Here is a 112888-nt window from a genome sequence, read left to right on the forward strand (position 1 = left end):
AGAAAAGCTATTTAGGTCAACATCCTCAATAGCTTTAAGCTTTTCAAAGTATTAATATTTTCAGAAAATAAAATGTAAAATAGTTGGATGATTGTAGGATGAAGCTTTTTATTGTCATGTGAAGTACTCACTTATCACGAGTTATAGGATACCAACATTTTGTATATTGGATCCTATAAACTACATGTCCGTCAGACAGGATTCACCTGACCCCGAATTTGCCTTTAATATTTCATGGATGAAGATTTATTTTTGTGGTCAAGTCCGTATCGCGGATTCGTTAAGCTTTAGGATAACTGTCTGTTGTTATGATTGTGAGGTGTACATTTTCGACTTCTGCAAGGTTTCAAATAACATCGAACTCATTATCATGCATCATTCGGCAATGCTCGTTTATGTTGTCTAGCCTTTTGGATATGTATCTGTATGCTATAGTCCCATGGTATTTTGTGTATGGTGTACATGTCTGTCTACATGTTTCATATATGACCATGATGACGTCAATTGTATTTGATATATTGAATGATAGTAAGATGTCTATGTCTGGCTGTCGGTCAGGGTTCATATACTATTGACCTTATGTTTCAATTTAATTGGCCAAGCATAACTTTTACATTTGTCATTTTCTAAGGCACTGTAAGGATCGGAACACATTCATTTGGTCTACGGGATATTTGTAGAGATCTGTATGTCATGGTTCATCTGACTTTGCACTCTTTTTATGAACCATTGACAATCATAATTTTAAAAAAAGAAGATGTGGTATGATTGCCGAAGAGACAACTATCCACAAGAGACCAAAATGACACAGACATTAACAACTATAGGTCACCGTACGGCCTTCAACAACAAGCAAAGCCCATACCGCAAAGTCAGCTATAAAAGATATGACAATGTAAAATAATTCAAACGAGAAAACTAACGGCCTTATTTGTATAAAAAAAAATGAACGAAAAACAAATATGTAACACCTAAACAAACGACAACCACTGAATTACAGGCTCCTGACTTTGGACAGGCACATACCTAAATAATGTGGCGGGGTTAGACATGTTAGCGGGATACCAACCCTCCCCCTAACCTGAGACAGTGGTATAACAGTACAACATAAGAACGAACTATAAAAATCAATGGAAAAGGCTTAACTCATCAGATGGACAAAAATACATTAAGCGCATTTAACACTTCTAGTAAAACCCTTGATATTATAGACGTTCCAAAAATTAACTGTCATAAGTAAAGCAGACGAGACATTACAGCTTTTGCGCTCTGGTATTCTATAGTCTGTAGTATATAGTTAAATCAATCCACATTTGCGTTGTATATACAGAACTTAAGAAAGTACTGTTGAACAAAATGTTGGTTCTCGTTCAATCTCAAATTTCTCATGAAAGATGCTGTTTTGCTGTAATTTTTTGTTTGATGGATATCATTTTGGTTTAAACGTTGCATATCCATATTTATGGCTAAATAGTGTCGGTCTGCCTGAATTGCACTTGACCGATTCTCAGAGCTGAATCTTTCAAACTTATTTAGAGATAGTTTTAGTTGTTGTTTTTTTTTAAACTTTCGAGGTAAAGTGTTGAATAATAAAAAAAAAAATAGCTTTAATGTGTATCCTTATCAAAATAGTTACAGGCTTAAACCAGTTGCAGGTTTTTCAAATGGTAAAAGAAATATTGATTTCTGATTACTAGTAATAAGTCTGGTCACGCATTATCTTTCACGATCAAAATAATGCGTTGCCTGATCTTTCACGATCAAGTTTGATGGATATTCAACAAATTCAAGGTTTTCATCTACAAATTAATGCTTCTAAGAGAAGAACATATCTTCATTTTACTGTACTATCAGATACACCAAAGATTAAATTTTAAATATATCACGATAAACTGAAATATGACCATTATAGGTGCAAAAAGTGTGGTATTTGTAATTAATTTCATAGACATGCATTGCGCCTTTTGTGTTTTTTCATAAAGTACTGCATATTTTCTCTATCTAATTTAACAGTTATGTTGAGGAAGTTAAACCATTTTGACAGACATATTTTTTTGTTCGGATTTGTTCCGCGTTTTGAAAATTAAGCGATTTTTTCAAAGATTCTGACCTAGAATTTTCATTAAATATCTTTCACGATCCGTTACCAGGTTTTTCACGATCGTCTCTCAATACTTGACCGCCGTTAGATATTCTTTCACGACCATTTCTCTCGTTAAACCGAATGACACCCGTGGAAAGTGGCACTAGGGAGGATATATTCCACTCCTGCATAAATATTTACATTGTAAAATGTTATATTTGAGGACTTATAGTTTAGCATATGTGCACGTATTGATTCTTAATTTGATTTCCTTAACACGTTAACTACAAATAAAAGCACAACAGGAGTGTCGATTGTCTGTTGAAAAATTGCTTCTATAAATATAACAAGTCTGTATGCTGTATATGGGTTTTGCTCAATGTTGGGGCCCTACGGGGCCCTATACAGAGGCGGATTTAGAGGGTTTTTCAGGGGGCCCGCCCCCCCCCCCTTTTGTGGGAAAAATTTGGTAGTTTAAATAGAGAATCACTGAAGCACGACTGGAGCGGGCCCCCTCCGTTAAGTTAAGCAGTCAGTGGGACCCTTCTTATGAAAATTTCTGGATCCGCCACTGCTATAGTTGTTAATTTATATGTCGTTTGGTCTCTTCTTGGGAGTTGTCTCATTGACAACAGTACAACATCGTTTTATTTGTATTTGTAGCTAAATTCATTAGTTCAAACATCTAGTTGATGAAAATCTCATGTTTAATGTTTCTTTATGAGGATAACTTAATTATATATGCTTTAATGCTAGACTACTGCTTTAAATTTAAAAATTGGATATTGTGTTGTCCTGTTGTGTCTTCTTGCATTGTTTATAATATGTCTTAAATTTATTATGTATGTCGGTTCAAAAAATCGCTCAAACTTGGATCATGTTGTATTGATATTGTAACAGTTTAGTTTAGTTTTTCTTTTTTAACTTGCCGACTTAAAATAAAGCTTATTGCATCCATACGAAATATGTCATTTTGCCACAACCTGTAGCTTGAGAAAATGACCAGTTACCTATCATTTTTATTATATTTTTGAACATATTATATCAATACATTTTTGCAGAGTATGATTTTTTTTTTTATCATTTTTAATACCTGAATAAATCATTTAATTGAATATGATTTATAAAAATTATTCAAACAAATAATAACAAAATTTATTTTACTCAAATATTTTGCGCATCCTTTTTGGACGTAGTTATAACACTGAACGACTTAATTTAGCTTGTTCTGTAGTTACGGAGCATGCGCAAGGAACAATCATTACTACGAATCCCCGGATGTTGCATTTTGATGCATCGGATTTATCTTCAGGTAGGTTTATGTTATGAAATTTCGTGTTCTAACTATCAATAAACACTCCTGTATTTTATTTTGATACCATTTATCCTTTACAACACAATGCCAATATTTGTCGGCTCGTATAAATTCAGTTGTAGCTCTCAAAGGGTGGAAACCGGCGCAGTTGACAGAAGCCATGCTGTCGACTATCTCGTGTTCATTTCTGTGATATTTTCTTTGCATTATGTTGATTGCCTTCTAATATTTCGTGATACAATGTTGGATTCTATTGTTTGTCATATATTTGTAGTAATATTTGTACATTGTAAACTTGTATTGACTTCCTAAAATTGTAAACATCAATGTCCACCAAACATGTAAACAGTTCACATGTGCTGATCTCCAAATATTCCCTAGTATATTCCTCAAATACACATGATACATATGAAAATGTAACAAAAAATGATGTGTATTCAAAATTTTACATTATTGTCAAGTAAATTTGGAATTTAGGAAACACGTTTTGGGTGTGTACCTCTAAAACCTTCAAAGAGGGAGATATCACTCTCAGCTATGACAGCTGAGGTGGAGATTATGTTCAGGGTTGGCAGGTATGATGTGTAACATGAGGCAAAATTTGGGGGTCATTGACTTTGGTACAATTTATAGGAAATGAATATTTTGATAACATGTTAATGGGGACGAAGATTGTATGATTTTATATTTATTCAAACATGTTAATAAAATAAACGGAAATACGGTAACGTTTCCGATTTTGGTTCTGTTGTAAGGGATTTGGTTGTGACGTTATTCAAGTTATGGCGTCATATTCAATGAAAACAAAGAACCGCTGTCATCAGGTAATGTTTTTTTCACATCAAACAATTATTAAAAATGAATTGGTATTGAGTTCCAATCCTATATTTTACTATACTGATAAAAAATATTTCTTTAAAGTCTCATGCATACAAGACCGGAAAAAGGAAGTAAATTTCTGCGCAAATGAGGGGATTTAAAAAAGTTAGCGATTTTGAGTTCATTAGTCTATTGAAAAATTCCACAGGTGCTTGAGGACAGGATCCTGTATGAGCCCCATATAGTCCCTCCCCCCCTTTTTTTTTAATCATAAATCTCAGATTTTTCTATCTATATCACTTATTTGTACTTATTTGTACCATATATACTAATATACCATATTTATACTCTTAATATGCATGTTTACTATCAACGTGAATCTCGACTATAGAGCGAAGCGAAAGGTTGCCAACTTCGTTTCAAGAAATTGCGGCAATGGTCAGGAAAAATTGTTTTAAAATCTAATAAAATGTCTCTTACCGGTCTAATCAACGAGTACTTGCTGTTCCCACATAATTATCCTTATCGAATATCAATATCCAGACATAATATATTACTGTTTAAACACTTTTAATTATTTTTTTCGCTGGTGGTGTTGCTGTTTTTTGGTCCATTCAACTTCGATCAACGGAAGTTACAAAACAACGACATCTGTGTGGTCTTCAGCTCAAGAAGGATAACTCCACATGAAAACGCGGGAAATTAGATGAGTTCCGGGGTATATGCTGGATAAGAAAACATAAGAGAATTTCGAATGTAAACATTTCGAATATCTCTGACTTTTTCTACCCCGGAACTCATCTAATTTCCCGCGTTTTCAAGTGGAGTTATCCTTCTTGAGCTGAAGACCACACAGATGTCGTTGTTTTGTAACTTCCGTTGATCGAAGTTGAATGGACCAAAAAACAGCAACACCACCAGCGAAAAAAATAATTAAAAGTGTTTAAACAGTAATATATTATGTCTGGATATTGATATTCGATAAGGATAATTATGTAGGAACAGCAAGTACTCGTTGATTAGACCGGTAAGAGACATTTTATTAGATTTTAAAACAATTTTTCCTGACCATTGCCCCAATTTCTTGAAACGAAGTTGGCAACCTTTCGCTTCGCTCTATAGTCGAGATTCACGTTGATAGTAAACATGCATATTTAGAGTATAAATATGGTATATTAGTATATATATGGTACAAATAAGTACAAATAAGGGATATATATAGAAAAATCTGAGATTTATGATTAAAAAAAATATATAAAAAAAAGGGGGAGGGACTATTTGGGGCTCATACAGGATCCTGTTCTCAAGCACCTGTGAAAAATTCGGGAAATGATTTTTTTAAAAATTTTTCTACCGTTATAGAAGACTTTGTCCCCATATTATTTTGTCTACTAAAAGTATTATATATTCTCATCTTTTACAGGAGCATGTATGTGACTTTTTAATTAAAAATCAATGAATTAAAAAAAATGTTGAAAGTCAATTTACATGATAATCTTACAATGATGTACAATTTAAACATCCAATTTTTGTTTGTGTAATTTTTGACAGTTCTTCATTGGTTCATAAATATCCATCTGGCAGAGTTTGAAAGGCAATGTCTTGTATATAAGAATGAATATGTTTGATTGCCAATAAGACAACTCTCCACAAGAGACCAAATGACACAGAAATTAACAACTACCGCATAGTCAGCTGAAAAAAGGCCCCGAAATGACAAATGTTAAAAAATTCAAACTAGAAAATTGAACGATAGTTTAGAATGTATTACAGTTAGCATCCATTTTAGTTTCTTGTGTACAATTCGGAAATTAGTATGGCGTTCATTATCACTGAACTAGTATATATTTGTTAAGGGGCCAGCTGAAGGACGCCTCCGGGTGCGGGAATGTCTCGCTACATTGAAGACCTGTTAGTGACCTTCTGCTGTTGTTTTTTCTATGGTCGGGTTGTTGTCTCTTTGACACATTCCCCATTTCTATTCTCAATTTTATTTTAAGATTAATGAGTGTAAGATTTATACTTTGCTTGAATTATGATATATCTAGTTCTTTTTTTGTTTGGAAGTGAGGATTCTATGTTTTCTTTCTGATTTTCACCAGATCTAATTTCTATTTTATCAAGTAGATTATGTCAATGTAAAATTAACCTTGAACAGACTTGGAACAACCCTCAATTGTAATGACTATCCTTTTTTATGTGGAGTACATTTCAAGTGATTATTTGTTTGTTAAATCACCTCTTTCTGCTCATAGTACATATATACATTTTAATAGTATTTAAAGAAAATTTGTCCTAAGAACTTTATGTCCGTCATTGTCTATCTGATATTATAGGGTCAAAAAAGTATTTTGTAATATTCATGGACTAATATCTTCTGTAATACCATTAATAAGTGCTGCTCTTTCAGGAAAGTTATTCCTAATATAATTAATTTTTCCCCTTTGAAGTAAAAAAAAAGTTTTTCTTTGAAAGTCTCTCTGACATTTGTGGAGTTGTTCCCAACCTGTTGAACTAACATCTGAATCACAAGAAACAAACCACTACATGTACATGTACAATAAGGTTGATGATCTTAGTGTAACATGTGTTACTTACATTGGACTACACATACTTGCTGTTTTATCAGTATTTACTATTTATTAGCTCACATGACTTATGAGTTAATAAGTATATTGATCATCTGCATTATTTTTTGTTTTATCATGTTTATGACTTTTATTTTTTGTTTTATAAAATTCCTCTATATTTTAACTCCTGTGCAATTTATAGTGACCTAATTCAAAAACTTTGATTTTTATTCAGATTGGATTAAATTATCAATGCTATGCCTGCAAGTTCTTCTGACAATATCTACCAAATTGAGGAGACTTTAAAGTCGTCCCTTTCTGGAGGTGGAGATTTAGATAGTGATATTACTTCATCATCTAAAAGGATTCTACTGACCCAGATTGTATTCAAACCTGCTGAGAAACCATATTCATTGCAAATTGATTCATTAAGAAAGAAGTACATACCCTTAAACCCTTCTCAGAACAATCAAGACCGTGGAGATGCTGAGCATAATAAAGGTCAGTACATGGACAGAAAGTGTATCACATAAACAGTATATACCAACTCAAGATAATTGATTTAAAAAAAAGAAGAGTAAATATTGTATCGATAGGTACATTTAAACTGGGTCGAAAATAAAGTCATAAAAAGAAAAAGACTAAAAGACAAACAACGTTATATAAAAAAAAAAACAATATAGAAAACTAATGACTGATCATGATGAACCCAACCAAAAAAACCATGGTTTAAAAATCACTTGTTAGTGTAAAGTGATTCAATGTATAAAAAAAATATATATATTTAATAGTGATGACACTGATTTTGAATACAGAGAGATACATTATAACTTGAAAAATTTGACCTTTGAAATCTGAGCTGTTGGACTTGCCTTTGCATTAGTTGATAAATGTTTACATGAACTGTAACAATGATCTGAGAAAAAATACTTTAAATCTTATTTTATTTTTATTTTAATGTAAACAACATTTAAATTTTCAGAACGTAAAATGAATGGTTCAGGAGATGTTGAAGATGGTTTTCCTGTACCAAAAGTAGTGTTGTATCCAGAGGAGAACGTCAAGTTGGAATGGCGGAAGATTCAGAGGATAGGTGCTGGCCTAGTCAACATGGGCAACACTTGCTTCCTTAATTCTACATTACAATGTCTGACTTACACAGCACCACTGGTTAATTACTGCATGAGTGATGAACACAATTCTTCATGTAAGTAATATAATATTTTGTAGGCTCGTTTTAGTAATGTCTGTGTTATCTGTTTCAAGTTCTAAACGGGGGCCAAGTGGTCTAAGTAGTTGTACTACTGTAATCACTAGCCAGTCAACACTGAGGTTGTGAGTTCAAACCCTGCTATTGCGAGTGCAGTTGACTTCAATCTTATTCGACTAGGATTGTCAGTTTTCCTATCGAATAGAGTTGTAAACCAATAGTCATGCAAGAAGTTGATCTGGCTTATGAAAATTTCACTTTGAAAACGGCACCTTTTCTTGCTCTTTTATGATAGGCAATAATAAAGTTTTTATCTGAATGGATATGTAAAGAAAGATTGTAGTGGAATATTTTATGTAGATACATATATATGTAACATAATCTAATAATAATAACAGACTTTGATTTAATTAGATTCTTTGTATATTTACAGGCAAACAAGCAGGATTTTGCATGATGTGTGAGTTACAGAGGCACATCAAAAGATGCTATGAGAACTATGGAAATGCTATTAAACCACAGTCAATTCTTCAAAAGCTTAGATGTAAGCAAATATTGATAGCACAATGTGTCAATATAGAAATATTTTAGGTTAAAGAAATTATACAAACAATTGGTTGTTGAAATTTGTAGAAATATTTGTAATTTCATTTCATTTCAAAAGAACTAAACCTCAAATTTTGTAAAGTTTGTACATTGAGGACGCATGGCTGCCCAATATTTTAAAGGCAGTATGACTGCACTCAACCATTTTCCTGATTTTATCAATGTAAAATATTTTAATTTTAGCCATATGAATGTTAAAAACAGTAAAAATTAAGTATTCTCTTTATTTATTGATAATAAAATTTAGAAAAAAAATCCACTTATATTTGTTCCATGGAATGTTCTGTCTTATTGACACCAACCTTCAAGGATAAAAACAGAAAGAGGTGCCCATACAATAGCCTTTTTATTGACCATTAAACTATCTTGTAGTGATTGCCAAACACATGCATTGGGGAAGACAAGAAGACGCCCATGAATTCCTACGCTATCTGGTGGAAGCCTTACAGAAGTCTTGTCATAACAATCTAAATGGATACGCTAAGTAAGTTAGAAAATATAACTAAACATATTTAAAAAGATATAATAAGATGTGGTAAAAACTAAGTTATTAAATACAAGATAATTGTTTCTAAAACACAGGAATTACTCTTAAGATGCAGAGTGCATGTTCTTCCATGGCTAAAATATTACAGTGGTAAAAAAACCACCAAGAAATATTTTAAATAGCTTGAAAAACAAAGAAGCACAGTAGAGAGATATAACATGATTTGTATTGATTGTCTCAGGACTTTGATATGTTATGGATAATTTCAATACTTTAATTTGTTATAGACTATTTCAATATGTTAATGGATGGAGATTTCATATTATTTATTGAAGAAAAAGAAAAATGGCCAAGATCCAAACATATCTTTTTTGGGATATTAGTATTGATGAATGAATTAATGTATAATTTCAGGTTGGACAAATTTAGCAAAGAAACAACTGTAGTTAATCAGATATTTGGAGGATTTCTAAGAAGCCAGGGTATGTATATGTGTTTGTATTATTACATTATTGAAGGGTATCACAACTTATTGATATAATTTTAAGTCCCTTGTTATGATACAAAGAAATTAAAGGATTTGAAATTGAATTCAGTTCACTTAGATAAAGGTAACAAACCCAATTTGAATACATTTATATAACTTCATGAAAGTTAATTCATGACATTAAAGATATGCTTGAATAGAATAAGGAAGGTGTGGAACCTTAATACCAAAAACATGATTTTATGAAGGCATAAAAAATAATTTAAATATGTGGAATTTGTAATATTTTAATTTTTTACTTTTTCAGTGCAATGTTTGAAGTGTAAAGAGAGATCCAATACATTTGATCCCCTTCTAGACATTAGTTTAGATGTCAAGGTATGGAAATGAACACTGTTGTATTTTGCTTATGAAACAATTACACGAGTTGTTGTGTGCTATTCACCTTCTTTCATGACTTAACTATTTGCTTAATTTTGCTTGCTCAATATTCAATTATGAATTATAAGGTTGGGCTAAAAAGACGAAACACAATAAAGATATGTTGATACACAATTTAATTTTGAAGATGTGAACATTTCTACTTTTGATATTCATGCCAATTAACAAGAAGACAAGAGATATGAATATAAATTTTTTTTAGAAAGAATGAGTAAAAACTAAGTTCTATATGTCTGATATTCCTGAACACTGATCTTGACTGATGATCGCATTTGTTTCAGAATGTACCAACACTAGAGAAAGCTTTTGAGAAGTACGTTCATCCAGAGATGTTAGACAATGACAATGCTTACATGTGTACTAAGTAAGTAATATACTATCTATAAACAGTGCAATTTAATAAGAATTTAGGCTTGATGAAGAAGTAAAAAGTAGTATTATAAACAAATCAATATATAAAGCAGAGCGATGTTTATGTGTTGATTTTGACCTTACTTCAATGTGCACACCTATTTTATATTTGAAGAATGCTTTTCTTTCTGCTAAGATACTGTTATAAAGGTTTGTTGAGAAATTTTGAAACAGTTTCTCTTGGTGTGCAAAGAAGTGAATTTTATTGCCATTTTAATCTAATAGTCCAACTGGGGAAGGAATATCACTCTCCAAATGAAAGCCTATAAAAACCACAAAATGATATATGTGATAAAAGTTTTATATTGATCTCTTAACTTTAATATATTTTATTGTAGGTGTAAACAGAAGGTACCAGCTCAGAAAAGGTTCTCAGTTCATAAACCTCCAAATGTTTTAACAATATCCTTTAAAAGGTTAGTATTATATTGTTAAGTATTTTAAACATAGGTCTGAATGAAAAAAAGATATCTGGTATACATCAATGAGATATCACTAACCTTATCACACACAGAAAACAACTAAAATCACAGTTTCCTGTACAGTTGTTGACAATAGACATAAATCTAAAAATTTTATAAGCTCTAAATCTCTCAAGTCTTCATAAAATGAATACATTGAACACATTTTGATGATCTCACCAACACAAAATTCCCAAAATGACATAACATTAAAATATGATAACCAATGTTTTGTTTTCAGAATTTGGAAGGATTTAACTAGCCTCCTCCTTTTAATCTTTATTAAAATATTTAATCCTGTATTGTTCTCTCACAGGTTTGATTTCCATAGAATGATGGGTAAAATTACCAGACATGTCAACTTCCCTGAAAAGTTAAACATCAGACCTTACATGAGTATTAGACAGGTAAATATTCTTGGCTTTCAAAATTTAACAAAGTTTCTATTTGTTTGTAATGTATTTCTTTATATTGATGATTAGATAATATGTTCTTTGTTTTCCCAGTGTCATAAAGTACCATATTATTGCTGTGTGACATGAACAGAATCTATAACATTGTGCTATGATTTTAGAAAATATGTACTTAAGAAAATGGGACTTGAAATAACTGAGGGGGGGATTAATTCAATATAGATGTATTTGACTTTTGATTATTCTTAGTGCAGTTCCGCGAAAAGGTAAAATGATGTGAATTGTAACATACATATATATATCTTATTATTTCAGGGCGAACCTGTTCAGTATAGTCTTTATGCTGTGTTAGTACACTCAGGGGTACATTGTAATTCTGGTCATTATTACTGCTATGTAAAGTCTCCAAGTCAAGTATGGTACTGCATGAATGATTCTATGGTAAGTTCCACTCGCTCATTTATATCATAGAGAAATCTGCCACAGTCTTTTTGTGGAATATTTTGTCCAGATAAGGGCTGTTCCAGATAATACTATGTCCCCCCTCATGGACAGCACTTTCTTATAACCCCCACCACCCACTGATATAAAAACAAAATAAGAACAACACTCCCTTTGCATTTTGATATATCAAATATAACCAGACACATAAAATAAAAATAAAGATTCCCTTCCCTTTGAGGTACACAACAGTCCGGGTGGATTTTGCTTTTTCCACCGACCCAACATGACAGCCTACGGGTACCTACTCCAGGGATAATCTCTGTTGTAAAAATATTGATTTGTAAAGCTTATTTGTCTTTTCAATTGATTGTACTAGCAAGTCTTTTGATTAAACAAAAGAAATTACATGCCCACTCCTATGGGTGTGCAGAGTGGACAAGCTAGAAATTTTGCCCACCCAGTGCCCACTCTCACTGTGGAGGGGTGGACAAAGTAAAATCCACCTGAGCTGTAGTGTACATAGTATTTTCTAGAACAGCCTTTAGTTAGATATTGAGTTTACACAAGCAGTATTTGTTGGGTTTTGTAAAAGAAAGATTAGTTTATGACGTTAATGCATTCTCACTCTAATTTGAGAAAACCCAATTAAGGTAGAGTAAAGATATGTTGGCACTTATTTCTCCTCACGATGGTGTTTACATTGTTTTCAGGTTTGCCGTTTACTATTTATTGTCAAGTTAACTACATTACTAAGAAAATGTTAAAGTAATTGAGCTGTTTCTTCTCAGTCCTAATAAAAATTCCTTAACTTTTTAAACACACAGCCAATATTTTTCAACCATAGGTTTTATAATTTACTTTTGTATTTGTAATTTATAATGGTTATAAGAAGTAAGTTATGTTTAAGATGTTAAATTGTCTAAATTTTATCAAAGGAATTAAATGTTGATGTCTGTTTTTATTTAACATGTTTTAGGTTACCCAGGTCAGTGCTTCTAGAGTCTTATCTTCTGAAGCTTATCTGTTGTTTTACAGTAAAGTTAAACCATCTGCACAGAAACAAAAGGTAAATAAACAAGTTTTTTTTAACAGTAAAATATGTTTACAAATATGGTTACAAGTAGCACAACTCTTAAGATTAATGTTCAATCTTGGAAATACAGTTTTAAGTTGAATTATAGAACTGATATTATAACAGAGCGTATTGCGGATTATGCAGTAAAATCTTCTTGAGAAAATCTCAATGTAAAACTGAGAAATCATTAAGATGCAAACCTCTGAAATACATCATATCAGGTACATGTTGTGTTACTATAAATTTCAGCCAAATAAAGGAAAGTTAAATAATGAAAATTTGAATTTTTTTTCTTTCTTTGTGTTTTACAGACACATCTTATTGGACCAGTTCAACCTAATAACCACATAAACAACAAATTCACCACAGCTGTAAATGGAATAAAAGGTAAAAAACTTAATATATATATACAGTTTATCAAAACATTTTGTTAGACCATTGCAGCACATTGAATACCGATAAGTTACTGTAATAGGCACCAAACACAACAACTGTTCTTATCAAATTAAGTCACATTCAAACCCTCAGTGTTCTCCCAGGATTGTTATAAACCCGTTACAAGCATGCCATATTTGACTGATTAACTTTTTACTCTGCGTCAGGATCTAAGTCTAAAATGTAATGTTAATTATTTATTTAATGTTTTAACAAAGAAATATATAATAAACATTATTTATAAACATATAAATTAACAGAAACAGAGGGAAGTTGTTTTAAATTGTAACTGACAAAATGCCTAGTTTGATTAAAATGTTTTTTTTATAAAAATGTTTTTGATACATGTCAAACTGTGTTAATATGAGATAATTAGTGTAATTAAATTTAAAACTTGTCAAATTTAGATACATTTGTACAAATGAAATCATATCTCCTAGTAGGAAAAACATCCCCCCCCCCCCTTCAAAATGCCATTTAAGTAGAACTGTTACAGAAGCAGTATTTTCGTTCTATTCTATATATATTAAAATACTTCCAGTATACTTTTCCTATCTTTATACTTTTTTTTAAGGTGGGAATTTATCAATGGAATGCCATTCAACAAATGAAACAATCTATAAGTTGGGAAGTTTTAGTAAAAAACTCAGAAAGAAATGTAGAAAATTGGCAAGAACGCCATTATATTATCTTTTATTGAAATGGGCTCTCGATAGTTGACATTTTGAGGTAAATATACACACTCAGACATTTATCCTGTTGATCATGTAATAAAAGTAAACATACAAGCCAGGGAAATGAAAAACTTTGAAAAATAATAAAACAGTTATAGTACTATATAAAATCATGCTTTTAAAAAAAAATGGGTAGGGCTGAAAACTGCAGAGTATTAATAGCCTGAGAGAACACTAATTTCTAACCAATTGGTTTCAAATTGATTCCCTGATTAGATATCTTTCTGAACAAGTTTGTTTCAAAGCCACTCTCTGAATACAGTGCAGTATGACTAAGAGGAATAATTGAAAAATATGCTGAACATTTCATTTCCAAAAAAAAATTCTGGCTCAAGTAAAGACAATTTCATACCCACTTAGGTTACAGAAAAAAGTTTCAATTTTCTTACATCTGAATCATCTTTAAAGGAAAGTGATGTATTCATTTGTATATGTTACACACTTTAGCCAGGGCAACTAATTTACAAATTTAAATTGTTCAAATGTTCAAAGTATGTGAATGTGTTAAGCATTTTGCACATACAATTAATATTGAAACAGACACGATGCAAATGTAAATATTTGAACCAGATCAAGGAATAGTAGCATCAAAGCCTTCAGTATTTAATTGGCATCAAAAGTCTTCATTATATAGTTGAAAGTTGAATGAGAAAATGTTTTATTTTTTTAGTTCATCACAGCAATGATGTTGGAATGCTGGTACAGAGGAAATCAACTCCAGTCATTAAGCCCCATACTAGTGCTTCTTCATCTATATCCCACATAAGTCATGACACAAAAAGACCCGCGGCTTCAACACCCCTCCCTGCAAACAGGGAAAAGGTAGCCTTTGGAATCAGGCCAAAACAATTGATTAAACCTCATGATGAAAATCCAAAGGAAAAACCAAGAATTGTTATGCAGATTAAAAATGGTAAAGTGACAACCTATGAAAAATCTCCCAATGGAAAGTCAAAACTGGTTCCCTATGACGGTGATAGTGATTCTGAGGAAGAAACTAGTCAAACTAAAATGAATGGACCTTCAGCAAAAGTACAGATGGATAAAATGAAAGTAGAAAATGAAAGTTCTGCAAAACATAGGAATGGTAATGGTGTTATCTTTGATCAGAAACTGAATGCAACGACTTCTGTCCCTGGAAATCAGCATTTGTTGGAAACATCACAAAAAGAGAGCAGATCAAATGGTGGGACGAAACAGAAAAATAATGGACATTCACAAAATATAAATACTAGCAGAGATTTAATGTCTGATAAGAAGAGTATGCTTGAAATATCTAGTTTGTCTTGTGTTACCAGCACCAAGATTAATGCAACATCAAACTGGCATGTTCTAAATCAAGATTTGATCCTTAGTCCTTCGCGAGGCTCTAATTCCAGTAAGGAAAGTAATAATTCAACCACTGAATGGCAGATCAAGGATTCAAAAGATATTCCTCAATTTCCAAAAGTGCCAGACTGCCAGCATGCTGGTTGGAAGGTTACAGATGGCCCATATCAGTCAGACTCTAAAAAAGGTCATAAACATGTAGCAGAAACATTTAAGGAGTCATTGGAAGAGGTCAAGGTTCATGATACTGTTTCAGATGTGAGATCCGACCACAATTACCAGTTAGCTTCAAAATCTTTATTAGAAAAAGACAATCTATTAACTTCATCAAATGCAGATTCTTCAGAAGGTAGTAAGAAACATAAAAAGAAGAAACGTAAGCATGAGAAAGATCATGATGATTATAAACATCAGGAATCTGTCAGCAGTTCTGATATGGAAACACAACGTAAGAAGCATAAAAAGAAGAAACATAAACATAAGAAAGACAGAGAGGAGGAAGAAGTTAGGGAAAAAACAAAAAAGAAAAGACATAGGGATGATGAAGATAAAAAACATCACCATGATGACAGTAAGAAAAGGAAACTAGATACAGAGTCTGATGATAGTACAGAACTTGTCTGGGTAGAGAAAACAAAGGACTCCTTGACCAGTAAAACAAAAGACTCTGAGACCAGTAAAACAAGTCAGACTGGTGAGTGGCTTTGGTGTGTGTTACAGTACAAAAAAACCAACAAATCTGGCAAAAAACTTAAACTAGACTAGAATGGTTATTAAATAATAGATGATTTTTTTAATTGAATAAGGACTTATTTATTTACAAATGCACATAGTAATGCATGATTAATTTTTGGTTGCTTTAAAACATCGTGTAGCAAATATTTCATGCACAGTCAGAACAACAGTACCATATGAGTGAAATGTTGTCATCGTGTGATGTGAGTAACATCCATGTCGGATTTAAGTGGCATCATTTTCATAATAGACATTAGTGAAATATGTGTTATATCACATTATTTTCTACATTGGAGTTCTAAACAATCGTTACTCCACTTTATAACTTTTATTATATAACTGTTATTTTATTTTTGAACAAATGAACAAATAGTTTGATGATTTCTTTATTTACATATTATTTCATTTGATAAGCTCCTGTACAGTCTTGGGACCATCATGTAAAAGATGGGTACAAGAGACAGAAGAATGGATCTCACAGTAAACCAACATGGGATGGTAGTAAAAACTCCTCTGTAGCTGAGACGTTAGAGAAAACTGCATCACTGCATAGCTTTGGTCCATCAGGTAAATAATCTTCACGTTGCATCACTGCATAGCTTTGGTCCAACAGGTAAATAATCTTCACTTTGCATCACTGCATAGCTTTGGTCCATCAGGTAAATAATCTTCACGTTGCATCACTGCATAGCTTTGGTCCCTCAGGTAAATAATCTTCACTTTGCATCACTGCATAGCTTTGGTCCATCAGGTAAATAATCTTCACTTTGCATCACTGCATAGCTTTGGTCCATCAGGTAAATAATCTTCACTTTGCATCACTGCATAGCTTTGGTCCCTCAGGTAAATAATCTTCACTTTGCATCACTGCATAGCTTTGGTCCATCAAGTAAATAATCTTCACTTTGCATCACTGCATAGCTTTGGTCCATCAGGTAAATAATCTTCACTTTGCATCACTGCATAGCTTTGGTCCCTCAGGTAAATAATCTTCACTTTGCATCACTGCATAGCTTTGGTCCATCAAGTAAATAATCTTCACTTTGCATCACTGCATAGCTTTGGTCCCTCAAGTAAATAATCTTCACTTTGCATCACTGCATAGCTTTGGTCCCTCAGGTAAATAATCTTCACTTTGCATCACTGCATAGCTTTGGTCCCTCAGGTAAATAATCTTCACTTTGCATCACTGCATAGCTTTGGTCCCTCAGGTAAATAATCTTCACGTTGCATCACTGCATAGCTTTGGTCCATCAGGTAAATAATCTTCACGTTGCATCACTGCATAGCTTTGGTCCATCAGGTAAATAATCTTCACGTTGCATCACTGCATAGCTTTGGTCCCTCAGGTAAATAATCTTCACGTTGCATCACTGCATAGCTTTGGTCCCTCAGGTAAATAATCTTCACGTTGCATCACTGCATAGCTTTGGTCCCTCAGGTAAATAATCTTCACGTTGCATCACTGCATAGGTTTGGTCCCTCAGGTAAATTATCTTCACGTTGCATCACTGCATAGCTTTGGTCCCTCAGGTAAATAATCTTCACGTTCCATCACTGCATAGCTTTGGTCCCTCAGGTAAATAATCTTCACTTTGCATCACTGCATAGCTTTGGTCCCTCAGGTAAATTATCTTCATGTTGCATCACTGCATAGCTTTGGTCCCTCAGTTAAATTATCTTCACTTTGCATCACTGCATAGCTTTGGTCCCTCAGGTAAATAATCTTCACTTTGCATCACTGCATAGCTTTGGTCCCTCAGGTAAATAATCTTCACTTTGCATCACTGCATAGCTTTGGTCCATCAAGTAAATAATCTTCACTTTGCATCACTGCATAGCTTTGGTCCATCAGGTAAATAATCTTCACTTTGCATCACTGCATAGCTTTGGTCCCTCAGGTAAATAATCTTCACTTTGCATCACTGCATAGCTTTGGTCCATCAAGTAAATAATCTTCACTTTGCATCACTGCATAGCTTTGGTCCCTCAAGTAAATAATCTTCACTTTGCATCACTGCATAGCTTTGGTCCCTCAGGTAAATAATCTTCACTTTGCATCACTGCATAGCTTTGGTCCCTCAAGTAAATAATCTTCACTTTGCATCACTGCATAGCTTTGGTCCTGCATAGGTTTGGTCCATCAGGTAAATAATCTTCACTTTGCATCACTGCATAGCTTTGGTCCATCAGGTAAATAATCTTCACTTTGCATCACTGCATAGCTTTGGTCCATCAGGTAAATAATCTTCACGTTGCATCACTGCATAGCTTTGGTCCCTCAGGTAAATAATCTTCACGTTGCATCACTGCATAGCTTTGGTCCCTCGGGTAAATAATCTTCACGTTGCATCACTGCATAGCTTTGGTCCCTCAGGTAAATAATCTTCACGTTGCATCACTGCATAGGTTTGGTCCCTCAGGTAAATTATCTTCACGTTGCATCACTGCATAGCTTTGGTCCCTCAGGTAAATAATCTTCACGTTGCATCACTGCATAGCTTTGGTCCCTCAGGTAAATAATCTTCACTTTGCATCACTGCATAGCTTTGGTCCCTCAGGTAAATTATCTTCATATTGCATCACTGCATAGCTTTGGTCCCTCAGTTAAATTATCTTCACTTTGCATCACTGCATAGCTTTGGTCCCTCAGGTAAATAATCTTCACTTTGCATCACTGCATAGCTTTGGTCCATCAGGTAAATAATCTTCACTTTGCATCACTGCATAGCTTTGGTCCCTCAGGTAAATAATCTACTTTGCATCACTGCATAGCTTTGGTCCCTCAGGTAAATAATCTTCACTTTGCATCATGACATAGCTTTGGTCCCTCAGGTAAATAATCTTCACTTTTGTTCATGTGCTTACACATCAGGAGTCTATGTAAAACATGGTTTTAGAAAAAAGTTCATCATGATGCATAAATATATGATAATTTTTTACAAGTTTGCTCATATTGTTACCATTGAAAATTGAATTGTTCAGCTTTTTTTTTTTATCTCTTTACTGATTCAAATCTTGTATTTTCAGTTTTATCTTGGGATGGAGGAAAGAGCAACTTAGACAGAGAAGTAGAGAAGGATAAAGAGAGAAAGAGACATTGGTCAGATGATGATTATGATGATGAAATAGACACAGGAAAGGTACTGATCAATAATTAAAAAAAAGGGGGGTGGGGGGTAATGGAAACAATAGTTTCAACTTTACACATGTTCCAATGTTCAAGAAACACAGGAAAATACAAAATAATAATCTCACCAATGAGGTTTGGCTCTAGAAATCATGAAATTTTAAATTCGTAAAATCCATTTCTACAGCATTTCAGAGTGACAGATGAAAGTATTGCTGTTTGATATACATTTATTGGCCAAATAATATAACCATCTTAACCAAGAAGCCATTTACACTGATTTTATCAAATTATGAACTATTTCCTAAATTTATATAAAAGTAAGAGTTTAATTGTTGTTGTTTTTTTCAGGTCAAAAAGGTGAAGCAACATTACTCGGACACAGCTTTACAAGGATCCAATGTATTTACATATGTCCAGAATGAGAAGAATAAAGATAACTTAAAGGTAACAGTCTTACAATAACCCATGTAAATTACAGCACAACCTTCCAAAGGATAAGAATATGCTTTACAGCGGATTCCATTGAGTGTGTAGCGAAAGGTTATATCTTTGGTTAGCTTGCTTGTTAGCTGAACCGTGAAGTCATTGTTAGGTTAGGTATACTACCTTCCTTTCAAAGTAGCAAAATCCAACAGACAGATTGATTTGTTTTCTGTCGGACTAGTCTATTCTTAAAGAAGGGTAGTTTACCTAACCTAACAATGACTTCACGGTTCAGCTAACAAGCAAGCTAACCAAAGATATTACCTTTGGCTACACACTCAATGGAATTTGCTGTAATTGCTTACATCAGGTTCATTTAAATTTTGATGGATTGTTGTCTTGTTGGCAATCATACCACATCTCTATCCTGAACAAGGAATTTTATGTTGCTATTGACAATAGGAAAATATTTTTATGGTTTTACAGAAATAATTAAAAGAAGACTTATTTTCCTGTTTAAAATGCATGGTCTATTTTATGCATGCAGGGATGAAAAGTTTAAATGGTAGTAAATATCCTAGTTGAAGTATTCTACTTTTGCTTTCAAAGAAATATATATTTTTTCTGATATCAGAAATCTTATTATTATATCACTTATAAAACTGTTTGTCAGAATGTATAAAATTCATTTTAAAGAGTATCGTTCAGAGATAATTGATAAAGCTAATAGTCAAAGATTTCTTAACTTTTTGTAGCATTTTAGTGGAAACCATGGCTTCGGTCAGTCTCATTCTTACCACAATCATCAACATCATCACTCAGGTCACAAAGGTCATCACAACAGTTACCGTGGAAACAATGGTCATAGAGACTACAGGAAACACAACTCTGGCCAAAAGTATTAAAGTGCTGCTGAAGAATCATCAGGGAACCAGTCTACAACCAGACAGCTATACCCATGTTTTGTGTGTAATCCGGTCACATGATTTTTGTCCATGTTGATCTCAATGCCATTTCATTTTGTGTAAAAATCGCAGTTATGAAAATGTGTGTATAATTGAAACAATTGTGCAACTAATGCTATAATGCATGCATTTGTATGTGAACTTATATATTTTTAACAAAATTCTAGCAGCTATTTTCAATAAAAAAAACTTTATACATTAATCAGGTTTATATTTTAATGCAAGTACCAATCGTTGCAACTTTTTTGAATGTTTATGTTTATTACTCCTGAAATAGCTGTTATCTGGTTTTGACATAGATTCCCCTGCTAAGTTGTTGTTTAGAATTATTTGATGTTTTGTTTTCATCGATAGTACTGTAATTTAAGCGCTTTAATGACGGAGAAAATATACTTCTGGATTCTCTTCTGTTATATACAATAGAAGCTGATCTATTCCATCTATTGTATGATTCTCTGTAGCAGTCAACGCATTGGGTCTCAAACTTTTTACTTTTTTTTAAGAATACTTCATGGTTAACATATACATGGAAAAGAAAACAAATTAGGAACATTATCAACAATATTTATTGTTTAGATCAAGAGGTGGTTGGTGTATATGTTGTTATGACCCTGGTTGTAAAAGTTTCTATGTAAAGAGTTATATTATTAGCAAACAGTTGGAAAATATATTCTGTTTTTAGTAGTATGTGCTTGTGACAATATTTGAAGTGCAATAACTGTAATTATTGACTGCCACTGTACTTAAAATGGTCATTAATTGAAAGAAAAAATAATAAATATACACCTAGATAATATGAGGGGATACAAACATGAGTACTCATTTGGCTTTCATGGAGTCTTTACATTTCTTGAATGTTTGATATTAAATTAATATGGCAATAATATGACCTTAGTACTGTATTCCAAATAAGGATGAACTATCTCCTCTGTGTAACCTTTTCAACAAGAACTATTTAATTCCTTCTATTTGTAAATATGTTTAGATATATTATCAGGAATGATTAAATACATAAATTGAAATGGAATTGGCTTTATTATCATGACCATTGTGTATAATATTTCATATTCCCCCAATTCTATTTATTGTAAATACATAGTATATAATAATTGGCTTAGGTATGAATACATCAATTTTTAATTACATTTGTGTTAATAATTTATTAATTTTCTTTTTCCTCAATGACATATGTATGATACATCCGCAAAGGTTATCATGATCACATTTCACAATTTCCCATGTCCTGAATATTCTTGAAATATTTGTCACTGAACAATTTACTAATATTTTTAAGTACAGTGGTAAAATACTTTGTTGTATAAGGTTGATATATACTATTTTGGTTGAGTCTTTCAGTTTTATGTTTTTTGTCTGTTTAATCGTAGTGAGAGAGAGTTGTTTATACTGGTATTCCTTATCTAAATCCCTGTGGTGATTGAAAGTAGCGATGAGTCAGAAATATATTTGAACACATTGGTGGAGATCTTGGAAGTTTGATTCAATTTTTTTACATAATTTTTACCTACAATTTTGTAACTTTTTTTTTTATAAATAAAGCATATTAAATTGTTTTCTGATATGATGAAATAAAACACTAAATTAAATGGATTTTAAAAAATTGAATAAAACAATCATGTATTACAAACAAAATTTTGTATATATGTTCAATTAGATTTTTTATATTAAAAATGAAATGAAATGAAATTTTGTGTGCAGATTTTATATATGAATAAAAGCTTTCCGAATACTTAAAGTATTCTCATAAGATGAAAATATTAATTTGCAAAGATTTTATGGTGTAATGAAACTTGCCAAGGAATTATGTTTGTCTCTGAAATATGACATATGAACATTTTCATTGTATACATATAATTTGATAATACATCCATGTATTTATCACGGTTCATCAATCTCCATACATCAATTCATATCATTTGATATATTAAATGGTTCACCAATCTCCATACATCTATTCATATCATTTGTTATATTAAATAGTATTATCTTTATCATCTATCCATTTGATTTTCTGCACATTGACGTCACAAAATATTTGCTGCAAGCCACAATGTTAACTTTTTTTGGTGAGTGAGAAAATGACTACACATTTATACATTGATATTTTAATATCTGTTTATTATGCTATGTCAGGCAATTTTTTTCTCACTTAGAGCCGTTAAATATGAAAAACAGGTTTAAGAAGAAGAAAAATTATGGTTGGGAATTCTTGATAAATACATTCTTTTATATAATTTATTTTGATTATCAAAGATAAATTTAGAAATTGGTATTACCTGATATTAAACATTTTTTGTAATGTCAATCATTATTATAATAATAACAGGCTATTATTTGAACTTGGAATTATTTTTAATTATGGAATTCGCATAATTTCTTGTTTAATTTTTTTTTTATAAATTCCATGTTTATTTTGTATTATGATCTTTTGAGGGGCTAATAACACTTTCCATACAATGTATTTTTGTTAGATAGTTTTGTGCGCGGCACAGTACATTCTATTGAAAAAATACTATTTTCTTTGTAATAGAAAGTGTTGTGAGCAGCACAGAACATTTCAATACAGAATAATCATGGAATTTATTAAAAATTTAAATAACAAGAAATCAAGCAAATTCCATAGTTGAAAATAATTCCAAGTTCAAATAATAGACTGTTTAATGTAGAATTTCCCCTTGCTGGATTCTTCTGATATAGGATGATTCCATGATTCCTTCTTAATTATGTGAGGGTCACAAGAAAATTAAATTGCAACTAATAGATTCTGTTATTTGAATTGTTTCATCAATGCAGAACAGACACAAGGACATCTCAAAGTGCCTTCACATTGTGCATTGTTTGTTTACATTTGTCAGTTGATTGCAAAAAATTCATCCTTATTTAAAAATACTTCATTGAATAATATTAGATTCTATCATGGTAGATTGTTATTGCTAGGTTGTTTTTTATTCAGCTATTTTTTTTATCAGGCAATGAATAATCCACATGTCTATTTTTTTTCTTTTATTCTGTACAAATATTATTTAGAAAATACAAGTCTTTAATCTTAAAACTCTTATTTTAAACATTGAATGAAACACAATAAAACTTTGAAGAAATTTTGAAAATTGTATTTGTACTGTCAGATAAAAATGATTAAATTTAGAATGAATTGATTATTATATTTTTTGGCTGAAAATAAAACACTTTTGAAATTTTTATTTTAACATATGACATAGGAACAGGTCTGCATTTCAGAACAGGTACAACTTAAACCAGTTGCAAATAATAACTGGTAATTAATCGTACAACTCTGTTAAATGCATTCCTGAACCTGTTTGTGTTAGAAAAACTTTAAATGGATAATTTCATCCTTAACTTTGCCTAGAATTAACCATTACAGTTTTATAATAGCAGGATGATCTGATTTGGTTTACAGAAAGGAGTACCAGTAATTGACCAGTAGTTAACCAGTAATTGAGTTATTTATCTTGCTTGTTTTTGACTAAGAGATATGTATTGTATTTATTAAGAATTGCAATAATAATTGTATTAAATTAAATGGTTGATAGATGAATGTTATCAAGAATTTTTTGATCATGAATTCAGAGTGAAATATATATAAATAAAATCATAAAATTCTTATTGTGTGTAATTAACTGGATTTACCAAGTATAAATTGATTATTTATTTGGGGATGTACAACAGGTGGCTGTCAAACAGTGACCGTGCATTTATTCATGAATCCTTTAACCAAAGCTTTTCAAATTTTGATATGTTGTTACTGACGGTAAAATGAAGGTCAAGTTCTATATTGACGATTTCCACTTTCACCCTTCAGGTGTTATTGTTCTTGAGAGATTGAAAAATGGTTTTTCTAGTCTTGTTTGTGCTGTAACTCACGAAATGTTTAACCAAAGCTTTTCAAATTTTAATACTTTGTTACTGATAACAAAATTAAGGTCAAGTTTAAGATTGATGATTTGCATATTCACCCTTCAAGAGTTATGATCCTTGTGATATTGAAAAATGCAAGGACACAAATAAATGTTAAAAATCTGGTTTGCTGACACTCTGGGAGCCTCTTGTTTATGCAGTGAAATTCAAAAAGGAGGGGAGGGAGTTGTAAATAATCTACACTGATAGACAACCATAGATATAAAAAGATTTGGTATGAGTGCCAATGTGAGACAACTCTCCATCCAAATCATAATTTGTATAAGTAAACCATTCTCTTCAACATGGAGCCTTGGCTCACACAGAACAACAAGCTATAAAGGGCAGGTCTGTTTTGGCCTAATTACCATGCTCCACTGATGTTAAACTTGACATTAATACCTCTGATTATCTTTTATGTGATGGTGTGCTATGGAGTAAGTGGGAATGTTCGATGTCAAAATAAAAGTGATATATATTCTGCACTCAACCAAAAATTGAGAGCGAGAGCATTCCTGGTAATACAAATCCTGAAAAGCGATGAGACATATTCCTTGACAATAACAAAAAAATACTACTTTTCATTAGTTTTATTGTTGAGCCTGCAACTTTTGTCGCAGAAAGCTCGACATAGGGATAGTGATCCAACGGCAGCTTTAGCTAACCTCCTAAAAACTTAATATTTCAGCAGGAAAAAAGACCTGGATCCTTTAGGCTTTGTATATATTTGCCTTATATTATGAAGTTTCCGTCTGTCATATGTCCATTGTCCTTGACCTCATTTTTATGGTTCAGTGACTTCTTGAAAATGAAAGTAAATTTTTTAAGTATTCTTAATTTCTCTCTTATTATGAGTAATATGATAACTATATTAGGTTCTCATGTTGTCGGACAGTTTTCACCAGACTTTGCCCTCATTTCATGGGTCAGTGAACAAAGTTAAGTTTTCGTAGTTAAGTCCATATCTCAGATACTATAAGCAATAGGTCTATATTTGGTATATGGAATGATTGTAATATGTAAGGTGTACATGTCGAACTGGCAGTTGTCATCTGACCTTTACCTCATTTTCATGGTTCATTGGTTTGTTGTTTTAATACAATATGTAATAGGTCAACTATATTTGGTGTATAAAAATATTTTAAGATGTTTATATCAGTCTGGTATATATTATTTGACCTTGACCTCATTTTAAAGGTTCATTGCTCAATGCAAAAGTTTTGTTTTTGGTCTGTTTTTGTCTTGCCTTGACGGAGTCAAAAAGCAAGACATAGGTATGCTGTTTCGGGCGACGGTGTCAACAATGTATTAGTTTGTGATTAGGTCTAGTTTATGGTGAATGGCAAGTGATAGGTCAATCATATTTGGTAAGCAGTTGTATAAGCATTGGCAAATCTCATTTCCATGGAGATTATTTGGCCCTGCCCCCTCAGTCATGGTCTATTGACTTCAAAACTTTTGCTTATTTTACATGTATTAGTTTGTGATAAGGTCAGTTTATGGGGAACCACAAGTTATAGGTCAATGATATTTGGTATGCAGTTGTATAAGCATTGCATATCTCGTTTCCATGGAGATAATTTGGCTCTGCCCACTTAATCATTTTTGAATATTTGCATAACTTGTGTAAGATGTTAGTAAAGGCGAGACATATCTCTATGATAACAGTTTATTTAAATACTTATAGCAATAGGTCAACTATTATTGGTGCATGCCTGTCTGGGGATTATCATCTGATTATGACCTCATTTTCGTGGTTCATTTGTCGATCTTAAGTTTCCCTGATTTAGTTTGTTTCTTAGATATTATATGCAAAATGTAAACTATATTCAAAACATGCAATGATTGTATGGTGTACATATCTGTCTGGCACGGTTCATATGACCTTGGTCTCATTTTCATGGTTCATTGATCAATGTTAAGTTTCCCTGGTTTAGTTTGTTTCTTCTATGTGCAATAGGTCAACTGTATTTAAAGCATTGTTAGTGTATGGAATGAATGTAAGGTGTACATGTATTTTCAGTTTGGTTCATCTGACCTTAATTAACCTCATTTTCTTCTATCATGTTAAATTGGTAGGATAGTTGTAGTAAAACTTTATATTTAGGACTATAAACATAATAACAATGGTTAGTAAAAAAGGCAAGACATTTCAGCGTGTACACTCATGTTTTCCAAAACTAGAGGTGGATCAGTGCAAAATGAATATCCCTGTCTGCAGTATTATTAAACAAGAGGCTCTCAAGAGCCTGAATCGCTCACCTGGTAAACAATGCCTTATTAACTAAATTAATAAATTAATGTTTGTTGTAAATTAAACAGAGTAACAAAGGCCATGTACTATTTGGAAATACCTTTTAAAGCCTCTTAGGAACCTCTGGAAAGAAATGGGCATGAGTTCGCCCTACACTTGATTAAGATACAGTCTAGGTCAATCTGATGATTCACAATACAATTGCTATTAACAGTTTATCTGTATCTATAATAATATTCAAGATAATAACTAAACACTGCAAATTTCTTTAAATCATCAATTCAGGGGCATTATACCTGAAAAACCAGTTACCCAATTCGGCTGAAAATTTCAGGACAGGTAGACCTTGACCTAATAAATACTTAACTTCTTGTCTTATTTGCTCTAAATGCTAGAGTTTTTGAGATATAAGCCAAAAACTGCATTTTACCCTGTGTTCTATGTTTAGCCATGACGGCCATGTTTTTTGACGAAATAGAAAATAAAACACAAACTTTATTTTATACACCCTACTGATCATTCAGTTGAAGTTTGGTTGAATTTGGTTGAGTTGGTTTAGAGGAGAAAATTTTTTAAAGTTAGCAAATATGATGAACAAATTGTGAAAAATTGTCATTAAAGGACAATAACCCCTTAAGGGGTCAATTGACAATTTTGTTTGACAATCTTGTTGACAATCTTTCGTTTTCGAGATATAAGCCAAAAACTGCATTTGACCCCTATGTTCTATTTTTAGCAATGGCGACCATGTTTGTTGATAGATCAAAACTTCGGATACAACTTATAAACTAGATACCCTAAGGAACATTCAGTTAAAGTTTGGAAGTATTTGGCCTAGTAGTTTCAGAGGAGAAGATTCTTGAAATAGTTTAGAACAACAGACGACGACGACCGACGCTTAGTGATGGCATAAGCTCACTTTGGCCCTTCGGGCCACGTGAGCTAAAAATGAAAAAAATTAATGGAAATCAATTAAAGGAGAGTTGTAGCAGAGAAAAACTGGCAATATTGTTCATGAATTAAAACTTGCTACTATGGTGAAAATGAGGAATGCATAATTTATTTGTTGAATGGAAAAGTAAGTCAACCAGAACAAAAAGATTTAATATCTACTTATATGTAATATAAGTATTGTTTATACAAACAGAAAAGCCATTTCAGTTTACAAGTAATTAATTTTATGATAAAGATGCTGACATCATGGATGCAATTAATTAACATACACAGACCACTTGTTATATCTTGAGGTTGATTAGTCTAACATTTGACACCTTGAAGTTACAATTGGAATCTCACTAGGAGGCACACTAATCTTTTCTTAATCAAACAATCACTGTAGGAGAGGAAAGCAGAATATGATACCAGATCTCTTTAATACTGATTACACAATAAATAGTATATTATTTGAGGGTCAGTAGGTCAGTCTCCTGCATCTGGATGTTAGATGTACCCAATCTGTGTGTAAAGCCAATTGCATGGTCTTTGTATAATCAGTTTCTTGGTTCATAGCAGCCTGACTAGTTGATGGAGTTTTACAGTGCTATTATTCAATTTACCTCCCGCCTTCCCCTTCCTAACACCTTCAATATTGTTTCATGACTAGAGAAACAACTCAGCTTAAACTAGTGATATATGTATTTTTCTTTATTTCAGTTTTTCCTTAATGGAATTTTATCACTGGTCATTTCTAAAATTTCATTCATCCCCAAGCATTTCGGGGACAAATTTTATCAAATTTATTCCAGTGCCAGTTTGATAGACCCCTGCTACTTCACTAGTACATGGGCTATCCCCCAGGCAGACCCTTGCACTACCTGGCTGCCGATGAGACGCCTAGTCTCATCACCTAAGTGGAGAACCCTCGCTTCACATTCCCCGGCTGGCGCATTGTCGGGCAGGCAGGTTCTTCCTTACACTGAAGGTTGCAAGCTGACTTGCTCAGGCAGGAACTCAAAATTCCGTTTGTATGCTGAGTGTTTCTCAAGGGCCAAAATTAAATGAATTTTTAATAAATATTATTATTTATTCTAACTGTCTTTCTGCTTTAAGCCAGTATGATTTGCTGAGACTATGTTTTGGTTTACACACAGAAACCCCTTATATTTGCCTTGTTTGCATTTTGTTTTGGAGCAGTTATTTGGTCTTTTTTGCTCATTTATGTGGGCTAGCTATCAAATTGCCATGCTGACTTTAATTGAGATTTGCTATATCAGGATCCCTCAACAGTTACACTAACAAAAGATTACACAACCTCCTACTGAAACTACAGAAATAATATTCCCACTATGAGACTACAAGAAATATATAATAAGAGTCTACAAGAAAATACAATAGAACATTACAAGAAACTACAATATGAGACACAAGAAAATACAATATGAGATAGCAGAATACAAACACCTTTGAAGTTTTGTATAAATATCTACTTATATGTAATATAAGTATTGTTTATACAAACAGAAAAGCCATTTCAGTTTACAAGTAATTAATTTTATGATAAAGATGCTGACATCATGGATGCAATTAATTAACATACACAGACCACTTGTTATATCTTGAGGTTGATTAGTCCAACATTTGACACCTTGAAGTTACAATTGGAATCTCACTAGGAGGCACACTAATCTTTTCTTAATCAAACAATCACTGTAGGAGAGGAAAGCAGAATATGATACCAGATCTCTTTAATACTGATTACACAATAAATAGTATATTATTTGAGGGTCAGTAGGTCAGTCTCCTGCATCTGGATGTTAGATGTACCCAATCTGTGTGTAAAGCCAATTGCATGGTCTTTGTATAATCAGTTTCTTGGTTCATAGCAGCCTGACTAGTTGATGGAGTTTTACAGTGCTATTATTCAATTTACCTACCGCCTTCCCCTTCCTAACACCTTCAATATTGTTTCATGACTAGAGAAACAACTCAGCTTAAACTAGTGATATATGTATTTTTCTTTATTTCAGTTTTTCCTTAATGGAATTTTATCACTGGTCATTTCTAAAATTTCATTCATCCCCAAGCATTTCGGGGACAAATTTTATCAAATTTATTCCAGTGCCAGTTTGATAGACCCCTGCTACTTCACTAGTACATGGGCTATCCCCCAGGCAGACCCTTGCACTACCTGGCTGCCGATGAGACGCCTAGTCTCATCACCTAAGTGGAGAACCCTCGCTTCACATTCCCCGGCTGGCGCATTGTCGGGCAGGCAGGTTCTTCCTTACACTGAAGGTTGCAAGCTGACTTGCTCAGGCAGGAACTCAAAATTCCGTTTGTATGCTGAGTGTTTCTCAAGGGCCAAAATTAAATGAATTTTTAATAAATATTATTATTTATTCTAACTGTCTTTCTGCTTTAAGCCAGTATGATTTGCTGAGACTATGTTTTGGTTTACACACAGAAACCCCTTATATTTGCCTTGTTTGCATTTTGTTTTGGAGCAGTTATTTGGTCTTTTTTGCTCATTTATGTGGGCTAGCTATCAAATTGCCATGCTGACTTTAATTGAGATTTGCTATATCAGGATCCCTCAACAGTTACACTAACAAAAGATTACACAACCTCCTACTGAAACTACAGAAATAATATTCCCACTATGAGACTACAAGAAATATATAATAAGAGTCTACAAGAAAATACAATAGAACATTACAAGAAACTACAATATGAAACACAAGAAAATACAATATGAGATAGCAGAATACAAACACCTTTGAAGTTTTGTATAAACTGGAATTAAAATTTGACCTTGATTTACACAAAAAGTTGTTAAACCAAAACAAAAAGATATTACCAGATATAAAACTTTACCTTGAATTACTCTAAATGATTGTCAATGAAAACAAAAATATAGCCTTCATTTGCTTTGCTCATTGTTGAAGGCTGTATAGAAATATCAGTATACTTCAAAAACATTTAGACCTGAACATCAACTGTAGAAAACATGGAAAGATGTGGCGAAAATGAGCACCCCACTCTAAGTAGAAAAGATGAAAATGTAAATTGTCTATGTAAAGATGGATGGCAGTCTGACTAAAGCCAACGCCAACTGTCTACTTACATTTGTGATTTAAGCCAGCACTCAGACCTGGCTGTTTTTTCATCAGACTGGATTGATGACCGGGGCAAATTGACAACAAAAGCACACATGGGTCAGGTAAGCTAAACAGTATCATGGGAACTTTAAGTCGAAAGAAATATTCCTTCTGATGCAAGCCAATATTTAATCAACAGGTAACACAAAATCACATAAAATTAAGATTGGAACATCTTTATTTTTTATGATTACATTTGCATAACGTTTCAAATTTCTTTATTATTTGTTTACTTATTCATAAATGATTTCTTCAGTTACTGTTTCTTATAAAATAAAATAAAATTCAGAGAATAATGACATATATCTTTATACTTATTCCCTGATAAATGAGTGTCTCCATCTATTACCGTAGTCTGATAAAAATTAAATAAAATCCAAAGAATAATGAATTATGCCTTAAAAGTTATATTACTACGACAATTAAAATTAAAATGAAAATGATTATGAAAACTTGTGTGATGTTAACTCTCTAGTTGAACATATTAATCAAAATACACAAATGAAATGAAATAATGATATCTTGTAAGTGGCTATAGTTGTTGAGTTCTATGATTAAATGGGCATAGGACATTTGAGCGAAAAAGAAAAAAGCACATAGGGTCATTTGAGCGCCGACTTCATAGGACATTGAGCGCCGGGATATTAACCTTACCTGAGTTTTCAGACAGGACATTTGAGCGAAATTTTCCCTGATAATTTTACACGAATTAAGATTTTTTTTTAAAAGTAAGAAAAAAAAGTAAGATTTAGTTATAAATATTTTTTATTTTATTTCACACCCGAGTAATTCGACCGGTTCTGGCTGGTTTATGTAAGTGAAATCCTAAGTTGATCTCTATTTACCAATCAATTCTACTATAATTCATTGGCTATGCAAATTTTCTTTGTTCTAAAATTCTTATATATATATCTATTAAGTGAAATGTCCCTTGGCACTTGAAATCTTAATACTAATAATACATGTACGTGTTAAAATGGATATTATTTTGACCGAGACTAATAAGGGAAAAAGAAGCCTTGTTTGTGACAGTTTCCGATATAGAGTGGACAAAACACTAAAAGGAGAAGAAATATCCTGGAGATGTACAGTAAGTACCTTTTTTTACAAATTTAATGTTAATGTAAACTTATACCTCCTTTAGATTAATTTTTTAACACATTTGAATATAAGCTACCACATATAGGGTTAGGTATCAAGGCTCCATTTTCTAGGCACTTTACAATATTCATACAATACACTGTAAAAATTGTGCTTAGAGCCTAAACATGTTTAGGAAAATGTTTAGAAGCTAAACACATAAATGTCTGTGGTGTTCCCATTCTAAACATGTTATGAATTTCATGAATTTCATTTCATTTCATTTCATACTACATCTTATTTTTATGTCTTGCAATAGCAAATGAAAAAGCATTTAAACACTTCAATTGTATTTGTCCTTTTAATATTTTTCAGGCAAAAGGTTGCAAAGCAAGACTGAGGACGGATTGTACCGGAACCGTTATAATTCAACAGAAAAATACTCATAACCATGATACCAGTGATCGTGACAATGAACGTCACTTGCTGCGGGTACGATCAAAAAGAAAAGCGGATGATGATATTGCTCAACGTCCTTCAAAAATTATCCGTACAGAGTTACAGAACATGGATGAAGCAAATCTAAAGTCTGAAGACATTGGCAGCGTTTCAAAGGCTATATATAGAAAGAGGCGTAAATCTCACCCTGCACTTCCTAAATCTAGAGAGGAAACACACCAATCATTAAAGAAGATTAATATTCAGTCAAATAAATTTGAAAATTTTGTGCAGTTTAATGATGAACAAACTGGTATAATTATTCTTACGTGTCCAACCAATCTTGAATGTTTATGCAGTGTGCCGGAAATTTTTATGGATGGTACTTACAAATATTGCCCAAAGTTCTTTAAACAGTTATATACTATTCATGGCTATAACAAAGGAAATTATGTCCCTCTTGTATTCTGCTTACTTCCTGGAAAGTCTGAAGAAATTTACGTGAATTGCTTTTCCTCAATTGTCAAGCTATGTTCCGATCAAGGTCACACACTTCAACCGAAAGCAGTACACGTCGATTTTGAAGAACGGGTAATGAAAGTTATGAAGGATTTTTTCCCGTCTATAGAGATCAAATGCTGTAGGTTTCACTTAGGCCAAGCCTGGTGGCGAAAAATCCAGAAAGTTGGACTTAGTCAACAATACAAAGAGCTTGATTCAGACATTAGTAAATGGCTTAAAGGGATTTTTGGGATAGCCTTTTTAGCTCCAGACGAAGTAGCCGACTGTTTCGTAGAAGATTTTATGGCCGTTGTACCTAACGACAAGCCTTGTATAGAATTTGCAGATTACCTGACTGATACTTATATAACAGATGAATCGTTATTTCCCCCTCATCTCTGGGCCGAAGTTCCATCCTCGTTAAAACGTACTAACAATGGGCCCGAATCATTTCATGCCCATTATAACGAGCAGTTCTATCACAGTCATCCATCAATTTATATTTTCCTTGACACTATTATCAAATTGCAATCTGTGACTTACATAAAAATTCGGAGTTTGAACATTGATGCACCGCAGAGCCGAACAGAAAAGGAGAAGGAACAGAATCTCCGGGATTTGCATTCGAAATACTGCCAGCAGGAAATTACGAGGGATTTTTATGTCAGAAGCCTGGGATATAAGTTCCAAGCCCGAACAGACTTGTAAATAATGCCGTTGCCGAGTTTTATGTTTTATGACAGTGCTTTGTTTTTAGTGCTTTGTTTACAATTAAAAGATGTTTTAATCTTTTTGTTGGTAAACTCCTGTTTTATGACTGTGCTTTGTTTTTAGTGCTTTGTTTTTTACAATTAAAATATGTTTTAATCTTTTTGTTGGTAAACTCCTCATTTAATGAACTATATTCGTAAGAAAATGTGGTATGATTGCCAATAAGACAATTCTCTATCCAAGACTTGTTTTCGCTCAAATGTCCTACGCTTATTCTTATTTTCGCTCAAATGTCCTAAAATTTAGGCGCTCAAATGTCCTATACTTTGGCGCTCAAACGTCCTTTTTTTTTCGCTCAAATGTCCTGTCAATGCGCTCAAATGTCCATTGCCGGATTAAATAAGTTCTATTTGTAAAGCCAATTTGTGTAAGTTTTTTGGGGGTTGATTTTATTAATTTTTTTATTTTTTAAGAATTTTCTAGATTTAGTCTAATTTATGTAGATTATTTTATATGCAAAAACACCACAAAAGTTTTAGAAAAACAGACCTTGATTTATACAGAAATATTATGATCTCAACATATAATGTCAACATAGGTCTGTTCTTTTAATTTTTAACTTCTGGTACATAACTTATCATTAATTTATACTTGAGTACAGTTAAAACAAAATACAACTACTATAATATCCATGTTATAATTAAATTAAACCCTCTGTTGTGTATAATGCACATTTTAACATTTACAAACGATGAACACACAACTTTTATTCACTAACTCTCACCTCTTATTTCCCGACTACAAAACTTTTGTCACATTTACGAAAAAATGTTTTTTCCCTTCATACACAAAGAGACTTGGCACAACCATCTATACACATATATTTGTCCTAATTTACCTTTGTTCACGAAATGATCTACGATGTTTTATTTTTGTATGTTTTTAATTGGAACTGGTAACTTTCATACTTAATTTATGTCAGTTAAAACGTGTTACGGAAAAATTTCTCCTTTAATACACTTTTACCATTTAGTCTTTATTATACAGATTTTAAAATTTCCAAACTGCTTTTTATTATCGAAGTCTTTTTAAAAACTTCAAAATGACTCTTCAGTAAATCGCCAAAATAGAGAAAAAACATATTTTCTATCAATATTTATTTTGTGTTGAAATCTAATATAAAAATTTAAAAAGATAACTTAAACTTTATCTTAATAGCTTATTTTCATTGAAAATTTAAAAATAATGCTGTTGAAATGTAAATATTCCTACCAGTCTTTTACAATGTTAGTATCCATCAATCACATACACTTACAATTTTACATTCATACACACATCTCAATAAACTATCAAACGTTCATGTTCACTTAATACCATTATTTCTCTCTTTATCAAGACATCTACACATTCATATCCTAGACATACTGACATACACTCAAACAGTTCACATATATACATAAAAACTTTCATCATATAATAAAAGCTTAACAGACGTTTACAAAATACACACACAGATGCTTACAAAATACACATACAAAAGTACACAATATATATTATTACATCTATGACTAGGTTATATATGAGTATATTACATTGTGAGCAAATCATTGACATGCTAATACTTGAATGAAATGGAGCGGAAACATAAGAAAATCAGAAAATCTCAAAAAACTAACTATTAGGATTTTGATACTAGTTTGAATACTATATCTACTTCCCCCTCTTTCCATGAGCTAAACAGTGAATTATATACAATCTCCAAACAGTTCCCATGCTTAAGATGAATACTGCAATGTTTTATAAATGTGATGAACAAATGTTTTTGGTGAGATTTTCTATCATGCTTTTTCATGACTCTATTCTATGAAGACTTTTTTTTTGACATTTAAACCATTATCACATGTTTAATTTGGTTTAGTAAAATAGAAATATAAACCAATTTGCGATAGATATTGAACTGACCAATTACACAAAAAAATAGATAGATATTGAACTGACCAATTTATACACAAAAGAATTGATTCAAACACAAATTGGTTCTTCCACTGAAGATAATTAACAATGAGCTTGTTACCCTGATAAATAATATCTACACTGATTCTACATCAAAATAATCACAGAAACTTATCTACAAGAATTCCTACCTCTCTACAAAACTACCTATCAAATTTGATTCATTGTGTAAGATGTAATAAATCTCTGCATTGAGACAGATAAATATTGAAAAATGTTAACTGACCAAAGCAAAATGCCTAATGGCAATTAATTGCAGTGGTCAACTTGTTTCTTTAGTCAATTATTGTTTTTGCGTGTAGGTAAAATCTAATGTCTTATCTAATACATCATTTTTTTTTGTACATGTAATGTAAAAAAAATTAATCTGTGTGTCTTATTCTAAATACAATGATATAATATTCATGGTTAGTACATAATTAAAAATAAAATAACTGCACAGTTTCATAACTGCTTTTTATGAAACATTCAGAATTAAAAAAAAATTTACTCTTCCATAAACATAAAATTTATATGACATTCATCTTAACATAAGATAACAAATATATGAAAACTTGATTCCTGAGTTTCCCTGTTATTTTTTTTAATATAACTAACTCAGAATGTATGAATGACAAAAAAGTGTGTTTCAGATTTCAGTTTTAAAATAATATGGAAGTATATATTTTGCATTTCTTTCCTAGCTTGAATACATAAAAGTTGTAGTATTTTTCTTATTCACGAAAAATTAACTTTTTGAAAACACTTTCCCAAAAATGTCAACACATGCTCAGGATAATAATACATATCACTGCTAGAGAAACCTGAAAAAACTTTATCCTTTTTATATTTTGGTCATTTATCAAAAATTTATTAGAATTTAAAGGCAACTTGTATCACGATGAAAGTTTTCCCCCCATAAGTTTATAAACTGATTTGAATATTTGCAGTTATAAAAAGCTGTACATGACTATTCAGCTTTAAAAAGCTTCTGAACAATAAACCTGATATACAACTGTGAGTAAGATAAATATACACCTATATTTACACTATATACATGTGCTTATACATAAGACGTCCTTTCTATTTTTGGTGTAGCACCTTCTTCCTTCTAGCTGCCAGCATGTCATAGAATGGATTTTCACTTATACTAGCTCTGAAATAGAATATACACCAGTTTTATAACCAATTAACTATTTACTGGAGATTGACCTATGGAAAAGATTATAGCTCTTAAATCTTTCTTGTGCATTTGTGTCCACTTTTTTCCTAAATATATTTTAAGTGTCTAAGTAATACAGATTCTATGAATTCTGTTTCACAAGAATGCTTGTAAAAGCATTTATGAAATTGAATATTACACCCAAATTAACGATTTAAAAAATTGTCTCCCTTAACACAGGTCTATTTGGATCAAATACAAGCTATCTTGATCTTGCTGTAGTGTGTGTTTCAGTGACCTTCAAGCAATTGTCAAGGTCAAGAACAGAAATAATAGATCCCAAGCTTCGTTAAACAAATTACTGGGTGTGTTTCAGTGACCTTCAAGCAACTGTCAAGGTCAAGAACAGAAATAATAGATCCCAAGCTTCGTTAAACAAATTACTTGAAATTACGCATCTGCTGCTTCTCTATTAAGCACATGGTCAGCCCTGAGTGAGCATAATGTGTCTTGGTCGGCTCTGAGTGAGCATAATGTGTCTTGGTCGGCTCTGAGTGAGCATAATGTGTCTTGGTCGGCTCTGAGTGAGCATAATGTGTCTTGGTCGGCTCTGAGTGTCTTGGTCGGCGCTGAGTGAGCATAATGTGTCTTGGTCAGCTCTGAGTGAGCATAATGTGTCTTGGTCAGCGCTGAGTGAGCATAATGTGTCTTGGTCAGCGCTGAGTGAGCATAATGTGTCTTGGTCAGCGCTGAGTGAGCATAATGTGTCTTGGTCAGCGCTGAGTGAGCATAATGTGTCTTGGTCAGCTCTGAGTGAGCATAATGTGTCTTGGTCAGCTCTGAGTGAGCATAATATGTCTTGGTCAGGTTACATGTCTTCCTACAGACTGTTACTATTTGAACTAGTATACAAAAATTCTGGCTCAGCCAAAACTGGTTCAACACATTGTTATAAATGATTATACTTACTTAATACATCTGATCCATTCATCTTTGTCATCTTTAGTGGCGGCAGACATCCTGTATACACTATGTTTACCTACAAAGATAATGTTGATACTTATAAACTAATAAAACATGCTTAACTACAAACGAAAAAGAATATAAACATTTTCATTTCAATGTCATTGCCTCATTTTTATTTCATAAAATTAAAATTTAGCCAAAATGTTTTACTTATTTCCAAAATATTCCAAAGAAGCCACTTTTTTTAATGTGTTTATTTACAGATTCTTACCGTAATAACAATAGGTTTGTTCTGTTTTTTAGTCTTCATTCTGTGAGGATTTAGTTGGAAACATTTTTATTGCAGGTTTTTTCCAAACTTGTGTTTCTTCAATATATCAAGATGATATCAGTAAGGTTGAATATAATGCTTTCTTATCCTCATAAACCTGTCCAAAATCAGGAATTGTTTGTTTCTGACCGCTTTTGTCATTCTAGGTTCTGTTCATACACAACACACGAAACCATTACATTACCTTTCCTTGTTTGTCATTGGGTTTGATTGTTCCCTTTATCAATATGTCATGAATATGAAGCCTGCTATAAAGGACTGCTATGAAGTATTTGTGAAAAAATGGTAAATAGTTAAAAGATGAATATTGTATATACCTTCTACCACTTTGCCTTCTTTGTCCATTTTACATGCTTTGATGATATCTTGTACTGGTGTGTACAGCTCAAAACAGTTAGGTTTGTTAGCTTTCTCTGTTGGTACCTCACGGACCTGGATATTCTCTAGAGGTATAATTCCTTTAGGCTCTTTGTCCTGCAAACACATAAAAAATATATTAAAACACATAAAATGTTGGTAAAAGCTATTGAAAAATTCAAAAAGAATTGACCAAAAATGATAGCAGATCAATAGCTAATGCTGTAAAAAGAATACTCAGTAAAGTTATTGTTCAGACTTCAGAAACTTTAAGGGAATACTCAAATCTGTAGCAGACCTACTGCCACTAAAACTGACAAATAATAACCCTGTCCCTTACAGTCCATGATTCTTTAAGGGAATACTCAAATCTGTAGCAGTATTACTGCCACTAAAACTGACAAATAATAACCCTGTCCCTTACAGTCCATGATTCTTTAAGGGAATACTCAAATCTGTAGCAGTATTACTGCCACTAAAACTGACAAATAATAACCCTGTCCCTTGCAGTCCATGATTTGTTAAGGGAATACTCAAATCTGTAGCAGTATTACTGCCACTAAAATTGACAAAATAATAACCCTGTCCCTTACAGTCCAAGATTCTTTAAGGGAATACTCAAATCTGTAGCAGTACTACTGCCAGTAAAACTCACAAAATAATAACCCAGTCCCTTTAACATGTTACAGTCCATGATTCCCTAAGGGAAACTCAAGAAAAATATTAATAAGTGCACAATTGCATTATATAAATATAATTAAATTTTGGTATGGGATTTTAAAAAAAAAGCAACTACAAATGTGTACTGAAGTGTACAAATACATTGAGATATGAAAAAGTCCATATAATTCAAAAGTATATCCAAAAAATATTTTTAAAAGAAATGAAATGGTTTGGGCAAACGCGCATCATGATTCGAAAATGTGAGGCACAAAAATTCTGTCATCAGGTAATGAGTAGTAGCAGATACCCAACACTTACGGTTGTAAACTGGAAATAGTACAGACAATTGTCATTGAGTATAAACCACCTCCTCTTCCAGTTCTTAACACGCCCACCTGAAAATAGAAATACAATCAATCTTCAATTATTATCAAATGGTCTACCGGAATAGAATTCCAGGAAAACTTTTTCCAATACTTCGTTTTTTATGCTTTTTTTCTTATATTACATAAACAACTATTGACAAATTAAGATCGCCAAGAATCCAACCATTATATATAGCTTGCAATACCATTGACAATACAAATTTTCACTGCACCTACATCTATCATTTTCTTATATTAACATGCAAGGTTAATTCAAAATGTACACAGAATCTTTAACATTATTTCTATCTTTAATCATTTTTATGCAAAAAAGTTTAAATATGGATAAATTGCAATAATAGAAGCAAATCTAAATTTCATGCATATTTTAGATGCATCAAGATTTGGATTTGATCATATTGATCAAACACAGTAAAAAATATATTCATTAGAATGACTGACGCAAGTCGATTCTAGAGTTTTAAATCTGATTTCAATATATGGATCTTTCATCACAGCTGAATGACTACTACAACATGTTTAAAATCCAATGTCTAGAATTTAAATGTAAATACACCAAACTACTGATGGAAAAAGAAACCCTTTATTAATGCATATATATTGAAGCTTTCAGTGGCAGGGAAAAGCTTTACTTAATTGATAGTACACTACTGTCTTTATGCAAAGATAAAAAAAGGTTGTTTTTTTTAAAGAATTTTAGCGGTCAAGTGCTTGCATAAATTATTATTCGTTCTAATTTTACCATGTACTCATGCAAGATTTGTGCAGATTTATTACAGAGGCCGATCCAGTCATTTTTAAATGGGGGGTTTCCAACCTGAGAACCCCACATGGATCAACATTCTAGTAAACCAAAGAATTTCATAGAAGTTACTGTGTTTAAATTGACTGTAAGGTATAAGCTTAATTGTATAAAGTGGTATTAAAATTCAGCAATCAATCAGTCATTTAAAGAGTTTAGTGAGTTTAGGTTAATTTTGATTAATTTTCCTCCACCATATCATCGTCATGCTATTTAATTAAATAAATTAAATTAAAAAAAAATACTTGCAACACGATACAACTTAAATGAAACTTCAATAATTACAGTTTTTTAGTCTGGTTTAAATTTATTATTTTCACTTGTTATATGATTGTTGCAGGCAGCGGTGACTAATTTCACAAATGAAGATATATGATTAAGCATGTCAAAGCAATGAGCCTTGATGAAGATCTGCTTTTTATCTTATCAGCAAGAGTTTCTTCCCTTGAGGGAATATAGTTTGATAAACAACAATAAGTTTAAACAACTTATTCCGATATATATATCAAACATCAAAATGACAATAATAAAAATTAATTTTTATCTTAAATACTCCAAATTACAAAATGTACTAATTTGATTCTGTTTGACATTATTTCTATGACATTAACTTGAAAAAGTGTAGAATGTGATAATGGAAGCTTAGTTGTGGACCATGTGTGATGTGTGTGAAGAGTGCCACATTACAAACTTGGGACAAGGAAGACGTTACAACTTTATGACGTTAAAATCAGGTCTTGATATATAACATACCAACAATCAATCAATCAAAAAAAAAATAATCTAAATTTGCAGCAAAAATGTCTCGAAAGATATAGAATGAAATTCAAAACAGTGTTGCTGTGGCCATTGATTGACACATTAAATTCATCCATTGACTGGGACAATTTAGGTGTAACGACCATTGCTCACTGTGTACTTTTTAAAGACACTTAAACTATGGGGTCACCAAAGGTCCTCAACACCTTAATAAAGTATTTCGAAAAATTAATCAGGAATAACATGATGTTTTGATTTATATCAATTGTATAAATCAAAACATAAAGGTTATTCCTGATTAATTTTTCGAATTATTTTATAATTAAAGGCGTTAAGAAACCTTTGGTGACCCCACAGTTTAAATGTCTATCGCAGGTACGTCGTGAACAGTGGTCGTTACAGACACACGTTCACGTAAATTGTCCCAGTCAATGGATGAATTTAATGTGTCAATCAATGGCCACAGCCACACTGTTTTGAATTTCATTCTAAAAATAAGAGACAACTTTTGGAATTTTAAAGAATAAATATACTGATAAGTACAGAATTACAAAGTCATTTTGAATCAATCATCAGATCTTCTTTTTATTATTAAAGTCTGAACAATATGGTACAAAGCGACTTTGTTCAAGAATCACAGCACATTCTAAATAGCTATACAGATAAAACCCTTCTTACTAGATAATCACTTAATTATCGTGCTCATAACATCAGTAATAACATAAAACATAAAAAATAATATTCTTCTAAAAATATATAAAAAATCCTGGAAATTAAAAGTTTCCATAATTAGATTTTCTGCAACTAGTTATCATACACAAATAAAAAAAAAAAAAAAATGGCCTAGAAAATGATAAATAAATAATTCTTTGAAAGCTCACAGACACTCTGAAGTTTTCACCCATTTCAATTTCAAAATTGCACCATCATGAAAAGCAAAAGCAAGCAAAATTTGGTGTTGGGAGGACCAATTCCAAATTTAATTTCAGTTTCCTGGTATAATCAGGGACAATCATAATAAGCTTGTTCCCATATGATGCAACATTGTTATGGTACTCCATTAAATTTTAAATAACCCCTTTTCAAAAATGATTCTAGGTCAATGAAAATGTGAGATGCAGGTGATTTAGGTTAAAATTCAAATAACAACATGCTAAAAACAAAACTCCTACTATAAAACATGCAACCCAGTAATACCCAGCAATAGCTGAACAAGTTCAAAATAAAACAAAAGGTCAAAAGTCATTCACCACTTACACCCGCCTTACCTCCTGATAAAAGAACAACATGTCAATATTATCTGTATAATCTGGGAATAATTTGGTTTGCAGACAAAACTCCTAAAATCTATGCTGTATACATGTAGATTTGGAAAATACACAAGGTGCCCAATGTTTTCAGTGGTTACACAGAATTAAATAGTATCAAAGTAAAACTTATTTAAATGTTGATGATTGCAGATCTTCTATAGCCTTTGTTGAACTTTTTAAGGCGTAGTCTTTGTTTAATTGAATCAAAACTTGCTTAGAGGTCAGGTAATTTAAATACCTTTACCTACTGTCAGGATACTTGTATGTTTTAAAAGACCCTAAGACCCTGTACCATCATATGTTTTTATGGTTTTGTTCAGTTGCTGTGTCATAGAAAAGTATTTCTCAGACTAAGGTATTTTTATAACCCCTTGGTATCTTCTTATATATTGAAAAACATGTAGCATTTTAAATAAAAACTTGCTTGACTGATCTATTGGTCTATGACCCTGTAATTTTTATAATGGTTGTGACTCGTTCACATAACATATAATAAGGAACACTGATACAATTACTTTTAAAACTTAACTATTAATCTTCTATTAGAATTCAAACACTTTCACTGTTTATTTTTGGCAAAGAAAATTCAATTGAGAATTGTCAAGAAAACTAGGTATAAATATTCGAGGTGAACCAAAATAAGAAAAAATATTAAGAGCCTATGTTTTTCTATCATTTATAAAAGTGGACATTGATCATAGATTATTTAAGATTTTGTCACTGACATTTTTGAAATAGGTGACCCCTTAAAACAACTATTAGTCTGTTAAGTGTAGTTAGTTTTCCTCATGCTTATAAGTTACAATCTCTGAAACAGAGGTCGATCGTCTTTGACACACAGAAATAGAAAATCCTGACATATCACAGCTAATGATTTTGAGTGGATTATGGACAGTTGAATATAAGCTTTGTAAAAGTCAAGATGTCTGTGTAGCAGAGCTCAAAGTCTAGCAAATGACTTAGGCCACTGTTTCAGAAATTGTATAAATTCATGCTTTTAGTCAAACCCTCTTGTTAACCTATCTTCTCATGCAGGATTGATAAACAGTGTTAGTATTAAAGAATTAATTGCATAAATTGTCTTTTTCAATTTTATTTGTTTTGTTTTGTTCTATTTTATGTTGCCTTGCTCAATTCTATTTTGGCTTTTCAATTTTATTTTGTCTTGTGCAAAATTACTGTCATTGACTGTATATACACTTTAAGTTGTAGCTCTTTAAGTTGTAACATACAAAAGTTTTGTTTCAAGAAATAACTCTTGGTCAGATTACTTTTTGATTGTCTATAGAGAGTAGGGGGTCTGGAAATTAAGAGTTTTTATGGGAAATTAAAGATGCCACATCAACACCTTTTGTTATCACAAATAGTGTTCACTCCTTTGGTCTAGATTTTATACATTAAAATTGGGGCAAAAATGTATCTACTTTCTTGTCAGTCCAATTTAAATTTTATTCCTAGAGGAAATATTTCTAAGATGGCACTCCAATTTAAGTCAATAACAAAGTTACATTCAAATATGCAATTTAACAAGTATGCCATACACACATAATTATGTACTATTACTTACAAATCTGTGGTTAAAAGAAAAGTGATTCAGAAGTTTCATATCAAAACCAAATAATGTATTCAACTTCCTGTTTATGTTAGTTCTATTTTTAGCCAACAATTAAGGATATACGTACATTGATGAACTTTCACAATAGTACATATCTATCTTCCCCGTCTATAAGAAGGTTGTTTTTTACACTTTCAGTACAAACTATGATTTTAAACAGGAAATTATTAATTCAAAGCAAATTAGATCAGGATAAATCTTTTCATTCTTTTTTAACAACTTGGAGATGAGATAAGTGTTTCAATAGAAATGAAGTCCTTATTTCTGATTAATTGTTCCTAGTAAAATCTTAAGTTTATGAAAATTATTCATAAGGTTAAGGACTTAAGGTTAATATTTTATAAAGATTGATGAGGAAAAATATTTAGTATATTTGTAGAGATGGTTCTGGAGATTTTCACTTTTCATGAAACACTAAATTAATCAATATCTTCTTACAACTGAGGAGTTTAAGTAAAGTTTATAAAAAGCTATTCAAAAATTAGAAAATTAGAAAAGTTCATAACATCTTAGGAAAACAAACTTATCAAGGGGACTTTCCCATATGTTTACCATAGGCCATGTAGGCTGTTCAGGATAAAACAAATCAGTAACAATCTTATGAAAAATAGAATATAGGAAGAGATAGTCAAGACATACATTTTAAAATAAACTAGGAAATAACCCATGTATTAAAAGGATTAAGACTTTTATTGCTGTACTTCATCTTGATAGCACTAAAAATTTCCCAAAACATTATCAGGGTGTTTTATCTTCTCATTAGGTACGATTCCAAAAAATGCTATATATATATATATATATATAAGTACGTCTGAGTCAGTGACAATATATATACATACATGCAAACAGATTTCTCTAAGATTCAGAACAAATAGTCTTTGATACTGGTAGTTAAAATAGTATCTGACACAGCTATATTTATATAATTATAATATATTATCTGACACTGGTAACTGTAGTCTGTAGATGACATTTAATATCTAATTATAACAACTAACCTTGTTTCCATAGCCAGCCTTCCTTGTCTGGATTGAAGAATGTATGCATCAGATCATTGCCATCGTCTTCTGGGATTTTGAAAGGTTCATTCTTGATACTCTCATACAGACTCTACAAATAAGAAACTTCATTTATCAATAAATGATGTATCAGTATTTAATCAGTACTTACATACATCAGCATAGATTGTTATGGTACATCTGTATTATTTTAGATTATTTAGGATGTTCATTACGTATACACTAGCATGTTGTTAAACCAATATTTTTTTAATAATTTGGTAAAAATGTGCAGTTAGGTTTCAAATTTTGCCTTTTGTTACAAGCCTTTATAATAACGCCTAGTATTTACAATGGTTTTATTCCATCTCAGATGCCAATTGTACAAACTGTATTTCTCTTAATAATTTTACATTCTGGTGTGTAAAATCAACAATGTAGACATATGGATTATAACACTGCAACAAGTATGTTACAATATTTCTCAACTCAAAACAGTTAAATTTTTAATATTTAATGTGAGAGGCTTGCCGAGCTTTTTAAATAATTAAAATTTAACTGTTGAGAGTGGAGAAATATCGTAATACAGAAGTAACAGTGGTGGAATCTGTTTCTCTAATGATTTTTATCATTCCTATTCAAAGATTTGCAGAAAGTTGTGTTCTTTATATGCGACGTCATCAGGCATAGTCTTTTTCATGATGTTGCAATAGGAAACTCAGAATAAAATTTGACGTCATAATTTAATCTAATTCAGATCCTTTATCCCCCTCAGCCCCCTTATTAAAAAAAACTTGGGTGTATGACAGTTGACAATGGAATAAAGTATCACAAATATTTACTTCTATATAAATGTATGCTTATGGAAGCACCAATGTACCTAGTTCAAAAGTTTAAACTGAAATCAGATAATAATCCTTACTCCTTACGCAGGGTCACTCAAGGTAATCTGATAGTTCCTAAGCCAAAAGCTGAACTATTTAAGAAATCCTTTGCTTATTCTGGATCAGTGTTATGAAGCTGAGCTATTTAAGAAATCCTTTGCTTATTCTGGATCAGTGTTATGGAATGGATTACCACACAAAATGCATAAAGCTCAAAACACTTTTACTTTTAAGCAAAGTATCAAGAAGTACCTAACACAACCCTGATAAGAAATGTTTGTTACAATGTATTTGTATGTTTTTTATTTTCGTTTGATTTTTTGACTACATGTACATTTTAAACAGCATTATATCTTATGTTAATAACAATACATTGAACTACATGACTGTAAATTAACTATGTGTAAATATCTGTTTTGATTGTATTGTAATTTGTATGTGAGGGCCTCAGGGAAGATTAGTTTATTGTAACTAACTGAGTTTACCCTCTTTAAATAAAGAATTTATTATTATAATTTCAACCAATCATTTGCTGAGAACAGATATTTCACTACACTCACCAATCAAGAAATGCGAAAATAGAAAAAAAATTAGAGACAAACTTTTCAAACTCTACTGATATATTATCACAATGATCTATATGTTAAACAATAGGCATTCAGATTTTAGAATCAGTAGAAAAAAAATAATTCAATAAAATTGAAAATGGAAAAAATATCTATTTATTTTCTTCACAGAGTTGACCTTACCTTAAGAAGTTCATCAGGCAGGTTGACACCATCATTTATCCCCCGGTTCATAGTTATAAATCTTTCAACAGATGGTTTGTCTTTTACTGCAGGGTTGTGTAAAGTTGTATTCAGCATAATGATAGCAAAAGACAGGATATAGCAGGTATCTAAAATATATATTTATTACTACCATCAATAGTTGTTTGTATTGAGAACTTTTTTTACATTGAAGTCACAACTTTCGCTATCTTATTTCTAATTGTTATAATGAAGAAAATAAGGTTAAAGTCCCTTAGATGAAGTTGACTGTTGACGAATTACCTATACTTTTTATGTCCCTTCTGGTCATACTCGTTCTGCACTGTTAGCCACTAGTTTGATCCCCCTGACTGGTCAAATTTTGTTTGAACTAGTAAGTTCAAAACTTTGTTTAGACACATAGGAAAAATGTATTTATATTTGTCAACAGACTTGTAGTCAGAAAAGATTTAGGTACAGACTGGAAGCTAACCATGGTTTAAATGAAAACAAACATTATGTACCAAACCAATAAAAAAGCAAATTGTGATTTATCAGTATTTTATAAAGTAAGTTTTTTGGTATAGATTTTCAGCAAACATTATACCTGTACTGGTAAACATTCCTGGGTTTAATTCACAATATCTTTCAGCGAAGCATTCCATCATTCTGTCGATCTTTTGTGCCTCTCCTGGCAGACGGAAACTCCATAGGAACTGCCGTAAAGCTTGTACCAGTATCATATCAGAAAACTCATGCAGGTTCACAAATGCCTTTAGTACCGATATATTGAAATCTTTTCTGTAAAAAATAAAATATTATATTAATGCAGTGCCCAAAATATATAAGGAAAATCAGTAGTGTTTACTGTATAGTGGTTTATATTTGCAGGTGAAAAATTACTTTAGGATTGGATAAAAATGTGGATCAAACCAACATGACCAAGGACTTTCTGCTTTCTTGGCAAGCTACTTTTAGAAACTGAAAGATGCATATCCAAAATTGATTTGATATTGCATGTTAAATATAGACGAGCAAGAGCCAAGACCAATGAATTAAAACTGTATTGAACAAAAACATGATGCTTATAAGTAAATGGTTAATAAAATTTTATGAAATTATTTTCTGGCCTTGATCCTATAGTCAGAACCTTTACAAAATGAAACTGGATACTTACGCTTCACCAAGATAGTCTCCGATGGCAGTCTTATTTAGTCCTTCACCTTGGAACAGAAATTTAGCAACCTCTTCTGGTGTGTTGGGTAGAAGCTGATGTTCAATCAAATATTCTATTCCCTGAAAAATTATAACACTTTATAACAAGGTCCTACATAATCATGATAATGATGAGTAATTCAAAAGCTAATGAATCTTTAGAAAAACCAGTTTTTTCCATAGCTTCATGAAAATATTGTGATCCAGACCTTTAGATTCCAAAAAGGTCAATTGAAAAATGATACATTTCAGATTACCAGTAAAAATCAGAATGGCATCACATATGATAAATCAATTATATCAAGAATAACATTAAAAAAGAAAAATTTTGAAGCTCACTTACATGATTGATTGTTGGTTGCTTAACGTCCAGTGGCAAATATTTCATGCATATTCAGGAAGATGAAGCTCACTTACAAGGTTTAGATATAGGAAGATGTGGTGTGAGTGCCAATGAGACAACTCTCCATCCAAATAACAATTTATAAAAGTAAACCATTATATGTCAATGTAGAGCTGTTTAAATTACAGATAATTGTCCCCCATGAAAATGGACAAAGAAAGTACAGAAATGGAGACAGAAAGACATTAACATTTGAATTCCGTTTTGCCTACGGCAGGGGTATAAAAAGCTGCTGTCATATTGACATATACCTTATTTTTTCTTTTAATTCATATACAAAATTTCATAGTATATTATCTCTCAATTACCTGGTTGTAAAATTACAGAATTCATCAGAGTCTTTTTTAATTGCAATCTATTTTCAAAATGCTGCCTCACTGAGAAAACCCACAATATTCTTCCGTATGTTCATATCTATACCATGTATACTATGTATGTTATTTCATTTTATAACAACAAATTTAGAAAGTCAATTTCCTTCCTCATCAATTATTTTATACAATCTCAAACTCCTTCTAAATGGATGGAATGAATCATTACATCTGTAGCAGTGAATTTCCCACAAGTTTTCACCTGATTTCAACATCTCTATTTAAAAGTTTTCCTACTTTTCCCCAATAAAACCGGCTAAAACGGCCTGGGGAGAACACTGCGTTTTGTTGGGGAAAAGTAGGAAAACTTTTAAATAGAGATGTTGAAATCAGGTGAAAACTTGTGGGAAATTTTTTTGGTGGGGTTCGTGTTGCTTTAGTCTTAATTTCAGTCCAAGTTTTTGGTGGGGTTTGTGTTGCTTTAGTCTTAATTTCAGTCCAAGTTTTTTGTGGGGTTCGTATTGCTTTAGTCTTAATTTCAGTCCAAGTTTTTTTGTGGGGTTCGTGTTGCTTTAGTCTTAATTTCAGTCCAAGTTTTTTGTGGGGTTCGTGTTGCTTTAGTCTTAATTTTTCGATGTTGTGTTTTATTTACTATTCTTTGTCCCTTTTTCTTTTTTTTTTTAGACATGGCTTTGTCAATTTATTTATAATTTATGAATTTGAATGTCCCTCTGGTATCTTTCTCCCTTCTTTTATAATAATCACCTACCTTTTTGGGGTCCATATTAAATTTCTTCTTCCCAATGGACATCTGTTTAGTCTTTGGGTTGTTCTGACTAAAAAACAGAAACATTATGTGAAAATACATTTCAGTAAGTCTCAAGTATTAAATTTACAAAGTTAAGATGTCTTCAGGTTTTATGCCTATTCATTTTAGAAACAGAGAAAAAAAACTTGCAAGAATATGTCTGAGTTACAATAACACACTGTCATGACAGTTTTTATGAAGTTTATTTCTAAAACATGACTAACTGCAGCTTCTGTCAAACCATAAAACTTTACAGAAGAAGACATTCTGTTGTGATATATATGTTGAATGATAAAAGAATTTTAAGTTTTCTTATCAATAAAATAAGCAATTAGTAGAATGTAATTTTTTGTATTGTTTTAATGGACAGATTACATAAGATGTCTCTGTACATCCTGTCTCTAGAAGGATGACTGTATTCAAGTTTCATTTTTTAAGTGAGGTGTAGAGGAAGTAACTGATCTGAAGTAGATTGCATCCTCTTACATACATGTTAAGTGATTGCACTATTTCAGTACACTGAGGTACAAAGGACATTAGACAAAAAAAGTGTAGATTCTGTGTAACACTCTTTTAAAAGGTGATAAGATAGCAAAATTGATTGCTATGAGAATGAGCCTATTTACATTCATTGGAGTAAGTGGAAAGGACAAATTGTACACTTTAAGCAAGTAATGTCCTGGATATTCCTCTATTTCCAAAATGAACTGAAATCTCTATATTTTTATGGAAAAGTAAACAAACATATATCTTACATACAATGTTTTAAAGGGACATAATTCACAAACAGAAATAGTGGAGCTACCCAAATTCCTACTTGATCTATGTTTAGTGGTAATAAGCTTTATGTATAAATGTACAAGTTTCATAACATTTGGATGATGCAAAACGTTTCGACTGTAAAGGGGCATAACTCTAGAACAGAAAAAGTGATGCCACACAAATTCATACTTCATCTGTGTTTTAAGGTAATAAGTATTGTGTATAAGATTCATAACATTCTGTCTACACACACTAAAGTTGAAGAAATGAAACCAATTTCAGAACATACAACGGTACACCCAAACGGACACAAGGGTAAAACTTAATCCCCGCTCTGCAAAGATTCATAATATTTGGATGAGATACACTGAAGTTTAAGAATGGAAACCAATTTTGGGACGTACAGAAAGATGTAGATGGACAAAAAGGGTAAAACTTAATTCCCCTGTCCACTATACGGAGGGAGCATACAAATATTTTGATCTGATCTTACCTGCCATCAGAGACATCTATCATGTCCATTTCAGATTGGACGTCTGCTATCTCATCTTTAAGTTCCTGGAATAATAAAATTTACAGTTAGATATTTTAACATCATATTAAGACATTACACTCAGGGCTCACGCTACCAGGCGACTTGGGCGAAGAAGTCGCTTTCCCGACCGTCACTTCGCTTTCCCCGACCCCCAAAAGTGGAAACAAGTCGCCCTGTTCTTGAAGATACTCGCTTTCAGTCGCTTCCGTCATCGGACATTTTCAACTTTTACCAAGTTGATGAAACATCAATTTTTTATTGATAATTAAAGAAATTTAGACATAAACGATTCATTATCTTAAGAAAAGAGGTTGAAGCATTGTCTTTGCAGTGTGTAACCGGTTATTTGATAAAAATACAACTTTTTATCACTTCGTGCATTTCCGCAAGTTCCGGTGCTTGTTACTCGAAAACGTACATCAACCTAAATTTCGGCGGCAAAATAAGTTTGTTACTTGATTTAAACGTGATAAAAGTTGCCTCCAGTAAATGTTTTATCCATTTATTGCATTAAAAACGTCATGTTCCTTTCCAAATAACTTTTCAAACATTGTTCATTTTTGTAAATGTTCTTGCATTCGTCCGGCATTGACGGATTTCTAAACTACGGATCTGAACCGGACCAGCTATGACCGAAATCCATATGTTTACAATAATTACTACGGACGCACGGATGGAACAGCTGACAGAAGAATATTGATCCCAAAGGGGAAAATTACGTATTCCACACGCATTAAGAGACTTTTGGTTACATCTAATTGATTGGTGTATATAATTCCCTATATCTTTTATGGATTGTTTCAAAGTTGCTTAACTCTGAGACTATATATTAATTATATTATGGCCTAGCTTAAAGCTTAATAACTTTTATATTTTTTTATGAGAAACACTGAATTTCATACACAAGATAGATTTGAATTAAATTGTAATTGATATATTATAATTTCTTTACATTTTTAAAATAAAACAAATATTTTTTTTAGTGCTAGATATTAAATATTTAGTAGGTAGTTTCTCACAAGAACCTTAGTAAAACTTAAACACTTTTAATTTGAAATGTTACTTTAATTGTATACTCAGACATGAATTGAATAATATAAAAAGAACATTATTTACATATGACCCTTTATACTATTGTAATATCCAAACATTGCAGCGCACCACGCGAATGAGCACTTCTCTTTCAAATCTCACCACTTCTCCCTATCAGTTTCAAAAAGAGAAGTCACTTCTCCCTATAATTCTGAAGTAGAGTGAGCCCTGTACACTTATGCAATTTCTGCATGTCCTTACTAGTATGATACATGACATGTATAAATTTGTAACAGACATTAGCAGTTGTAGTTTCATTTTGAATTTCATATCCATACTAAATCATAACTTCATTTGAACCTCGTAATTTCTATCCTTTTGTACTCCAGTAATTTTGATAAAACTTTGTTGCAATGTACAATTGTTCAATCAGATTTAAAATAACCGGAGAAGTCATGTTATCCCGATTTCTTAATAAACTACAAGAATGAACAGACCTTAACTGTTTCCATTGCTACAACTTAAAATAGAAGGCAAAAGCTGCATTAGCATTAAACTCTGAGGTTCAATACCATAGGAGCAAATCTACCGTTTAAAACATATCCCAACGCATACTTAAAGTCAAAGTATGGGAAAACAGGAAAGAGAAGTCAAACAAATGAAAAAAAAGCTCCCATATATATATTATAACTTATCATTGTCAAGTGGCTGACCATGTATCATCCTGTTCAGTAGTTTCTGGGAAAAAAGTGAGATTTACTTAAATTTCATTCATAATATAGAACCAGATGCTCCACAGGGCATAGCTTTATACAACCGCAGAGGTTGAACCCTAAACGGTTGGGGCAAGTATGGACACATTGAACATTCAAGCTGGATTCAGCTCTAAATTTGGATTGTGATTAAATAGTTGACACAGCATAGGTTTCTGATAAGAATGAATGTGGTCTAATGAACTTAAAATATTTTTTTTGCCTTTGAGCAATTCACTATGCTGTTGAATATTAATCCTCTCAAAAAAATGTTTGAAGAAATTTTCTTTTTATTTATGAAATCTGAAATGAGAAAAATTTAAACCCCTCCTCTCCATTTTTTTTTCACATCCCCCTTTCCCTTTTTCCAAAACTGATCTCAATTCAAATTTCTAATGGAGTTTGCAACAGTAACTACTCATTCAAATACATCATAAAAAATTAAAATGTAAAAGAAAGTGCTTGTTTCACTGAATAGTAAAGATTGTTTTAATTTATCAGTTGGTAGTAAAAGTGAATATACATTGTATATTGTATAAAACAATGATTTAAGTTGATTCAACTACTATTCTGGACAAAGAAAGATAACTCCAATTGAAAATTTCTTGCTATTGCAATTAGATATTTCTTGCTGTTGCGCAATACTGTGCAATTGAAAATATTTGCTATTGCACAATACTGTGCAATTGAAGATTTCTTGCTATTGCTGAATACTGTGCGATTGAAAATTTCTTGCTATTGCACAATACTTAATATAATAATTTTGGATCCTGATTTGAACCAACTTGAAAACTGGGTCCATAATCAGAAATCTAAGTACATGTTTAGATTCAGCATATCAAAAAAGCCCAAGAATTCAATTTTTGTTAAAATCAAACTTAGTTTAATTTTGGACCCTTTGGACTTTAATGTAGACCAATTTGAAAACGGGACCAAAAATTAAGAATCTACATACACAGTTAGATTCGACATATCAAAGAACCCCAAAGATTCAATTTTTGATGAAATCAAACAAAGTTCAATTTTGGACCCTTTGGGCCCCTTATTCCTAAACTGTTGGGACCAAAACTTGCAAAATCAAACCCAACCTTCCTTTTATGGTCTTAAACCTTGTGTTTAAATTTCATAGATATCTATTTACTTATACTAAAGTTATGGTGCGAAAACCAAGAATAATGCTTACTTGGGCCCCTTTTTGGCCCCTAATTCCTAAACTGTTGAAACCTTAACTCCCAAAATCAATCTCAACTTTCCTTTTGTGGTCATAAACCTTGTGTTTACATTTCATTGATTTCTATTTACTTATACTAAAGTTATTGTGCGAAAACCAAGAATAATGCTTATTTGGGCCCTTTTTTTGCCCCTAATTCCTAAACTGTTCGAACCAAATCTCTCAAAATCAATCCCAACCTTCCTTTAGTGGTCATAAACCTTGTGTCAAAGTTTCATAGATTTCTATTTACTTAAACTAAAGTTATAGTGCGAAAACCAAGAAAATGCTTATTTGGCCCCTTTTTGGCCCCTAATTCTTAAATTTTTGGGACCAAAACTCCCAAAATCAATCCCAACCTTCCTTTTGTGGTCATAAACCTTGTGTTAAAATTTCATAGATTTCTATTCACTTTTACTAAAGTTAGAGTGCAAAAACTAAAAGTATTCGGAAGTCGATGACGTGAACGCAGACGACGACGCCAACGTGATACCAATATACGACCAAAATTTTTTCAATTTTTGTGATCGTATAAAAATTCAAAGCATAAAGAAGCAAATGTTGTACAGATATGAACAAGAAATGTTCATAATACATGGACAAATGATGGATGCCCCACTTGCTCCATCATTTTCTATGTTCAGTGGAACTTGAAATTAGGTATTGAAAACTTGGCATTGAAATTAGAAAGATCATATCAATTCAAGCTGCTGACCAAAAATTGAAAAGTGTTCTGTGACATAGTTTCAGAGAAAGTTTGAGAAAATATTTGTTGTACAGACACACTCCAACTATTTTGTTATAAATATTCACATAAAAGTCAAACTGTTTAAATGACAAGAGTTGGCAATATTTATAAAACCAGCTTAAAACAAACCTTATGTAAGAGGATTAATGTTTTTTTTTTAAAGAAATGTATAGCAAATAAAAAATAGGGACTTAATTTAGAATTAAATTACTGGCTTGCCTCATAAATAATCACAAAATCTACAAAGATTAATACTTCACATCCAAATTACATAAAACATGCACTATACTATCTGAATGGAGAGATAGGTAATGAGTTTATCAGATAATTAAATTGCCAATACTGAGTATCCTAAGACCAATTAGGCCAGACATTATTAATGTGTGTTTCTTACATCAGCAGTATTCAAATTAGAATGGATGTGTGCAGGTTTTATCTTTAAAAGATAAATTAAGACAAAAGCATTATTTTACTTTTGATCTCTTTAAAGTTTCTTAACAGTATTTGGTAAAGCACCAACAATAAAAGTAGGTACCACACATTAGCTTGATTAAGACAGCTGGTTCTCAAGGAATTGACTTGTTTGCTTGTCCTTTAACATTTTGCAAAACGATGCATTATTTTCAACAACCCTTTTATCACAAACACATCCCATTAAAACTGTCTCTTTGTATTTGTCAAACTGGTACAAATGTGTCTTTTCATTGTATCAATCTGGTACCATACTGGTACCAATCTCAAACCTAATCTTATCAGCAACAGGAAGTACTACTTGTGTGATTTAGTTGACATTGGGAAGACAAACATCCTGTAACCAGTACTACTTTATGGCTGTACCTGACTGCAGGTTGCTCTTTTTATCTTTATCCCCCAGATACTTTATCATTATGATAAAACACATTGCTTTTTATGACGATTTTTAATTAAACGTTTTATCTATGTTACATTCAGCAATGAGATACCAACATCTGCAGTACATATATCAGTGATAAAGTGTAATACAAGACTTCCTTCCTTGATTAACAAAATGTCATGGTAAAGAAGTGTGACTGATTACTTTAACAGCATTAGAATGGATGGATGGACAAATAGATTTTATACACATACAAACATGAGTTTGAATGAACCTTTTGTGTACTTTGGTTGGGTGCACACAAACCTTGTTCAACCCTCAAGCAAACTGTATATGCTTGTCAGGGGCCTGAACTGTGTATCATTTGTGTTTTTTTTCCTTTATGGTTTAGCACATAAATCCTTGGTTTTCTTGTTTGAATTGTTTGGCATTTTGTCATATCCCTGGCTTTTACAGTTGAATTATGCTCATTGTTTAAGGCCACATGGTGATAACTAGTGGCTTATGCCATTTGACAAGTGGTATCAAACCCATCCATTTAAAATTTGTCATTTTCGGCTGATTTTATTATTTCAATACATACGAACTAACTACCCATACATGTAGGATAATATTAAATACCTACATCCTAAACCAATAAGTTTCAAGGTCCTCTACGTTGCACATATTTTTTGTATCTACAAATAATTGATTGAAACTGATTTTCGAACTCCTCTAAGACATCAATGATATAAACCTATGCTATAAGTTTCATAAAAATTGGACATGTGAGAGCACTAACAAGAGTGGACAGACAGACTGGACATGTGACAGCACTAACAAGAGTGGACAGACAGACTGGACATGTGAGAGCACTAACAAGAGTGGACAGACAGACTGGACATGTGACAGCACTAACAAGAGTGGACAGACAGACTGGACATGTGAGAGCACTAACAAGAGTGGACAGACAGACTGGACATGTGACAGCACTAACAAGAGTGGACAGACAGACTGGACATGTGAGAGCACTAACAAGAGTGGACAGACAGACTGGACATGCGAGAGCACTAACAAGAGTGGACAGACAGACTGGACATGCGAGAGCACTAACAAGAGTGGACAGACAGACTGGACATGCGAGAGCACTAACAAGAGTGGACAGACAGACTGGACATGCGAGAGCACTAACAAGAGTGGACAGACAGACTGGACATGTGAGAGCACTAACAAGAGTGGACAGACAGACTGGACATGTGAGAGCACTAACAAGAGTGGACAGACAGACTGACACCCCATATTTCTTTGTCCCATCCCCCAATGTCTTGTGAGCAGGGGGATAAAGTATGGAGGGTAGCCTATAAAAGAAGGTATGTTGCAACCACAATCACAGACCTGGCCTGAGCTAGTGAAATGTGACAATAACTTCTCTTATACAATCTCACCTTTTTATCAGGGGGTGTGAAAGCCTTTCCTAAACAAGCTCTTTTCTTTTTTTTATATTTAACCCTGACATAAGCATCCTTTCTTTTCAATTTAGACGTAACAGTTTTTTTCATTTTAGCATCTTCAACTAAAGATTTCATCACTAATTTCCAGGTATCATTATATTCTGCCAGAAACAGGGTGGACATGTGCTCCTTTCCAGTCACAGAGACCATGCTTGAATTTGTCTAACCACACAGATGGAAATTTTCTATTATTTATAGTGAACAACTTCCTTAATAATTTGCAATTTGGTAGAAACATAAATATTGTGAAAATTTTCTTCAGTTTTACTCAGGCATCCTCAAAAGACACGAATTAGTAATCCTTTTGAACAATTGAGATATTATTAAACAGCACATCACATCAACTCTGTTGTATTCCACATGTAACATTATCAAATCGCCAGCAGACTATATGAGCATCCATTTTTCTTTTACATTTTTGAACCACTTCAAAAATACCTATTACATCCACAAAATATACTATAATAAAAGGAAAGTATACATTTTTCACTCTAAGGTCTCCTTTTTTAATCCATTTCAAACTTATCACTGTATAATAATTCACAAAGGCGGAATAACGAAAAAAAGCCAAAAACCAAACAACAGGAAACATACAAGCCAGTCAGTCCTTATAGCTTTGAAGTGCTTTTATAACATTACCTATTGTTAATATATTGTGCAGCATAATGATTCACAAAAGAGTTAGTAACACACATATTATACATGTACATATATGAATGACATTATAGCCTTTTAACATTTTAGGAAATAGCAACTTCAGTTTTAGTAACGAAGTTATATATTTTAAGACTGATATCTTCTCACGGGAAGATTTACGACTTACTTATGTAGTGTGTATTAGAATGTGGGATCAACAACGGGTACACATAGACTTGATTTGTCATTTTAGGATGTTTCTCCAATACACTGTATGTCATGTATGTATAAATTGTGTGCATGCAATTTTGAATGCATGCATTTGTCCCAAACATATATGTTTTTTAGAGATAAAATAATTTGACCCATCCATTATAGTGTACTTGGCCTTGGTAACTATGGTAAGAACCAACTCAATAATATATTGCTAAAACATGTTCCCGATGATCTTTTCGGACATAAGGGAAATATTGTGTGAGGCAGTCCTGATAACCAGGAGACCCAAAATAGGTGTACAACACCATAACCCAAAGACACCCATATCCAAAACATACTTCTTCATTAAAACTAGTTAAGGTTTTTGTTCAAAACTGTACAAATTTAAACACCTTTTCTGAGTGGGTATAAGCACTAATTTCACTTGATCTATATGTAATTTCCTCATGAGATCGACCAATCAATTATTTGCTGCTAAACAAGTTTTCACAGAATATTTACTGGCAATATATATATATAAGCTGCTTAAAGCCTTTAATAATAAAAACAAACAAACACAAAGACAGTAATTGTCATAAGGGAGATAATAATAATACAAATGTATAGATCACTAGATCTTTCTTCCATCCTGTTAACGTTTTTTGGTGTTTTTTTTTTAAAGCTTCCACAAAATCTAAAAACTGACCTTGCAAGTGAATAAAAATAGCTTGTTAGTTAGCTGCTCAGTATGCCATTACTATCAGGATAGTACTCATTATAAATCATCATTTTATCATTGTACTTTTCACCTAATGACAGGTGTTTTGGATGTATTTACTGGTACCCTAGACTGCCAATGACCGATTGATCTGATATCTAATCCTAACAAATCAAATATAACAAGATTTCTTCCCAGTATCATCACCTGACCAATCAGTTCCTGATAATTATGTTTCAGATTTTTCTTTTGTATGATTTTCTAAAACTTTGCCATCTGCACGGTTCTGTCATTGGCAGGAGTCATGATTGTAAACATGTAAAGACTTCTTAAGACTATTTATACACGCTTGGAAAGTCTAAGAACAAGTAACAGGCTATTATTTGAACTTGGAATTATTTTTAATTATGGAATTTGCTTGATTTCTTGTTATTGAAATTTTTAATAAATTCCATGTTTATTCTGTACTGAAATGTTCTGTGCTGGGCACAACACTTTCTATTACAAAGAAAATAGTATATTTTCAATAGAATGTACTGTGCCGCGCACAACACTATCTAACCAAAATACATTGTATGGAAAGTGTTATTAACCGCTGAAAAGATTATAATACCAAATAAACATGGAATTTATTAAAAAATTTAAACACAAGAAATTATGCAAATTCCATAATTAAAAATAATTCCAAGTTCAAATAATAGCATGTTTAGTGTACTGTAAATGGAAATATAGAACCAAAAGATGGCAATCAAAACCTGTGTAACACAGTCCATGCATGCATGCTCACTATATTCTGGTCAGGGCTACTAGACTTTTGTCTATAAATAAATGGAATGGAAAAAAAAAGACACAGAATTTACTCCTGGGTATAAACATTGGCACAATTTTTTTTAAAGCTGGATTTACCCAGTTATACAAATATTCTAATTAAATAAAATTGATCTAATTTTTTGTTATATTTTACCAATTCTCTTATATTCCAGTTAAAATTGTCAATAAGTACTAGGTACATGTACCCAGTTTTAAAAGGATGTTTTTTACGATGGAGATTAAGTCACTATGGTATACATAGTTTAAACATCTAGACATTTAGCACTAAATTGATTGATTATTTGTATTTTAACTAGCAATTACAGTAAACCTATATATCTATAGAAAGTTTATATACCCATTATTGCTATTATATGTACCATACTTCTGTTTATATTTCTCTTTCATTTACACAGGACAAAAAATGCCTCTTTCAGCACTTAGGCAGTTGTCTGTACAAAAACATTAATTCCATTAAACTTCAGCATGCAGCAATATAATATGCACATTAAACCATATGATAATTTGACTACACATACCTGTATTTCCTGTAGAAGCTGAAGCTTTCTCTTTCTAATGCTATCTAGTAGCAGTTTTTCCTCAGGCGTCAAATCTAAAACAAATGCCGAACAATTAAGTATATCAACATTGCTAATGATTCACTGTATACATGTGGCTACTTAAGTCTAAATATTGCAAAAACAAACTGCCAACTGTTTTTTCTTACAATAAATCACGATAAAATAAACTGTCAGGTGAATTTCTGTAATTATCTGGTGTAATCATTGTGCAGTTTGTTTTATAAAACTTTGTAGCAAAAAATAGAAACATTTGGAGAAAAAGAACAAAGAAGTAAGGCAAATTATCAAGTGTAATTCTTATACATTACAGTTTGTTTCACAAATTTTGTGACAAAAATAGCAACAGAAGAGAGAAATAACAAAGAAAACAGAAAGAATGGATTTTAAAATTTAAAGTTTTGCATTAAAAGTTAACTCATAGCACTCTGCAGTGAAACCAGTTTGTCCAAAACTGGGTGTATTCATTATTCTTTGTTATATCAAATAAAATGTATGCATTCAACAGAATCAAGAACAAAGAGGAAGGAAAGAACAAAGAAAGAATAGATAAGAATCCATTAAGTTATAATCCATGTAATTATCATAAAGAAAAAAGGTTCTCACTGCAGTTTTGTTGTGTAGATCTCAAATCAAAGTCACAAGAGAGATTTATCTTCATCAATTAATGAACTAACAACAAACATCCCTTTTGATGTTGAACTTTGAATACACAAATCTTTAGATTTCACATGGTTAACAAAGATATATATAATCCAATTTATTACACATCCAACATGTTGAATTTATATCAATGTCTAAAGATAAACACTTTTATTTGGAGCAACACATAAAAATAAATATGCAAGAACTGCTTCAACTTAAAAACAGCATCTGTGTTTTTATTTTTGTATTTTCACACAAAAACCTTGACCAGCTTTTTTGAACACTTTAATCCATCTGTTTTCAACTAATCAAATTCCTGTCTAGAGTTTTCTAACCATGCATGAAATGAAACATGGTACGAAATGAACATGTTTTATAACAGAGATATTTGTTACCACCATATGGTACAATCTATACATAAAATTAATTACTTCAGCTATTTATATATGTATATATCAGTTTGTAATAGCTGGATATTTTCATTTTCTTGCTTACTGAATATCTTTAAACACTTTCCATTCATAAATTTACATACATAATATGTACACACACTGATAAGTATAAACTGTGTAAGGTAAATTAGGGTTGAAGGACAATTCAAAGTGGACCCTGGAGATCTGTGCAGGGTGCGTCAGAATCAAACAGTTGTAGTTATTTTTTGCCAACACTTCAGATGAAGTTTTGTTCTCCCGAGTGTTTTTACTTAAACAAATTCTTTAAGTGAACATTTTCAGGAAAAGTAGAAATTTGACAGAGTTAACCATTGCTCCTGAACTGCACATAAATGCAACATTGATGATGATACATGTAATATGATATTGATGCAATATAAAAAAAATTATATTTATCTAGAAAAATCTAGTACAAATGTATTCAAATTCTTTCTTCAGAACTGGAATGGACTGAAGAGCTTTCCAAGTACCCAGTTAAATATTTGGCAGAGGTAACCTTGACCCTGTCTTACCATTCAGGTTAGCATGGGTTAAGGCCAGGCTTGAGGGTACAAAATTTCAGCAAAAATTTAAACATTTTTTTTTTCATTACAAATTTAATTTATTACTTTATTAGTTATTACTTTATTATGTGGTTATCAAAAATTTTCCCAAAAAATCAATTCTTTTTGGCCCCAGATGACTTTTAAAATGTGTACATGTATGTCATTGGTAAAGCTCCAAATTATCTCCCTTTGGTGCAAAAATAGACATTTTTTTGGCATTAAAATTGAAATATCTTTTTTAACTCATCGGTGCCTTGTATTTTTTATTATTATTTTCAAATAAGCTGTACTCAAATTAAAATATTGTAAAATTAAAGCGATTTCTGTAATATAGTTCTTTTTTTATTTCGATATTAACTCCATTTCTCCTATTGGTAATCAACAGAAATAAAAGTACCTGTACAAAAATGTATTCTTCTTTCGAAGGCAGATAAGTATAAACTTAAATGAACGGTGACCCCATTTTTTAATTTTATTTTTCTATTAAGTATATGATAAAGTTGCTTTATAGAAAAACATAGTGAAATCCTCTATTTAAACAAAAATGATTTATACCCGCGAGCCCCCTTAAGGGGTCATTTGCTCTATTTTTATTTTCTTGAAAATAGAAAAGCCATATCTTTTTTTCCTTTTGCTATGTCTTTAATTTGTTTTAGGTTTGTTGCAATCCACTCATGAAACTCATGATTCAAATAGATGGCATTTGTTTAAAAATTTCTGTTTTTAAAGAAATAAAGTGATCTTGACTCTAAAAGTATCAAGCATCTGAACTTTGAACGTCTGATTTTTAATCTCTGACACTGTATTTTCCAACAATTATAACTTTTTGTGGTAGAGAAAACCTTTAACCCCTGGATTACAAGCTCTATCTTCACCATGTTCACCAAGTTAAGATAAAAGTATTACATCAAAGTAAATAAATTATACTTTGCTACATTTAAGTTAATCCAACCCTTATAGTTAATGAAGGAAATAGTTCTATGAATAAATCAGAGGCTGTTTCAAAAGGGATGGGGGCCACACAGCTAACGCCACATAGACCTCTTTAAATACAGCAATGTCCAGACCAGTTGGGATTTATCATAAGCAGACATGTAACCTCTGGCATCGTTTTTTTGCACTTCATATAGCCTAAATATCCTTGATCCACAAACCTGTGACTATCATGAATATCCTTTTTTTAATTATGATATGCTAGTGGGCTTAACCACCAAAATTTCAAATACAGATTTCCAAAGTTTTTCAAAAAGTATCAAAGTTTACATACAATGTAAGTTACAACATTTATTTCACTGACATCCTGGTCTTCTTGTGATCACATAATTAGTTCAGAAAAGAGGCCAACGAGGGTGGTTTTACAACCTTTGATACGGTACAATTGTACATTCGACAGTCTAGCACAGTTGGTATAAACAAAACTGGATCTATGTTATGTGGTAATAAACAGTGTGTATACAAGTTTCATACATTTGGTTAAGGCAAACTCAAGTTAGAGAACAGAAACTAAAAATGTCGCAATTTTTGTATTTATTAAGGGGCATAACTCTAGAAAATTTAGAGTGACATAACCAAAATTCAAACTTGATCTGTATATTGTGGTAATAAACATTGTGTATAAGTTTCATAAGTTTGGTTGAGGCACACTCCAGTTAGAGAACCGAAACCAATTTCGGGATGTAGGGACATGTGTACAAACACACAGACAAAGGTAAAACTTAATGCACCTCCACTACGTAACATTGGGGGCATTACAAAACTATACACACATAAACTTAGGGTATCCAAATATTTGGAATTTGAATGCATTAAAATGTCAATAGTATAATTTAAACACTAAAACATGTTAATGAACTTGACGAATGATCTTTTAACATATTTTCAAATATTTAGACTCTCATTCATTTTTTCCTTTTGTAGACAAATCATTGGCTAATAATAAATGATGTCAAAATTTCATGTAGTTTCAAGGCTTTTTCTATTCAAACATTTTTGTCTTGAAGTTTTACAATAAATTGTAGGAGTTATAGATTTGCACAGATTTGAACAAGGCAAGATTTGGAACATTTTGATTCATGTATCAATTTTTTTTTTAGCCCAACACTAATTCAGTAATTGACTTAGCTTGTTCAAGCCATAGTTTGTTTTTTTAAACAGGGAGATGACTCATGAAACATACTGATTTAGAATCTAGAAGTTAAAAGAAAAGTATATATTTATAAATAATTTATGCTGAGATCATCTACATACATGCTTACCTCTCATAAAAATGGTGCTCTTTTGTCTACTTTTGGTATGTCAGTCAGGCCTGAGGGGTGAACATTACTTTACCAAGTGTTATTTTTGAAAAAAAAGTCATTCTTTTTTTTTTTAATTTTTACTGACTACAATGCTCTTACAGTTTGTTTCATTATCCGTCAATAATACTGTGGATTCATTTATTTTCGTGGGTACTAATTTTCGTGGATTGAGCAAAATTTGCAAGTTCGTGGATATTTGATTTCGTGGTTTTGCTGAATTCTACATACATGACATACAAGCCTAAGGAAAATTTATTATTCATTGGACATAAAATTGAATTCATGGTTCACCTGTACCCACGAAATCCATGAAAATTGGTACCCAACGAATAATAATGAATCCACAGTAGTTGTCTTAATTGCTGTTCATAAAAATTTTCATGGACAATATAAATCGTCTTTGTCTGTAATCTTCAATATACAGCTCAATACCAAGACTCTAGGTAGGAATTTTTGAAGGCCTTACTCATTTACTTAACACAACTGATTGCTTGTTTAGCTTTAAAGATAATAGGTTGAACTCTTATCAAAAGGTAAATATATCAAACCAGAACAAAAAGGGGTTGTGAAAAAATACTAGATTAAACTTTTTTAGAGGAGAAGATAAATAGGATTATAATTATTCAAACCTTCAAAATAAAATAATGTTTTTACATATTTACATATACATATGATATACATGTACAAGTAAACATAACTTCTAATCTATATTTACATGTAAGTAAATAAACATGATTTGTATCAGTACAATGTATGTCATGTGTGTATATTGTATTGATATTTTGTGTCCTGCATTTCAAAATGCATCTGACCAATCTTTTCAAGTGAACTAGTTTGTTAACCTTTACCTTTTAATGAAAGGTTATCAGGTTATCAACTTCACATCTTTCTTTCTATGTAATTCCAAGATTGAATGTCCAGTGGCAATCATTACAATCATATTTAGAACAATAATCATTGATAATAGTTCATGTTTCCTTAAGATTGCCTCACACTTGTTTTGAATTAGTGAAGACCAAACAATGATTTTGATGTTTGAATAGCTAGTTTACAATTGCAAGACACTGTTTGCTGGAAGACATTTCACCCTATAGCAGTCTGCATCAAAATCTTTTCTGACTACTTGTCCGAAGACCAATATTCCAACATTTTTCTCAGGTGTCTAAACAAAGTTTTTGCAAAAACTCACTAGTCTGTATGAAATTTTACTAGTCTGGGGCATGGTACTCCATGTCCTAGTGGCTAATGGTGCAGACTGCCAAAAAAACACATCCTGATTTTATCATACTCAAATTATGTGTGTTCCCCTCCTTCAATTATATGTGTATCTGGCACTGTTACTTCAGGTAAGATAAAACTAATTTACAATCCCCAGTCATTTTAAGTTTAGCTTTTGACAGTTAATATAATACAAATAAAAAAACGAAATTTAACTGGTTTGTTATTGCCATATTGGACCAATTATTTCAACTACATCTACATCCCCTGGTCCTTACAATTCCACCACAGCAACAATCACCTTACATAATTTCAATGATGTCTGACTCAACTATGGAATCAATAAAGTAAATGAAATGGAACCAAATACTAAAATCAAATGTTTTAAAACCAAACAAAACTCTCTGAAATGTCTTTAAAGTTTGCATTTATTCAAATGAGTAATTAACAATAATATGTGCAACAAAACTTGATATACCTTTATAAGAAAATGGTAGTTTTAATCAATGTCATGTGAAAAGTATGGCTGTAGCGCTAGCTAGCCTATAGGAATTATTGAGTGAGTTGTTTATTTTTTTATGAATCATAACGAGTGACAGATTATTGCAGCTTGAATCGGCTAACAACAGCATCTGAGTATGAATAAACAAAAAACTAAAATATAACTTTATATCCGACATGACCTTTGCCTCAATAATAATTATTTTAATGGATGTATACATGTATTTATTGACCTTTATAAATTATTTAATTGTTGATAAACATAGTTCGCGGACAAAGCAGCCTATTTTAAAACAAGAATTGCATTAGTACTGACCTGATAGATCAAACGAGTTGCAAGTTTCTGAACTCATTGTCACTTGGATCACCATTTAATATTATCTTCTGTAAATATTATCTGACTGTATAACCAAAACAGTAGCCAATCCAACTTCCTCCTCCGCCTACACAGCAGCGGCCATTACACAAAGAAATTATCCAAGTAATTCCGAATGTGAAGGTGATTCTACGTTTTCTCGTCCCTCAAAAAGGATGTACCAACCAGAACGTGCTATCTACGAAACAAATTCTTTTACACAAATTTTCGTTACTCACAATTATGCTATTTGCGATTATATATGTTTTTGCTCTGCCTGTAGATAACTAATGTGTTACAATATTTATGCTTTTTATGCTGCATTAACAGTTTGCTTTGCAACTGAAATTTTTTTTTTTTTTTTTTTTAATTTTTAAAATTTGAAAGATTTTAAATTTTTACTTTATAAATCATAAATTATTTAATAAATAATTTTTAACAGAAAATTTTTAAAAATTTTAGTGCTTCATATATATGTTTTGGTATTTTGCAAGATACATGTAATAACTATATGCTATTTGCTTAGAGTTAATTTTTGGTGCTACTTTTTATTATTTATTGCATGCTGCATGCCTTGTTTTATTTGTTATTGCATATGTTTTTATATTCGGTGAAAAGCTCATTAGAGCTTATGTTTGTATTGTTTGTCAATATGCCGAATCCAAATAAAGTTTTACTTACTTACTTACTTACTTACTTACTTACTTATATACAATTTAAAAGAAATTCAAATTCAGTCAAATTCATCAAGACAAGACAAGACAAAATATTTTATTTCATCAAGATCAAGATTTAGATCAAGCAAGGATTTGTATAGTGAAATTCAAATTCAAATTCAAATTCAAATTCAAATTCAAATTCAAATTCAAATTCAAATTCATATTCAAATTCAAATTCAAATTCAAATTCAAATTCAATTTCAATTTCAATTTCAATTTCAATTTCAATTTCAATTTCAATTTCAAATTCAAATTCATGCAAATTCAAATTCAAATTTACAAATTAATTTCAAATTCAAATTTCATTTTCAAATTTCATTTCCAATCAAATTCGAATTTCATTTCCAATCAAATTCGAATTTCATTTCAACTCAGATCCGATCATTTCAATTCAAAATTTCATTTCATTTCTATTCAACATCAAATTTTATTTCAATATAAATTCAAATTTCATTTCAATATAAATTCAAATTTCATTTCAATATTATAAATTCAAATTTCATTTCAATTCAAATTCAATTTTGATTTCAATTCGAATTTCAAACTTCTTTTAAATTTAAATTTAAACTTATATTTATTTCATTTCAATTCAAATACGAATTTCATTTCAATTCAAATTCAAACTCATTTCAAATTTAAACTCATATTCAAATTCAAATTTCATTATTATATTTCTAGTCATTAGACATATACTTCATAGAAGTAATATAGTCCATAAAATAAAGCAAAATAGATAATAAATTTGTATCGATTACTAGTAGTTATAATGGTTTTACATTACATCGATAAATATGCCCTGTTTAATTATATGATATAGTAATCAAATACGTTGCAATTCTTACATTGTTCGCTTATTTCCTATTTTTTCAAAAGATTATCTGAAATACTTGAGTCTTTGTTTTCCACATAAATCAAAGAAAACATAACTTTAGACTAAGAAAACTATAATACGGTTGTCAAACTTGTCATAATGTATAACTTTGGCCTTATCTGAATGTAACTTATATATACTTTGGCATAAACTACAGTAGACTAACTACAATGTTTTTCTTATATCTCTTCTATGCATTGGCCTAAGTAAACTGCATCGTAGACAAGTTTTGTCATAATACATATTATCCGTTGGTCTAAGTAAACTGTGTGGTAGGCAAGTTTTGTCATAATACATATTATGCTTTGGTCTAGGTAAACTGTGTGGTATGCAAGTTTTGTCTTAATGTATTTTATACTTTGGTCTGGGTAAACTGTATGTCCTGTATGGTAGGTAATTTTGAAATATATCTTATACATTTGCATAAGTTAAGAACATGTGCGGGAGGCAAGTTTTTCGATAGGTATTGCATCTTGTATAGAACCGAACAGAACAGAACAGAACATATTTTATTTCCAATTAAGGGCCCACAAGGGGCATACAGAGCATACATGAATAAGGCAAAAGAATATTGATATATTGTATACGTTGGCTTAGGTAAACTAGATATACGATAGACACGTTTTGTCATCATGTATTTTATGCTTTGAACTTGGTAAATCATGTACTGTAGCCAATTTTGTCATAATGTATCTTATAATTTCAAAACGTTGCTAAAAGTAAACTGAAGACTGAGACATCCTTGTAAACACTCACATATAAAAATTAAATCACAATTAACACTCTTAATATTATTCCAAACTGAATATTGAGAAAAGGAAATTTTGAAAAGAAAATGGAAAGTCAACCCGACTATCATAAATTTTGGTACGCCAAAACTAGGGGAGATTTTAATCGCGTTCCCTTTTCACGAATGTGATCTACAGAATTAGACTATTTATCGAGTTTGTAATAACATGAACAACGCGACGGGTGCCACATGTGAAGCAGGATCTGCTTTCCCTTCCGGACCACTCTAGATCACCCTAAGTTCTTGGTGGGTTACGTGTTGCAATGTCTTTAGTTTTCTTAGTTGTGTTTTGTGTACTATTATATATTTGTCTGTTTGTCTTTTCCTTCTTTAGCCATAGATTTGTCAGTTTATTTTCGATCTCTGAGTTTGAATGTCTCTCTGGTATCTTTCGCCCCTTTTAATCAAGGTCCAAAAATGGACAACAGTCATCTTAATGTTGAATCTAGTAACAGCAAATTTAGGTAGATAAATTTCATTTGAAAATTATTGTTAATTGCGGTTTAAAGATGATATATTTTAAGAGGTTTATACATCCTATGCAATTGGGTCATTTTCTATAAAGGTTAGTCGTATTTTGTGATTCACCAGCCTGGGGACACATTGTCGACAACAGTGTTGAAGTTATCAAATGATATCATTATATGCAAAATTAAAACATGGCCATCATGCAAAATTAGAACGTACAGATTTTAATACAGTTACTAAGCTGTGTCAATTTATTGGAAAATATTTGAAAATGCTGGAAGGTAGATATATATATATAAAAAAAAAACGAATAAGTTATGTCCATGTGCCTGTATATTTATTGGTTTCTTCAATTAAGTTACAGAAGTTTCTAAAGAAAATTTCTTATAATAATGTAATAATTTTAGAACTGACTAATTATTCGAAACATTTTTTCCGTTATGGAAAAAATGTTGTTATATTCTTTCAGAGGAAATGCCCTATGTCCCCCATGGGACGAAGTGGATTAAGTCCAGTAAGTCTTTCAGAGGAAATAATATAACAGAATTGCGAAACATATAGAATATATCCTATAAAATGAACCTCTATTCCATGACATATGCAATGCACCATTTTTCTTTATTATTATAAGTTATTAAAAAAAATGGTGCATCAGTTCAATAAAACCGGTTCAATATCTATTTTCGTTTAAATGAATAAGATGTTAGACAGCAACCATTTGATTTTCTGGGGAAGGGGGGGGGGGGGGGCTATGGTTTTTTTTGGAAAAAAAAGTTTGTTTCCAGTTTTTGGAGAAAAAAAAAATTGTTTTGAATCAGTTCTGAAAAAAAAAAATTGTTTGATACACCCTCAGCTGCCACTATATGTAATGCTAAAATTGAAAGAAAAAAATTGTTTTCGACTTGTCGCGAAAAAAATAGTTTGTTTTTCGTTGCTGCCTTATATATTCTAATGAGGTACCACAATAAAATGTTAAAGTCAAGATTGAGTCAAATACTTGGGTCGAGCTTGTTAAAGGGACGAGATATACCAATTCGAGAAAGATGAGTCAACAACGACCAGTCTAAAAGTATTCCGAAAGAAGATTAAAAATGGAAAGACGAAAGGGGAGAATTAAACAAAATATTAAGGCACACCTTCTTGTTATGTGAATGCAGAGAGTATACAGTATGTTTAATTTCCAACCGTTTTATTAACTGATAATTTGAACACATAATGATATTGTTAAAGGAATTATAAACAGAGCCAGAGGCGTGTTTGAAATCTGATTTGATTGGGTAGTCATCCAAAAATATTCAGAAACTAGTCAATAAACATAATTCAAACAACTAATTCTATAGATTATAATCAGTAAGAGATGCTTTATTTTTGTCGCAGTAAAACAGGGATTATAGAAAAATTGCCCAAATGGCATAAATATAAAAATCCATTAGTACTATTGTGATGGGATTGCTTCCATTCCTTGCTGACATTAGTAGATACGTAACATGAAGTCAGTCGTGAATGGTTCTTTAGCTCAATTGGTTAACACACTTCCTTCTAACACAGAGGTCCCAGGTTTGAGTCCTGGTGGAGACAAAGATGATTTTGTACATTTATGTAGTGGGTCTCATTGGGGTCTAAGCGTGACGCGGGATTGCCGATTTTTTGTAAGCGTGACACGTGAAAGTCAAACTATTGTGTCGGGAAAACGGGAAATGAGGTCTAGCGGGACCCGGGAAATGACAAAAAAATGAGAATTGCTTACATACATAGTGTAAGCGGGATACGGGAATCGGTCAAAACAGTAAGCGGGATCCGGGATCGGAACCCCCCAATGAGACCCCCTATGTAGAATCATGCTCTCCAGACACATTTAATACAAAAATAAGAAAGATTGCTCATAAGATAGTCCAAATAATTATGACGTCTGGCAAGGCTATTTTAATTGGCGTCCCAAAAAAAAATTAAAATAGCCTTGCCAGATGTCATAATTATTTGGACTACTCATAAGATAGAAATCCGTCAACAAACAAAAGATGTGGATATATATAGGAACTATAGATCACTTATGGTCTTAAAAAAATAGCAATAATTGTACTATATAATAAAAAGTAGATAGCCCTAACAGTAACCATTTATTTCAACATTTTGAATCTCTTTTTATTTGTTAATCATCAATGATGGTAGCTATATAGTGTGAATAAATCCAATCAAGCAAACACACGGTTTAATTTGAGAAAAAATGTACCTAATGTATACATAACAAAAACTATAACATTGTATAAATGAAAAAAAACCACAATACTTGTTTGATGATTTTCTGTATTATCAATCATGCTGATTATAAATGAAAAAAAAAAGAAACAGATATGTAATACTTTATTTTTCTCAGAAGTATGCAATCAAATTTGTATGCCTAACATGTGATAAAATACAAAGAACAACCCCTTCCACCATATATCATGTATATACAAGTAAAATTTTACAAGTGAAATATTTGATTAGATTAATTTTGGTTCCTTTCACAAAAAAACTATACCTGAAGTATAAAATTAACTTATTATTTGAGCATTACCTGTATCATCAATGTAAAAACCATGATTGATAACACACATTTTCATTTGGTGACATGATAACAATTTCAATTGTTTGATAGTTGGAAAAAAGATCAGGAAAACCATTCTGTGTTTATGTATTTACCTTATCACAATGATAGTTATTAAAGTCTGAATCACTGCTTTCAAAATATAAAATCAAACATGTCAAATGAACCAAAAAACAGTATCGTTTATTTCAACATTTTGAACCTCTTTGAATCATCAATGATCTAAGATAAGGTGTTGTAATTAAATGTTATTTTTTTCAGACTAGCATAGCAGGATGATAGACATAGCTCTACTGGCAGGAGTGGCTATTGTCATTTCCTCTGTTGTGTTGGTGTTTGGATGTGTTTGTCATCTCTTTAAGAGAGGATCAGGATTCACAGTAAGTTTTTGTAAAAAAGCTATGACCCATAAATGACCTATGCCATGTATTTTTTTAAGAGACAGATAGATATAGCAATAAAAGCACTATTAAGAATTTGTATCATGAACATGATGTAGTAATCACCAAATTACAACTTTTCCTTTGATTTCTATACATTCTCAGATCACAACATGAGCATTACACAAGGAACTCTATTAATTTTACAAACTAGACAAAAAGAAACAACTCCAGTTTTAACCCCTACTTGTCAGCCTAATCAAGATAAAAATTGCAAGAAAGTTATGGAAAATCTCAATGTTATCTTTTCAAAAAGCATTCAACTAATTCTTTAAAATTTTAGTATAAAAATGTTGATAATGGAAATTTAAATATATGCAAATAAGCTAATTGATTTTCAAAGATTTTGATGGTATCTGTCAGTATCTTAACTCTCAATAGGCAGCTGTCGTGACATGCAACAAAATCTGATAATGGTTCTTGAATAGCCAAAATAGATAGGTATATTTTGAAAGTATAAATGCAATAGCTGCAAACCCGTTACATGGCACATTTATATAAAAACATGTTTAGCATGAATATAAAATAAAAAGATGTGGTATGATTGCCAATGAGACAACTCTCCACAAGAGACCAAAATGACACAGAAATTAACAATTATGAAGTGTATATCACAAATAACTTGAATATTAATTTGAAAAATACTTTTGCTTGCTAAATATCCTATAGACAAACAATTAGAGAAGCATGAAAGTTGCTTGTTTGCAAGAAAATTGTAAATATTCTTTTCTTGAATACAATTTTTATTTTGTTCAGACATTTGAAAATGATTTGGAGGGTGGCTTTGGAAATACAGTCTTTTCCCAAGATACCTCTGATATATCACAAGTTACATTTGAGACCATCCCAGATATACTAGCCAAGACAGTAACTGCTACAGCATTGAGGCCTAGAATATCCTGTACCAATACAGAAATACAGAAACAGAGTGCTAAACGAGTCGGTAAGTCTGTAATACCATCACAATTTACCAAAGTGGTAAACCATCACAAATTACCAAAGTGGTAAACAAGTTGGTAAGTGAAACCATCACAAATTACCAAAGTGGTAAACAAGTTGGTAAGTGAAACCATCACAAATTACCAAAGTGGTAATCAAGTTGGTAAGTGAAACCATCACAAATTACCAAAGTGGTAAACAAGTTGGTAAGTGAAACCATCACAAATTACCAAAGTGGTAATCAAGTTGGTAAGTAAAACCATCACAAATTACATGAACAAATTTCTAAACAATTTGGTAAATGAAGTTTCTACAAAAGGCAGAAATAAATTTTAATTTCACTGGCTTCCTTTACCAGATTACAAGCAAACAGAAATGGAGTGGTCATTGTGTTTGTTTTCTACTACAGCCGATTGCATTGAGTGTGTAGGTAAAGGTAATATCTTTGTTTAGCTTGCTAAAATGTAATAATAGTGAGACCTTTATTATGAAAGAAAAAACTGTGACATGCACCTTTGTATGTTAGCTGAAATAATTGCTGAATACTCAGATACTTTCTGTATTCCAACACAGATGAATGCTAAAATATTGGATCATAGTTGATAAATACAATGAGGCCTTCACATAACTATTTTAGAATATATTATATTCTTCCCTGGTTGCTATTTTGCAATTTCACTGCATCAACTTTTAACTTTTTGTGGGTGTTAAATAAGGGCATCACCATAAATTTATACTTGATATCAATACTTGTGCATCAAATATATATTGTCTGGGATTAAATGAGGACGTGAAAAATAAGTGGAAGATCCCTTTGCAAAAGAAAATCTTCATTTTCAGAATGGAAAAATACAAACCTTATAAGCAAGGAACAATTAGGAGCAAGAATATTTAAACATTTTTTTTTAATATAACTACAAAACCTTGCAATGAAAAAGGTTCTTATTACTTTTTAACACACTATTTATAATTTTTATGCAATTGAGGTTAAGCACTTACAAAGATGTAAGAAGATGTGGTATGAGTGCCATTGAGACACTTGTCCATCTAAGTAACAATTGTAACAAGTTAACAGTTATAGGTCAAAGTACGGTCTTAAACAAGGAGCCTTGACTCACACTAAACAGGGAGCTATAAAAGGCCCCAAAAATGACTAGTGTCAAACCATTCAAAAGGGAAACCCTATGGTCTAATCTATATAAAAAAAACCAAGAAACGAGAAACACTTATGAACAACAAAACAACAAATGACAACTACTGAACATCAGGTTCCTGACTTAGAACAGGTAAAAACAAATCCAGCCGGTATACATTTGTGTTCATAAAGTGTATTAACAGAAGTTTATGTATTTTATTTCAGCATCCTTTAAAGCTTTTCCTAGAAGTCATCTGACCTACATAAAAGAAATGGGTGTTGGCTGGTTTGGTCAGGTTAGTAGCTGAAAATATTATGACCTTCAATGAATTATCCTTCCAAGGTTATTATATTGTCACATGTTATGACCTTCAATGAATTATCCTTCCAAGGTTATTATATTGTCACATGTTATGACCTTCAATGAATTATCCTTCCAAGGTTATTATATTGTCACATGTTATGACCTTCAATGAATTATCCTTCCAAGGTTATTATATTGTCACATGTTATGACCTTCAATGAATTATCCTTCCAAGGTTATTATATTGTCACATGTTATGACCTTCAATGAATTATCCTTCCAAGGTTATTATATTGTCACATGTTATGACCTTCAATGAATTATCCTTCCAAGGTTATTATATTGTTCACAAATGTAGATTGATATGCTATCTGCTCTGGTTAAACAAAGCCTAGCATCCGCCAAATCAAATCATTTATAATTGTATTTTTTTTTTATTTTTTTTTTTTAAAGGGCGTGATGTTGTAGGCAAAGATAGCTCAAAGCACAATCAAAACCCTTTTGTCTCTACTTTGAGATCTAAATTTTGCTACCCAAGCCTTTTCTCTGCTATTTTTAGTTTAAACTAAAAAAATATAAAAAACAGTGCCGCAAGAAGATCAGTTTCAGATCTCATGTCAAAGTCTGTACAGTTTTGATAAATGTGCAAAACATATTGCATGGCTTATGGATCTAAGTGTTATTTCTACAATTATGGACAAAAAAAGATAACTCGATCAAAAATGTTGCATAAGTAAAAGATTTAATTTTATTCTGAAGTGCAATCCAAAATCAAAACAATCTATAGCCCTCACAAGCACTTTGATTATATTTTGGTATGGTTTTGGTATTAAGCTTAACCTGGGTTAAAATGATATATTTTATTCAGTGCTTGAGTGAGTTTGAAAGGTTTGAACAACCATAAATTTCATATAAATTAGCATTTGATTATAATAATTGTATCATTAGTTTTATGAAGTATTGTCTGTAACTTTTGGTGTCAATTTCAATAAAAGATAATGAAATTTTGATATATTAATTGCAGGTGCTTGTAAGTGAAGCATACAACATGGTGACAAGTAGTAGGAGTACACGTGTTGTTGTTAAAATGATGAAGGATGACGCTAACTCTATAGAACAACAACTATTCCTGCAGGATCTCTCTGTCTACAGGTAACACATACAACTATTCCTTAAGGATCTCTGTGTCTACAGGTAACACATACAACTATTCCTTCAGGATCTCTCAGTCTACAGGTAAGTGAAGCATACAACTATTCTTTCAGGATCTCTCTGTCTACAGGTAAGTGAAGCGTAAAACATGGTGACGAGTAGTAGGAGTACACGTGTTGTTGTTAAAATGATGAAGGATGATGCCAACTCTACAGAACAACAACTATTCCTTCAGGATCTCTCTGTCTACAGGTAAGTGAAGCGTACAACATGGTGACGAGTAGTAGGAGTACACGTGTTGTTGTTAAAATGATGAAGGATGATGCCAACTCTACAGAACAACAACTATTCCTTCAGGATCTCTCTGTCTACAGGTAACACATACAAATATTCCTTCAGGATCTCTCTGTCTACAGGTAACTCATACAACTATTCCTTCAGGATCTCTCTGTCTACAGGTAAGTGAAGCGTACAACATGGTGACGAGTAGTAGGAGTACACATGTTGTTGTTAAAATGATGAAGGATGACGCTAACTCTACAGAACAACAACTATTCCTTCAGGATCTCTCTGTCTACAGGTAAGTGAAGCCTACAACATGGTGACAAGTAGTAGGAGTACACGTGTTGTTGTTAAAATGATGAAGGATGATGCCAACTCTACAGAACAACAACTATTCCTTCAGGATCTCTCTGTCTACAGGTAACACATACAAATATTCCTTAAGGATCTCTCTGTCTACAGGTAACGCATACAACTATTCCTTAAGGATCTCTCTGTCTACAGGTAACGCATACAACTATTCCTTAAGGATCTCTCTGTCTACAGGTAACGCATACAACTATTCCTTCAGGATCTCTCTGTCTACAGGTAACGCATACAACTATTCCTTCAGGATCTCTCTGTCTACAGGTAACGCATACAACTATTCCTTCAGGATCTCTGTGTCTACAGGTAACGCATACAACTATTCCTTCAGGATCTCTCTGTCTACAGGTAACACATACAACTATTCCTTCAGGATCTCTCTGTCTACAGGTAACGCATACAACTATTCCTTCAGGATCTCTGTGTCTACAGGTAACGCATACAACTATTCCTTCAGGATCTGTCTGTCTACAGGTAACGCATACAACTATTCCTTCAGGATCTGTCTGTCTACAGGTAACGCATACAACTATTCCTTCAGGATCTCTCTGTCTACAGGTAACGCAAACAACTATTCCTTCAGGATCTGTCTGTCTACAGGTAACGCATACAACTATTCCTTCAGGATCTCTCTGTCTACAGGTAACGCATACAACTATTCCTTCAGGATCTCTCTGTCTACAGGTAAAGCATACAACTTACATTGGTAGGAAAGAGTATGTAATTGGGTAAATTCTATATTTCTCAATAAAAAGCTGGAGAATATGTTTTTTAAATTACTCAAAGTTACTGGATTAGAACCTTTGAACTGTACATATGTTTTGTTTTTTTATTAAAAATTATACCATCACAAATTTTTTTTCTGCTATGAATGCAATGAAAATTAAATAAGGTTGCTTACAACTAATTTTTTTATGCTCCACTGAAGAGCATGATGTTTTTCGGTCTGTTTGTCTGTCTGTTTGTCCGTCTGTCCCGCTTCAGGTAAAAGTTTTTGATGAAGTTGAATTCCAATCAATTTATAGCTTAGTACACATGTTTTACTTACTTTAAAGGTTAAACACAAGTGAACCAATGCTTGGTAAATCTTCTGTCAGAAGATTCAATAAAGTGGATACCTCAGATATGCAGGGTCGATACTTTAAAGATTGTTAATGAAGTTAAGGGGGTTAATTTTAATCTGGTTTTCATATGTAACAAGAAATATTGTTATTTCAGAGAGATGGACCATCCCAATGTGTTGAAGTTACTTGGACAATGTACAGAAGCCTCTCCTTTCTTAACTATTGTTGAGTATGCTAGCATGGTAAGTCTTCAAAACAAGTTTAAAGTTTGAAGACCGTACTTTGACCTATAGTGGTTTTCTTTTACAAAATTGTGACTTGAATGGAGAGTTGTTTCATTGGCACTCATTCCACATATTCTTATATCTATTGAACAGCGAGGAAAGGTTTTTTAAATTAAAAAAAAACAAAAAAAAAACAATGCAATACAAAAAAACAATGCAATACGAAATGAATCAGCACTTATGAAAAAGTTTCTCTCAATTTTAAAGCACATTTCACTTATATTGCAAAAATACAACTTTTTCTTGCCATCCAATATTCTAAGGACATTTAAATCACATCATCCATTAAAACAGTGTAATTGATGGCTGATTTGAAAAATGTACAGATCAATTATAGTATCTGACCAAATTTTGAAAATTAGCCACAAAGGATCAACTCAGAAATATTTTGTTTCCATACATGTGTAATTATCAGTGTAGAATGTGGTTAACATGTATGTCTAGTTCATAATATTCAATAATAATGCCATTTTTAGCTCTCTTGGCTATATTAAGACTGGCAGTTTATTAACAACTGTAATGGACATATTATGATATACTATTTTAAGTATCTGTCTGCATATAGTAATTTCTTCCTGAAACCAAAAATTTAGAAATGGATATCTGATTTGCATAAGAGGTGAGCAATTCAGGGTCTTTGGAGCCTCCTGTTTTAATATACATGAATGATCAGTTATTTTATATTTTTAGGGAGATCTGAAGAGTTACCTAAGGAAAGAACGACAGATTGTAAAAACTATGAAGGATGGTATAGTAAGGATGCAGTTTTTAACAGATATGGCCTCTGGACTACAATGTTTACATGTCAATGGATATCTTCATCAGTGAGTATCTATAGTACAAATAGACTTACTATACTGACTAAGGTCTTAACAGACATGGCCTCAGGACTACAATGTTTACATGTCAATGGATATCTTCATCAGTAAGTATCTATAGTACTTATACACTTACTATACTGACTAAGGTCTTAACAGATATGGCCTCAGGACTACAATGTTTACATGTCAATGGATATCTTCATCAGTGAGTATCTATAGTACTTATACACTTACTATACTGACTAAGGTCTTAACAGATATGGCCTCTGGACTACAATGTTTACATGTCAATGGATATCTTCATCAGTAAGTATCTATAGTACTTAGTGACTTATTATACTGACTTGAGCCAGTTTGACTGTTAACTGACTAGGGGACTGTTTTCTGACTAAGGGCCAGTTTGTCCATATACTGACAAAGGTCCAGTTTGACAGGCTACTGTCACTTTATATTGTTTGTCCCTGGACTTTTTATCATTCTGTTTATCAAACAAACAAGGGATATCTATGAGAGGTAAAGACTGACTTTATATTGTTTGTCATTCTTCCCTGGACCTTTTATCATTCTGTTTATCAAACAAACAAAAGATATCTATGAGAGGTAAAGACTGACTTTATATTGTTTGTCATTCTTCCCTGGACCTTTTATCATTCTGTTTATCAAACAAACAAACAAAAGATATCTATGAGAGGTAAAGACTGACTTTATATTGTTTGTCATTCTTCCCTGGACCTTTTATCATTCTGTTTATCAAACAAACAAACAAAAGATATCTATGAGAGGTAAAGACTGACTTTATATTGTTTGTCATTCTTCCCTGGACCTTTTATCATTCTGTTTATCAAACAAACAAAAGATATCTATGAGAGGTAAAGACTGACTTTATATTGTTTGTCATTCTTCCCTGGACCTTTTATCATTCTGTTTATCAAACAAACAAACAAAAGATATCTATGAGAGGTAAAGACTGACTTTATATTGTTTGTCATTCTTCCCTGGACCTTTTATCATTCTGTTTATCAAACAAACAAACAAAAGATATCTATGAGAGGTAAAGACTGACTTTATATTGTTTGTCATTCTTCCCTGGACCTTTTATCATTCTGTTTATCAAACAAACAAAAGATATCTATGAGAGGTAAAGACTGACTTTATATTGTTTGTCATTCTTCCCTGGACCTTTTATCATTCTGTTTATCAAACAAACAAACAAAAGATATCTATGAGAGGTAAAGACTGACTTTATATTGTTTGTCTTCCCTGAACTTTTTATCATTCTGTTTATCAAACAAACAAACAAAAGATATCTATGAGAGGTAAAGACTGACTTTATATTGTTTGTCATTCTTCCCTGGACCTTTTATCATTCTGTTTATCAAACAAACAAACAAAAGATATCTATGAGAGGTAAAGACTGACTTTATATTGTTTGTCATTCTTCCCTGGACCTTTTATCATTCTGTTTATCAAACAAACAAACAAAAGATATCTATGAGAGGTAAAGACTGACTTTATATTGTTTGTCATTCTTCCCTGGACCTTTTATCATTCTGTTTATCAAACAAACAAGGGATAACAGATATCTATGAGAGGTAAAGACTGACTTTATATTGTTTGTCATTCTTCCCTGGACCTTTTATCATTCTGTTTATCAAACAAACAAACAAAAGATATCTATGAGAGGTAAAGACTGACTTTATATTGTTTGTCATTCTTCCCTGGACCTTTTATCATTCTGTTTATCAAACAAACAAAAGATATCTATGAGAGGTAAAGACTGACTTTATATTGTTTGTCATTCTTCCCTGGACCTTTTATCATTCTGTTTATCAAACAAACAAACAAAAGATATCTATGAGAGGTAAAGACTGACTTTATATTGTTTGTCATTCTTCCCTGGACCTTTTATCATTCTGTTTATCAAACAAACAAAAGATATCTATGAGAGGTAAAGACTGACTTTATATTGTTTGTCATTCTTCCCTGGACCTTTTATCATTCTGTTTATCAAACAAACAAACAAAAGATATCTATGAGAGGTAAAGACTGACTTTATATTGTTTGTCATTCTTCCCTGGACCTTTTATCATTCTGTTTATCAAACAAACAAAAGATATCTATGAGAGGTAAAGACTGACTTTATATTGTTTGTCATTCTTCCCTGGACCTTTTATCATTCTGTTTATCAAACAAACAAAAGATATCTATGAGAGGTAAAGACTGACTTTATATTGTTTGTCATTCTTCCCTGGACCTTTTATCATTCTGTTTATCAAACAAACAAAAGATATCTATGAGAGGTAAAGACTGACTTTATATTGTTTGTCTTCCCTGAACTTTTTATCATTCTGTTTATCAAACAAACAAACAAAAGATATCGATGATAGATAAAGACTGACTTTATATTGTTTGTCATTCTTCCCTGGACCTTTTATCATTCTGTTTATCAAACAAACAAACAAAAGATATCGATGATAGATAAAGACTGACTTTATATTGTTTGTCATTCTTCCCTGGACCTTTTATCATTCTGTTTATCAAACAAACAAACAAAAGATATCGATGATAGGTAAAGACTGACTTTATATTGTTTGTCATTCTTCCCTGGACCTTTTATCATTCTGTTTATCAAACAAACAAACAAAAGATATCTATGAGAGGTAAAGACTGACTTTATATTGTTTGTCATTCTTCCCTGGACCTTTTATCATTCTGTTTATCAAACAAACAAACAAAAGATATCTATGAGAGGTAAAGACTGACTTTATATTGTTTGTCATTCTTCCCTGGACCTTTTATCATTCTGTTTATCAAACAAACAAAAGATATCGATGATAGATAAAGACTGACTTTATATAGCTGATATCTTACTGAACTTATCAATTCAAGTTGAATAGATATTAAATGAGACTGAATTTATACAAAAACTTAAACCCAATCTAGATAAGATTTGATAAATTTATTTGTATTATCTCTCTTGATTTTCCTTTTTCAAGGTTTAACATAGTTAATGACATTTGTGATGTTAACTTTGGAAGAAGAAAATGTTAGATTTAGTTGTGTTTAACATTTAATGAACACAATTATATTTTAATTACAGTGACTTTGCTTGTCGTAATTGTGTGGTGATGTCAAATATGACTGTCAAGATTGGGGATTATGGTGTAGCTGAAGACCACTTTAGGGTAAGTATATACAATGGAAAGCTGGACACCACAAATCATAAGGTTTGGAAAATAAAAATGAAGATTTTGATGTTAAATGGCCATGTTTTATAATCAATTTCCTACCTCCTCAAAGTTCTAATTTGTATCATTATAGATGCGTGTTATTGTTTATTACCTGTCAGGCAGGTAAATTTCAAGAGATTTTTTAACTGGACACACGTGACCTAGTTTTTAGTTAAAGATTAGACCATATTTGATAGCATTCTTTCTATACAAAACTAAATGCTTACAAACTAAATATTAATAAAAAGATTTATAAAAGAAATAATCTTGCAAACACATGTTCAAATCTACAAATTTACATATGATTATACTCTCCAGTCATTTTGCTTGAAAAAATATGAAAAAATCTAATCTGGTTTCATCTACATCTACAGGGTACGACGATCCATCAGCACATTGATGGCTATACGTCGGCGCATCGCAAACAGACACCTATTTTAAGATAACAAATTTAAGTGCAATAATCAATATAAATCAAAAATAATTTTGTCCAAAAAAATAAATAAACACATTTACATATATATTTACAAACAGGGTAGATATTAAATATACTGACTTTGGATCAGTATTTTAAAATGATTCAGGGAGTTAACACTGATGACGTTTTGTGGAAGTAAATTCCAAAGCACAACTGTGTATTGAAAAAATCTGTACTTAAAGTAATATGTTCTGGTACTGGATGTTTGATATTGTAGTGAATTTTTGAATCTGGTGTTTTTGACTGGCTGTGGTGAAAGGTAAAGGTTTAGGTCTACTGCTGTAAGGTGGTGTGTGATTTTATACATCAATGTGACTCGGTTGATGTTTCTGCAATTTTCAAGTGACTTCCATTTAAGATGGTCAATCGTGGAAGTGACGCTACTGGTGTTATGATACCTGTTTGTGACGTAGCGTGCTGCCTTTTTCTGTACTTTTTCAATGTTGCTAACCGGATTTTTTTGACAAATATCGGTGATTGATTTGGGGAAGTACGGCGGGCGGGCGGGTGGGCAGCAATCAAATGTTGTCCGTGCATTAACTCATGAACCGTTCAACCAAAGCTTTTAAAATATTAATATGTTGTTACTGACAACAAAATGGAGGTCAAGTTCAATAATGACCATTTTGACTTTTACGGTTCTGGAGTTATGGTTCTTGAAAGATTGAAAAATGAAGTTTCCAGTCCTGTCCGTGCATTAACTCATGAACCGTTCAACCAAAGCTTTTAAAATTTTAATATGTTGTTACTGACAACAAAATGGAGGTCAAGTTCAATAGTGACCATTTTGACTTTTACGGTTCTGGAGTTATGGTTCTTGAAAGATTGAAAAATGGCGTTTCCAGTCCTGTCCGTGCATTAACTCTCCTATGCATTTTGACTTTTACGGTTCTGGAGTTATGGTTCTTGAAAGATTGAAAAATGGCGTTTCCAGTCCTGTCCGTGCATAAAATCTCCTATGCATTAAATTTCCCAGCAACCATACTTTCTTATTTTTTTCAAGCCTTTTGTTTGAAAAATGTTAAGAATTTATTTACTAGCATGTTGTCTGAATGAACAAAGAATATATTTATCCTTTTAAATACCCATGACTTTCAGTTGTATTTTTCACAACATGCTAGTAAATAAATTCTTAACATTTTTCAAACAAAAGGCTTGAAAAAAATAAGAAAGTATGGTTGCTGGGAAATTTAATGCATAGGAGATTTTCCTTTGGGTTTTCACTTGTCCCTGTTTAGCTGCCAGGGAGAGGTCACTTGTTCAAAAGATATAGAAATTAGGTGACCCCTGTATATTATAATTTTAACTCAATAGAAATGCTGGAAATAAAAGCAAAAAGTGAAAATTGTAGTTCATAAATAAGATATGTATTCTCTGATTTTTTGTGGAGTACCTGTACTTATTTACTTTTTATTTTTGCAGGAGGATTATTATGACAATGGCCAGGACCTTTTACCAATCAGATGGATGGCTCCAGAGAGTATATCTTTAACTAATTCTATTTGGCAAGTTACTGAGTTCACTAAACAGTCAAATATGTGGTATGTTAGTCTCACTTTTAGAAGTTTTCATTTGTTTAAACTGGAAATATGAAATTTAATTATGTTTCTTTTATAAAAAAAACCATACAAAAAACCAGGACAGCTTGAAAAAAGTAGCTACTTTTGAAAGGTAAAAATTAGCTGAAGAAAAATCTTGGAAACAAAAACAGCAATTTCAAATGTTATGGAAAGAAATGATAAATCGATTGCCTGTTTATGAAAAAAAATGATTTTGGAGTATTAATAAATAAGAAAGATACTACGAATGAATCTGAAAAATTACAATTTTGACTGACAATCATTATTAAATACAAACATTTAGCTATCCATTTGATACATCTAGATATTTTGCATACTTCATACTGTACATTCATTATTTTGGGGATACTTATTTTCATGGATTGATGGGTAAACATGGTAAAGGTTAACCACAAATTCAAATTTTCTATTTGGTTGAATGCATGCTTTTGAAAACCCATGACATTGAATGTCCTTGAAAAATGTAAGATTTCATCAATCTACGAAAATTAGTACATAGGAAAATAAATTAATCTTTAGTATAAACTTTGCAGTTAACACATGAAGGTTAATAATAAAGATGATACATGTTTTTCTTATTGATTGAAGGAGTTTTGGAGTAGCCATGTTTGAAGTAACAGAATATGGACACCAACCATATAAAGATCTCACAGATGAAATGGTCTTACAGAATATGATTAAAGCTTATCCAACAAGTATAGAGTTACCCCACACAGACGATCCTATCAAATCACAGTTGTAAGTCCTTATAAGTTAATGTTGTTTGTTTTGAAATATCAAGCATCCATTCGTCAGGTCTGGTTAGCTCTCTCACATATACAATTTTTCAAAGATTTTTCAAAAACTTATATCAAAAGTATTTATCAGCAATATATCTATATCTCTATCAAGTTGGAAAATCAGTGCAGATGAACTACTTTTAAAGAGTTATGCTTCTTGAAAATATTACTGAGATGTTAAATTGTATTGTTAGCGATCTCATATCGAACAGTTTAAAAAATCAGTGCTGAATAAATGGGTCAGAGTGTTATGTCCCTTGGTAATATTAATTATGTCAGAAGTTGCAATGCATTTTCTCTCAAGATTTCAGTTCAGTTAGATATTTATAACAAGTTTTAAAGAACAAAAAAAGTTATTATTTTAGATATTGCCCTTGGACAGATTAAATATGTGCAACACGGGGGACATTGGAACTCAATTAACAGTAAATGCTGATGTTTATTTCTTAGAAAATAATTTAGAAAAGATATACGTCTTAGTTATATATTAATTTTATTAAGAAAAAAAATGGAAATTAACAACAGGTCCTTTGAACAAACAGTCTTTAATATGTTATAATCTTAATAATATGAAGAAGAAAAAGATGAACTTTAGAATAACTGTAGGTTATATTTTTTTGTAATAGAAGCTTACAGCTATAAGTTAAACATGTATTTAAACAATACAAATGATTATGACAGTTTATCATATTTATTTACCGTAAGCTTGAAGGCATTGAATTATACCCTTGAAAAGTAGATAGTATAGTTTAATGCCACTGGAGTATGATTTTACAAACAAGTATATCTTATAATGTCAAAAGCAATAAAGTATGAAACATGGAATTAATCAAAGGTTTATATTACTTACTCCAAGTAATTGTGGAATTAATATGGTCAGTTTTGTGTATGAAGCATATTTATTTTAATACTAAGCATATTGTGATAACTTTTTTAGACTGAGTTTTACATTTTTTTATGATCAGTTTGTGTTACTTAGTTCTCAGCTCATAATTGATTGAAATTGAGTTTTTATATCATATTTCCTTAACATTCTCAATAAGTTGTTATAATTAGCTGTAATTACTGAGATTATTTGAAAAAAACGATTTAAGGACTAGATTTAACAACTACATCTCTTGTGAATCTTTTTTTTTAATAATATTTGACAACTTAATTTACGATATTCTAAATGATTGCCAAGCCTCACATTTAAAAACAGAATTTGTTTAGGGAAAAAAAATTTCTCAATAAATTCAGGGTTAAAAATCTATCATTAACAACATTTTTAAATGTATACACTGATAGATATGTTAAGGTAGTCATAGGGAATGTGACAATTATTATATTGAAGAATGTTTGAATAGATCTATCAAAAGTTATACACTTATACTGTATATTATAATTCTGTAAATGAGATTACAAAACAACAAGTTTAATCATGACAACTCTTGTTGTTTTGTGAAAGTCCCATTTTTTCAGTATACTTAATTAATTTATTTGCTCCCCCCAAAAAAATCAGGTAGGTATCTGTAATGATATTTATGATAATTGTTCCCCCAAAACTTACACAAAAATTAATACTCCAGATAGAAAATTAAACACACATAATCAATAAAAATACATATGTCCCAAATTATCTATCAAGGGATGTCTGGATTGGGCCTTTAATTTTGTTGGAATTTGTGGTTACCCCTTATCTGGAGACAGGAATAATGATTATTTTTTTTCAGATCCTAGAAAGAAAGCCTTATTTTTTTGCAGGGATTCAGCTTTTATTTTCTAGGAACTCATGATGCCATCCCATCCTTACCCCCTCCCCTTTCACATAATATTTAATTTAAAAAAAAGTTAAGAAGCCATTACAACTGAGCTAATAAAGTGTGTATTACTTTAAATAAGAAGAGATATATGAACAACCAGTCTAACAATTTTGATTGGACATTCAACTTGCATACTGTGTCTAAAATATAAACAAACTGAATGTCTTTGCTCTGACAACACTCTGAAGCATTTTAATTGTAATGTAACTATATACTTTAATATCTGTTTGTAACTTTAACATTGTAGGTATCAGATGATGCAGCTGTGTTGGCAGGATTCGTCACATCGTCCACAGATAGAGGAGATTCATGCTCAGCTTCAGAAGATTCAATCTGAAAAAGAGGCTGCAGATGAAGCTGAGTTTGAGAGGAAGTGGGCCAAGATGTCCACACGGGAAGCTAGAGTTGTTAAAGTTGAAGTTCATGCCAGTGATATTTCGGGAATAAAACATAATGTTGTCGATGACATTTGTGCAGCAGATTTTAATTCCAATTCCTTGCCTACTCACATAAATGTTGATGAAAAGGGAGACAACTTTAATTGTGAAATTGTCAGTGGAAGTATAGGACATGACAGTCCTATTAGTACTCCCAACAGACCTACGGTCCATCGTTCTACCAGTACACCTGTTGGGTCTAATAAAGATTCAAACAAAGTCAGTAATTCCCAGCCTAGTACTCCTCTATCGTCAGTAAAAGATACGAACAAAGTCACTAGATCTCAACCTAGTACTCCTCTATCGTCAGTAAAAGATATGAACAAAGTCACTAGATCTCAACCTAGTACTCCTCAAGTGTCAGACAAGGATAAAAACAAAGTCACTAATTCTCAACCTACTACTCCGCAAGTGTTTGCCAAAGATGAAAATAAAGACAGTAATTCTTTTTCTCAGAAAAATACTGACAAATCAACTAATGACAGGAATAAAGTCAGAAATTCTCAGTCCACCACAGGTGAGGACAAGTCATCTATTAGTGCTCAAACCCTTACAAACAAGGACCAAACTGATATTAAACTTCCTAAAGCTACAAACAATGACCAAGTTATTGCTTCTACTGACAAGGACCCGGTAAAACTTAATAACAGTATACCTGACATTTGTTTAAATGGTACAAAAATAGAGAACGACCCTTGTTCATACAGTAGCTTTTGTGAGACACAATTAGATTTAACGGTAAATAAAGAAAGTAAAGAATCCCAAAGTGTCATTCCCGGTGGTACAGATAGAAACGAAGAGAAAAAACATAAAAACGAGAATAGTGTTAGTTTTGTTAATAATGAAGTTACAAATTCACGAGATCCTTCAGGACAATTTAATAGTGTTGATAGTATTATAGATTTTGAAGAAAAATATGGCGAAACTCCTAATAGTGTTCATAAACAAGAAATGTTAGATAACTTGCCAAAGAGTGACAATGTTGAAGATATCCATTCTGAAACGAATAGTAAAACAGACAACATTGACGATTTGTCAGATGAAAATGAAGAGGATGAGGCTGAGAAATTAAGACTGTTAAAACTTACTCTATCAGGTGTATTATTATCGACAGACGTGAAAAGTTCTGTAGATGAAAATAGTGGTATATCTAGTCCAACATCAGATGACATGGATATTGCACGTGAAATTTACATTTCAAAGGGCATGTCTGCTCCTCCTTCTAAATATACATCAACTCGTAGTCTAAATACAATCCTGGAAGATGAACTTCTGTGTGAGGAAGAACCTCAGACTAAAGCCTCGGAACTTAAGTTTGTTGAACCTTCAGAGGAATACAATATGTCTGATCCTTTCATAGACAGTTTTGAATGGGATGACTACATTGGAGATGAACTAGTGGGCCGGGTCCGTAGTAGTGACATATCTCCTAGAGAGTCCATTGATTTCCCAGATTGGACTATGGAACAAGACTCCTCTAGTCAAGACAGTGAAATTCATAATGACTCAAAAAATGAGGCTAATCGGAGTGGAAAATCAGGAAGAAAAATTAATACATCTAACTTATCAGACTCTGAGGTAAAGAACAGTCCACTTGGGGCTCTGGCTTCTACTAAAAGTCCAAAGAGTCCACTTGGGGCTCTGGCTTCTACTAAAAGTCCAAAGAGTCCGCTTGGAGCTGCTGCGCATTCTTATGTAAAACATATCCTCTCTAATCGTTCATCTAACACTAATAAGAATGTATCTTTCTACTCCTTCTCTCATAATACCGACCAGGACCAGGAGCATGGTACCAGTACTACTCCCCTATATAACCCTATGGATGAATGGGAAATATGACACACAAGGTAAACTATCCTGCTTGCTTAAATCAAGGCTTCAAAATCTAATGCATTATGGGTATAATTTTGAAGAAAATTTTTGATCTATAGCCAACATTCTGAACAGCTGGCCACTGGCCATTCTGATATAATTTACTATTTTTGTGTTTAAATAATTATTTACCCATACTGCTTTTAGATTCTGAAGCTTTGAATAAGGCTACAAAAATTAATATTTTGATTCTCTGTCTGTACAATCTCCCTTCCAGAAATTGAAGTGGTGATTCACTTTGAAATTCCTCCATCCAATGAAATTCACAGTCTCTATATCAAATAGAAAGTATTGATAGCTGTAAATCACCTCAAGTCACTAGACATCACACTCAAACCACTAAAAAGGATTTATCCCTTCTCCAATCATAATTTATATACATTAAGAACAAATGATTAAAAAGGATGTGGAGTAAACATTAATAGGCTAGCAAAGTTCTTATCAACTAAAATGGGTAAAACATTGGGTGTTTTTCATTCATTTTGCTTATTGTTTACATTACTACCAGCATGATCAGGCACCTTTTAGCCACCCCTTTGTAAATAAATAGGAGTTCACTGACTACAAAGCAGCAACCACTACCACTATTTTGATGCTCAACTGTCTCTTGTTTTTGATTGGATGATTCATTGTGGAGGACTTGTTAATTTTTTTTTTTTGGGGGGGGGGCAGTGTTTACAGATGCAACAAGCATGACAAGGTGAATTGGTGTCACACATTCTGAAACCTATGACAGACATGAGAATCAAATATTACTTTTCAATGGCCTTACTCAAGTTCTTTATATAGCATGTTATTATATTGTATGTAGAAATATACATGATATAGTCATGATAGTAGATATGTCTGAAATCTTATACATGTTATATGAAAGTTACTTAAAAAGCATGTTGTATCTTTTATACACCTTATATCATCATTGAGGCTATACTGCAGAATGTATCTTGCATTCATGATTCTTGCTGCAAAACTTTGCTAAATTGAAATATTTATTATCATTTATGAAACTTTCATTAATATAACTTCAAAAGCATGTCCGTTGTCCAGTAAATTATTCCTGAGATTTTGGTAAATTTGTTCATGAACATTATCAGGATTATGTACATTGTATCCGTCTTAGTGGCTGCAAAGACTACAAATCTACTAGTCCCAGTGAAACATTTGCTGGTCCTCAGACTCCTGTGTATGAAAATAAGAAGATGTGGTACAATAAAATGATGATTGCCAATGAGCCAACTCTCCTCCAGAAATATTAAATAGCATAGTGCTTATACTATAGCTTACCATACAGCCTTTAACACTGAGCAAAACCTACCTGTATATACCTCACAGTCAGCTATGAATAGACCTTAAATGACAAATGTAAAACAATCAAAAGAGAAAACTAATGATCTGATTTATGTACAAAACAAAGAACAGATAGGATATACTTACAAAACAACCAGACTTAAATATCAACCAGTATATGTACACCTCACTAGAGTAGTACTAAATTTTTCCCACAAAAAGAGGGGAGGGTGGCAGGGCATCTAGTGATAAGGTCTAGTTATGTTATGGTCAACTACAAGTGGTAGGCCAATCAAAATTGGTAGGGGGGGGGGGGGGGGGCAGGGCATCTAGTGATAAGATCTAGTTATGTTATGGTCAACTGCAATCATAAATTGGTATGCAGTTGTATTAGAGTTAGCACATCTCATTTCTGTGGAGATTATTTGGCCCTGCCCCCTCAGTCATCTCATTTCTGTGGAGATTATTTGGCCCTGCCCCCTCAGTCATCATGGTCGACTCATGGTCATTGACTTTCAAACTTTTGCTTATTATACATGTATCCCTCTGCAAATGTTTGCACATGTCCTAAGTCAGGAATCTGATGTACAGTAGTTGTCGTTTGTTTAAGTAATTTATAAGTGTTTCTCATTTTTTGTCGAGCCTGCAACTTTTGTTGCAGAAAGCTCGACATAGGGATAGTGATCCCGCGGCAGCGGCTACAGCGGCGGCGGCAGCGTTAGCTAACTTCTTAAAAGGTTTATATATATGAAAGACCTGGATGCTTCATACTTTGTATATAGATGCCTCATGTTACTAAGTTTCCGTCAGTTATATGTCCAATGTCCTTGACCTCATTTTCATGGTTCAGTGACCACTTGAAAAAAAAGTTCAGAATTTTTGTAATGTTGAATTCTCTCTTATTATAAGTAATAGGATAACTATATTTGATATGTACGTACCTTGCAAGGTCCTCATGCCCGTCAGACAGTTTTCACTTGACCTCGACCTCATTTCAAGGTTAAGTTTTGGTGGTCAAGTCCATATCTCAGATACTATAAGCAATAGGGCTAGTATATTTGGTGTATGGAAGGACTGGAAGGTCTGGAAGGTGGACATGTCCAACTGGCAGGTGTCATTTGACCTTGACGGCTTGACCTCATTTTCATGGTTCAGTGGTTATAGTGAAATTTTTGTGTTTTGGTCTGTTTTTCTCATACTTTATGCAATAGGTCTACTATATTTGTTGTATGGATTGATTGTAAGGTGTACATGTCTAGCGGGCAGATGTCATCTGACCTTGACCTCATTTTCATGGTTCAGTGGTCAAAGTTAAGTTTTTAAGTTTTGGTCTTTTTATCTAATATTATATGCCAGAAGTCAACTATATTTGGTGTATAGGAATATATTATGATCTATATGTCAGTCGTGCAGGTTTTATTTGACCATGACCTCAATTGCAAGGTTCATTGCACAGTGTTAAGTTTTTATACGACCGCAAAATTTGAAAAAATTTTCGTCGTATATTGCTATCACGTTGGCGTCGGCGTCGTCGTCGGCGTCGTCGTCGTCGTCGTCGTCGTCGTCCTGCGTCCGAATACTTTTAGTTTTCGCACTCTAACTTTAGTAAAAGTGAATGGAAATCTATGAAATTTTAACACAAGGTTTATGACCACAAAAGGAAGATTGGTATTGATTTTGGGAGTTTTGGTCCCAACATTTTAGGAATTAGGGGCCAAAAAGGGCCCAAATAAGCATTTTCTTGGTTTTCGCACTATAACTTTAGTTTAAGTAAATAGAAATCAATGAAATTTAAACACAATGTTAATGACTACAAAAGGAAGGTTGGTATTGATTTTGGGAGTTTAGGTCACAACAGTTTAGGAATTAGGGGCCAAAAAGGGACCCAAATAAGCATTTTTCTTGGTTTTCGCACCATAACGTTAGTATAAGTAAATAGAAATCTATTAAATTTAAACACAAGGTTTATGACCATAAAAGGAAGGTTGGGTTTGATTTTGGGAGTTTTGGTCCTAACAGTTTAGGAATAAGGGGCCCAAAGGGTCCAAAATTGAACTTTGTGTGATTTCATCAAAAATTGAATAATTGGGGTTCTTTGATATGCCGAATCTAACTATGTATGTAGATTCTTAATTTTTGGTCCCGTTTTCAAATTGGTCTACATTAAGGTCCAAAGGGTCCAAAATTAAACTTAGTTTGATTTTAACAAAAATTGAATCCTTGGGGTTCTTTGTTATGCTGAATTTAAAAATGTACTTAGATTTTTATTTATTGGCCTAGTTTTCAAGTTGGTCCAAATGGGGGTCCAAAATTAAACTTTGTTTGATTTCATCAAAAATTGAATAAATGGGTTCTTTGATATGCCAAATCTAACTGTGTATGTAGATTCTTAATTTTTGGTCCAGTTTTCAAATTGGTCTACATTAAGGTCCAAAGGGTCCAAAATTAAACTAAGTTTGATTTTAACAAAAATTAAATTCTTGGGCTTATTTGATATGCTTTATCTAAATATGTACATTGATTTTTGATTATGGGCCCAGTTTTCAAGTTGGTCCAAATCAGGATTCCATATCAAGTATTGTGCAATAGCAAGAAATTTTCAATTGCACAGTATTGCACAATAGCAAGAAATATCTAATTGCACAATATTGTGCAATAGCAATTAATTTTCAATTGGAGTTATCTTTCTTTGTATAGAATAGTAGTTGATAATATATGTTGGAAATTTGCCAGACATGACTATGATGTCATTTTATATTTTCATTTGCCAATAACTTTATGTAAATAACTTCATTGGAAATTTGCCAATATAAAATGTTGCTGATGAAGCTTTTTTTCCTTATCTTATCTAAAATGTTTTTAGATAATGTATGTTGGACATTTGCCAGACATGACTATGATGTCATTTTCTATTTTTATTTGCCAATAACTTTATGTAAATAACTTCATTGGAAATTTGCCAATATAAAATGTTGCTGATGAAGTTTTTTTTATTGTTTTATACAATAAACAATGTATATTCACTTTTACTACCAACCAATCTTTACCATTCAGTGATAACAAGCACTTTATTTTACATTTTAATATTTTATGATGTATTTAAAAGAGTAGTTATTGTTGCAAACTCCATTAGAAATTTGAATTGATATCAGTTTTGGAAAAAGGGAAACGGGGATGTGAAAAAAGGAGGGGGGGTTTAATTTTTGTCATTTCAGATTTCATAAATAAAAAGAAAATTTCTTCAAACATTTTTTTGAGAGGATTAATATTCAACAGCATAGTGAATTGCTCAAAGGCAAAAAAAACTTTTAAGTTCATTAAACCACATTCATTCTGTGTCAGAAACCTATGCTGTGTCAACTATTTAATTTTAGATTTAAAAAGTTTGAAGAAGAAATTTTTAATTGATTTGTAAAATCTTGACATTTGTTTTGTGTAAAAAAAAACCATGTAATGTCAAAAATTTGATCACAATCCAAATTCAGAGCTGTATCACGCTTGAATGTTTTGTCCATACTATGATACTTGCCCCAACTGTTCAGGGTTCGACCTCTGCGGTCGTATAAAGCTGCGCCCTGCGGAGCACCTGGTTGTGTTTTGGTCTATTTTTCTTTAAATAGAAGTAATAGGTCAACTATATTTGTTGTATGGAAGCTTTGTTAGCTGTACATGTCTGCCTGGCATGGTTCATCTGACCTTGACCTCATTTTCATGGTTCATTGGTCTTTGTTTTGCTATTTTAGTTAATGTTAAGTTTATGTGACAGTTGTAATAAAGCTTTATACTTAGGACTATCAACATAATATCAATGATAATCAGATTAGTAAAGAAGGCGAGACATTTCAGTGTGTGCACTCTTGTTTGTTTTGTATAGATTAGACTGTTGGTTTTCCCGTTTGAATGGTTTTACACTATTAATTTTGGGGCCCTTTATAGCTTGTTGTTCGCTGTGAGCCAAGGCTCTGTGTTGAAGGTCATACATCGGCTGTTGTTTGCTCTATGGTCGGGTGGTTGTCGCTTTGACATATTCACCATTTCCTTTCTCAATTTTATTGACCTATACTGGTTTACGAAGGGCCAAGTGAGCTTTTCCCATCACTTTGCATCCGTCGTCCATCGTCGTTAACTTTTACAAAAATCTTCTCCTCTGAAACTACTGAGCCAAATTAAACCAAACTTGGCCACAATCATCATGATCATCATTGGGGTATTAAGTTTAAAAAATGTGTCCGGTGACGAGGTCAACCATCAAGATGGCCGCCATGGCTATAAATAGAACATAGGGTAAAAGGCAGTTTTTAGCTTATAACTCAAAAACCAAAGCATTTAGCAAAAATGTTTAGAGCAAATCTGACATGGGGGTAAAATTGTTTATCAGGTTAAAAATAGAACATTGGGATAAAATGTAGATTTTGGCTTATAACTATAAAACCAAAGCAATTAGAGCAAATCTGACATGGGATAAATAATCTATTAGGTCAAGATCTATCTTCCCTGAAATGTTCAGACAAATCGGACAACCTGTTGTTGGGTAGCTGCCCCTGAATTAGTAATTTTAAGGAAATTTTGCAGTTTTTGCTTATTATCTTGAATATTATTATAGATAGAAATAAACTGGAAACAGCAATAATTTTCAGCAAAGTAAGATCTACAAATAAGTTAACATGACTAAAATTGTCAGTTGACCCATTAAGGAGTTATTGCCCTTTATAGTCAATTTTAAACCATTTTTCTAAAATTTTAGTATTCTTTTAAAAAATCTTCTCCTCTGAAACTACTGGGCCAAATTTAACTAAACTTGTCCACAATCATCATTTGGGTATCGGGTTTTAAAAATGTGGCATGACCCTGCCAACCAACCAAGATGGCTGCTATGGCTGAAAATAGTACATAGGGGCGAAATGTAGATTTTGGCTTATATCTCGGAAACCAAAGCATTTATGATTTAGAGCAAATCTGACAGGGAAAAATTGTTAATCAGGTCAAGATTTATCTGCCCTGAAATATTTAGACAAAATAGACAACCTGTTGTTGGGTTGCTGCCCCAGAATTATTAATTTTAAGGAAATTTTGCAGTTTTTGGTTATTATCTTGAATATTATAATAGATATAAATAATATAAATATATAAATATATAATAGAGGTAAACTGTAAACAGCAATAATGTTCAACAAAGTAAGATCTACAAAAGAGTCAACATGACCAAAGTTGTCAGTTTACCCCTTAAGGAGTTTTTGCCCTTTATAGTCATTTTTTAACAATTTTCCTAAATTTTTGTAAATTTTTGTAAATTTTTAGAATATATTTTCCACTGTAATTACTGGGCCAAGTTCATTATAGATAGAGATAATTGTAGCAAGAAGAATGTCCAGTAAAGTAAGATCTACAAACACATCATGATCACCAAAACACAATTTTGGCTTGAATGTATCTGTGTCCATTGTTTAATAATAATATGCACATAGACCAAGGTGAGTGACACAGGCTCTTGAAAGCCTCTAGTTTTAAATTGTTATTTGGATGGAGCGTTGTCTCATTGGCACTCACACCACATCTTCCTATATCTATTAGTTTGTGATTAGGTCAGTTTATGGAGAACCACTAGTGGTAGGTCAATGTTAATTGGTATTCAGTTGTATTTATAGAGTTAGTACATCTCATTTTCATGGAGAATATTTGGCCCACCCCCTTAGTCATGTTTTATGGACTTAGAAACTTTTGCTATAGTTTATATGTATTAGTTTGTGATTAGATCAGTTTAAGATGAACTGCTAATGTTAAGCCAATGATGTTTGGTATGCAAATTTATTGGCATATATGGCATTTGAAAGTATTGTTTCCATGGATATTATATAGCTTCACCCCTCTGTTTACATAGTTTACAAGTCATTTTGCAAGTTAATATTTGTGTTTAGGTTTGTTGAAAGGGAATAACTTATAACAAGTCATTGATATTTGGTAGGCAGTTGTATTAGCATTGGCACATCTCATTTACAAGGAGATTATTTATTCATTGACTTCGAATATAAGCCTATATATAACTTATGAAACATGTTAAGTACTGCTATTTTTATTTCAACATTTGCATAATCAAAAATTACAAAAAAGTGACATATCTCTGTGATAACAGTTTCGGAGTAGCTGATTTCTGATGGTTGTTATCGTCCATTGTACTGTCAAATAGTTTTGATGATTCTTGTCGCCTTTTTATGTACATGATGTAGTAAAGATATTTTATAAGCTTTTATGAGATTTTATTCATCTGTAATTGAATGTGATTTCATTGATCATACCAGTGAAACTTACATGAATTGATGACCTGTTTTATGACAGTGGTATACTTAACTAGATCATATCTTTATTTCCCTCAAGACTGACCACCATAAAGATATAATGTAACTTGATAATACAAACTTTATGGATAAGTAATAAATGGATATAGATTTATAATACCCACAGCTTGTCCACTCAAGTAAACATTGTTATTTAGAATATATGTACTGTACAAAGCTGTCTAGGGTATAAAATATGAGATATGTTATGATTTCCAATGAGACAACTGTTTCATGACCTTGATTTAAGCAGTATAGCCTTAAACAATGAGTATAATTTATTTTACAAGAAATGTAGATCAGCCTTAAACAAAAACAAAACAGTAGAAACAATTAAAGACGGTTCTTATTGCTCAACATATTTTTATGCCCCACCTAGGATAGTAGAGGGGCATTATGTTTCCTGCTCTGTGCGTCCGTCCCTCTGTTCATCCGTCCGTCCGTTCGTCCGTCCATTCGTCCGTCCGTCCGTTCGTCCGTCCGTTCGTCCCGCTTCAGGTTAAAGTTTTTGGTCAAGGTAGTTTTTGATGAAGTTGAAGTCCAATCAACTTTAAACTTAGCACACATGTTCCCTATGATATGATCTTTCTAATTTTAATGCCAAATTAGAGTTTTGACCCCAATTTCATGGTCCACTGAACATAGAAAATGATGGTGCAAGTTTCAGGTTAAAGTTTTGATCAAGGTAGTTTTGAATGAATTTGAAGTCCAATCAACTTGAAACTTAGTAAACATGTTCCCTATGATATGATATTTCTAACTTTAATGCCAAATTAGAGTTTTGACCCTAATTTCATCATTCACTAAACATAGAAAATGATAGTGCGAGTGGCCATGGGGCATCCGTGTACTATGGACACATTCTTGTTATGTACATACACGCTTGTATGATGTATCCAGAATATTAAAATTTGAGGAGAGTTTTTAGGTTGTTCCAGCTAGGAAAAGGGATTCAAGCAAAATGTTTACTAACTTTTAAGTGATATATTATAACAAAAAATAATATTCTGAATGAGGGTTTTAACTTCTACCCACTTAAATCCACTCTCTGCAATTATCTATATTACGTAAGTTCAATTTACAGATTACGAAAGCACAATTCTTTTAACAAAGTAATAATAGAGCAAATACTATTAAAAAAAGGTCACAAATCTAAAATTGTCTTATTATGTTAAAATAACACTTCACGGACCATAACACCTTTTTAAAATGTTCATAATTTTTACAATAAAACTGAAGATATAGAATGTACCAGAGGTATTTAAATTTTTAGGTACATTCCCTCTGTAATAGATGAGGAAAATATGTTGAGGTTATGAAACAAGTCACCCTTTTCTACTTTCCATCAATTTTATCTGCTTTTTGTTAGAAATTTTCTGTTTAATGTTAGTCAAAATTTTACCTGTTGAATTTAATGTGTATTTTGAAAATTTGATTTATACATGCATAGTTGTTAAAAAATGTAAAATTTTAAAAAGAATCAAAAAATCTCATTTGATGTGCAACTGCACACATAAATCACAGTATGAAAATTACCATTTTGACTTTTAAAAGAAACTTTGTATATAAAGTAACATCTATAATACAGAATTTAAATTGCTGTTTATAAACCACATAAAAATGAAAATTATAATGAAATGTGTAATTTAAAAAAACTAAATGTTAAGTTTGATGAACTAATAAGTTACCTGGTGGATTTTTAATTGCTCCTATCATCAAAAGAATTAAATCATCACCTTTCTTAAACTTTAATCCATTTATGATAAATTTTGGACTTTTGATGATTGGTTTGGCTGTTTTATTTTTATACACTATAAAAGTATATTACTTATTAGTATTATTTCAGAGTGATGAGAACAAAATCACTCTTTGTGGTGATTTTTTTCTGTGAATGCTGTTGAATTTGGGTTATTCACTCTGAAATATCACTCTATATTCAAAGAGTCTTCAAGGAGCTGGCATGTCAGTTAACTGCTAGTAGTCTGTTGTTATTTATGTATTATTGTCATTTTGTTTATTTTCTTTGGTTACATCTTCTGACATCAGACTCGGACTTCTCTTGAACTGAATTTTAATGTGCGTATTGTTATGCGTTTACTTTTCTACATTGGCTAGAGGTATAGGGGGAGGGTTGAGATCTCACAAACATGTTTAACCCCGCCACATTTTTGCGCCTGTCCCAAGTCAGGAGCCTCTGGCCTTTGTTAGTCTTGTATTATTTTAATTTTAGTTTCTTGTGTACAATTTGGAAATTAGTATGGCGTTAATAATCACTGAACTAGTATATATTTGTTTAGGGGCCAGTTGAAGGACGCCTCCGGGTGCGGAAATTTCTTGCTACATTGAAGACCTGTTGGTGACCTTCTGCTGTTGTTTTTTTTCTATGGTCGGGTTGTTGTCTCTTTGGCACATTCCCCATTTCCATTCTCAATTTTATTAAGTCAGAGGGTTTTATCACCATCAATCACTTGATAAGTAAAAATGCATTGCATGGCAAAAAAGAAAAACCCTGCCACATTATGTATGTATGTGCCTGTCCCAAGTCAGGAGCCTGTAATTCAGTGGTTGTCGTTTGTTTATGTGTTACATATTTGTTTTTCGTTCATTTTTAAAAATAAATAAGGCTGTTAGTTTTCTCGTTTGAAGTGTTTTACATTGTCATTTTGGGGCCTTTTATAACTGACTATGCGGTATGGGCTTTGCTCATTGTTGAAGGCTATAGTGACCTATAGATGTTAACTTCTGTGTTAGTTTTGGTCTCTTGTGGAGAGTTGTCTCATTGACAATCATACCACATGTTATTTTTTATATTTATTGTATTGTATTAATGTATGACTGAATGATCAGACAGTTATCTCCCTTTCAGGATTCTGATGAAGACACTACACTACTGGATACAGATAAAACTCTGACAGAAGATGGTGTTGAAAAGGAGTAGAAAAGTCGGACAGACAATCCAGTTGTTTCAAAATATTGCTTTATATTTGCTGTGTGATATTTCAATTCACCCAAAAAAATGTTACAGAAAAGTGCTTGATGTCTGCAATGTCAAATTTTGTTGATTTCACAATTTCGACTTATTTTCGGCAGACATATGGTGTGATATTTTCGTGTTTATTTTGAAATCAATTTAACTGGAAAACAATTGTTAAAAATTGTGGAATGATTTGGTTGAAATTGTTTTGGTTATACAATGTATATACACCGGTACATTAATGCCAAAATGAATGAGTAAGAGCTTATGACTTTTATACCCTCGTTTGTCGAGGATACAAATACTATACATGTATATTAAACAGTCTTGTATAATTCATAAAACTATTAAAATTTTATGACAAAAGATGACAGAAGTACTTTCAGTCCACAAATTTTGTATATAAAATATTATATTAATAATATTGAAATAACAGTATTGGTTTAATCACATTTATTGCGGATTTCACAGATTTAAGTATCCAGCGCCATCTGTGGTTATTAGTGTACATGAAAACATCATTTAACAATCGATTTAAATATTTGTGTTATGACATTGATTACTCTGACCCAAGAAACTTTATAAATCCTGGATATAGAATTCCATAATTCATCCTCCAATACAGTTGGGGCTGATGACTATCAGGTGATGTGTTTAATTGAGAGAAAACATTTAAATAGACTTCTGTACAGTGTAAACAAACTGTATCTCTTTGTTATTAGTTTAGACCTGGAACCAACTAGGGACAGACTGCAATTTAAATGAAACCTTCAAACAGAATCGTTAAGTAAATCTTGATATTTTAGAATTTTTACTTTGACAGATGAGAAAGATGAATTAGAATTATTCCCCTTTAGAATCCCTCTTGAGAAAAGATTTTAATTAATTGTTCAAGAAATCAATGTTTATTTTTGATGCATGACAGATACAAACCATTTTATAGGATGTACTTAGGTGAGGTTAGGTAAAAATTAAGAAATTAAAATTGATACTATAAGCTGGTAGAGTATCAATTAAGGATAAAGATAAGCTAAAACTATTGATAGGTCATGGACCTCCTTTTCGAGATATTTAAGACTTAAAAATATGGCGGGAAAAGGCTGACTTGGACTTTTACCTTATATTTGCATTGTATTATTTTGGTCTCAAAACAAAAGAAAGAAAATCAAGAATCTTCTAAAATTTTGGTAAATGACCTTTCATGAGCTATTAAGTGTCATGAAAAAATAAATGGGTGTTATGGGGCAAAATATTTTCCATTGTATTGTATGGAAAAACACAAAGGAGTCCGAACATTTGACACAACTTCCAAAACCTCACCTAAGTACATCCTTAAATGTTTATTTGCTCTTAGTGTGTAAACTGTGTTCAGTAAGACAGTAAGGCCAGAATGAAGATAATTTTAGTGTCTCAACAACCTCTTTTTCATTATTTTTGATAAAAAAACAGAACAATCAACATTGATATTCATAACTTCTAGTGTGTATTCCATCATACAAAATTATTTTTTAAGAATAGAAATTAAAGATGAAAAAAATATAAATGTATTTTCCAATAAAATATTAGTAATAAAAAAAAAAGAAAACCAATCTGTCTCATTTGAAATTAAGAAGATCAAGATTTCATGAGTATGCCCTACATATAGGGATGACAACCCAAAATTTAGTTTGGTGTAGTGTTACATTAATCGTTTAAAAGTTTCATTTTTAATGAATTAATGAGTAAGTTGAATTGAGAAATTTCTTCAGTTTTTTTTTTTTAATTTGGAAGCATTCTTTTTTGTCATGGCTCCATTACCTTAAAATGATTTGACAACGAAAGAAAATTCCCATCTTATGTGATTTTTTTTAAGCATAAATGAAATTAGCATTTTATTAAGGAAGTGAAGGTAAAGCTAATTGAGACAGCAACCCAACACCACCACTCAAGTATGTAAGGTGTCTAGTGATCAACATAAAGCCATCACCAAAGACCAACTATACCAAATATCAAGCCTTAACCTTCTATTTTAAGGTCAAGCTCAAAATCATCTTAATCTTCCTCGGTTGAGACAAGTTTTTTCATTTTCAATTGATTTATTTATAATGGTAGAGGTCAGGGAACTAACATTAATATTGTGCTGGGACCATTTCTAGTTTTAATTTGGTTTAAATAAAATTCATTAAATTAGCCTTTTTACCTAGTTTATATTAATTGTTTGATCGTACTTAGCATTTATTGAATGGCACTGCTCATAAAATGAAAAGAAGAGAGACGGGTACTCTTAGAACAGTATTTTACTTATATAAACAATGATTTAGGTTTTTCAGTTCCGGTAATCACACTACTGATCTTTTTTTTAGTAAAATAAGATGTATTTTGTGCATATATTTCATAAACAGAAAATATATTTACGTAATTACAAACATTTTTATATTTCAACTAAAACTAAATACACCACACTTGAAAATACCTTTGAAAGTTCATAAGATCAACATAATCTAGTTGCACTCATGATTATAAGAGTAAAATTGTCTCTGTTGTGTTTCGTTGGTTTATGAAATACCCACTGGACAAACAGTCAACATTCTGTAAAAAGTAGTTGTGAAATATTTAGTACATTTTATTATCAAAATGAACACTTTATGATAAGCACCTTTAAATGACAAAACAAAATTTCAATATATTTATTTAATAGCTATCAATCAATATGCAAATGACTGCAATAGCTGTCCTTTTAATTATTTATAAACAAAAAGAATCCTATTGTTGAAAAAGTGAGAATAAGTTCCTCCACATACACTGATATGTGATTGACAGGGAACTTTCAATGGTATTATTAAATGTAGTGTATATGTAACTTATTTATATTAATCATGTATTACTAGTCATATCTAATATATTATATTTATTTTAATAAGAGATTCTAAACATGGTGCAATTGTCAGTAATATTTATTCATATTCGTTCATGTTCATTCACAAATTTTGTTTAAATAAAATCTTTTTTGTAAATTTGTTTTTCTATTATTCAAGATATCTGCTTTATTTATTATAAAAAGTTTCCATTGTGTATATTTCGTACATGAAAAAAAGACATCCTTGTTTGTCAGATCATTAAATATTTCTATGTGATATTTGAGTATCACCAGACATCTGTCTGTATGACCATTTACAACGTTTTCTAAAGGCAAAGATCTAAATTGCATCTTCTCACTAACATTATTAATTATGAAATTTAATATAATATGAAAACATTGTGTTCAAAGTCAGAGTTCATTATATTTTTTTTGGCATTTAATCTTCATGATACTTGGTATGTTGCTTTTGATGCCAAGTTATATGTTTTTCATTGTTTTCAAGGTCATAGTTTCCAATAAGGTAATTGTTTTTTAGCATTCCATTGTCTTGATACTTGGTATGCTGCTTTAGATTGTGAGATGATATATCTTTTTAGCTATTCTGGCTTTAAGGCTATGTAAGATTTGGCCATCATTTGGCTTCTATGGTTGTCATTAACTTTTAAAAAATCCTTTCCTCTGATATCGCTAGGAAAAATACACTAACTTCAGGGGCAGATCGAGCTATTTTAAAAAGGGGGGGTTCCTAACCCAGGACAAAGGGGGGATTCCAACTACATGTCCCCATTCAAGTGCATTGATTGTCCAAAAAAAAAGGGGGGGTCCAACCCCCGGAACCCCCCTCTGGATCCGCGCCTGAACTTTACCTGCATGTTCTTTAGGGTATCTAGATAAAACATTGAATCTGGGTACCTGATCAACCAACAAACTTGGCTGCTGCTGCTTAAAATATAATATGGGAGTAAAATGCAGTTTTTGACTTGTATCTAAAAAAAATTAAAGCAGTTAGAGCAAAATTGGCATTAGTATGAATGATCAGAAGGTATAAAGCAGTTAAAGCAAAACTGACATTGGTATTAATGATCAGAAGATCAAGTCTTATCACCTACAAAATTTCACAAAAATCAAATATAGCAGTTAACTGACATGTCAGCTCCAGATTTCAATTAAACTGACTGAAAGATTATGATTTCATCATATGAACATCTGGCACAATCCTTCCCGTTAGGGGTTTAGTATCATACCATCATAACATATACGAGAAGAACATAACCCGTGTCATGCCAACAACTGCTTTTAGAATAAATGTGTTTAGTTCCGATGCAAAGACCTTATCAGTGACTCAATATTAACGCCAAAATATGCAATCTTTAATGACTTGACAACAGTATCGTAATTATATCCCTTCTTAATAAGTCTATTCAAAGGTTTTGTAAGTTTCTGAGGTGAATACTGACACCTTTGTGCTTTATAATACACATATATAGTTGACCTATTACTTATAGTTTAAGAAAAATAGATCAAAACACAAAAACTTAACACTCTGCAAAGAACCGTGAAAATGAGGTCACGGTCAAATAAAACCTGCAGGACTGACATAAAGATCATAAAATATTTCCATGCACCAAATATAGTTGACCTATGGCATGTAGTATTAGAAAAAAAGACCAAAACTCAAAACTTAACTTTGACCACTGAACCATGAATATGATGTCAAGGTCACATGACATCTGCCCGCTAGACATGTACACCTTACAATCATTCCATACAACAAATATAGTAGACCTATTGCATATAGGATGAGACAAACAGACCAAAACACAAAAATTTAACTATAACCACTGAACCATAAAAATGAGGTCAAGGTCAGATGACACCTGCCAGTTGGACATGTACACCTTACAGTCCTTCCATACACCGAATATACTAGCCCTATTGCTTATAGTATCTGAGATATGGACTTGACCACTAAAACTTAACCTTGTTCACTGATCCATGAAATGAGGTCGAGGTCAAGTGAAAACTGTCTGACAGATATGAGAACCTTGCAAGGTACGCACATATCAAATATAGTTATCCTATTACTTATAATAAGAGAGAATTCAACATTACAAAAAATCTGAACTTTTTTTTCAAGTGGTCACTGAACCATGAAAATGAGGTCAAGGACATTGGACATATAACTGAAGGAAACTTCGTAACATGAGGCATCTATATACAAAGTATGAAGCATCCAGGTCTTCCATCTTCTAAAATATAAAGCTTTTTAAGAAGTTAGCTAACGCCGCCGCCTCCGCCGGATCACTATCCCTATGTCGAGCTTTCTGCAAAAAAAGTTGCAGGCTCGACAAAAACTAAAACAGTTCCAACAAAAAATGACAAGGAAAAAATTATCAACAGAACAAAGTCTATTTCCTAGGTACTTCAAGAACAAAAGAACACTCCATTATGGAGTTAATGCCCTTGTAATCATTAATGTCATTTTTTGTCTCACTTGAGACAGAGGTTACTTTATGGTGGCAGCAGTAGCCTAATCTATTTGTATAAAGCTGTATATATTGATGGTGGAAGACCTGGATGATTCATACCTTGTTTGCAAAAGACTTTAAGTTAAGAAGTTACGTCTGTCATACGTCCTTTGTTCTTGATGTCACTATTATTGTACAGTGACTGCTTGAAAATAAAATTATATGTTTGGTCATGTGAAATACTTGCTAATTATGGGTAATAGAATTACTGAATTTGGTATATTGGTTCCTTGGAACATCTTCATGTCTCTCGGACAGATTTTCTAAGAATTGGCCCACCATATTTGGTGTAACAATAGACCCCTTATACCGCAGTCCCACTAGGCCACGATCGCACTAAGATCTGTAAAAAATATGCAAATTTTGATGATCGTAGATCGCAGTAAGGTCGTATAACGGTCGTGGTGTTGTCTTCAAGATCGTGATGAGCGTGGCCAACTTTGAACATGTTGAAAACAATCGTAGTGCGGTCGTGGCGAAATCAGGTCGTAGTAGAAGCGTAGTGAGAGCGTACTAAGATCGTAGTAAGATCGCAAAGGTCGCTGTACCATCGTAGCGAGAGCGTGATTCTATTCGGAGAGACTGTGCTACGATCTCACAGCGACATTATTACGACCTCACTACGACCATCACCTCCTCGCCGCAACCTAACTACGCTTTCACTACAACTATACCACGCTGTTCACGACTATAGAACAATTCTAGCACGCCCTTGTCGTCCACATGACGCTCTTCTTACGACCTGACTACGTTCATACTACTACCATCATTCTCATTGTCATTTTCACATACAATATATTAAATCTCTCCAGGTTTTGTTTGTTTGTATGTAATTAGGACTTCTTGTTCATTTTCTCTAACGGCTCAACCATGCATGCTTCTCGTTTTTATGTAGATTAGACCGTTGGTTTCCCGTTTTAATGATTTTACACTAGTAAATTTTGGGCCCTTTATAGCTTGCTGTTGGGTGTGAGCCAAGGCTCCGTGTTAAAGGCCGTTCCTTGGCCTATAATGGTTTACCTTTATACATTGTTTCTTGGATGGAGAGTTGTCTCATTGGCACTCATACCACATCTTCCTATATCGTTCACTGAAATATCGTCATTTGAGATTTATGGACCAGCAATAGGTTGTAATTTAGGTCCGACATTTCTGCCCAATCAGAATTCACTACTTTGCTCCGTCTGCCTCTACATCAACCCCTACCGCCACGCCCAGATGTTCAAGTATATTTTGGTGGCATGTTTGTATTGTTTCCTAGAAATCCACGTATAAATCAGAAATAGAAGGAATGAAACTGTATTGATATGGAACACGATATTGGCGTTATTGCTGAGAACATACTAGTGAGATCGCAATATTAACGTAGTATAATCGTGGTAAGAACGTGCTATAATCGCAGTAGAAGCGTGGTAAGATCGAGTTGCAATCGGAACTCGTGGTATGGTCGTAGTGAGGACCGTGATGAGCGTAGAAAGATCTGGATAAGCGTAGTGAGGTCGCAGAATAAGCGCGGGGAGAACGTGGTATAATCGTAGCGGGATCGTTGTAGAAGCGTATTGAGGACGTAGCAGCATCGTGAAAGCAACGGAAATTTACATTTTCATGCCGCTCAGACAGCGACCCCACCACGATCTGAATTTATTTTTGATCGCGGTGAGCGTGGTGCGATCGTGGTCTAGTCACTCTAGTGGGACTGGGGCTTACATTATATAGTTATCGTCCCGTCTATTATTTGTGGATACTATGATAGATAGAGATAATTATAAAGGCAAAAATTATCAACAAATATGACAAAAAGTCAACTCTTCAATTGAACACTTATAGGAGTAATTGTCCTTGAAGATAGTTTCGATCCATTTTTGAACAAACCGTAATAGATAGAAACTGTTAACGTACAGCAAATAGTATGAACGAGTAAATCTACATTGCCGAAATAGTCTTTTTTATTGTCACCACTGCTGGTGGAAGTCCGTTCCCGAGGATTCTACCAGACCGGTAGACTAACAGCATGAAAAATAGAAGATTGAACAGCGGTAAACTACTGTTGTCTTTATTTTGCCCCATTAAAAGAGTTTTTGCCATTGCAAGATGATTTCTTTAAAATATTTATCTTAATCATGGGTTTACTTAAGTAAGGCTTAGTTCTTACTGTGAGTGGTCTGTCCATATTATTAATTAAATGACATAATAAGCCTAAGAAACGAAATGTCTTAAAGAAATAATTTGTTTAAAGTGTAAACTGAACCGTGTTTTTTGACAGAACATATTTGACATCCAGTTATTTCCAATTACAAATTATTCTTTTGATGTATAAAAAGCTGTAATCTACAAATGTGGTTCGTCTCGAGGCAGCACGAATCGTAACTGGATAAACTTAAATAATTAAATATTTTGTTTCACTGAAGAATGTTGGGAAACTCTTGCATAGATGATCATAATGTAAAATGGTTTTTTAAATAGCTACGACTCCTTGAATGAATTTAGGTCTTAAAGGGGCACTAGCTACGAGATATATAAAAAAATCTAAAGTTTGTTTAATTTTTTTCCTGTTCAATCAATAATGAAAGTGAAACAGTGAAATAACAATTGCTTTTTGCAGCCAAAAAGGTTCAATGTTGTCAAATTACGCTACGAAACATGGATAATTAGTAATTCACTTGCCAGTGAATGAGTCGACCTCTTTAAATCCGTATTCATGTGAACTTCAATTTAACCCCTAGCTAGAGATTGACAACGCATGCATTGTACGTGTACTGGTTATTTAAAGAAAAAGAATGTCAACAATGAAAGTGAAACTACGGTAAATCATTTGATTACTAATTCGATGCACATAAAATCATTCTTATACGGTTAAAAACAATGAGAAACATCTATTGTTAATCTATAAAATAAAATCAAACAGACCTATAAAAATCCAATTGCACGTGTTGGTTTAATCTATTCATATCTTTTTTTATGTTTACATTGCTTATATGGTCATCTGAGGTCAAATCGATAGTTAAAAGATGGCGTCTGGACTAAAATACACACGAAACGAACCTATATATTATATACCTCATGCTCTGTAAACTGTTTATTTTAGACTTTTGATAGTTTGGATAAATGTTTTACATTTTTATAAATCAAATATGAGAATTTGAGTCAAATCGGTGACCATGAATTTGACAGCTAGTGCCCCTTTTAGGTTATCAATATAACACTGTTTGGGTATTGTTTCTATCAGCACATTTTGAATTTTAATATTCAGTGATGAAAACTTTTGATCCGACATCTTTCTTTAATCTGTGAACTGCATTGCTCAATGTGATGCTTTCTCAGATTGTTTAAAGTAAAGTATATTCGCTAAATCCGTTGGATGTGCCCTGATTGATACGTTAGTCTGGGAGAATATGAATTATATTTCTCGTTTAATTGCCGTTGAAATGGCTTTTAGTAACTGTAAGATATTTAGATTGATGCTTTGTTATAATGTTAGTGAGATATTTTTTGGAAGCCAAAATAATAAATAAGGCCATTTCCATCTGATTTTTTTACAGTAATATTTTTTAGTACTTCATGATGCTGTTACACCCCATTCAAGGATTATGTGAAGGTTGACCGTTCACGAAACATATTTATCCTCGTCAGATTCTGTTTGTCCAAAGTCAGGAGCCCATAGTTCTGGGATTGTCTTGAAGGCCGTCAGATTAAACTCTTGGTTTAATACATCCCTTGTCAAAAGCAACAATATATCAAGGAAATCATGCAACTGTGGAACAGTTTGCAAGAACCAGCGTTGTCTGAAGATACATATGGGAAAGATGAAATGCAAGCCATTTCAGAGCATAACACAACGCACAGGGCAGCCTGGTGAAACGGAGGAGGAGGTGGTTCAGGATACAAACCACAGCGACCACAGCCTCTATGTGTTATATAATGAGGATGATAGCATAGTAGAGAGGAATCGACAGGAACAGGAGGGTTTAGACAATAGCCAGCCATAAGCGCCAAAAAGAACATCAGACTCAAGCAACATAAGGAGAAAGAGAGTAAAATGGCCAAACAATAAAAGTAAAAGGGAATTGTAACAGTTTGAAGAGGATGTGGATTCAATTTTGAACACAATATTAGCAAGTAACATAGACAGGAAGATAGAAGCGATGCCATCATCTATTTACAACATTGGTATGGAGAGATTTGGTGCACATGGGAAAGAGGTGGTTAGGCGAGAGGGTCAAAAGTTGAGGGAGGAAGCAGATGTTATCAAGGAGGAAGGAAGAGCAGCATCAGCACCAGGTCCAAATGGAGTACCATATAAAGCATACAAGAACTGTTAGAGAATTACAAGACGTTTATTGTAAACGATAAGTATCATATGGAGAAGAGGTCGACTTGCAGAGAGTTGTCACAAGGCAGAAAGGTGCTTTATACCAAAGGAGAGAGACATTGAAACAGTTAAGATCAATCTCACTGTTAAATGTGGAAGGAAAGATATTTCTTGCTAATCTTGCCAAAAGGATGACAAACTATATGCTGAACAACAACAACATTGACATTGCAGTACAGAAAGGAGGGAGACCAGGTGTATCAAGCTGTATTGAACACACGAGCGTATTATCACAGACAATCCGAGAAGCGAATGATTTAAAGGAAGAGCTCGCAGTCGTCTGGTTGGATTTAGCGAATGCATATGGGACAGTCCCACACAAGTTAGTTGAGTTGATGCTGGAAAGATACCATGTACCTGACGGAATAAGAGAGCTGATGAAAGAATACTTCAACCATCTACCGCTGATATTCACCGTTGGCGATTATACAACATCATGGTAACGCTTAGAAGCGGGAATAGTGACAGGATGCACGATATCTGGCATCCTGTTCTCAGCAGCAATGCATATGATTGTGAATTCAGTAGATAAGAAGAGCAGTGGGCCATGGAGCCCATGGACGAAGTCAGGTGTACGGCAACCACCAGGAAGAGCATTCATGGATAATATGACAATAAGCACAAAGACAGTGATTGAAGCCAGATGAACAATACAAGAGCTTGATAAGATGATCAGTTTGGCAAGAATGAAAGTGAAGGCTAGCAAATTCAGAAGTTTGGTGGTGAAAAATGGCAAAGCTAAGGAGAAAAGGTTTAAAATAGCAGACGAAATAATACCAACAGTCTAAGAGTAGCCAGTTAAGTGCCTCGAAAAATGGTTGAACAGCACCTTGTCAGATAAGTTGAATGTGGAAGATACATATAAACAGTTGGACGACTGATAATATTATATGCAGTAGATACGAGTGGATTAATAGGGAAATACAAGACATGGATTTACCAGCATGGGATATTGCCTCGGCTGCTGTGGTTTCTTCTTGTGTATAACGTATCAATGAGCACCGTAGAGAAAATTGAAAGAATATCAAACAGTTACTTACGTAGATGGCTTCGAGTACCACGCAGATTAAGCAGTGTGGGCATGTACAATATAGGAAGCAAGTTACCGCTACCACTCAAGTCAATCACTGAGGAATTAATGGTGACCAAGGTAATACAACATCTGATGTTCAAAAACAGCAGGGATGAGAAAGTACGATCAGCAAAAGTAGAAATAAGAACTGGAAGCAAGTGGTCGACAAAGAAAACAATAGAAAATGCTGAGTCACGATTAAAACACAGCAAGATAGTTGGTAGATTTGCCGTTGGAAGACAGGGGCTGGATATAACACCTACAGAAAAATGGAGAACAGCAACAGTGGAAGAAAAATAGACACCTGGTACAGAAAGAGGTACGATCAATGGAAGAAGAAAGTAGAATGGTAAAGGCAGAGAGTATGAAGAAACAAGAAAGCTGGTTGAACTGGGAAGGAGCAAGGCAGCTGAAGTAAGGATGGAATGAGATTTGGAAAATGAGCCACATAGGTTGCAATTCAAGCTGATGTCAGTATATGATGTATTGCCAAGCCCGACAAATCTAGCAACATAGGGATTGATAGATGACCAAAAGTGTGTTCTTTGCAGTAAGCCAGAAAACTTGGAGCATATTTTATCTTCATGCTCGAGTGCTTTGAAAGACGGGAAGTACACATGGCGACACGACAAGGTACACTAGCAGAAACCCTAAAGAGAAACACCAGGAAGCCAAGAAAGAACAAGGAAGGCCATACCTTTGTCAATTGTGTTACGGAAGGAGAGAAAGGATAGAAGAAGAGTGTGAAAGGAAGTGGTTTACTGGGAACAGCAACTGATTGGCAAACGTTGGTGGATCTGAAGCGGAAGTAACAATTCCAACCACAGATTGCAGCAACAAACCAGAGACATGACATTGTCATTTTGTCAGCCTCAACAAAACAGGCAATCCTGCTTGAACTAAGAAAGAATAGAAGATGTCAACGAAAGAAAAAGATTGTAGTATCAAGACCTTCTTGTAGAATGTAGAGACAATGGATGGAGGGCTTGGTTATTTCCAGTGGAAGTGGGAAGCAGAGGGTTTATTGGAAAGTCTATGTGGACGGCATTAAGAACACTTGGTATTGTTGGATGGGAAAGAAGTAAGCTAATTGGTAACTTGTGCAAAGAGGAAGATACGTCATCAATGTGGTTGTGGAGGAAAAGGACTGAACAGTGGAAGCAGTAAAGTGTAGAGGCAGGGATAGATAGCCATGTGGTTTCGGTGTGGGACTTAAATCATCCCAGTCGGCGCACATCTGGAGGTTGTAGTAGACAGTGCCGAAACAGCCGAGGCAGGAGGATTCACCTGAAGACGGAACCACGCATCTTTCCAACAGGGTATATTAAGGTAAAAATAGGCAATGCAAGCTCTGGAATATCATATCAGGTATAGGAGATATATCCTATTTGCAGGCGCAGCTGTAATGTTCCTACATAGAATTTGAAAGTTAATAATTGAGAAGATGAACTAGTTTTTGTGGTTTTGTTCTCAACCAACCCTCATTGTCTGAGTGAAGGCAATTATTCCGGTATTTGCCCTGTTCTGTCATATGTGGTCAAATCAAATTAAATTATCTTCTTTTGATGAAAGTCCAAATATTGGATTGTTACCAAGACAAACATGCCAATATTAACAAACATGCAAAATTCAAAGTTAGCAAAAGTATATCATATACTACTAGTATTTAGAAAATTTTAGAGTATGCATAGTCACCAAACTTTAAATTATTTAGTCAGATGACACCATCTATATATAGTGGAACGTGAAGTTAAAGGATGATGCTATATAGCTAGCTTCTTTTCGTCCTACCTAAGAAGCTCGTGTATGAAGTCAGCCTAATATGCAAATAAAGGAACACGGCGACAAGAAAAGGAGCACCAATGCTACGATAAGTGGTGTCTCAGTTATAAGCTATGTGTGAAAGGCAACTTTAAATACAATGCCCAATGTAAAGAAATAAATTAAAACTACGTTGTCTATTCGTTACGACAACTCTTTGAAGGGTCCAAATGTCTATCCATATCATCAAACATGGTATCCTCGCATTTACCAATGACTGTGGAAATTCCTTGTCCGGTTTTGTATTCACTTCCGGTCCTTCTTTATTATTCAATGTTTATATTTCAAAAGTACTAGACTTTCAAATATTAAAGCTGCAAGCACCAATGAAGAGACATTTATTGTCAAAATGTGCATCTTATGTAGAAAAGGTACCGTTAATGTTATTAGCAGAGCATAAATTTTGAATAAACTTCAATTGTTCCTGTCTTGAAATGCATGAAGACCTGTTAGTGACCTTCTGCTGTTGTCTGCTCTATGGTCGGGTTGTTGTCTCTTTGGCACATTCCCCATTTCCATTCTCAATTTTATGAAACCGGGCGTAAAGCAAACATAACCAATTTATCCTGTGTTTCCCACATGTTAGAGAAACAGCAATATTTACTCTTGGAAAAGTGCATGTATTGTAGTGTACGAGTAATTGGTACGATCAATGCTATTTTAAGAATCAATCCCCCGACGAGAAGAATCAGTAAGCGAACAACATAATATAATTGTAGATGTAGATGTGCTAAATAATAAATAAATAGGATGTTTGTTGCGGTGCACAATCAATCAATCAATCAATCAATCAATCAATCAATATATGAATCAATCAATTAATCAATTCAATTCAATTCAATTCAATTCAATTCAATTCAATTCAATTCAATTCAATTCCGATTCAAATCAAATCAATCAATCAATCAATCAATCAATCAATCAATCAATCAAATCAAATCAATGTTCTGTTCTATAATGTCTTGCTTGTATTGTTCCAATTATTTAAATTACCATCTGAATGAAATATACTTTTTTATCGAAAGAACTTTGGTTTATAATATTCGTATCATCTAAAAGATAAATCCAGTCATGAACCAAAGTTAAGCTTTTGTAAGCTGTCTGTATACGAGTTGTTGCAACCTCAAAGTATTTAGTGAAGCTGTAAATTGTAATCACAATGCAAATCTGGAACTAAGCATAAAAGGCGTAGATGTTCACGTAAACAAAACAGCAACCATACAAACTATAGACCCTTTGATCGATCGATTGTTGATTGCTTTACGCCCAATGGCAAATATTTCATGCATGAACAGGTTTAAAATAAATGCAATAATTAAGCCCTGTATTAGAGGCCGGTCGGAATGGAAATATCATAGACGGATTCAGAAGGCCTGAGACCCCCTTTTTATGGGAAAAATTATGTGATTATATCGGGAATCACTAAAGCATGACGGGAGGGGCCCCCTTATGAAAAGTTCTGAATCCGCCACTGGATAGGAGAAATTGTGGACCACCACTAGAAAATGAGAATATATTGGACAGGTAATGAAAAAAAGACAATTTGAAAAAAAGGGGAAATTGTTCCTGCCTCGCATATGTTAGTCCAGGGGGAGTGGCCAATGTTTTTGTAGATGAAAAATGACCAATTATA

At 32.5% G+C, this 112888-nt stretch overlaps 4 protein-coding genes across 10 annotated transcripts; 3 read left to right on the forward strand and 1 right to left on the reverse strand.

Moving 5' to 3' along the window:
- Positions 1-3315: 3315 nt before the first annotated feature.
- LOC139489317 (ubiquitin carboxyl-terminal hydrolase 36-like) lies at positions 3316-24218 on the forward strand. The gene is made up of 18 exons (XM_071275606.1): positions 3316-3395; positions 7023-7288; positions 7770-7994; positions 8431-8541; positions 8976-9087; positions 9505-9572; positions 9885-9955; positions 10300-10382; positions 10768-10845; positions 11207-11297; positions 11619-11744; positions 12724-12813; positions 13134-13209; positions 14662-16014; positions 16470-16622; positions 19086-19198; positions 19537-19632; positions 20367-24218. The coding sequence occupies exons 2-18, from the start codon at positions 7045-7047 to the stop codon at positions 20514-20516; spliced, it is 3240 nt and encodes a 1079-aa protein (XP_071131707.1). The 5' UTR covers positions 3316-3395; positions 7023-7044; the 3' UTR covers positions 20517-24218.
- Positions 24219-31020: 6802 nt separating this feature from the next.
- LOC139489321 (cytohesin-1-like) lies at positions 31021-65768 on the reverse strand. Of its 4 annotated transcripts, none has more exons than XM_071275614.1 (13): positions 65595-65768; positions 59582-59655; positions 50557-50621; positions 49263-49329; positions 47742-47860; positions 47172-47365; positions 46565-46713; positions 44932-45043; positions 39380-39456; positions 38359-38515; positions 37714-37783; positions 33982-36738; positions 31021-31408 (listed from the first exon to the last, which is right to left on the reverse strand). In XM_071275614.1, the coding sequence occupies exons 1-12, from the start codon at positions 65647-65649 to the stop codon at positions 36666-36668; spliced, it is 1212 nt and encodes a 403-aa protein (XP_071131715.1). In that variant the 5' UTR covers positions 65650-65768; the 3' UTR covers positions 31021-31408; positions 33982-36665. The 4 variants fall into 4 exon arrangements, with proteins under 4 accessions (XP_071131715.1, XP_071131716.1, XP_071131714.1 ...); XM_071275615.1 differs by lacking the exon at positions 65595-65768 and adding an exon at positions 60227-60561; XM_071275613.1 differs by lacking the exons at positions 59582-59655; positions 65595-65768 and adding an exon at positions 56618-57432.
- On the forward strand, positions 31702-33750 carry LOC139489319 (uncharacterized). Its single transcript, XM_071275611.1, has 2 exons — positions 31702-31950; positions 32316-33750. Exons 1-2 carry the CDS (start codon positions 31837-31839, stop codon positions 33585-33587), a joined length of 1386 nt encoding a protein of 461 aa, XP_071131712.1. The 5' UTR covers positions 31702-31836; the 3' UTR covers positions 33588-33750.
- A 3774-nt stretch (positions 65769-69542) lies between the features above and the next one.
- LOC139489318 (tyrosine-protein kinase Abl-like) lies at positions 69543-101619 on the forward strand. Of its 4 annotated transcripts, none has more exons than XM_071275607.1 (12): positions 69543-69648; positions 71330-71448; positions 72265-72451; positions 73808-73878; positions 74911-75038; positions 76905-76992; positions 77725-77858; positions 80956-81040; positions 82986-83104; positions 83732-83881; positions 85972-88008; positions 98519-101619. In XM_071275607.1, the coding sequence occupies exons 2-11, from the start codon at positions 71344-71346 to the stop codon at positions 87998-88000; spliced, it is 3096 nt and encodes a 1031-aa protein (XP_071131708.1). In that variant the 5' UTR covers positions 69543-69648; positions 71330-71343; the 3' UTR covers positions 88001-88008; positions 98519-101619. The 4 variants fall into 4 exon arrangements, with proteins under 4 accessions (XP_071131708.1, XP_071131709.1, XP_071131711.1 ...); XM_071275608.1 differs by having other exon boundaries at positions 85972-87739; XM_071275610.1 differs by lacking the exons at positions 69543-69648; positions 71330-71448; positions 72265-72451; positions 73808-73878; positions 74911-75038 and adding an exon at positions 75491-75618.
- Positions 101620-112888: the final 11269 nt, after the last annotated feature.

This window comes from Mytilus edulis, chromosome 9, assembly GCF_963676685.1.
Source record: "Mytilus edulis chromosome 9, xbMytEdul2.2, whole genome shotgun sequence".
NCBI classification, from domain to species: domain Eukaryota; kingdom Metazoa; phylum Mollusca; class Bivalvia; order Mytilida; family Mytilidae; genus Mytilus; species Mytilus edulis.

What these genes read in the sequence shown, in the direction of transcription:
- LOC139489318 (XM_071275607.1), top strand. Translation starts at nt 71,344, where the DNA reads ATGATAGACATAGCTCTACTGGCAGGAGTGGCTATTGTCATTTCCTCT. An exon ending in ACAGAGTGCTAAACGAGTCG is followed by an intron (nt 72,452 to 73,807) that starts GTAAGTCTGTAA and finishes ATTTTATTTCAG; the next exon opens with CATCCTTTAAAGCTTTTCCT. An exon ending in TTGTTGAGTATGCTAGCATG is followed by an intron (nt 76,993 to 77,724) that starts GTAAGTCTTCAA and finishes TTATATTTTTAG; the next exon opens with GGAGATCTGAAGAGTTACCT.
- LOC139489317 (XM_071275606.1), top strand. Translation starts at nt 7,045, where the DNA reads ATGCCTGCAAGTTCTTCTGACAATATCTACCAAATTGAGGAGACTTTA. An exon ending in AGGATTTCTAAGAAGCCAGG is followed by an intron (nt 9,573 to 9,884) that starts GTATGTATATGT and finishes TTACTTTTTCAG; the next exon opens with TGCAATGTTTGAAGTGTAAA. An exon ending in AGCTGTAAATGGAATAAAAG is followed by an intron (nt 13,210 to 14,661) that starts GTAAAAAACTTA and finishes TTATTTTTTTAG; the next exon opens with TTCATCACAGCAATGATGTT.
- LOC139489319 (XM_071275611.1), top strand. Translation starts at nt 31,837, where the DNA reads ATGGATATTATTTTGACCGAGACTAATAAGGGAAAAAGAAGCCTTGTT. An exon ending in AAATATCCTGGAGATGTACA is followed by an intron (nt 31,951 to 32,315) that starts GTAAGTACCTTT and finishes AATATTTTTCAG; the next exon opens with GCAAAAGGTTGCAAAGCAAG.
- LOC139489321 (XM_071275613.1), bottom strand. Translation starts at nt 56,833, where the DNA reads ATGGTCTCTGTGACTGGAAAGGAGCACATGTCCACCCTGTTTCTGGCA. An exon ending in TTAATATGGACCCCAAAAAG is followed by an intron (nt 47,861 to 49,262) that starts GTAGGTGATTAT and finishes ATAATTTTTCAG; the next exon opens with GGAATAGAATATTTGATTGA. An exon ending in ACTATTTCCAGTTTACAACC is followed by an intron (nt 38,516 to 39,379) that starts GTAAGTGTTGGG and finishes ATGTGTTTGCAG; the next exon opens with GACAAAGAGCCTAAAGGAAT.